This window comes from Peromyscus californicus, unplaced genomic scaffold (genome assembly GCF_007827085.1).
Source record: "Peromyscus californicus insignis strain IS unplaced genomic scaffold, ASM782708v3 Scaffold_4__1_contigs__length_199733344, whole genome shotgun sequence".
In the NCBI taxonomy this organism is placed as follows: domain Eukaryota; kingdom Metazoa; phylum Chordata; class Mammalia; order Rodentia; family Cricetidae; genus Peromyscus; species Peromyscus californicus.
In genome coordinates, this window is record NW_026294562.1 from 39,127,977 (window position 1) to 39,272,155 (window position 144,179).

At 41.3% G+C, this 144,179-nt stretch overlaps 2 protein-coding genes, 2 long non-coding RNA genes and 1 pseudogene across 5 annotated transcripts; 3 read left to right on the forward strand and 2 right to left on the reverse strand.

The window, feature by feature from the left end:
- Positions 1-4,815: 4,815 nt before the first annotated feature.
- Smc5 (structural maintenance of chromosomes 5) lies at positions 4,816-76,951 on the forward strand. Of its 2 annotated transcripts, XM_052762727.1 has the most exons (25): positions 4,816-5,090; positions 10,010-10,151; positions 13,249-13,301; positions 14,483-14,645; positions 16,911-17,045; positions 18,844-18,984; positions 21,048-21,209; positions 24,239-24,310; positions 34,748-35,003; positions 36,798-36,952; positions 41,530-41,643; positions 45,252-45,346; positions 47,225-47,357; positions 48,265-48,438; positions 48,532-48,701; positions 50,861-50,984; positions 51,402-51,524; positions 65,056-65,181; positions 67,994-68,038; positions 68,456-68,551; positions 69,055-69,159; positions 69,346-69,465; positions 72,937-73,116; positions 73,202-73,297; positions 74,289-76,951. In XM_052762727.1, the coding sequence occupies exons 1-25, from the start codon at positions 4,906-4,908 to the stop codon at positions 74,430-74,432; spliced, it is 3,309 nt and encodes a 1,102-aa protein (XP_052618687.1). In that variant the 5' UTR covers positions 4,816-4,905; the 3' UTR covers positions 74,433-76,951. The 2 variants fall into 2 exon arrangements, with proteins under 2 accessions (XP_052618687.1, XP_052618688.1); XM_052762728.1 differs by lacking the exon at positions 67,994-68,038.
- LOC128094515 (10 kDa heat shock protein, mitochondrial-like) lies at positions 69,481-72,729 on the forward strand (annotated as a pseudogene).
- A 20,565-nt stretch (positions 76,952-97,516) lies between the features above and the next one.
- On the reverse strand, positions 97,517-104,863 carry LOC128095209 (uncharacterized). The gene is made up of 3 exons (XR_008213184.1): positions 104,145-104,863; positions 102,514-102,673; positions 97,517-98,095 (listed from the first exon to the last, which is right to left on the reverse strand). It is a non-coding gene; the product is annotated as an uncharacterized LOC128095209 (long non-coding RNA).
- Positions 104,864-113,838: 8,975 nt separating this feature from the next.
- On the reverse strand, positions 113,839-142,324 carry Klf9 (KLF transcription factor 9). Its single transcript, XM_052762945.1, has 2 exons — positions 141,081-142,324; positions 113,839-117,315 (listed from the first exon to the last, which is right to left on the reverse strand). The coding sequence occupies exons 1-2, from the start codon at positions 141,583-141,585 to the stop codon at positions 117,086-117,088; spliced, it is 735 nt and encodes a 244-aa protein (XP_052618905.1). The 5' UTR covers positions 141,586-142,324; the 3' UTR covers positions 113,839-117,085.
- A 159-nt stretch (positions 142,325-142,483) lies between these two features.
- LOC128125493 (uncharacterized) lies at positions 142,484-144,104 on the forward strand. The gene is made up of 2 exons (XR_008223173.1): positions 142,484-142,598; positions 143,885-144,104. It is a non-coding gene; the product is annotated as an uncharacterized LOC128125493 (long non-coding RNA).
- Positions 144,105-144,179: the final 75 nt, after the last annotated feature.

The window sequence follows — 144,179 nt, forward strand, 5'->3', positions numbered from 1 at the left end:
CTGCTGCGGCTTGAACAGCTTCAATAAACCTTGCTTTTGCATTTTGGTGAGTTCATGTCTCTGGTGGTCTCTTTGGGGGTCTCATGCCTAGGGCACAACACTATGAGTCCTAAGTGTCTTCATTAGAAGAGGGATAGCAAACTGTCTCAAAGACGATCTCAGCAGAGTCTGATCCATGCATCTTATCCCACTTTCTTGCTATTGTAGTACCATTTGCAAGGACTTGTGGTGAAGCCAAAAAAGAAAACACAGAAGAGGTTACTAGGTCTGAACCTAGTTTGTGACCTAAAATTTCTCTGTTGAAACTTAACTTTCAGTGTGATGTTACTATGAGATAGGGACACAGGGAGATATCAGGTCTTTTGGGAGCAGCCTCATGAGTGGGATTAGTGCCCTTACACGGGGCTAATAAGACCAGTGTTCTTCCTTTAGCTGTGTGAAGATACAGAGTAAAGATACAGGATTACCTGTGGGAAGCAGGTCCTCAACAGACACCAAACCTGCTAATGCCTTCATCCTGGGCTTCTCAGTTTACAGAACTGTGAGAAATAAATTTCAGATGTTTAGAAAGATTTGGCATCTTCTTATAGCACCTTAAATGGGCTAAAACAATGTTAGTTTAATGAAAAAACATATTTATAATTCTTGACTCTAACTATGTCTTCCAACTTTTTGGGTTTTGCAGAATTGGAAAGCTGACATTCAGAGTGGCCCATGGTCACACAAGCCTTGGGCAGCAAATGCAGTTTCTTTTGTCATAATTATACGCCAACCACGGGAGGGTGATGATGTTAGTTGGTGGCTTCCATAGGACTTAATTTGGTTCCACTGTTGGTTCTAGGGACTGAAACCAGCTGGTCAGGCTTTTAAAGCAGGACGTCTTACCTGGGAAAATGCCAAATCTACTGCTGTGTCTCGTGTGTCACTAGCACAAAATTCCATGTAAGGGAGGTTATTTGTGAACACACTCTCTGCCTCCTCAACATGACCTCTGTCAAGAACTGTTTTAGATGTCCATGTGGGGTAGTACACTTGAGTGCAGCTGCCTGAGGAAGCCAGGAGAGCATGAGGCTTTCCCTTGTAGCTGGACTTGCAGGCAGTTCTGAGTGTTGTGGAATATTCCTTTACACTGTGTGAAGATGTGTTACTGTGATTAGTTTAATAAAGAGCTTCATGGCTGCCAGCGGTGGTGGCACACGCCTTTAATCCCAGCACTCGGGAGGCAGAGCCAGGTGGATCTTTGTGAGTTCAAGGCCAGCCTGGTCTACAGAGCGAGATCCAGGAAAGGTGCAAAGCTACACAGAGAAACCCTGTCTCGAAAAACCAAAAAAAAAAAAAAAGAAAAAAAAAAGCTTCATAGCCAATACCTAGGCAGGAAGAAGTTAGTCGGGACTTCTGGTGACAGAGAGGTCTCAGGGAAGAAGAAAGGTGGATTCACCAGCCAGACACAGAGGGAGTAAGATATATGTATGCAGGAGATGTAAAAGTAACCAGTCACATGGCAGCATGTGGATGAATAGAAATGGGTTAATTTAAGTTATAAGAGCTAGTGGGACAAGCCAAGCTTTCATAATTAATAATAAGTCTCCATGTCGTTTTTTTGTGAGCTGATGGCCCAAAGAAAAATCTGCCTACATCTGAGCACTTGAAATGGGTATTGGGAACCAAACTCTCATCCTCTCTAAAAGCAGTTTATACTCTTGGCTACTGAGCCACCTCTCCAGCCTTAAAAATAGTTCTTATCAATGGAATTAAAGACTCCTAACACAGCAAGAAAAATGTATGTACTTTCAAGCATGAGTGAACATTTTAAAGCATGTTAGGAAGCATGTATTACGAACAGTCTGCCAGAGTGTCTTTGGTTCATGTTAATTTTCAACCACACAGAATCTAACAAAAGCTAACTATGTAAATCGGTTAGTGGTATATGTATTCAATGAAATGCTAATTACTTAAAACCATGTTATGAAAACTATTTAATGGCATGAAAAGTAACATATCAAGGGGAATAAATACAATATAAATAATGTAATGCATGTATTGTATTATTACCTTTTTTGAGGAACAAAAGGAATATATCACACACACAGAAGGAAACAGACACCAAAACTACACTAAAATCATAAGACTTAGTTGGAATAAAGGAATTACAAGTTTTTCCCTTTGTAATTGTTTTCCTCACATTCCTGTGCTTAATAGGTATTGTTTTTATGATTAGAGGTAAAACCAGTGACATTTTCCTTTAAAAAAAAACTCATCTCTTAAAAAAAATGTATTGTATGTGTGTGGTACTGTGTGAGTGAAGGCACACATGTAAGGGTCAGAGGACAACTTTCAGGAGTTGGTTCTCTCTTTCTACTATGGGGTCCCAGGATTGTAGAGGGTACAGTTATGTGCTAATCATCTTGCTGGTCCAACCTTTTCCTTTTTAAATGATGGTTTCTATGAGGTCTCAGGCAGGCAATATATCTAGAAATGAGCTCAACCTGAACTATAGAAGGATTTCTGACAGTTATATAAAAGCCAGCGCTCCTCAGGAACTTGTGAAATGGTTTTCTGTCCCCAAAAGGAGTCCATTCCTTGCCACTGGCAGAAGGGACATACGACTCCACTGACATGCACAGGTGGTTTCATATCAAAGTCCATGCCACTCTGAGTTTGAAGCCAGCCTGGTCTACAGAGTAAGTTCCAGGACAGCCAGGCCTTCACAGAGAAACCTTATCTCAAAAAAAAAAAAAAAAAAAAGGTCACGCTGGCGTCCAGGCTCCCTTGTCAACATTCAGGAGAGACCATTATGCATTCCGAAGCCCTATACTAACATTTTGGCCCTTCTCACCTCCGACCCATTCTCTTTAAAACCTGCAGGGTTCTCCCCAACCCTCTCTTCCTTCTGCTTTCCCGGACAGACAGCCTTAGCAGTTCGGAATAAACATTTCCCTTTTCCACCCATGGAGTGGCCATTTCTGTGGTTTCTTTACTGCACCCCACATACAGTGTGACTAGCTGGCTAAAATCACATGACTAGCTGGCTAAAACCCATAGTCTGGCTATATTTCTGAAGCCATCCAACTTTGGGGATTTACTCTCAACTTTCAGGTTTAGAAACATCATTCTAATAGAACTCTAAAAGCCCAATCCTGGCATGAAAATGGTGAAGCTTGTCCCCTGCTCTTAATTCCCGCCATAGCTGCCTATATTCTTATTTGTCCACAGAATAGATTTGCTCATAACTAATTACTTCTTCAGAGTTTGACTCTGCTCTTCTTCCTTCTCCTGGATAGAATTTGTGATCCTCCTGGCCAAGGACCCAGAGTATCGAGACTGCAGGCATATGTCACCGTGTTTGGCAACATTTAAGCTTTTGAAGCTTATTTTCAACAAACCTAGACCAGCAATGTGTGGAAGAACAAACAGTACGATGTCCTAAGCACTAGGTCTTTTCAGTTCTTCCCGTCACTTAAACATTTTACAACTTATTCCTTAATTTCCATTAAAATAATAAAGAAATAGCCGGGCGGTGGTGGCGCACGCCTTTAATCCCAGCACTCGGGAGGCAGAGCCAGGCGGATCTCTGTGAGTTCGAGGCCAGCCTGGGCTACCAAGTGAGTTCCAGGAAAGGCGCAAAGCTACACAGAGAAACCCTGTCTCGAAAAACCAAAATAATAATAATAATAATAATAATAATAATAATAATAAAGAAATAAATCTAGTACCCATGACAAGTTTACATGCTTCCTACAACGATTTTATTTTCTTTGGTTATAACTTTTAGTGAGCAGATTCCGTTTGTGTATGAGGAAGGAGTTTGGGTCTAGCTGTCAAGTACTGCCTCTACTGCAGGAGATTTCTAAATGGGCTCTCCACTTCTACATTCGGCACCCTTCAATTAATTTTCCATACAGCAAGCAGGATGACTGAAAAACTTTAATTAGATCACAGCCCTCTCCTACTTAAAACCATTCTATGGTTCCCCGTCGCCTGCACTCCCCATTATCTATTCTCTGGCTGTTTATACGTACTCATTATTGGTTAGGTGAATGGCGTCTATGGAGCTCAGTGGCATCATCTCTGAAAGGGCTATTGAGATGAATGTGAGTACAGTGAGCCAGAGTCACTCCTAAAGAAGCTTGCTTATTCTGGTTCCAGGATTTCTAGGAACCACCAGGGAGTTGAAGCAGGGATTTAAGGAACCTCGCAAGAAGAGGCCATCTGGTGGCCTGCACTGGAACCCCAGCACCAAGGGAGAAGAAGCAGATGGAGTTCAAGACCAGCAGGAGGCCATGCAGAACTATAGAGAGTATGTCTCAAAAAATGAAAAAGGGCAAGCAAGTGTGCGTGGGCGGGTAACCAATGCAGTGCAGGCTTCACAATTTTGAGAGCGCCAGAGGGCTGCTGGCGCCATGCTTCAAACAACAGGCACAGAGCCAATGGCGGCGGGTCTCTTTTATGTTCTTTGGAGAAAGGGAGTTGATTTGGACACCGGAGAAGGAAATCACAACGTAGAACCAAATACAGGTGTGGGCCGGAGTTCCAGGGAGGGACAGTCGCAAACTCGCTTTCGACCCGAGCACGGGAAGTGCCGAGGCAGGTTTCGAAATAGTAAATGCAATTCACATATTGCTCCAAGTTAAAATTCTCCGAGAAGAAAATCCCGCAGGGAAATCGGACCTCGAGTCTCAGCCCCTTGGAGTCGCATCAACAGTCAGCATCTCCGGCCTCTGGGGCTAGGATCCGCGGCGGCCGCCGGGGCGGGGCGAGGCGGGGCGGGGCCTTGGCTTCGCCGGGCAGAACTGCGCAGGCGCCGCGCGGCCACGGGGCGGGGTCAGACGGGGGTCAGTTAGCGCGGGAGCCTGGTCTGCAGCTCGCCGGGAACGGAAGCCGCTGCGGAACGCGGAGGAAGCCAGGATGGCGACTCCGAGCGGGAGGGCTGCGACCCCGAACCCTCAGGCTTCCAAGAGGGCTTTCCCCAGAGATGCTTCTTCCGAGGTGCCGAGCAAGAGGAAGAACTCGAACCCGACGTCGACTCTGCCGCGGCCATCCGGGTCCTTCGTGGAGGGCTCAATCGTCCGCATCGCCATGGAGAACTTCTTGTGAGTGGCCGCAGGCCGCGCCTGGGCGGGAGCAAGCGGCCCACAGGCCCCGTGGCCGTGGGGGTGTGCCCGGTGGTGGGGAGCTCCTGCCAGGCTTCCCCTGAGGTTGTCCCTGCCTAGGCCGTGGACACCGGCCGTGTTGGCTGGAGTAGACGGGTCGCCTGATGTTTTCTTACCCACCCGCCAATGGTTTTGGAAGGCGTCGGATGCAGTCAGCAGATAGACGAAGGGGCCAGGTCTTCTAGAATAGCCGCCCGTCGTGATTTCCCGAGGACTTGTGCACGTCACAAAACTCGGGAGGCAACAGTTAGAGGGGAGTGGCAGGTTTTCAAAATGTACACATTTTCCGAGTGGGCAGATGAGATGCTAATGGTTGTTGATTGGAGGTGAGCGTGTACAGAAAAATTAAATCGTGTTCCCAGTTTTTGTACCTCTTTGCAGACTCTTGACTATTCAGATCCTTCTTTCTTCCCTGCCCCCACCTCAACTAGCTAAGTAGGGTCTAAATGTTACCAAAAATAATATTATCTGTTTAGCGTCATACTGGAGTTTTTCTTTTGAGGTATTTTTTAAAATGTAGATTTGAGTAAGAGTTACAGAACTCTAGTAACAAAACTGCCATTTTTTTTTCAAGCACTTATGTACCAGGTACACATCTGTTTTATTTACACATGGCTGTTTGTTCTTTATTGATGATATGAGCTGAAAGCTGTTGTTTTTGCCCAAGTTTATAGAGATCTTTTTTTTTTTTTTTTTTTTTTTTTTTTTTTTTTGGTTTTTCGAGACAGGGTTTCTCTGTGTAGCTTTGCGCCTTTCCTGGAACTCACTTTGGAGACCAGGCTGGCCTCGAACTCACAGAGATCCACCTGGCTCTGCCTCCCGAGTGCTGGGATTAAAGGCGTGCGCCACCACCGCCCGGCCCAAGTTTATAGAGATCTTAATGGCTGAATTTGTATTTGAAGCTAGATCAGGAAAGGTAAACATACTCAAATGAGGTATCTGCTATAACTTACCTACTTATGGTCTCATGCGAGGCATAACGACTAAAAAGGCTAATTTAATTTCATGCACAACTCTACGAGCTTTGTGAAGGAAATATTAAAATCTGAAAAGGAGGGAAGATGGTCGCACAAAGAAGGAACTACCTGAAAGCCAGTTTCTAAGTTTAGTGAGTGACTTAACCTAGGATGTAAGGACATGTGTGGCTAAAGGTCAGAAACCATTGTCTCCTCTTGTCTGTCACTATGCTGAGAAACTCCAGCTTCATCCTGCAGGCAGTCGGCAACCTGGAGGCAGTCGTCTGCAGGATGATTTTGAGAGGGTGCCAGGCAGAAAGCTAGAAGACTTAAAATAAGAAAGCAAGAACTACAGGGTGAACATAGGAGGACCCGAAAGAAGAGATTTAACAAAACCTGCCCACAGATTTGAGGCATGAGAATAGAGCTGTGCATAAGTTCTTCCCGAGTCTCCATTTCAGCTAGCTGGGCCGGTGTTGCCCAGGAGAGAGTAGTGTGGGAAAATAAACAATGAAAGCAGTTGAGTGCCTGTGTCTTGAACTTTCTTGTGGGATATCTAAGAGAAACATTCTATAGGTGGAATTTATAAAGACCTGGAGCTCAGAGGCAATGTAAGTCACAGACTTGGGAGTCATATGTGAAGGTGATTGTTGATGTTGCTGAAGTTGTTGAAATTAAGCAAAAGGAAATACAAATGGGAGGAATAAAAAGCCTGTTTATTAAAAGTGAGAGGATGAACTTAGATATCCTGAGACTCATGGGAGACTCTTGTCAGGGAAGCTAAGGTAAAGTACTACTTCAAAAATATCCGCTCCATTAAATCGTAATGAGACTGAAGCCTCCTACATTTAGCAGTTGGGAAAATGTTGCCCCTTTGATAAAGCGGTACGAAAGAAAACTTTGTAGACCAGGAAGAATGAGGAGGAAAAACTTGGACAAAAACAGCAAAAAGAAAAAGTAGTTGAAAAATGAAGAGTTGGATATGGTTCTGTTTGTTTTAAAAAAGATGACTTTAGATTTGGAGAGTATATTAGGATTTTCTAGAAGAACGAAACTTTCAGGATGAATTTCCATGCATATATAGAAAGGGCATTTATTAGAATGGCTTACAAGCTTTGGTCCAGCTAGTCCAGCAATGGCTCTCTACCAGTAGAAGGTCCAAGAATCCAGTAGTTGTTCAGTCCATGAGGCTGGATGTCTCAGCTTATGTTCAGTATATGCCAGAATCCCAAAGAAGTAGGTTCTGATGCTAGTGAAGGAATGGAGTTGCCAGTGAGAGCGAGAGAGAGCAAGCAGGCAAAGACAGCAAGCTTCTCTCTTCATGTCCTTTATAAAGGGCTGCCAAGTAGAAAGTGGGGCTGGATTAAAGGTGGATCTTCGCACCTTGAATGATCCGGATTAAAGTGGGTCTTCACACTTCAAATGATTTAATTGAGGAAAAAAACCCTCACAGGTGTACCCAGCTGCTTGGGTTTTAGTTAATTCCAGATGTAGTCCAGTTGACAACCAAGAACGGCCATCACAGAGTGAGGCTGAGAGGAGGTAAGTAACAAGCAAGTAGAGAGGCTAGGTTTAGAGGATTCACATGGCCTAGAAATAGTACATGAGTTCGCTATGAATGAACTAAGTCTAGTGGACTTGAGTAGAGAGAGAGAGAATCTAGACTATTACACAAATTAGTCAAGAAACTGAAAGAAATATATAGTAGAATTCTGAGCAGAAATAGAAAAGGGAAATAGTAAAAAGCTGAAATTAGGCCTAAGTTACAAAAGATTCTCTTCCCCCTCTTTTAAGGTTGTGTGTGTGTGTGTCTGTCTGTCTGTCTTTGTATATGCCACAGTGTGTGGGTACCTTTGTAGGCCAGAAGAGGGCATCATACTCCTTGGAGCTCAAGTTACAGGTGGTTGTGAGCTGTCCTGTATTGATGCTGGGAACCAAATTTGTGGTCTCTGGAAGAGGATGATGAGCTCTCATAACAGTGGAACCATCTCTTCAGACCAGCCCCTTTTCTTTCTTTTTTTTTAAAAAGTGATACTAGATTTCATGTGTATCCATGTAATTGTTGGTGTATGGTGTTTAATTATTTATATATTTAGCATGTTAGTAGCACTCTCGCATTTATCTTGGAAAATTAATTAGGTGTACCTGAGCCTAAGCACTAAAGACCTAGAGAAGAAATATTGCTTATGGATTCCAATTAAGAATTTTGAAAGGCAGCCGGGCGGTGGTGGTGCACGCCTTTAATCCCAGCACTCGGGAGGCAGAGCCAGGCGGATCTCTGTGAGTTCGAGGCCAGCCTGGGCTACCAAGTGAGTTCCAGGACAGGCGCAAAGCTACACAGAGAAACCCTGTCTCGAAAAACCAAAAAAAAAAAAAAAAGAATTTTGAAAGGCAAGCTAGGGGAATGTCTAAGTCATAATTTGCTTCATATCTCGCTAAAGCTGTCCCCAACAAATAATGAGGATTAAACACAGATTAAAAATAAATAATAAAATAAATCTTTAAAGATATGTAGGAGAAAATCACTTAAATTAGGAACTCATAGAGGCAGCAGATTTAGAAGCAGTATATAAGTATGTTTAATTCATTTAACTATGGACTAACTAACTGTTCAGGGAGTCAGAGAATACTGAACAGCATGGTGTGTGTATGAGAGTTACGTATCTCTGGTTATGCCTCCTTACCTTCTCCCAGAGGAACAAGGATTGTTGGAACATAGCCTGTTGTGGATTCTTAGAATCTTCTTGCAGCGTATTCAAGGAATTGAAGGGCCTTTTCTTTAATCGATGATAAAATGAAGCTATTGATTTGATAATAGATCATATTTTATCATTTGAATAAGAATAACTGTTAGATTGCTTGAATATTAAAATATAAATATATATATATAATATAGTATAAAATAGAAAATATAGTAGCTACTATTTTAATTTTTTTAATGTAATTTTAAGACATTAGGAAAAAAAGCTATGGCTTCTTGTATAAATTTGTTTTGAAATTATTTTACTTGTGAGATAGCTTTCATATAGTCTCCCAAAAGAGGATAAATTGTTTCAAACTTGGGTATTTTGTTTGTTTGTTTAATGACAGGATCTTATTATATAACCCTAACTGGCCTCAAACTCACAGATATCTGCCTACCCCTGCCTCCTGAATGCTAGAATTAAAGACATGTGCCACCATGCTCAGCCTTGTGTTCTTATTTTATATATGCATTATTATTTTTTCCACTGGCAGAATTTTCCCTTTATAAGTTGATTATTTACAACTTAAAGGGCTAAGGCTGTAGTATAGCTGAAGTTTTCCTGTGTCCTGCCCGACCCTGCAGCCGCTCAGACCCAAATAAACACACAGAGGCTTATATTATTTTAAACTATATGGCCAAATGGCTCAGGCTTCTCGCTAGCTAGCTCTTATATTTTAAATTAACCCATTTCTATAAATCTGTACTTTACCACGTGGCTTGTGGCTTACCGGTACTTTACATCTTGTTTCTTCTGGCACCAGCTAGCAGCGTCTCCTCAACTCTGCCTTTCTCCTTTCTCTCTCTAGTTGGAATGTCCTGTCTAACCTTGTTCTACCTTACATTGGCCAGCTTTATTTATCAGCCAGTCAGAGCAACATACATTCACAGCATACAAAATGATATTCCACAGCAATATAGCTAAATGATAAAGCACTTACTTACTACCAAGCATGTAAAAGGCCCTCCTGGGTTGAATCCTTAGTACCTCATCCTCCCAAATATATGAATAATATTACATTCATAAGGTTAGCTAGCTTTTAAATGAGTTTTACAAGGGTTGTGAGCAGTGGTAATGCAAAGCAACAAAAAAAATGCATTTATAAAGAAAAGGTTTTTCTGTAATTTCGGTTTAATGATTTTACCTCTTTACAATTCAGAACATATGATATCTGTGAAGTGTCTCCTGGGCCCCATCTGAATATGATTATTGGAGCTAATGGAACGGGGAAGTCAAGCATAGTGTGTGCCATTTGCCTTGGACTGGCAGGCAAACCCGCGTTCATGGGACGTGCAGATAAGGTAAGTTAACATAATTTTTAAAAAATTCAGAACCATTTGTTCTTAGAAACAAGTCACTTCCTACATTTTAGATTCTTAAGTGTACCAAATGAGCTTTCTTTCTCCCTAGAACTTCTGGAGCTGTATTAATAGTCCCAGAGGTTATTAGTACTGCTCTAGAAGCTCTGTGTAGAATGGTGTGTGTAGAAGACACAGAGATTTTTTTCACCAAGAAGAATTTCCAGAGAAGCCTTGTGCCTTAATAGGGAAATTTCTCAGGATTGTTGGATACCGGGTTAGATAGAACTTAGTTGAGTTTCTGGACATCAACAGTGAGCAGTGAAATATTGCTTTTTGTCTTTGAGAGAGAGAGCATGTGTGTGTGTGGGGGGGGGGGGGGTGTTTTCGGGCGTGTGCATGCATGTCTGTGTAGGATGGAAGAGGGTGTCTTATCCCCTGGAACTGGAGTTACAGGAAGTTGTGAGCCATCCTTGTGTGTGCTGGGAACCAAGCTTAGGCCATCTGCAATAGCACTCAGTGCTCTTAACCACTGAGTCATCTCTCTAGGCCCAGATGTTGTTCATAATAACAATGCAAAGTATAAGTTACTTAGGAATAAATTAACCAAGATGAAAGAATTAAATACAAAAATTATAAAGTTATATTTTAAAAGAAAAGTTTGTGGGCAAATGAGATAGTTCAGTGGGTAAAAGCACTTGCTACCAAACTGACAACCTGAGTTCCGTCCCTGAAACTCACAAATTGGGAGGAGAAAACTGACACATACATGGGACATGTCATGCACTCTCGCTGCAAATAAATATAGTAGCAAAAAAACCCCAATATTTTGTTAAAGCTTAAAATGAAATACTGAGAAAATTGCAGCATTAGTCAAGTGATATTAGCAAATTTTAACTGTACTTAAAAAAATTGAACCAAATACCCCTTTTTTAATACGCTATAGATAAATGTATTCAAAATGCATTAAAAAAAAAAAAGCTATACCAGAGGCATTTGTGAGCTAGAAAAGATACTTTGCTCTGTTAATAAATCAGCCTAGTGAGCTTGGGCAATGGTCTGGACATCAAACTTTCATTTCAAAGATAGGGTGGTTGAAGCAGTTAATTTGCAAGGACCAGCTCAGGTTTTTATGACTCTTGCTATATACTTTAAGTCATGAATTCATTCCCCCTGCACTGGGTTGTATTCTCAGTCTGCACAATTAGAATGAGTTGTGCTGTATCAGTTTTTACCAGCCTTGTGGGTTTTATTTTAAAGAAACCACATCTCTTCTTTGAGTGGGAGGGTTTTTAAGGGAGACCCTGGAGTGCAATGGTTCCTAAATATGGACTGTTGGCCTTCTGAAGCTACATATTTAAGTGAGCTCCAAGTTCTCAGCAAGAATACTTTATTATATTTCTATATATAAATGTTAGTATAAAATTGTACTATAAGCAAAATCTAAATCATCTGTATAGATACTTTATAATAAGTATGAACTACTTCTATTTTTTCCCCTCATTAGTACCAAATATTTTAAATGTGCCAGTAAACAGTTAGCTCCCTCAGAGATGTCATGGTTTTCTGTCAATGAGTAGACAGTGTGAAGTTACCTCTCCAGCCAAGGCCAAACTTCTGCATGACAGAGTTGTGATTTGAACCTATAGTAGAAATTAAAGATAGTATTCTCAGGTTAGAACAGATGCTGTGCCACCCCCATCTTTCTGATCCTTAATTTTACCATCTATAAAATGGGTATAGTATATTCTTCAGCGTTGCCAACTGAATTTGGAAACTTGTCAGTTGTTTATCTTAGCAGCATATAATAAATGGTAGTTTGTTTACAGTCATTACCACAAATCATTAAAAAAAATATTGTAAGGCCTTGTTTCTTTTTTTGTTTTGTGTTTTTAAAGTGTGTGTGTGTGTGTGTGTGTGTGTGTGTGTGTGTGTGTGTGTGTGTGTGTATCTATAGAGGCCACAGGAGGGTCTCAGATCCCTCAGAGCTGGATTTACAGATGGTTGTGAACCACACAGCATGGTTACTGGAAACAGAACCCAGGTCTTCTGGTAGAGCAGCAAGTGCTCTTAACTCTCCAGCCCTTGTTCATTATTTATATATTATGTAACGTTTTGCTGATCAGTACATTCTGATTAAATTTTTTGCTATTGGTGATTTTCTTAAATTTATCTCTGTATATTTTATAGTATTTCAAAATAAAAATTTTGATGTACCCACCTTATTTTATATTGTTGCTACTTTTCCTTTTTGTTTTTTTAATGTTTTTATTTATTCTTTAATAATATCATGCAACATATTTTGATCCTATTCATTTCCTCCCCACTTGTTTTGTATTTTGAGACAGGTTCTCATATAGCAATGGGTGGCTAGTACTAGTATGTAGTTGAGGGTGACCTTGAATTTCTGATATTCCTGGTTCTTTGTACTAAGTGCTAAAGGGGAGAACCACAGCATGTCTATCATTTTAGTATTTATTATTTATAGAGCTTAAACTTAAGATCCAATTTGATGTTTTAGTCCTCTAGTCTGTGTTGTGTTTAAGCTCATAGTCATCAGAACTAGTTCAGATGTCTGTTTTACTATGTAAACTATATCTATTAATTATTTTTTAAAGGAACTTGGCGGCAGGTCTGTCTTAAAAACAGGATAGGCACTGTTAGAGAGGTTGTTGATGTTTAATCTGTGCACCTCTGTGGGATCTGCAACAGTAGTAGGTTTGGTATAGTGCTTTGTGGTTGTCGCATTGAATTGGTTCTCTCTGGGGTTTCCCCTCCTCTGAGAGTACATAGTACATAGACTCTGGAGCCCAGTTACCTGGATTTGCATCCCTTCCATTTACCACCTTGTTACCAGCTTTGAAGAGTCTGAACTACCTGGCACTGAAGTGATCCATAATTTAACTACTGTGATTTCTGTAGTGCAAGGGAAGTGGAGGGACCTGGCCTGTACCTTTTAGAAAGTGGTGAGGATGGATATTCATGCAGTTCCTGAAAAAAAAATCTTGGTTTGGTAAACAGTAATGACTTTTCTAGACCTCTGATTGTTAGCCTGGAAATACTATTGCGGCAGCTCACTTACACTTTTTTTACACTCTAGGTTGGGTTTTTTGTGAAGAGAGGATGTTCCAAAGGTGTGGTTGAAATTGAACTGTAAGTGTAAAAGCTTCTATAAGTTTTCAGCTTTTGTTTATACTTCTTGATGACATTGGAAAAGAATATAAATGTAATATTGTGGCAAATATGGAAAATGATATTTAAAGAATACATAAAGCAAGTGAATACTTTTTAATGTGTCTTTTTAAAAAAATTTAAAAATATTATTTTGGAAAGTTCTTTAAAAATTGTAGTTTAATGATGGGGTAATGAGACAAAAGTATAAGACTGATAAATATGTGCTAAGAAGTTGTAGTCGGGTCTGATAGTATACTTCATAATTTTAGCACTTTAGGAAGTAGAGGCAGGAGAGTAAGGAGTTGCATGCTATTCAGGAAATTCTCCTATTCAAGGTCATTCTCCACTACATAACAAGTTCAAGTCCAGCCTGGACTACTTGTGACCCTGTCTCAAACAGACAAACACACACACCAGAGAGAGGGAGAGAGAAATTGTACTTTTTAACAAATTTAAGGCTTTTTGCCAGTTTTGAACTACTTGGGCTGGAGTATAGCATAGTGGTAGAGAGCTTCCCTGATGTACTTAAAGCTTTACTTTCATCCCCTTGTGAAGAAGATGAGTGAACAGATGGGCGGGATGGAACAAGTACTTGTGAAAGCAAGACAGGGGTAAATACCCTATTTCCAATTCTGTATTACTTAATGGTCCTTTCTAGGCATATAGTATAGTTCTCTCTGGATTCAGAATAAAGAACGTGGTGGGCAGTCCATGATTACAGAAATTCTTATTATGTAGAAGTCAGTTTTCATTCATGTATTTTCCAAGTAGAGGAAGTTTCAGCTGACTGTTACGTTATATTAGCCTTTAATGTACTAAACCATTTTGAATTGCAGTCAATGTATGTGACTGAAGAATAGTGTAATCGTTAAAGGGTTAAGAAACTTATTGTGTTTGGGATTAGTATTGGCACTCGTTTTAATTTCAAGAATTCAGATAATTTTGACTGTTAACTAAATAGTAACTGACATGGCCAAATGTGGGATAATTACAAACAAAAAGTCAAGGTTTCTAACTTGGGAGGGATCCAAAAATACCAGAAAGAATAAAAATTATAGTAATATTTCTTAGACCTTGGGTATAAGAAAAATGATAGATATGTTATTCTTAAATCAGTGTGCGTTTTGAATATAAAAGCTCTTCAATTATTCTTTAATTAGGTTCCGGATTTCGGGAAATCTTGTAATCACCCGTGAGATTGATGTGATAAAAAATCAGTCCTTTTGGTTCATCAACAAAAAACCTGTAACCCAGAAAATAGTGGAAGAACAAGTTGCAGCCTTAAACATCCAAGTGGGCAATCTATGCCAGTTCCTGCCTCAGGTCTGAGAAAATACAAATGAATATGGGGGAAATTTTGGGTGAATGTTTTGGCTTTATTCCACAGAAAACATAAATATTATTCAAGAGATATTGCAATAGTATTTGTATCAAACACAGCACTCTTAACATTTATAGTTCTTTGTAAAATAAAGCAATCTATCACTTAATGTTATTAATTTCAATTAAGTATGCAAATATTACTTATTACATTGAACACAGCATTCTTAGTACTTACTGTTTTTATGGGCATGGTGAAACATATCTGTAATTGTAATGCTCCAGGCCAAGTGAACCTCAGTCATCCATATATTGTTAATCATTTAATAATTTTAAGTTACAAAATGTTTTAAAACTATATTTGGTTTTGTTTTTTCATATGTATCTATATGGTGTGCATTAGTATTTGAGTAAACGTGTGCACGTAGTTTAGAGGCAGAAATTGACATTATATGCTTTCCTCACTCACTCTCTACTTACTTACTAAGACATGGTCAGAACCAGGAGCTCACCAGTTTGACTAGAAGATTCCATGTCTTTGCCATAACAGTAGGATTACAGGCAGGTTGCTATGCTGGGTACTAGAGATCCAAACTCCTATCCCGACACTTGAAAGTACTTTATCCATTGAGCCATCTCCCCAGCCCATAAAAAAGGTACTTCAAATACAGAGTAGATACAGTACTTCATTTGCAAATTTGACATTTTTCAAGGAACAATTTCTTAAAAATATTTTTATAAGTCTTTGAAACTTCATACAATGTATTTTGATCATAGTTTCCCTCTATTTACTCCCCTTAACTCTTTCAAGACCCACCTACCTCCACCTCCCTATCTACTCCCAATTTTGTGTCATTTTAAATTTTTTTGTAATAACCCATGGACTCCAATTATGCTGCTCATATACTCCTTGATTTGAGCCATGCACTGGTTAATGTACCAGGAGCCACACCCATAAAGAAAACTAATTATCCCTCTCCCAGAAGCCAGCAACTTAACTGTTCATAGCTCCTCAATTAGGGGTTGGGATTCATGAACTACTTCCAGTTAGAATGTTAACTGGCTTGAGGTTGGAGAGATGACTCAGAGGTTAAGAGCACTGACTGCTCTTCCAGAAGACCTGAGTTCAGTTCCCACCACCCACATGGCAGCTAACAATTGTCAATAACTCCAGGATCTGACACCCTCACATAGACATAGTTCAGGCAAAACACCAATGCACATAAAATAAAAATAAATAATTTAAAATATATATATTAATTGGTTTGTGGCTGCCATGCATTAAGTGTGGTGATCCTGAGAAGCCACAGTTAATGAACAACTTTTTGTTTTGTTTTTCAAGATAGGATTTCCCTGTAGCCCTCACTGTCCTGGAACTTGCTCTAACTGGCCTTGAACTCAGAGATCTGCTTACCTCTGCCTCTTGAGTCTTGGGATTAAAGGCATGTGCCACCATGCTCAGCTTAATGAACAACTTTTAATACATTTGTATGAAATATTGGTTAGGATAAAATTCTTTCATATGTAGGTGTACTTTCTAAAGTCTAGTAATATTTTTTGTTCATTAATAATAAAATATGCTGGTCTTTCACAGGACCCAAATTTGGTTCCCAGCACCCACATATGGCAGTTTACAGCTGCCTGTAACTCCAACTCTAGTGGATCTGATGCCACCACCTTGACTCCTAGGACATTGCACTCACATGTACAAACCCACACATAGATACACACACATATATAGATGATATAAAAGAAATTTTTTAAGACCTTTTTAGAAGTTCTGTTAATCTACATTTAAAGTTATAGTCAGATATCTTTTATTTTAATGTTACTTAGTGACTAAACTATAGCTTATTTTCTTCACAAACGTAATGATGATTTGATTCAGTAAGTCCAGTTTAAATGCAGACTTAAAATTTGAAAGTTTTCTATTTATCTGTTCATGTTAAACTATCTCCAGAAAAAGATATTTTAAATTGTTCCCCGTTCTGTAGGTGTTAGTGATCATTTCAGTCTGGAAGACTGTTTCCTTCTATTTCCAACTTGCTTATTTGTATAAACATTTCTACCCGGGAAGAGTGACAAAGACAGTTTTTAAAGATTATAAAAAACATGCTATCATTTTTGAAAGACAGTAAGTACCTAAAAGATTATAAGAAGATTCACATCTCAAGATTTGTTTTTAAATGAGCCCCATCTTGGTAAATTTAATACATTTTAAAGGTGTTTATGGATGATAGTTGCTGATACTTCATTTTGGTGCTGTAGGACAAAGTAGGGGAATTTGCTAAACTCAGCAAAATTGAACTACTTGAAGCTACTGAGAAGTCAATTGGCCCTCCAGAGATGCACAGATACCACTGCGAACTCAAAAACTTCAGAGAGAAGGAGAAGCAGCTAGAGGTATTTAGAAGTAGACAACTCATCTCTGTTGTCATTTACTGATTCTGTGTCCCAAAATGTGCAAGAAGGGGTAGTATTTCTATATGTTTAGTAAGTTCATAGCTGTGGTTGAGTTTTTTCACCCAAGCTTATATTTCTTTCTTCAGCTGATCGTAGAAAATGAGAGTGATTTTGATTTTATGAAATTTGAAATAGTTGACTGTTTCAGTAAATACATGTTATCAGTTGAGTTTTTAAGGAACTTTCTCATACAAAGGTACATTTTTCTCTCATTTGGTACCCATTAAGTACCTGTCCTGTGTCAGGCACTGTGTCAGGTTTTGAGCATTACAGAAGATAAGGAGGTGGTGTTTAAAAACACTTCTGTTGATGTCATTTGGGATATTTTTTTTTTTCTTAAGTCAAATGAAGATAGACTTTATAAGCAAAATTAAAGAATTAGCTGAAGTGTGTAGAATATTAGCTGAAGAGTTAATTTTTCATTTTTACCTTTAATAAGTACTACCTATCATTTTTAAAGATGGTTGAGTTAATGGATCTAGTTCTAGATCCTTAGATCTTAAGGCAGTATATTTTTATAATTAAGAAAACAAAATATACCTTCTTTGTAAGTATAACTACCTATCCTTGATAAATATTTTATTGTAATAAAGCATTAATTTTGTTGTCTGAATTCAAAAGGAATTGGTCCAAGATTTTGTGATTATTCAGTTCTGTGTCTGGTACTCCTTCAATTCTTTTGTCTTATTTTGCATCAATCTACTACTTCCACCTGAAATACATTTCTAAATTACCTCCCACCCACTGAAAGAAACAAGGATGTACTTTTTCCCCTAGGCTTTTCAGTGCATCTTTGTGCTTGTTAATATGCAGTAGAAAGATTTAATTTTAGCTTTATGTCATCTCAAAGTCCTTAATTCCTAAGCATTCATGAATACTAATCCTAATATTACTTTGCATTTACATGCCCTTTTTTACAGCTTTTATTAAGCTTTCATTTGGGCAGATTGGACTAAAATCTAAAATGCTTCAAACTCCAAATTATGAATGTCATATGTGGGTCTACAAAGCTTCAGTTTAGGAACATTTTGGAGCTTCAGAATTATACTTTTCAAATAAAGGACACTTAACCTGTATTGAGTGAATTGCTTCTTTTATCTTTAGGCAAAGCCCTGGGCTTAGCGATGTTGACAGGGCTTCCTCACAGTTACATGACTAATGTATTTTAGAGCCTTGAACCAGAATGTTTCTTCATGAGTCTTACTTTCACCTGATTTTTTTTTTCTGGTTTGTTTGTTTTTTTGTTTTTTGGTGGTTTTTTTTTGGTTTTTAAAGACAGGGTTTCTCTGTGTAGCTTTGCGCCTTTCCTGGATCTCGCTCTGTAGACCAGGCTGGCCTCGAACTCACAAAGATCCGCCTGGCTCTGCTTCCCAAATGCTGGGATTAAAGGCATGCACCACCACCGCCTGGCTTTTTCTGTTGTTTTCAGACAAGATCTTCTGTAGCCTAGGCCGGTCTTTAACTCTGTGTAGTTGAGAACGACCTTGAACATCTGATGTTCTTGCCTCTACCTCCTCAGCACTGGGGTTACAGGTGTGTGTCACTAGGCTGGTTTTGAGCAATGCTAGAGATAAGATCCAGAACTACATGCCTTCTAGGCAAGCATTCTTCCTAACCTCACTATTACAGGATTCTTTTTGTGAAATTTTGATTATATCATTGTTAAAAAATTTGACTTGCCATGTTGTTCTGTTTTTGTTTTTCATTTAAACTAACTGTCAACAAATACTTATTTTAGACTTCTTGCAAAGAGAAGACTGAATACCTAGAGAAAATGGTTCAGAGAAATGAAAGATACAAACAAGATGTGGAAAGATACTATGAACGAAAGCGACATTTAGATTTAATTGAGATGCTTGAAGCAAAAAGACCATGGGTGGTAAGTGTTAATTATCTGAGATTTAAAAAAAAAAAAAATAGGTGACTCCTCAACTGTCATAGGTTGTTGCTTTCTAGTGCTGTGATTAACACTATGACCAAAAGGAACTTGGGGATGGATTTATTTCAGCTTATAATCATGGTCTATTTTGAAGGGATGTCTGGGCAAGAACACTAAGCAGGACCTAAAGACAGGAATGGAATCATAGACCATGGAGGAATGCTGCTTACTGGCTTGTTCCCCATGTCTTGCTCAGCCTGCTTTCTTATATCCCCAGAGCTACCTGTCCTGGGGATGGCACCACCCACAGTGGGCTGGGCCCTCCTATCACAGCAATTATAGTTTAAAAAACCGTAGGCCAGTCTGATGGAGGCAGTTTTTCAATTAAGGTTCCTTCTCAGATGACACTAGCTTGTATGAAGTTGACAAAAAACAAAAGAAAACTAGTGAATGCAGTGTCTTAGTACTTCTAAAGTACATCTTTGTAAGTAGGCACTCATTTTGTATTCAAGTTAGCTACTACTTTTAAAGTTTTATTTTACATGTTATACCTAAGTCTTTTTCTAGTTCTTTATTTGATAGATACTAATTACCACATAGCAGATAGTTGATTGAGTCACTGATGTTAATTTCAGGTTTTAGTCCTTAACAGGTCTTTGCTTTTTTTCCCTTAATTTAAAATGATCTAAAGTGTTTATTCATATTAAAAGTTAAATTTGGGGAGCAAGAGCCGTCGTTGAGTACCACAGTGCTTACCTAGTTTGCTTGATGTCCTGTGAGCCATCCTCAGTGCCAGTGAGTGTCCATGTCCCAGTAAGCTCATTCAGAATTTAGTTGAGCTAGGCCACGTGTAACTAAAGTATCTTGTCTTCTCACACGTCATAATTTCCCTGACTCTGCTTTATTTTTTCTGTTTATAATATGATGCAGATATATTACCCATGACAAGTTTAAAATAGTGAATTCCCTTGATAACATTACTTAATGGATAGAAAAATTAATTTTCCTTGGGTTTGTTCCATGTTTTCAGTTGAAATAATTATTAGTGTGAAAATAATGTATGGCTGTATATTTTTGGCACTCTTATTTCCAACCAGGTTTTGCAGTTCCATTATTCCTAAACTTTTTCCTTTCTGTACCTTTTTATTGCATTTTTTCCTGTTAATTATTATTCTTTCACTCTACCTTTTGAAGTCTTTTGGTTCCTTTTTTGTTTGTTTGTTTTTGTTTTTTGAGACAAGGTTTCTCTCTGTAGCTTTGGTGCCTGTCCTGGATCTCGCTCTGCAGACCAGGCTGGCCTCAAACTCAGAGATCTGCCTGGCTCTGCCTCCCAAGTGCTAGGCTTAAAGGTGTGCACTACCACTGCCCACCCCTGGTTCCTTCTTTAAGATATTGATTTTAATTTTTTTAATTTAAAATTTGTAGTTTTTTTCCCCCCTTTGCTTTATGTCATTCACTTTTTCAAAAGATTTTTCACTTTTAATTGGGGGAAAGGGTTTGCACGTAAGTGCTATACCTGAGGAAGCCAGAAAACATTTGATCCTTTAGAACTGGAGTGGTAGGTAGATTTGAACTGCCTCGTGTATGCACTGGGTCTTCTGAGCAGAAAGCACTAACTGCTTAGCCATCTCTCCAGCCTTCCCAACCCCCATTCACTCTTATTATAGTATCTATTTTAGCATTCTCTTTTCTTGTTATTCAGCAAATGTTTAGCTGATTTCTGTGGCATGACATCTCTTTTGTAGGAGGTCCTTATCTCCTTTCACCATGTGGGTCCCAGGAATTTAACTCATGTCAAATCAGCAGGCTCAATAGCAGACTGCTAAGCCATTGCTTTTGCCCAGACATTGTTTTTGTCAAGATGGTAACTACATATTTCTTTTGGGGTTTTTTTTTTTTGACCCATTTTTCACCTTTCAAAATTGAGAGTGTTTTGTTTGTTTATTTACTCCTTAATCTTTATTAATAAATTAAAAGAAAGTCTCTACTTACACTTTGGCTTTAGTATGCGTTAATTTAAAACACTTAATGTATTGATTTCTGTTTCTTGAATTATTTGCAAGGAATATGAGAATGTACGTCAGGAATATGAAGGTGTGAAACTAATTCGTGACCGAGTGAAAGAAGAAGTCAGAAAACTTAAAGAAGGGCAAATTCCTATGACACGTCGAATTGAGGAGATTGAAAGACAGCGTCGTACTTTGGAAACTCGAATAAAAGAAAAGGTGCTTTTGCTCAGCTTTGGATTGTCTGAATTTTATTTAAAATAGAAAAAATACTTTTCATGTCTGAAAGTATTTTCTAGGGTTCACTTGCAACTTTTAGCTTCAAGTTCTTTAGGAATTAATTTAGGATTTTCAAAGAGCTTGTTATGACTGGAGATAAATGTTACTTTAAGGAAACTCCAAGATGATCATTCCTGGGTGTATTGGCTCAGGTCTGTATCTTAGCACTTGGGGCACTGAGGCAAGAATATCACTGTGACTTTGAAGCCAGCATGGGCTACAGAATGAGACCTAGCTTCAGGAGAAAAAGTGTTTTGTTTTAGTTACAAACTGATGCATCATATTTCTTAGAAACACTGAACTCCATCTGTGAATGTATTATGTAACTTTTAGAACGTTAAATTGTTTATGGTGGTGAATTTTAGCTTTTCAGGGATGAAAGATGTAGCAGAAGTTTCTGCCCCACCAGCAGCTCCCAGTTAAACACATTGAGGTTTGTATTCATTACAAAAGTTCGGGCAATAGCTCGGGCTTGTTACTAACTAGTTCTTACAACTTAAATGAACCCATTTATATTAATCTATGTATTGCCACGTGGCTCATGGCTTTACCTGTCCTGCAGCATGTCTTGCTCCCTCTGCATCTCCTGGCAACTCCTCTGACTCCACCTTCTTCCCAGCATTCTCAGTTTGGCTCTTCCACCTAACCTTATCCTGTTCAGCTATTGGCCAGTCAGCCTCTTCAGTAATAAAGCAATCAGAGTAATACATACTCACACTGTATAGAAGGATTATTCCACAGCACAAAGGTGTTTTAGAGTTTCTATTGTGGTAAAACACTGTGACCAAAAGCAATTTGGGGCAGAGACGGTTTATTTCACATGGCATTACATCGGTCACTGAGGGAAGTTGACAGGACCTGGTGAGACAAACTCAAGCAGAAACCATGAAGGAGTGCTGCTTACTGGCTTACTCTGGCTGCTTTCTCTTACAACTCAGGACCACTTGCCCAGAGATGGCACAGCGTATGACCTTGATGGGCTGAGCCTGCCTCCATCAGTTATTAATCAAGAAAATGCCCTATAGTTGTGTCTACAGGCAATATAGGTGGAGGCATTTTCTCAATTTAGGTTCCTCTTTCCAGGTAATTCTAGGTTGTGTCAAGTTGGCAAAAACAACAACAACAACAACAACAAAAAGCCATCCCAGGAGGCTATTTTGAAAATAGATGTCTGCTTGTAGAATATTTCCTCCTGGCTCTGGGGCACTGAATTTCAGTGGATACCTAAAACTGAAAATAACACCAAACCTATGTAGTTTGAATATCCTTGTATAGGGCAAAATTATTTTAAAATTATTATTCAGTGTTTCTGGAATTTATAGTGTTTGCATAGACTTTACCAAATGATCATTCATGGTTTGAAAATCCAAAATATGAACCTTTTTAACAAAAAAGTTTTAAATTTTGAAGCAGTATAGATTCCACATTTCAGATTTGGGATGTTCAACCTGTATTTTTTCTCTCCTATGTGTACATACACATGTGTTATAAATGGTGACATTTTCTTCTGAAGGAAGCATATTATATCTTATCTTGCCATGTCTAGTTGCCAGCATGACCACTTTGTGTTGGGACCATTACTAAGCAAATAAGGCTTATTTGAATAAAAACAGTGCAGTCCCTCAGCAGTCAGCCTGCTAACTGAGAGCTGCTGAATGGTGAGCTGATTTATGGACATGCTGCACACAGTATGATTGATGTTAAGGGCTGGGTAGCAGGGCAGCTGGAGACTTCATAATGCTGTTTAGAATGGTACACAGCTACAAAATGACACACGGAACATACAAATAGATTATTCCTGGAATTTCATACTTCATGTATTTGGGCTGTAGTTGACTACAGGTAGATTTGATGATGCAAAACCATGGATGGTGGGGTGTGAGAGGTTACTATAATACAATATAAGCAGATCTGGAATTTTGCATGCCATTTTGGAGATTTAAATTGATGTAGTTGAAGTCAAAGTATTGACATCTACTCAGGTACTTCTGTTGTACATTAGATAACTCAAGTAATTGATCATTACTCTAGATCATTCAAAAATTTAAAGCAAAAGATTGTAGATTCATTTTTGACAGGTCTTCTCACTAGTTGGCAATTATGTTAATAGTAATTGGTTATAATTAAATTATGGATTTATAGTTGCTTTGTGACACCTGAAGTTACTGCTGAATTACTTTTAAAAATTTTTATGGAGTGGAAAACAATGTCTAGAGTAAATTAAGGAATCCTGTGTAACACTTATTTGGGTTCTCTGTTCCTAAAAGCAGCAGCTGTTAAGGCAGTCTCAAAAACTATGAGCTCATGTTTATGTAGAAATGTACATGGTCTATAATATTTTAGAATTCTTTTCCTGAAGAGGTGTCTGTGGCTTCTGGAGTGGCACATTGTATCAGTCTATGTATGTATATTTTAAAATTATTAGTCCTCTAAATCATGTAGCAGGAATAAATAGTTAATTGTATTCACCATATTATTATTCCTCTCCTTTTTCAGCAGAAACTTTTCTAACACTTTCATTCCTTTTTCCCTCCACATTCCAGAGAGGCACTATAATGATAGAGAAATGCCATTGGCTCTGAATTCATACACATTTGTATTGTAAATGCTCATGCTGTCATTTAATAATTGCCTGGTCTTATTTTCTTCATATAGTAAAACAAAATGTCTAGTCCGCCTGTCTCATCAAATTGTTTTCAAAGTCAGACAAAATATCACAGGAAAACAAATATATAGAAACAAATGTATGCATGTGTATTACTATACCTACTTTTTAGTATTGATAGGAATAACCTTTATAGATTTCCTATACCATTAGTAATTTATGTGGTACTTATGAACTTCATTTGAATTAAAATATGGGAAAGTTTTGTTGTGGGTTGATTCACATAATTTTTGGATTGATGGGACCATATAATTGGCTTAACTGAGTTTTTAATTAACCTTTCCTTTCTGGTTCAATCTTGCAGGCAAATGATATTAAGGAAGCATCTCAGAAATGCAAGCAAAGGCAAGACCTTATAGAACGGAAGGATAGACATGTAAGACTCCCTACCAAAAGTTGATTACCTTAAGTTACTATAACTTGTTTTCAGGTGGGGACAAATGGTTATTGTAATTGTTTGGGAATTATCCAAAATTCTCCTCATTGTGTTAGTTTCTCTGTGAGGGAAACTAAGATTTGTAAGTGTAGTAGATGTGCAAAAGATAATTGGGGGAAATTCCTCAAAGTTACTCATGTGGCTATATATGTTTTACATTTTATTTTGGTTTAAAATGCTGTAATTTTTATTATCTATCTACCTACCTACCTATTTTTTTTTTTACTCAAGACAGGGTTTCTCTTTATCCCTGGCTGTCCTGGAACTCTCTCTGTAGATCAGGCTGGCCTCAGAGATCTGCCTGCCTTTGCCTCCTTTGTGCTGGAATTAAAGGCATGCACCACCATGCCTGGCTTAAAATGTTACAATTTTTAGTGTTATCATTTGGTTAAGATTGCTTAAAGAATCTTATTATTTTAATTCCATAGATAGGAGATTTCTTTAGGGACAGGAGTGGTAGGGAGTCAAGCCAGGGTTCTGCTGTACTCCAGCTTCCCACATATAGAATTTAGGCTGTGGATTGTGGTGATAGTTTCCTACACCATGCAGAATGCTAGTTATATTGCTGTAAGGTCACTAAATGGAGCCTTTATGACTAGACTGGTTCTTTACTTTTAAGATTACATTTATTTATTTAGTGTTTATGTATATGTCCCACAGCATGTGTGTAGAGGTCAGAAAAAAACCTGTAGAACTTGGTTATCTCCTACCATATGGGTTGTTGAGCTTGGCATCTTTACTGCTTGAATCTTGGTTTTCAGTCTAGTCTACTAGTCTCTGGTCTTTTGATTGAGGACTTGACAACGTTATATTCAGTTTTTATTGGAAGACCTGTCTCGGCATTTTGTTGATTTTGTGTTTGGTGTTTTCCTGTTCCTTGTTTACTTCACTACTGTTCTGTGGTGGCTTATTCTTTTCTGTAGCAGTGCGCCTATGCTGTCTTTCTCTTTAGCCTAAAGGGTTCCTTCAGATATCTTCTCTGGGGCTGGGTTAGTCTTAAGTTCTGTTAGTCTTTTATTTTTTGTTTGTTTGTTATGTGGAAAGCTTGTCTTTTTCCTTAAAATAGGACATATCGTTTAGCTGTGTGTAGTAGAGTTTGTTGGTACATGTTGTCTTTCAGAGTTTAGAAATAATGTTGTTCCAAGCCTCCCAGCTTTTTGGAAAATACGCTGGTTTTCTAGTGGGCCTGCCATTCTGTGTGACTGATGTTTTTCTCTTGCAGCTTTCAATATACTTTCTTTGTTCTATACATTTAGTATTCTAATTAGTTCTAAATGCCTTCTACCTGGATCAGTATCTGTATTTAGATTTGTGAAATTTTCTGTTATGGTTTTGTTAAAAATGTTTTCTATGCTTTTGGCATGAAATTATTCTTCTATGATCATGATTTGGACTTGTCATAATATCCCATAATTCTTGAATGTTCTGTTTGTATCATCTATTTTTACTCTCTCAATTGTCTGAGTGTTCCAATTTCTTCTACCTTATGTTCAAGTCATGATATTCTTTCCTTCCCTTGTTCCATTATGTTGGTAAGGGTTTTTGTGGAGCCTTTTATTTGACTTAATAAATTTCCTATTTCTGTTATTTCACATTACTTGTTTATTTATTCATTCAGTGTTGTGGTGTGTAGATGTATGTATGAGTATGTGTGTGTGTTACATGCCATGATATGTGTATAGAGGTCAGAGAACAACTTGTGGGAGTCTGTTCTGTCTTTCTGCCTTGTGGGACTTGGGGATTGTCTTAGTTTGGGTTTTATTACTGTGAAGAGACACCATGACCATGGCAACTCTTATAAAGGAAAACATTTAATTGGGGCTGGCTTACAGTTCAGAGGTTTAGTCCATTATCATGGTGGGAAGTATGGTGGTGTGCAGGCTGATACGGTGCTGGAGAAGGAGCTGAGAGGTCTACATCTTGATCTGCAGGTAACAGAAGCAACTGTATGTCACACTGGGTGTAGCTTGAGCATATATGAGACCTCAAAGCCTGCCTCCACAGTGACACACGTTATCTAACAAGGCCACACTTACTCCAGCAAGGCCATATCTCCTAATAGTGCCACTCCCTATGAACCAAGCACTCGAACACATGAGTCTATGGGGCCATACCTATTCAGACCACCACAGGGATCAAACTCAAGTCTTTACAATTGTTGGCATGCAGTTTTACTCACTGAGCTATCTTACCTTTGAGGAGGATCTTAATGAGAATTTGGACATGAGAAGTCTTTTTTTTTTTTAACTTACTATTTACGTAACCCAAGATAAGTCATGAACTTTGAATTCTCCTATTTCTGCTGCTGGGATTATAGGCATGAACCACTCTGGGTTTATGCAGTGTTTAGGATAGAACACAAGACTTCATGCATGCTAGATAGTCACTCTACCAATTTAGATACATCTCCAGCCTCCTTCCTGTCTTCAGTTTTCATATTTATCTGGATCCATATGAGACTTGCCTTGAGTCTATCCTACTTAGAATTCATGAGTTTCTTATTTCTGATTAATGGTTTTCTGTGAAGTTGGAAAGCTTGGGGCTATTTGTTTCTGCTGGTATTCTTTTTGTCTCCTCATCTTCTGAAATACTGTTTTGCATGTTTGATATACTACAGGTCTCTACGGATATGTTCATTTTTCTTTTTTGTTCTCAAACTGCATAATCTCAGATGACTTCGTTTAGTTTACTTATTCTTTGTAGGCTTTTTTAGATATGCTTTTGAGTCCCTCTAACAAAACCTCATTTTGATTAGAACATTTTCAGTTCCAGAAATTCTAATTGGCTGTATTGCTTGTTTTTAGTGTCTGCATCTATTGATATTGTCTCTTCAGGGAAACTGTTGTTTCTTATAGGTACGGTTTTCTTATGTTTGTAAAATATAGATAGATGTTTTAAATAAAGTCTTTAGTTTTCTCTGTTTCTGTGCTTGTTTGGATATTTTTTCTGTTGATTTTTTTTTTTTTTCCCTGTGTGGGTGCCAAACTTTCTTATTTCTTAGAATGTATTAACCATTTTTGGTTTTTGGTCAAAAGTGCACAGTTTAGATAACAAAATGTGGCAAGCCTAAAAATCACTTTTCTTCCTTTCACAAAAGCATGATGTTCTTACTCATCAATGATGAGTGTCTGCTTGTTTGTAATACTAAGGCTTGAACCTAGGCTCCCACTCCAGGCAAGTGCTCTACCTCTGAGCTCTACCTTCAGCCTCATTGATGATGTCGGTGATTGTCTAGTGACTTTCCTCAGTTTTTAAAGTAGTTTTTACTGGCTTTTAAGTCACTGTTGGGTTAGTCTTTTCACAACCTGACAGACTTCTTTAAACGCCTGGAACCGTTGTTTGTGCCAAGTTTGGAGAATGGGTGTGTTGGGCTGTGCCCTCAGCACTTGAGTCCAGTCATGTTCTAACTGTTTGTTGATTTCCAGTCTTTTTTTTTTTTCAATAAGTGTTGCCTAGATTATAATAAACTTAGGGTTGTTTCCATTTTGCAAATATACACACATCTGTTGCAGCCTTCACTTCCTGTTTTTATAGACTTCAAGGTAAAACAAGTGAAAGCTGAGGTCGCCCTGGATTTGCGCAGTCCTGTTTGTATAGGTACCGCTCTGGACGCTAGAAGCTTCCAGAGGCCTAATTGAACTGCTCAGATCCAGTTTCTTTTTAAAGATTTTTTGCTTTGCTTGTTGTTTGCTACAAATGTTATTCTTACCCTTTTCAAGCAGCTATGATATTCAGTAGTTCTGCTGATCGTTTTTAACAAGTGAGATCAGGAACAAAGTTGTTTTGCACTAGGTATGCTGTGAGTTAGATTGGATAAAGACAAGCCTTATGAATACTGTTTTCTAGGAAATTGCCATACAGAGCAGATGGCAGTTCTCCAAAAGTAGTTGGGTTGCTAGCTTTCACTCTCATTGTGGGTTATTATCAAAAATATGGCAGAAGTGGGGAGACAGGATGGGTTTGGGAATTGGACATGTTTAGAATTACAAAGCTATCACTTTTACCAAGATTCAGTGCGGATTTGGTTTGGCTAGTTGACATTTCCAAGTTTGCTACAAACGTTTGATTAAAGTTAATTTTGACAGTTTTTGTCATTGTTCATTGGTTTTATAGAGAAGAAGGTTGTGGAGTTCCTTATTTCACTATTCCTGATGAAATCTAAACCTTTTCTATATCTTCAGAAAAGTGTTGCTGGGATTTTAATAAGAACTGTGTTAAACCTTGGGGGAGAATTGAAGTTTTTACTCTTTTGAGTCTTCCACTCTAGGAACATGGTATGCGTCCATTTATTTAGATTGTTTTGTTCCTTCCATCAGCATTGCCTGTTAACAGCACACATTTCATCTGTGTTTTGTTAGGTTTAAACCTTAATCTTTCTATTTCCTCTCTCTTTGTCTCCTCCCCAGCCAGATTCTGTGGATGTCACATGTGGATAGAGATAGCCTTAGTTTTTCTTTTCTGATTTGTGTTTAGTTTTCTTTTCTTGCCTTATTCCACTGGTCACTATTTCTAGCACTGTTGAGTAAATGTATTGGACACAGACTGTCTCATGATCTTAGGAAGCATTGAATTTCCACCATTAAGTGTGTATGTTGTAGACTTTTTATAATTAGGATGCACTTTATAAGATTCAGAAAGTTTCTCTACAGATTGTTTCTGAGAATTTTTATTTTGAATGAAGTTAAATTTTTGTCAAATACCCTTCTGTCTATTGATATGTTTGTATCATTTTCTTTATACTGTTTATATGATGGATTTACATTAGTTGGTTTTTTAATGGTAAATCAGCCCTACTTCCCTAACATGAACACCACTTGATTGTAGTGTATAAATGTGCATCTCTTTTTCATACACGAATGACATTGCTAACATTTTGTTTATGGATTTTTTTTACTCTGTTCATGGTGGATAGTGTTCTTCTGTAGTTTCTTTTTCGCTATGATGTTTGGGTGTTAGATAGTAACTAGTTTCCTGAAGTGAATGGGAAGTGACTTTCTGAAAGGGATGTGTATGGGACTAGTGTTGATTCTTCTTTAAACATTTTACATGATGCTGAAAAGTGAAACTACTTGGTCCTAGAGGTTTTGTTTTTGTTTTTAATATTAATGTATTTATGTGAGGGTGGGGGTGAACTCTGTACCACACATCATGCTTGTAGAAGTCAAAGGATGATTTGTTGGAGTCAGTTCTTTCCTTCCACTGTATGGGTTCTGGGAATCAAATGAACTCAGGTTATCAGGCTTGGTGCTGGGTACCATTACCAGCTGAGCCATCTTGCAGGCTCCCTAGAAATTTATTTTAAAAGTATTTAAAATTGTGAGTTAAATTTCCTGAACATGGCTTTCAGGTTGTTCAGATAGCCTCTATTTCATATTCTTATAGGTTTTGGTAATTTGTGTTTAGAAAACAAGCCGGTTTTCTTTGTTCAAATTGTCAAATTTATGTGTACCCTTGTATCTTTCATTACATGCCTAGAGACTGTAGTGAGATCCAGGTGTTATTTCGTGGACAAGTTGTATTTCTTCCCATTTTTTCCTCCAGTTCTCTTTTTAGTGTCTTGCCAGAAGTTTGTTTATTTCGCTGATTTCCCCTCTTCATTTAGTTTCGTTGCTTTTTTTTTTTCTTTCCTGTTCTATTTTTCCTTTCTATTTATTCTTGTCTTATTCTTCTTCTACTGCTTGCTGTGGTTTTATTTTGCTCCTTTTCAAGCTTCTTGAGCTATAATTTGCTGATCTGAGACATTGTGGACACTCTTGGCAATGTGCATTCTCCTTTCGTCACTGCTCGAGCTCTAGCGTACAGATTTTGTTATGTTGTATTTTTATTTTCATTCAGTGTAGTGTGTTCTCCAGTTTTCTTTTGATTATAATTTATTTAATAAACTTTTAAAATAGTTTCTAGCTTGAGACTTCTAACTTTGAGACTTATAACTTTGCTATAAATATTCTTGTAGATCTCTGTGTTTGTACACATGTGAGTGCTGGCAAACATGTGCCACAGTATACATGTGGAGGTCAGGAAACAACATCAGCAGCCAGCTCTCACCTTTTATCTTGTTGAAGACAAGGTCTCTTTTGTTGTTGGCCACTGTATGTGCTAAGCTGGCTGGCCCATGGATTTCGGGGGATTCTCGTGTCTCCGCCTCTGTAGGAGCACTGGGATTACAGAAATGCAGATTGTACATGTTTCTGGGCTTCTGTCTTAGATTTCTATTGCTATGATAAAGACCATGACCAAAAGCAACTTGGGAAACAAAAGGTATGTTTCTCTCTCAGGTCACAGTACATCAATCACTGAGGCAAGTTAGGGCAGGACTCAAGGCAAGAACCTAGAGACAGGAACTGAAGCAAAACCCATGAAAAACTCTGCTTACTGCCTAGCTCCTCATGGTTTTCTCAGCCTGCTTTCTTAGAAATCCCAGGACTGTCTGCCCAGGGGTGGCTACTCCACTGGACTGGACCTTTCCACATCAGTCATTAATCAAGAAAATAAATATGCTGCAGACTTGCCTACAGCCCATCTTGTGGAAGCATTTTCTCAATTGAGGATCCTATTCCCAGATAACCTGAGCTGTGTCAGGTTGACAAAAACCAACCAGCACAGGCTCTAAACTCAGGTCCTCACACCTGCATAGCAAGTGCTTTACCCCCTGAGCCCTCTCCAGGCACTTGTATGCCTTTTGTATGTCCTTATGCTTTCGCTTCTCTTGGGAAAATTCCTAAAAGTGCATTTATCGTAGATTATATGTTTTCTAGGACATCTGTTGATAATTTATTGTAATAATAATTGATAAAACTCAGCTTGCAGTGGCTTGGGATTATTTCCAGAGGTCTTTCGTTATAAATATTTGAAAAACTCATTTGAAGTAGTCTTGGAGGGGATAGAGTTAGGTATTTATAGGAACTGTTCTTCCATTGTGGAAGATGAAAGCTGCGGATGTGATGAGTTTAAAGTAAGATATGATTTTAAACTATTCTCGTAATGGAATGTGAGACAAGAACATGAGCTTTCTTAATAGTGCAAGACAGCAGTAAGGCTTAAAAATGGAGGAAATGAGAGGACTTTACGTAAGACTGTGAATGTATCAATGGTAGTTTTGACTGCCATTTTTGTTGCTGTAAATGTAAAATTAGACCAGTTTTTCAGGATGCTTTACATTATTTCAGTTACTTAGATATAGCAGAAACATATAGTTAGTTAGAATTAAGCTTATTCTTTTCCAGTATAACATATGAGTTGAGGATCCATGGGTCTTAGCAAGGGAGTGATTGAGTGGCATGTTATAGAACCCAGTTGGCTAGCAAAATAAAGGAGACGATGGCTTGAGATGGTAGTAAATGGGTCAGTAGATTACAGGACTCTGTGGATGTAAGGAATAGGTAGACAGGGAATGCCAGGCTGAATATAGTGGAGAGAAGGAAGTAATTATCAGAGAATAGGTTTGCAGAAATACAGATTTCAGAAGCTGCATGGTTTTTGGTGATTTACATTGTCTACAATATAAGGAAAATATCGTTGAAGTTAAAGAAGTAAAGAAACACAGAGACCAAAAAGATTGACTTTCTGTGTTTAGGTTGAAGTCACATGACCCACAGGCATAATGATGGATTAAAGAAGACAGTGAATCAGGTGCCAAGTCATCAGTCTGTAAGTAGTGAGGGAGAGCTTTGAGGGAAGTAGTTAATTCGCAACAAGGATGATGGGTAGCAAAGTCTGATCCCATGGTATTAAAAGAAACTGAAGTAGAGTGCAATTAAAGAAGGAAAGAGGCAATTGTCATGAGGGGACCTCTGCCCTTGGCCCTAAACTACCTGAGAGCTCAGTAGAGAAGTATCTTCCAGAAATACCCAAGTTTCAGCTAGAATAAGAAAGTACATTCAGAGAGATTGAGCAACACTATTGTAGGATCTAGCAAAACCTGGAGATGCGAGATTTAAACTTGCTATGTGCTCAAGTTCAGCATCAGTACCAGTTGTGGTGGGACTGAAGTGATTATTGATGGTATTGATAGTCTGCTAGATGAAGGTAGCAAATGTGTTACAGTTGAGAAAACATCTAAATATTAAGGAGTCATTGAGATGTGCTTCTGTTTTTTAAGGTCCAAGTTTAAAGACCTTTTGGCAAGGTTTTTTTTCCCCAATCCACTGTTTTTTTTTTCTTTCTTTTATTATTATTACTATTTTTAGTAGCATGGTGCTGAGAGTACAGAACTTATGTATACTCAGTTTCTTGTCTCTCTTATGGGCTTGGACGTTTTCATGTGTTTAGTGATTTCTTATTCTCATACTCTGATATGCTCACTTATTCTCCTGAGAGGTTTGGATTTTGTAAGTTTTATGGCTGAACACTGTGATTTCTTGTCTGTTTCTTTAATTTTCAGTGTGTGTGTGTGTGTGTGTGTGTGTGTGTGTATACATAAACATTCTGTTATTTTCTTTTATTTCTCTGTTTCCTATAGAAGACAGGATTTGGCCTTTTTTTTTTTTTTTTTTGGCAAATTTTTCTTTATTTTCTTGATAACACCAAATTTGAATTTTCAGAAAGAAGTTCCTAACTATGGGGACTAACGTGTGATGCTTCCGTATGACAAGACATGATACTGGAGTTAAGATTTTATTTTTGCAAGAATCTGTGGGGGGATAGTGAAAATGCCATCAGTAAAGCTTAAATGATCCCATATAGTACAAACATTTTACAAATAAGATGCAAGTAGGCGTTGAAGAAGAATAAAATCTTAAAGACATTCCATTACACATCTGCATTTTCCATATTCTTTATAATTACTTATAACTTATAATGGAGAAAAGAAAGAATAAATGTGACTTAGAAATAAAACTAGTTAACAGATTATGCAATGTGCTAAATTTATTTTAACACTATTCTAATTATAAAATTTAATTAAATGTAGAAGTATACATTTGTGTGTATCTGGTTTTTTGTTTTTTGGCTTGTGTGGGTTTTTTTAGATTTTTTTTTTTTAATGTATATGGGTGTTTTGCCTCCTTGTATGTCTGCACCATGTGTGTTTCTAATGCTCTCAGAGGCTAGAAAAGGGCGCTGGATCCCCTGAAACTGAAGTGACAGATGTTGTGAGCTGCCGTGTGGGTGCTAGGAATCAAACCCAGGACCTTTGAAAGAGCTCTTAATCACTAGCCATCTTCCAGTCCCCCATTTGTATGTCTTAAAGAAAATGATATTTTTGGTGAACTATTATTTTGATTAAATTCTACTGACAACAAGTGGTAGCCAATACATCTGATTTTAAAAAATAATTTATGCTGATTATAGGTAAAAAAGTTTAAATATAAAGATTGATGATTAAAATTTCAGTGTTAAATTGTTGGCAGAACATAATTTTGTTGAAAGAAAATTGGGTTTAAAAGTAAGAACTTAAAATTAGTATCAGTTCTTTTATAATTTTGGTCATAGTGTGTATATCTTCTTCCTGTAAATATTTAGGTATGGTTGATATATTGTATACCCCAATTAACTTATCTGGGGGTCAGAGAACAGAACAGCCACTATATTAAACATAGAGGTTAGGCAGTGGTAGCACATGCCTTTAATCCTAGCATTCTGGAGCCAAAGATCCATCTGGATCTCTGGGTTTAAGGCCACACTGGAAACAGCCAGGCATGATGGCACATACCTTTAACTCCAGCACTTGAGATCTCATGTCTTGCTTGTGAAAGACACATGCCTTTAATCCCAAGAAGTGATGGCAGGAAGCAGAAAGGTATATAAGGCGTGAGGACTAGGAACTAGAGGCTTTTAAGCTTTTAGACTTTTAGCAGCTGTTCAACTGAGATCCATTCGGGTGAGGACTCAGAGGCTTCCAGTTTGAGGAAACAGGATCGGCTGAGAAGTTGGCGAGGTGAGGTTAGTTGTGGCTTGTTCTGCTTCTCTGATCTCTCAGTTTTCACCCCAATATCTGGCTCTGGGTGTTTTTTTATTAATAAGATCGTTTAGAAATTCATGTTACATTTAGACATCTGGTTTTACATGTTTTTATTCATCAAGTATTTTAATCAGCATTAACTATATGTTAAGTTGCTCTTAAATACTTTTGATATACTTATGAACAAATTACGGGTAGTCTGCTGGGTAGTGATCTGCTAGTATACCTCTTAGTGAGAGGAGTGCTTGTAGAGGTGTGTGTGTGTGTGTGTGTGTGTGTGTGTGTGTGTGTGTGTGTGTGTGTGTGTGTGTGTATGTGTGTGTGGTGACCCAATCCTAGGTCTTCTGTATGCTAGACAAGTCAGCTCTTCCAGTAAGTACTACACCACTGCCCTAGTCCATTTAAAACTATGTCACTGCAAACACCGAATAGAACAGAAGAAAACAGTCTGAGACACTAACCTCCTTTTGTTTTGTTAGATTAAGGAACTTCAGCAGGCCTTAACAGTCAAACAGAATGAAGAACATGACCGGCAGAAGAGAATAAGCAACACCCGCAGGATGATAGAGGACTTGCAGAATGAGCTCAAGACTGCAGAGAACTGTGAGAACCTTCAGCCTCAGATTGATGCTATCACAAATGATCTGAGGCGAGTTCAAGAGGAAAAGGGATTGTGTGAAGGCGAGATCATTGATAAACAAAGAGAAAAGGAGATGCTAGAGAAGCAGAAACGGAGTAAGTTTCCTGAGGGCAAAGAATAGTTTATAAAATGGAGACTTGCTTATTTCCCCTAATCTCACCCCTCATACTGATTTCATAGCTCAAACTTGAGGTCTTTGGTCCATTCTAGTCTGTTGATCTGAATGCTGGGTACATAAAGTTGAAAGGGATTCAGGAAAAGTGGTGCTCTCCTTCTTTTCCTTAAGTCTAGCAGTTCACCGTGACCCTTCTGCTTCTGTTATTACATCATACTTCAGTGCTGCTTAATTAACTTTACAGACCTTAGTTTCCTGTTTTCTCTAAGTGTAGATTTTAGCTCAAAATGTCCTCCCTCCCTCCTTCCCTCCCTCCCCCTCCCTTCCCCTCTCCCTCCTTCCCTCCCTCCCTCCCTCCCTGCCTCCCTCCCTCTCCCTTTCCCTTTCCCTTTCCCTCTCCCTCTCCCTCTCCCTCTCCCTCTCCCTCTCCCTCTCCCTCTCCCTCTCCCTCTGTGTGTGTGTGTGTGTGTGTGTGTGTGTGTGTGTGTGTGTATGTGTGTGTGTGTGTGTGTGTCTTTCTCTCTGTGTTTGTTTTTGTGAGACAGGTTTTCTCTGTGTAGCCCTGGTTGTCCTGGAACTTGCTCTTGTAGACCAGGCTGGCCTTGAACTCACTCACAGAGATCCACCTGCCTCTGCCTCCCGAGTGCTGGGATTAAAGATGTGCCCCACCACCGCCTGACCTCCTTTTTATTGTAATTTTCAAAATGACTATATTAGTAATGCTGACATTTGTTACTGTGATAGTTGTTGGTGTCAAGTGTACATTTTGTATGCTCGGGTATTAATGCAGCACTCCCGTTCTTGTTTTTCGTATTCAAGCCTTCCTATCTATCTCTGCTTTCTGTTTTAAAAATGAAGTTTTACTGGGGACCATAAGTGTATGTACTTTCTTAACAGATAGACTTCTAAACTTACTTACAGCTGGGTACATTATAATTGAATTGCCTTTTACTGGTAACATTTTTAAGGGTTTTAATTTCCCTTTTTTAAGAAAACACTATTTGTTGTATTTTATCTTTAAATTAAAAAGAAGTTAATATTTGTGTAGCTGAGCATACAGTTGCCACTGGGCACACATAGAGGTCAGAGGACAATCTTCTGGAGTTGGTTTTCTCCTCCTACCACCGTGTGATCCCTGGATCACACTGAGGTCATCAGGCTTGCAGAACGAGAACTTCCATCCACTGGGCTATTTCACCAGCCCAGCAGTTCCTTCAGTCTTGAAAGAGGAAAATCCAACTTACTTGTCATACTGTTTTTCTGAATCTTGCATCTTGCTGTCCTGCTTCCATCGAACCAGGTTGTTTCCAAGGTCTTCTCCATGGTCCTCAGCTGGGGTTTGTCTCCTACTGCTCCTGCACTGAGTAAATGTTTAAGAATAGACGCTGAAAGTTAATTTCAGTGTTTTTGTGTTACCTGAGAACATTTTAAATTTAGTATTCCCCTTTCTTGATCTTGTTATATATCCAGTTCTACATTAAAGGTGGAACTAAATACCTTTTCTTTTTTCCTCTCAGGAAAAAAAAATTCTCATGCCCTTGCCACTGTCTTCTGCTAGAAAAACTACTCCTTTTTGTCTTTTTTATCCCCAGGTACCCTGGTTTTCAATGGCTTCAGGGTCCTTTTTATCTTAGGTGTTCAGTGATTTTAGAAAGATTTTGGAAGATTTGTCCTGGCTGGTATTTGTAACCTCTAGACTTAAGATATTCTGTATTGTTTACAGGTTGACATACTCATGTTTTCAGAGAAATGATACTTTTCCTTCCAATTTTAGGTGTGGGTGATCATATCATACGTTTTGACAATCTTATGAATCAAAAGGAAGATAAGCTGAGACAGCGGTACCGGGACACATACGATGCAGTCTTGTGGCTGAGAAATAACAGAGATCGGTTTAAGCAAAGAGTCTGTGAGCCCATAATGCTCACGGTAAGAAGTTTCATTCATTTTTGTAATATCGGTTTGTTTCACTATTGGGATAATCGTAGATTTTTGTTGATATAAGTAGGCCTGCCAGATGTTGCTGACACACACCTTTAATACCCAGCACTCAGGAGGCAGAGGCAGGTAAATCTCTGTGAGTTCGAGGCCAGCCTGGTCTACAAAGTGAGTTCCAGGACAGGCTCCAAAATCTACACAGAGAAACCCTGTCTCCAAAAAAAAAAAAAAATGTTGAAAGCGGTTTGACAAGCAAGAAAATCATCTCTTATAAAAGCTGTCTGAGACAGCCGGGCGGTGGTGGCGCACGCCTTTAATCCCAGCACTCGGGAGGCAGAGCCAGGCGGATCTCTGTGAGTTCAAGGCCAGCCTGGACTACCAAGTGAGTTCCAGGAAAGGCGCAAAGCTACACAGAGAAACCCTGTCTCGAAAAACAAAAAAAAAAAAAAAAAAAGCTGTCTGAGGATTTTGTAACTGAAGCAAGTAATTGATATCAAAATAATTGATAGTGTTGATGACTGGGTCATCAGGAATAGAAAATCTATAGCAAATAATTTAGTGAAATTTGGTCATAAGTTTAATAGAATAATTTCCATCAAACTATCAGGTGATTAATTTGGCTTTTTAAAGGAATGTAAGAGTAAGAAAACACATTTCTTAATGGTGATATACTAGATATAGATAAATAAGATTAGAACCTGCCCCCAAAATAACCAAAGAATTATTTTTTTCTAGGTACTTTTTCTTTGAAAAATTTTAATAGATCTTTGCAGAATTCATGACAAGCCCTATTTCCTCTAACTTATACTTTATTAAGAATAGCATAGATTTAATTCTTATTATATCTGATATTAGTAAAATCCATATCCATAGTATTTTCTTTTCTTCACAGTTGCATGTGCCTATAACCGCAGCTCCCAAGAGGCTGGGGCAGGAGGATGTAGAGTTTGATGCTAGCCTCAGTTACATGACAAGTTCCATTCTATCCTGGGTTACATAGTAAAACCCTGTACTCCAAAACCAAACAGAAACAACAGCAAAGAGAATATTTTTCCAAAATTAAGAAGAGAATTTATATTTAGTGTATTTTCATTGTTTTGATCTGCTGTTGACTGAAAAAAAAATCCTTGCTATAAGTTATAATGCATTTAATTACTTACACATTAAAAAAAAAAAAACCAGTCTCAGTAATAGTTCAGAACTTAGCCAGATTTGTCATCTGATTGTCTTAACTACATAGCTCATCCCCAGGTCACATCACTAGTTGGAGTATATTTACATTCTTAAGAACATCTAAGTATTTAAGATAAAAAGATGTATTCTACTTTTTCAGCCTTCATGTAGTGACTTTTCACTTTTTTTATTTTTATTATTTAGAAATTTCCTATTTATTTTACATACCAACCACAGATTCCCCCCCTCCTCTCTCCTCCTACCCCCTCAGCCGTCCTCCCCAACACACACCCCCATTCCCACCTCTCCCAAGGCAAGGTCTCCCATGGGGAGTCAGCAGAGCCTGGTACATTCAGTTGAGGCAGGTCCAAGCCCCTCCCCCCTGCACCAAGGCTGGTGTCCCACCATAGGCACTGAGCTCCAAAAAGCCTGCTCATGCACCAGGGATGGATCCCGATCCATGTGCCTGGGGGCCCCCCAAACAATTCAAGCTAAACAACTGTTTTGAGTATCCAGAGGGTCTAGTCCAGTCCCATGGGGGCTCCACAGCTGTTGGTCCACAGTTCATGGGTTTCCACTAGTTAGTCTCTGTACATTTTCCCATGATCTCAGTGTCCCTTGCTCATAGATTTGATGGCACCTGGCCATAGTTCTCTTCATCTGCTTCCATCAATCACTGGGTGAAGGCTCTATGATGACAGTTAGGGTATTCACTAATCTGATTACTGGAGTAGGCCAGTTCAGGTTGGAGTCATTAGAAATAAATCACAGAAACAGAACAAGCTATATGACTAACACTTTCAATGTATATATTCTCAACTTGCCAATGTAGGTTCATTTTCAAGTAGACTTAAGGGTTAGGTAAGTGTACATATAGATAGATACGAAGGGAAAGCGAAAGTAATATTTATAATAACAACTGTACTTTATATTAACACAGTAATGTGCATAATGAAGAAAATTCATAAAGATACTGATCACAATGGAATACAGTTCAGGCACCCTCTCGACTATTGCTAGTAGTCTAAGGTTGAGTCATCCTTGTGGATTCCTGGGAACTTCCTTAGCACCCTGTTTTTCCCTGTTCCCATGATGTCTTCATTTATCATGGGATCTCTTTCCTTGCTCTCCCACTCTCACCCTGTTCGACTTTTCCCTTCGTATCTATATGTACACTTACCTAACCCTTAAGTCTACTCGAAAATGAACCTACATTGGCAAGTTGAGAATATATACATTGAAAGTGTTAGTCATATAGCTTGTTCTGTTTCTGTGATTTATTTCTAATGACTCCAATCTAGAATTGGACAAATGTGGAAAAGATTTGCAGATATTATTCTCAAAGTAATATTTATAATAACAACTGTTATGAATACAGTTCAACCATTAAAATACTGTTGTGGGGCTGGGGTGATAGTTCATTTGGTAAAGTGCTTGCAAAGAACTGAATTTGATCCCCCAGAACCCATGTAAAAAAAACCAACCATGCTGGTGTGCTTATAATCCTAGCACTAGGGAGGTGGAAGCAGATGGCTCACTGGGGTTCTCTGCCAGCCATTCTAGCCTACTTGGTGAATACCGGGCCAGCAGGGGATCCTACCTCACAAAACAAGGTAGATGAGGAACAATAATGATTGTCCTCTGACCTCTACTTATACAAATGTATATGAACCTGTATACATGCATACACATAAACAAATAAAGCTATAGGTTAGGTCTAATAATAAATGAATGAGTTTATGACATGTTAATGAATTATAAAGTAGGTTGAATAGGGTATGTAGAAATTTTTCATTTAAAAAATGTGAAACAGGAGACTACATCAACTAGATGATCTACTTTCCAGTCTGTATCTTACTCCTTTGTGAAGGTATAACTCTAAAATTCTTTTAAATGTTTAGTTTCCACTAAATACCAGAAAGAAAGGAGCAGGATTCTAAGAAACAGGAAGATGAACTAATATGTTGGATAAATTTTACTTGAGGATATGCATTATCCCTGGAAAAAAGGATAAATTATCCACTGTTAGAATGGCACAAACTGGCTAGTGACCAGAATGACTATTTGTGAGATTTCAAAGAATTGAATGGCCATGGAATGAACTCTCTACACAAGATGAGGGCTTTTGGTTCTCAAATGGAAAGATACTTCTAATAAATACACCCTGGAAAAACCTGAGAACCAAATCCTATGCTGGCTCATCCAGAGCAATTATTTTTGTCCAGTCTAAAAGTTGAGGTGAACATCAGCTTACATTTTCATTCATTTGCACTTCCAATAAAGTAATTAAATATGAAAAGAAAAAGTGTGAAATGACAGACACCAGAGTGTGTGCTTGGATAATTGTATCTTACAGAGATTATTGTCTGTGCATTCCCATTTTTCTACACTGCTGATGTTTTCTAGAGAATAGTATTGACCAATGTTTATATAATAAACCTTTTTTTAAAAAACTATGCTAGCTCTTTTTTTTTTAAAGCAATATTGGAAATTGAATCTAGTGCCTATTATGTAGTAAACAAGTGCTCTCCCACTAAGCTATATCACCAGACTAGAGCCCTGGTTAAAAATAGCATGTTTCATGATAGAACATCCTGTGTGAATACCTTGTCTTTCATCTAGCTCTCCTGTGAAATCTAATAGATTCAGTGTTCTCTGTATGGTGCTTTGCTTTGCATTTTGCTCATTTGTCTGCTATAAGTAAAGGTTTAATATTCTTGAGACAGTTCTCCTCTTACCTGTTTTAATATCTTTCATAGAACTGAGCCACTTGTGCTGTAGTGTCTAATTAGTAAATATTTTTTAACATGTTAGTAGAAGTTGTGTGTGGTGGTCTGTGCCTGTAATACCAGCACCTATGAGGTTGATGTAAAAGAGGACCACAAGTTTGAGGCCTGCAGCCCAAGCCACATAATGAACTGCAGGTAGAATCACATAGTAGGGAAAAAAATCAAAACCCCAAGTAACTAAGTTTATGTTGTAGTGATGCAAACCTTTGACTTCTTGAGGGCTCCGATAGCTGATTGACATAACAAGTTTTTTCCACGTGTCTTATGAAAGTATGGTTTTGTACCTATAAGCTATTGCCAAGTATAATAGGAAGTGTTTTTGAAGATTGAGAAGAAAAGTACTAAGTTTGGGGAAAGATAGGAGCTGTTTGTGTTTGTGGGTAGCAGTCTCCAACTTGAGTGAGTTAAGTAGAAGGAAACTAAAGCTGTATCTCAGATAATTGAAAACTCATTGTGCAGCAGAGCCTCATGTGGTTGTTCTGAGTAACAAATGAAATGTTTTGAAATTACTTAGCAGTAAATTTAATCTAGTCAAATCCAAGATGTATGTGCATACACTCTAATATTATCAATGGGTTTCAGAAAAACTAATTTTTCCCTTTTTAGATTAATATGAAAGATAATAAAAATGCAAAATATGTTGAAAATCATATTTCATCAAATGACTTAAGAGCCTTTGTGTTTGAAAGTCAAGAAGATATGGAGATTTTCCTCAGAGAGGTAAGTAGTAACTAGCAATATGTTATGATTGACAAGGCACCTTCTGATTTTCTCCCTTGTGGGTTTATAATCTTCTGTATTCTCTGAAAAAATATCATCTTCCTTATCCTCAATACACTTCCTCACTTTGTTAGTGTAAAGTGACCTGAGAGAAGTTTTAAAATGTTAGTATGTCGGGCTGGAGAGATGGCTCAGTGGTTAAGAGCACTGGCTGCTCTTCCAGAGGTCTTGAGTTCAATTCCCAGCACCACATGGTGGCTCACAACCATCTGTAATGAGATCTGGTGCCATCTTCTGGCCTGCAGGGACACATGCAGGCAGAACACTATATACAGAATAAATAAATAAATCTGAAAAAAAAAAAAATGTTAATATGTCCATCACAACTGAAACTCCTCCATTTTACTTGCCTCAACATTGTTTTCTCTTTTGCAGTATGGAAAAGGTTCAGGTTTGAGTTTGTTTGTTTTGGCTTAGTTTAGTTTGAGTTTTTATTCCTTTTGGGGTGGAGATGGTTTTTTGGTTTGGTTTGGTTTTTTGGGTTTGTTTGTTTGTTTAAGACCAAATTTCTTACTCACCTAGAGCTTACCAGTTAGAGTAGGCTGGCTGGCCAGCGAAGTCCAAGCGATCTGCCTATCTCTACCTCCTCCCCACTGGGATTACAAGTGTGCACGCCTGTCCCCACTCTTTTTATATGGGCTCCGGGGATCAAACTCTATCCTTGTGCTTACAGGGCACACACTTTACCCCTTAAGCCCTTTCCCCAGCCCAGTGTTTTTTGTTTTTTGGTTTTTTTTTTTTTGGTTTTTCGAGACAGGGTTTCTCTGTGTAGCTTTGTGCCTTTCCTGGATCTCGCTCCATAGACCAGACTGACCTCGAACTCAAAAAGATCCACCTGCCTCTGCCTCCCGAGTGCTGGGATTAAAGGTGTGCGCCACCACCACCCGGCTCCAATGTATTTTTTACATACCAATGTATTTTTTACATATCTTTTGTTAAATGTGTGCTTTATGGCCTATCTTAGTTGGGGTTTCTGTTGCTGTGAAGAGACACTCAGACCACAGCAACTCTTATAAAGAAAAACATTTAACTGGGGCTGGCTTACAATTCAGAGGCTTAGTCCATTATCAATGAATTATGTGTTCTTGCCCCACATCTTTGCCAGCATGTGCTGTTGTATTATTCAAGATTAGCTAAGGATCAGAACTGATGGAATGAACATGCATACATATGAAAGGGACTTATTAGAGTAGCTTATAGTAGTCCAATAATACTGTCTCCTGATGGAAAAACCAAGGATCCAGTAGTTGTTCGGTCCACCAGACTAGATTTCTCAGCAATCCCAGTCTGGTGCTGGAGTCCCAGGGAGGTTCTATACACCTGCAAGTTTTCTGTCCATGTTGGAATCCCAAAGAAGTAGGTTCTAACACCAGCAAAGGAATGGCTAGGATAGAAGAAGTTGCCAGTGAGAACGAGGACAAGCAGACAGAAAGCACAGCTTCCTTCCATGTCCTTTCGTGTGGGCTGCCACCAGAAGGTGTGGTCCAGATTTAGGGTGGGTCTTCTGACCTCAACGATCCAACCAAGATTATCCGTCACAGCCATTCTTTGTTTTATTGATCTTTGCCATCCTGACTGGGATAAGATGAAATCTCAGAGTAACTTGAATTCACATTTCCCAGATGGCTGAGGGTGTGAGCATTTCTGTGTTTCTCGGCTCTTTGTTTCACCTTTGGGAACTCTGCTTAGTTCATGCCTCATGTTTTAAAATGGCTTGTTTGTTTTCTTGATGTTTCACTTTTTCTTGGTTTGTTGTTATTTGTATATTCTATACACTAACCCTTTTCCATGAGTGAATTTTTTATTTTATATATTGCATTTTATTTATCTAGCGTTTCTATTAAAATCTGTTTGTTTACTATGTCCACTAGGGTTGGCCATCTGTTTATTCAGTATGGTAATAGTTTTCTTGAACAAGCTTAACTACTTTAAAATTTGTGTCTGCTAAATCTGACATTTGTGTTCCTGTGAGGTCAGTTTCTGACTGCTTTTTCTCTTAGCTATGATAGCATTTAATTTTCATACATAAGAATTTTTATTGTTCATTAGAGTTGCAGGTCATACCCCTAGGGTCAGTTACCTTCTGAAGAGACTGACTAGCAGTGAACTTAATTGGACTCAAACTTCAAACTGTTAGCAACTGAAGGGTGTGTGTGTGTGTGTGTGTGTGTGTGTGTGTGTGTGTGTGTGTGTGTGTGTGTGTGTGTGTTGGCATAGCATGTGGAATCCAGAGGTCACCATCTGATGTCTTCCTCTTTCCACCCACATAATTTTTTTTTTTCCAACAGAGGTTTTTTTGGTTTATTACATGATATAAAAGTGCTTGCAATGACACTCCAGAGAACAGGCCCTGCACCTCGCCGGGGCAGCCCAATAGACCCATAGACGAGGGACCTTGAACCAGACGAATGATTGCTTGCAATGAACACTTGAAAGGGGAGATGTATGGACCAAGGAGTATATGGTTTGACTTGTTGGGTCACACTGCAGCTTCTATGATGAAATTTTTAAACCCTCCCTCCCCCTCTTTTTAATTTTTCTCATTTTATTTTCTTCTTTTTTTTTCTCCTGAATTTTATTTTATTGGGAGTGAGGTGCAGGGGTGGAGGGTGGATGTGAAGGGATGAGGAATGAATTGGATCAAGATAGATGATGTAAAAACCACATAGAATAAATAAATTTTATTATTAAAAAATCTGTAAGTGCTTGCAGTGGATACAGAATGCTGGAAATCCAGTCATAGGAAACTCCACACTAGTTTTTGAAACAGAGTCTCTTGCTTCATGTGGAACTTACTGATTGGCTAGGCTGACTGGCTGATAAGCTGTAGGGATCCTCCTGTCTCTGTACCTACCCAGTGCTTTGCTTATAGATACATGCTGCCCTACCCAGCTTTTATGTGAGTATTAGGTATGAACTCATGACAGGCACTTTATGTACTGAGCCATCTCCCTGGCCCTCCTGTTCAGCGCCCCCTCCTACTTCTGTTTGCTGCCTTCTCATGGTCCACTGCAGATTTTCTATGCATTTTCAGTTAAAGAATCAGCCAAAGATTGAAACAGACTCGAGTATTGTGAAGCTTCTCACTTGGCAGGATCCTGCCAAGAATTATTAATGAAAGTATAGCTGCTATCTATATATTTTGAAGCCAGTTCCAAACATTCTGTTTCATCTGAAAATTCGGTATATATTTCTGAAAGAAATACACTCTTGGATGGGTGTAAGGCCACATACCTGTAATCTCAGCCCTTGAAAGGCTGAGGCAGAAGATGGTGAGTTTGAGGCCAACTTGGGGTACATAGTGAGTTCCTGTCCACAGAATAAGTAAGACCCCGTCTTGAGCAGAAAAACCAAAAGCAGAGAAACCCATAAAGTAGAAAAGCTCATACTGAATTTGTGGGGCGTAAAGTTAAAGGGAAAATAAAAGGTAATGAATGCTTTGCTTAAATTGCTGATCATCCTAGCAATGCCAGTGGGGGTATGGTGACTTTAGAAATGATTTCAATTAAGCACATGGTAATTAATATTGTCTCTTATTATTGATTTAGGTTCGTGACAATAAGAAGTTAAGAGTAAATGCTGTTATTGCTCCCAAGATTTCATATGCAGACAAAGCACCTTCAAGATCTCTGAATGAGTTAAAGTAAGTTGAAAGTATTATTAGAACTAATTTGAACACTGAATAATTTTAAGTGATTTTTAATTCTTCATATAGTGTTTGGTATAAGCTGTATTAGTCTGTCTTAGGTGATCTGCTGAAGTCTGAGCAGGAAAGTTCACACTTAGGAATGTGCCAGGTTTCATGTTCATACAGGTGATTTTTCAAATTTGAACAGTATTAGATTAGTTAAAGAAACATACTACATATCTTTTACTAGAAGTAAAAGACATAGGTTAGCCATTGGAAATAGGAAGTAATGAATCATTTTCTAATGTAAAAATAATTTCTGTGCCGGGTGGTGGTGGCATATGCTTTATCCCAGCACTTGAGAGGCAAAGGCAGGCAGATCTCTGTGAGTTTGAGGCCAGTCTGGTCTACAGAGCAAGTTCCAGGACAGCAAGGGCTCTTAAGTAGAGAAACCCTGAGTCAAGAAAATTAATAATAATAGCAATAATATCTGTAAGGGCTAAATGTAAAGAAATGCAGTTTTATACAGTTATATGCAAATATCTAATCTCTGGATATAACTAGACATTCTTAATTTAAAAAATTAAGAACAGGAACAGAAAAAGATAGTTTGTAAAAAAAAATTGTAATCATAAAAGGCTTAAGCTTAGCAGCAAGGAAGAAAATAGCACAAGTGATTTTAAAATATAAAAAGCCTTTTTCTCTACCACTATTAAAATGTGTCTTAGTTACTTTTCTTTCTTTGTTTTTGTTGTTGTTGTTGTTGTTGTTTGTTTTGCTGTTGTTTCATGACAGGGTCTCACTGTAGCTTTGTCTGGAACTCACTGTGTAGACCAGGCTGTCCTTGAACTTACAGAGATCCACCTGCCTCTGCCTCCCAAGTGCTGAAATTAAAGGCGTGCGCCTCTACCTCCAGCTTTAATTACTTTTCTATTGCTGTGAAGAGACATGACAAAAACAACTTTAAAAAAAGAATTTAATTAGGGGCTTGCTTACAGTTTCAGAGAATTAATAGAATCCATGACCACTGTGGTGGGGTGCGTGGCACCTGGCAGGCAGGCATGGCACTGGAGCAGTAGCTGAGAACACACATCTGATCCACAGGCACAAGGCAGAGAGAAACTGGGCCTGGTGTCGGCTTCCAAAACCTCAAAACCTACCCCCAGTGACACCTCCTCCAGTAAGATCACACCTCCTAATCCTTCCCAAACAGTTCTACCAACTGGGGACCAAGTGTTCACACGTGAGCCTGTGGGGGCTACTCTCATTCAGACCACCACACTGTCTTTGACTTTGTGCTTATTGACTACTGTCAACAATCAGATCGTATGTCTGTGAGTGCACATATGTGTTCCTGTATGTGGAAGACAACCACCAATATCATTTCTCATACTTTGCTCTCCTCAAATTTTTTTTGTGGAGTGAGAGAAAAGACAAAGTCTCATACTGTCCTAGAACTTACCAAGTAGGGTAGACCGTGTTGCTTGAGGCCCCAGTGATCCACTGTCTCCACCTCCCCGTTGGAATAATAAGCCAATGCCACCTTTCCTGGAGATTTTGTATGGGTCGTGGGGTTTGGACTCCAGTCCATAGCACCCAGACTTTTTTTTTTTTTCTTTTTTTTTTTTTTGGTTTTTCGAGACAGGGTTTCTCTGTGTAGCTTTGCTCCTTTCCTGGAACTCACTTGGTAGCCCAGGCTGGCCTCAAACTCACAGAGCTCCGCCTGGCTCTGCCTCCCGAGTGCTGGGATTAAAGGCGTGCGCCGCCACCGCCCGGCGCACCCAGACTTTTTTATTGTACTTGCAAGGCAAGCATTTCATCTGCTGAGCCGTCTCCTTAGCCTAGTAATCAGGTTTTTAAAGTAGTATTTTAAATTGGTCCTTTTCTTTTCAGACAGTATGGCTTTTTTTCATATTTGCGAGAGCTGTTTGATGCACCTGATCCTGTGATGAGTTACCTTTGCTGCCAGTATCATATTCATGAAGTTCCTGTGGGAACTGAAAGAACCCGAGAAAGAATTGAACGGGTAAGAAAGTAAAGATATAGAAACTCTCTTTTTATTTAACAGTTGTAGTAGGACATAAAACTGGGACTATTAACTAATATTTTATAACAGAAGTGATAGAGTTACCCAAAACAAATTAATAAATACTTTTATTTTTTAGAAGAATTAAGTAAAGTTAAAACTTGGAATGCCTGAATGCTCTTAGCTTATTGTGCCTTACTTGATGTGTATATGATGATTTAATCTTTAAAAATCTTGCACTCTAGATCATATTATCTTTCAAGTGTGCAATAGAATGGTAGACTGGGATATAGGTCTATTCTGGTAAGCTTTCACTTTCTTAAAGCTTTTATTTAAGACTGTCTCAATAAACAAATGGCCACTTTTCTTAGGATTATTTTCTTAGCAAATAAATCCTTAAAGTTTTTTGTAAGCAAGGACAGAACAAATCTCTTAGAACAGGCTTTTCTTTTTATTGTGAGAGGTTTGTTGTTGTTGTTTGTTTTGTTTTTGTTTTCTGAGACAGAATGTCATGTTGGCAGGCTCTCCATAAATTACTGTAGCTAAGTCTGGTCTTGAATTCCTTAATCTTCTTTCTCAGCCTCCCAAATGCTGGGATTACAGTTGTGCACCACCATGCCCAGCTTAGACTGTTTGTTTTTCAAACTACTAAGTTTATGTCTTGATACTGTGTGTGAACTAAGACTCAATTTCAGGCCTACCTGAAGTTCTCCTCATTATCCTCCTTTGTGTTGTTTCCAGAACATTTACCACTTTTTAGAGATATTGGTTAGGTAGTGTTAGTTTAAGTCTGGTATATTGGTCTTCTAGAATTCTCCTGGTTTATGTTCTTTATTTTTTTAGTCCTTTAAAGCATGTATCATAGTTTTTAATTAGAATGTTCATGAACTCCTACTTTATGTTATAGGTAATACAAGAAACTCGATTAAAACAAATTTATACAGCAGAAGAAAAGTATGTGTTAAAAACTTCTTTCTATTCAAATAAAGTTATTTCTAGTAACACATCCCTGAAAGTAGCACAGTTCCTCACCGTCACTGTAGATCTAGAGCAGAGAAGACACTTGGAAGAACAACTGAAGGTTGGTTCACTGCATATAGTTACTAAATTATTGGCTGGGTTTTAATGCTTTAGAATTTAAAAAGTTTGTGTTAACAATTTGCATATCCTATAGGAAATTAATAGAAAATTGGAAGCAGTGGAGTCAGGATTGGTGGCCTTGCGTGACACAAACAAGCATCTCGAGCTCAAAGACAATGAGCTGAGACTGAAGAAGAAGGAGCTTCTTGAAAGAAAAACCAAAAAAAGACAACTGGAGCAGAAAATCAGCTCCAAGCTTGGAAGGTATCTTGTAGCTTTGGGTGGGGAGTTTAACGAAACACGGCGTGCGTGCCTACTGGTTCAATCCTGTAATGTCCACGACTGTTCATAGTAATTTCTAAAGTTTTAATGTTAATGCTCAAATTACAGTTGTGGTCCATAGGGCAAGGGCAGTCAGACCAAAGTGTTTTCTTTCCAATCGTTTGACCCATTTAATGCCTGTGAATATAAATGTTCAGAATACAGTTAGAAATTATATTGGTACAGGAAAATGGCAGTTGTAGATTCTTTCCTAGGGCTTGTGACATCTCCAGCCATGGGTAATTGACTAGGGTTATGATACCAGATGTGAAATATGGCCTATTGAGTGGGCCTTAAGTCCAAGTAGAAAGCTATTGGTTACCCCCAAGATGAAAGTGCTACTGTTGCACTGTTGAGGATATTTTGCTGGCCTGCTAAACATGCCAACATAGACTGAGGGCATTTCACCAGACCCACCATAGATAAAGAGCTACAAGCAGTCAATGGCTGTTGAGAGATGGGGAATCAGTTTTCTCTGGGGAAGAGCTTCCTGATAGGTTATCTAATCCAAGTGGTCAGCCCTGAATACATGTACATATGAAAACCACTAAATGAACTCTCACACACACAGAGACATGATAATAAATCATGAATTTGAGAGGGATGGGGCATAGAGTAGTTGGGAGTGAGTGAGGGAGCAATGTAGAAATGATGTGAATGCAGTTGTCATACTAATTTCTCAGAAAATAAATTTAGATTCAAAGAAATGGGAAAGTAAAAAATATATTTTTAAAGAAGAAAACAATAAAGTATGTTAGGAAATTTTTCTTGGTTTTTAAACTTTTTTTTTTTAGCAAATAGCTTCTTTTCTGGGTTTTCTTTTTCAATTTTTGGCCTTGTTTATCACCTTTAATCCTTCATTTTAATCCTATTTTCAATTGTTGATAAACCATTTAAGCTTTACTGTTGGATCTATTGCTGAAAACTTTTCTTTTCTTTTGAAAAATCTAATCATTTTTGCAACACAATGACTTTTTGCCAGTTACCAGCCCAAATGTTTTATTCGTGTTCTTTCTACACTTTGTATTTCTGGGGTGATGGTTGAACTTTTTATGTAGGTCATCCAAAATACTATTGCAAAAACCTTCTTTTATTTTTATTTTTTAAAAATTTCTTGCTGGCCTCCAACCTTGTGCTTCCTAAGACCAGCTTTCATAATTATTCAGAATCTTGTTTTTCTCTGCAGCAACTCTTCCTTATACACCATCCCCTGTTCTTGATGGTTCTTGTTTATTACTACTTCTGCCCTTTTTTGAGCCCCTTGGAGTCACCATGGTTTAATGGAAAGACCATGGACACTAAGTTGGTGTTAAACTTATCCTACCACTTAATATCCATAATATTAGGTGATTTACTTTTCAAACCTTTGTTTCTTAATTTATAAAGTTATTTTAATGATAATTTTAGGACTCTTGCATGGGGGCAAGGTTTAGCTCATGTAGCTCAGGCTGGCCTCACCCTTCCTGTGTAGCAGAGTGTGACCTTAAACTTGTGATTTTCCTGCCTTTGCCTCACCACCACTCCTGATTAATGCTGCTACAGGGATTGGGTCCAAGTCTTTATGCTTTGTTGGGCAAGCACTCCACCACTGGAGCTACATTCCCAACCCTGTGTTGATTTTTCTTCTGTTTTTACCAATGGATCAGCTCTACCTGCTTAAGGATTGTGTTTCATGAACAATGTGGTAACAGCTTATATTAATAAATAAATTCTGGGCCAGATATTATACTATGTTATGTGTTTTTTCTCCAAAATTCAGTGGGAGGAAATTTTATCATCTTCAGTTTATAGATGAAAAAGCTTAAGCTCCTTATCAAGTTCTCCTTATCGATGAATAAGAAAGGGGCAATTCAAGCTCCCTTTCTGCCTCCATAGCCTGCATCAGCACCATTCCTGACACTAGACTGTGCTAGTCATAGAACTGCACAATATGTTTTGATCCTGACTGATTTGCCTTAAGAGATGCTTAATCTAGGAGCTAACATTTATACTTTTGCTTAGTATTACTATATAACCCCGAAAGCTTCAGGGGACTTAAGGCTTTGGACTTGATCCTGTGTTTAGCTCTGATCTCTCCATCTTTATGTGTGTCTGTCATACAGTATAAGGCTGATGGAACAAGATACTTGCAATCTGGAAGAGGAAGAGCGAAAAGCAAGTACCAAAATCAAAGAAATAAATGTTCAGAAAGCAAAACTTGTTACTGAATTAACAAGCCTAGTCAAGGTAAGACAGTTTCTTAATTTTTGACATTTAAAAAAAATATTGCTAGATACTAAAATTTAGTGATTTTTACAGGATTTTGTGGGAAATAATCTCTTAAATGTTTTTCTGTTTTAGTAATAATAAGCAAGAGATTTTTATGATTAGTTTCAGCTTGTTTAAGTTTTAATGCTTACAGAGAATTTTAAAAGTTACTTATTAAACTAAATTATTTTCTTCCAGATGACTTAAATATATAGGAAATTATCTTTTTTAAGTAGTTTTATTTGAATTATTTGATAGAGATGTCAATCAATCACAGTAGGAAGATGTTAATTTTTCATGATTCATAATTTAGTTTTGAAAAAAAACTGGCATTTTTCATAGTTGTAAAGCTTAGGCAACATAAAAAGAAAATTCTTATGGGTTGTTTGCTCGTAGATTTGCACTTCTTTGCATATACAGAAAGTGGATTTGATTCTTCAGAATACTACAGTGATCTCTGAGAAGAACAAATTAGAAGCAGATTACATGGCATCATCTTCACAGCTGCGTGTCACAGAGGTAATAAATGTTTGTCTTTGTTGTTTTTTTTTTTTTGGAGTCCATCCTCAAACCAGTTTGAAGTATACATCACATACTATCATTTGTAATGTGCAGTTGTTGTATCCTATATGATTTAAATTTTAGAGGCCAGTGAGATAGCTCATTGGTTAAAAGTGCTTGCCACATAATGGCACTGACCGAAGTTCAATCTCCAGAACCCAGGAAAGGTAGGAGAGCGCTGACTCCACAGTTATTAGTGTGTACACCTGTGCTCTCAGACATAATAATAATCATTATTAATAAAATAAAATACATTTTGTTAATAAGGGAGCAGTACTTGAAATGTGTAAGAGTGGATGGATTATCACAACAGTTTAACCTTAACTTTAATATTTGGCAGTGGAGTAATAAAATTGTTCAAGAAGTAGGGAATACACAAACTTAATTCTAAAGATGTAGCATCAAGGAGATGATGACAGTTACTTTTCATTTTCGTTTTTGTTTTTGTTGTTACTTAGTTTTTTAATGTCCAAATTCCTTTCTCAAAAATAAGACAACTTGTGCAGTGACAGAACTGAACTTTGAGGAATCCCTGTCGATGTCCTACAGTCCTGTTCTGATACTAACCACATACAGTTAGCATCACATTGGACAGTTTATAAGGAATACTCCTGTAGACCACTCTTTCTTAATTCACTGGCTATAAATTCAAGGAACCTAGACCATCTATACTTGTGACCATCTACTACAAAACCCTGGTTTTCTATGGCCCCTTTGTGGTGGGTAATGCACTAGAAGAGCACAGAACTCTGAACAACACTTTTTATCATAATGAGACATACAGAACAACAGCTGAGAGGGTCCTAAGAGGAGTCTCAGTGCCCTGCTCATGAGGAGTTGTAGTGTGTCACTGTCCCAATGATTCCTTGTGCTTACCAGCCAGGATGCTGCACCACGCTGCAGGATTTCTGTTGAGTTTCTATTACATGGGCATAGTTGCATCATTAGCCATGTGATTGTACTCAGTCTCCAGACCTCCTGTTTTAAATTTGGGAAGTCATGGTAAATGCTGATGTCATATGGTTCAAAACTCTCTAACTATAAGGTTAGTCTTTCTGACATTGCCCACTAACATCCTGAGTTTACCCCCTTAAAATATACTCAGGTGTGATCCAAGGAATTCTTGAATAAAGAATAATCTCTTGACACTCATTTTCAAAGACTAGTCACATTTTTCATTTCCACCTGTGAACTCCAGAATACAATGGGGCAACACAAGTCAGTAGGAACGTCAAAACTAGCCTGACATTATCAAGAACCCCCAAATCAAACTGCCACTGGACACTCTTCTCTAAAGAGATGAGGCCCCTTTAACCATGGAAAGCTCAGCTGTCTAGTATGAAAAGAGCCGAAACTGAGAGAGACTGTTCAGACTAGAGAATAGTCTAATAATGCTGGCATTGTCTAGACTTAAGAATCTCAGCCAGGCGGTGGTGGCGCACGCCTTTAATCCCAGCACTCGGGAGGCAGAGCCAGGCGGATCTCTGTGAGTTCGAGGCCAGCCTGGGCTACCAAGTGAGTTCCAGGAAAGGCGCAAAGCTACACAGAGAAACCCTGTCTCGAAAAACCAAAAAAAAAAAGAATCTCAAACTTCTTTGAAGAACTTACTGAAAAGAGTAAAAGCTATGTCATAAAGGGACAGTGATACATATACTAACTGTGTAGTTGTGAGTCTGAAAAAGAAAGATAGAAATAAAATGGCATATTACTTGCTGTTTGTTGTTTTAGATATCAATATTATTTTATCAGTTGATCCTTTAGGACAGGGAAATAAGGAGTGTTTCAGTATTATTCATTGTCAAAAGCCAACAGATAAACTTTCTTCCAAGAAGCTAAGAAGGTATGAATATCATGTAAAGTATTTGCACAAAGATAGTCATGTACAAAGAAGAGGTATTAAGAGTTGGGGCAATAGAACTTAAGAGTAAGTGTTTTGTGTATAAATACATGGGCTATAAAAATTACTGCTGCAAAATGCAGGTGGAATTATGGCTAGGTGGATGCATGACTATAATTCTAGTAGCACTTGAGAGGCTGAGGCAGCAGGATCATTTGAGCTTCAGAGTTTGAGGTCAGCGTAGGCAACATGGACCCCCATCTCAAATAAATAGCCAAATATAAATCAGGTTCTTAAATATGAATGTCTATAATTTCTCTACTAAATTTTTTTTTAGGTAAATTCTAACATCTACAGAATGTGAAACATACATATAAAAGAAAAATGTTTCAGAAAGGGTAAAAATAGAAGAATCATGGCTATGGTTATCTTTTTAGAGTGATAAAAATATAGCATTAAATTTATAATGTCTATGCAGCTCTGCAGATTTCCTAACAGTCATTGATTGACTAGTGCACTGAAACTTCTGATCTTCTGTAGATTCATGAAATCTGTTAAATGAGTGGGAGACTAAAGTCTTACCTCTATCTTATTAGGAAGTTCCTGGCATCTTACATATGTTACTGAGTAAAGTAGAAGAGGGATGTATATCGTCTTTCCACTTTGTAGGAAATGGTCAAGGGAGTGTGGTAAAGCCCCTTGGGGATAGGCCAGTCAGTACCTTTCCTACTTGTTCATGGGTTAGGAGATGAGCTTAATCTTTGTTTGTTTTAGTTGTTAGGTTTTTTCCCTACTTTGAAATAACCTACAAATAAAATTAATTTTTCTTCAAGACAAAAGTGAAATGAAACAAATATATCTAACTTTGTTTTGAGTTAGCAGCATAGCCTCACAGAGAAAAATTATTCCAAAATAATTTGATTCCAAACACGAAAAGAATTTCATAGAGAATCTTAACCTGTTTTCAGTAATTAAGCTGCTAATATCTGAGATGTTCTTCTTGTACAAGTGAAGAAATAAATGATGCCATTAGGATTTTTAGCCTAAAAGAAAATAGCTTCAGTGTAAAATAAGGATGTTAAATAATAAAAACTTTAAAGACATTAAGTTAGAAATAGCCAGAATAACTTCATAATATATTTTCTCTAAATGGGGCTGGGAGAGGTGGGTAGACAAGCCTAGCATGGTGGTACATGGCTTTATTGCCTGCACTCAGGAGGCTGGTCAAGAGGATAAGTTTGAGGACACCCTGTACTACACAGTGGACTCTTGTTTCAGAAAGAAAAAAAAAAAATCACCCTCCCCTAAAGAAAATAAATCATTTCCTCTTTCCATCTGCATGGCCTCAAAGTACTGTTTTGTACTGAAGTGGCTCATTGGATAAATTAGTTGATTCCGAGTCTAGAAAAAGAAATGTGTGTGTAAATAAGCATAGGTAAACCTTGATTTTTGTCATGCATGAAAACAAAACGAACAATCCCAGATGACGACTCTGTGAACCTAAATGAAGACTTTTTTTGGAGCCTTTCCTGGAACTTGCTCTGTAGCCCAGGCTGGCCTTGAACTCACAGAGATCCATCCGCCTTGCTCTGCCTCCTGGGTGCTGGGATTAAAGGCGTGTGCCACCACTGCCCGGCATGAAGACTCTTAAGTGGCCATAGATGATGGGATAGTAAGTTGACTGTATCAGGAATGTCTAAATTGACATTTAGAATGATTCTCTAAAAATCTTATTAGATTAGAGGATATTTAGAAAAGCCAGTTCATTATTTTGAATAATTCTAGAGAAATGAGCATTCGTCCTACTTTTTTTTAAATAGTGGGGGTTGGCGGTAGAATGAGAGAAGGTCTTGCTGTTTTTTTCTTGGCTAGCCTGAAACTCACTATGTATACCAGGCTGGCCTTGAACTTATAGAGATTCACCTGTCTCTGCCTCCCAAGTGCTGTAATTAAAGGGGTGTGCCACTGTGCCCATTATTATTTGTGTGTGTACATACATGTCTGAGTGTGTCTGCAACTTTTGTGCAGGTGCCTACAGAGGCCACAAGAGGGTGTTGGCTCCCCAGGAGCTAGAGTTACAGAGTTGTGATCTTCTACAAGAGCATTATGTGCTCTTAACTGCTGAGTCATCTCTCTAGCCCCTTCATCATACATTTGTTAGATCCCAAAGTTTAGGGTCTCGAGTGGGCATCCCAAGAACCCAGACTCCGGTCCAGTTGATGCAACAGCACGAGGTTTATTGAAGAAGCGACTGTACAGTCGGGCTAACTCAGCTCCAGAGAGCAAGAGTCGTGCCTGTTGCAATTACATAGGTACTTTTAAAGGAAAAACCCACAAAAGCCATAAGATTACAATTCCCATACAATTTCGTTTCACAAGATCATGGTCTGATCACAGAGTGGGTACAGTCATGTCCTCATGTACATTCTTCCCGAAACCTCAAGGTGGGTATCAGGACGGGAGTGTAGTTTACACAAAGGTCACAGTGGTCCTTCCTGGAACACCTGCAACTATCCCAGTCACAGTTGAGCACATCTCTTAACAGAAATCTTTTTACATTGTTACATTGTTGCAGGGGTGGTTGAATAATGGCTGAGTCAGGTTGCCCTTGGAACTAGCTTTCTTTTTAGTTCCTTATTCTCCTGGGGCTTGGGGGTGTAAGCCTGAAGGTTAGGGTCTTTCACATTTAATATGTGAACTGTTTATTATCAGGAATATAGAAATAAATAGGATCTTTATAGACATTCTAGCCGATGAATGAAGAAGAAATGATAGTGTTAGAGATGTGTGTCCTGATGACATATTACCACTTATGAAATGACACTGGGAAATAATCAAATTTCTCTCTGTATAAGCTTCTATCTAGAACAAGGTATTGTGATCTCAGAACTATTGGTATTTGGATCAGGTAATTCTTTCTGTAAGAGACTTACTATCCTGTGCATTAGCAGCTCCACTGACAGCTCTACCTAAAAAGAATGAATAGTAACACACACACACACACACACACACACACACACACACACACATACAGTCATTCAGTCACTCACTCACCAGTAGTGGCAATTAAAATTTCTAAAGGCATTGCCACATACACGCTAGCAGGCAAAACCACTTCTAATATAGAACCTCCAGTTTGCTTTTTTTTTGAGACAGGGTCTCGTGTAGATCAGGCTGACCTCAGACTTACAGAAGTCACCTGCCTCTGCTTTTTGCTGGCTGGCATCAGGGTACATCACCAAACCTGGGAAGAAATGGGTTGCGTGGATGGCTCATTGGGTAAAGTGATTGCTTTACAAGCATAAGAACCTGAGTTTAGAATCTGTGTAAAATGCCAAGCACAGCAACGTGTCTGTAACTCCAGAGACAGGTGGATCACTTAATAAATAAACAATGTTGGAGTTTTATGTATCCCTCACCTGCAAATGTTTGTTCTCAGAAGCGTTTCCCATTTCAGATTCAGATTTTGGAGATTTGTATTATACATAATGAAATGCCTTAGGGATGGATCAAAGGCAGAACACATTTGCATGATATTTTATGTACACATCATACACGCAGCGTGAAGCTAAGGTGATACCTGTCTGCTGCAGCTGTGTCTTGACTTGGGCTTACCATGGATGAAGTGAGGGACTTTGCACTCTTTGCATCATGACAGTGTTTCTGAATAGGAACTCAGATCTCCAGATAGGGATGCTCCCGCTATACTACCAGATTCCATTTAAGACAAAGGAAGGTCGAAATTCATAAGCTTGTGTATTAAGCAGTCAGTTTAGGGCTATGATTTTTAAATCTCAAATTTGCTATGAAAATTTCAAGTTAGCGTTAAAGAAAAATATCTAATGATTTTCATATTTTCAAATATGTGTTTTGTCTACTATCTATGGCATAATTAGCAATCAATTAGATTGAATCTGGGTATACAGACGTGGTTATAATCCCTTCACTGAAAAACTGAATACATTAATTTATAGCCAGTGTTTTACTAATGGCATGATACTTAGAACTTACATTTAATTCTGTTCATATAGGAAGTAGCTTTTATTTTGTTTGAATCTTATTTTATTTATTGAACTGTGAAGTAGAACAGGGAAGTCAGTGGATAATTCTTTTTTCCACAAGAGGGCCTTCCAGGAGGGCTTTTCCTAGTTTAGTATCCGTCAGGTATTTCTGTACAACTTTCCTAACAATGCAGCTTTCCACAGAAAGGATTTCAGAGAGTAGGTAATGATCATTTCTTAACATATATACTTAAAGTAATTTTTTCTGAACTATTAATTGAAGATGTTTGGTAAATTTTGGAATTGTTTTGTGTCTTAAACAGATAGATTATTTTCTATACTCAGTTAGCTATCTAAGGCTAGAGTTAAAGCAGGAATCCAAATAGTCTTTGATTAACTTGGCTTTACAGCTCTATCTTCTATAAATGTATATTCTTTTTTTTTTTTTTTTTCTGTTCCACCAACAAAGATCAACAAGAATTGTGCTTTAAAGCAATCAGGGGCTTCTTTCTTACTGAACTACCATGGAGCTTATACTGTCTTTGGCTACTTCCTCACTTCCCCATATCTTCTGTTATTTTTTAATCAATTTTTTGAAAATTTTATACACGATTGCACTACATTTATATCATTTCTACTCCCTCTCCAGTTCTTTTAGTATTTCCCCAATTCCTTCTCAACTTAATGACCTCTTTTTTATAATTATAATTGTTACATACATATATACACATATCTGTGTGCATATGGTAGTATGTATGTGTACATACAACCTACTGAGTCTAACTAGTGATGCTCATATACATTTAGGGCTGATCACTTCAGATTGGACAACCTATAAGAGGTCTTGTCCTTCAGCAGCCGTTAAGTGCTTATAGTTCTTCATCTAGGTGTGGGGCCTTGTGCATTTTCCCTGTCCCCTTTGGTGTATCCAGTGGTGTGGTCATTGTGCAGGTCTTGTATAGATACCCATGTTGTTGAGATTTCATGGCTATAGCATCTGCTCATATCTCAGTATCTTGCAGTAGGCATCTCAGTCCTTTGTCTCTAAAAATATTTCCACTCATCTTCCATAATGTTCCTTGAGCCTTAGGTGTGTGGGGCGGGTAGGGGGTTGTATTATAGATGTACTAATTGGGTCTGTGTACCCCTTATTCACTTATTCTTTACATTTTAACAAATTGTAGATCTCTGTAGTAGTCTCCATCTGCTACAGAAGAATCTTTGATGAAGGATAAGAGCTACACTAGAATACAGTTAGAAGTTACAGGTTTAGGAAAATGACAATAGTAGTTTCTCCTTTAGGGTCTGTGACCTCTCCAGCTATGGGCAGTTGGCTAGGTTAACAGTACCAGCCATGAGTTCCCTCATATTGAGCAGGCCTTAGGTCCTGTCAGATGGCTGTTGTTATAAAATTCCGTCATCACACCGTAGAGGATATTTTGCCCAGCTGATGTGCTTCACATGGTTAGCAGCTGGGTAGAACTTTTGAGTACTTTTCTCCCTTGGCAGCATGCATAGCACCTTCTCATACTGTGAGAGCTAATCTTCAGAGGGGAGGCTTCTAGAATTCTTTCAAGTCCTGTGTCTAAAGTGTACAGTATCTTCATAGTATTTTACCTTAAGTTCTAAGAAGCAGCCAGAGACAATGACAATTGCTTATGTTGTTTTAAGGATCTCTTAGACACCCCCCACCCCAACAACTCAGAGGCATCGGGAGCTGCAGTGTGTCATTCAGTATACCCTTTGTCCAATCAGCTCCACCCACAAATGTTCATTGCAATGAGTCGTTGGTCTGGTTCAAGGCCTCTGGCCTCTAGCATACTGTCGTCAATGGACTCTCACTGAAACTCCTCTGAGGGCTGTGCTGTTGCCCAGAATCTGACTGGTCAGCCACCTGAGACCATGTTGGTGTCCAGGGGCCAAGCTGCTGCTGGGTCCATACAGATCTGGGTGGCCTGTGTTGCCCAGATGGTGACATCTGGGCCCAAGCTGCTGTCGAGGGCCATGTCTGGGTCTGTGACCCTGCTACAACTGGTGTCTGTGTAAATGTCCATGGCCCATATTACCACAAAGGGTCATGGGAACCATGCGTGTTGAAATCCGAGGTCCATGCTGAGTCAGCCCTCCCCTTCACTGACCCTGGGTTGGCTGGCCCCTGCCCCTCATGAACACTGCAGCAGGAGAGCTGGCTTTATACCCCCACCCCACCCCTGCACTCAAAGGAGATGGCCTCACCCCTCACCACAGGCATGGGAGAGCTTGCCCTGTTGGCATGGGCATAGGAGAGCTGGCTCCACCCCTCACCTGAGGGGGCTGGCCCAGTGGCCAAGACTGACCAGCTCAGCTACCACCCAAACCCACATCCTGGGCCTTGGGTGGGCCCATCCTAACATCTATCCCATCTATGATCTGCTGGAGCACATGAAGGGACTGGTCCTACAGAATGATATCCACAGGATCTCTATGACTCAGGGCAACAGCAGGATGCTCAGATTTTAAATTAGCTTTAGCAAAACAAAACAAAAACTTTTTTTTTTTTTTTTTTTTTTTTTTTTTTTTTTTTTTTTTGGTTTTTCGAGACAGGGTCTCTCTGTGTAGCTTTGCGCCTGTCCTGGAACTCACTTGGTAGCCCAGGCTGGCCTCAAACTCACAGAGATCCGCCTGGCTCTGCCTCCCGAGTGCTGGGATTAAAGGCGTGCGCCACCACCGCCCGGCCAAAAACTTAAAATCTACATTTGGAGCTACTTATTCAGATAAGTTTTTTTGTTTAGTTTCTTTCCCCAGAAGATGAAAAATGAATGAAATCGTCCTTATTCAGCTCGACTTTCATGTTTATAATCTATTAAATGGCATTCTTAGTTAGCAGCTCCCTTGTGTATCCAGAATGTATTGTAAAATACATTCGCATATATACTTTATATATATTTGTATACATATGCCTAACTATGTGCTTCCTTGTTAAGATGGCTAAGTTCAAAATAGTGGCATTGAAAACATGTTATAAAAATGACAAGAAAATGAACAGAGACTTTGTCACGAGGTACTGTCACAAACAAATATGTATAGAAAGGCTTTTCTCTGATAAAAATTTTGTTAGGCAAATGCCACCAAACAGAAGGAAACTGTTAAATGAGGTTTTGGCCCTTCTCAGTCTAGAGCTTCAGATAATCAGCTCAGTGATATTTCGTTCCTACAATATCCTAATATTTCATTTTAGCAAAGTCCAGAGGAACAGGAAACAGGAATAGAAGTCATTAGGAATGTTGAGTTCTACCCAGCTGTCCCTTGTTTTCCATTACTTAAGTATAATGGCCCTTAGAGAGTAAAGTAGGGTAACTGGGAATCTTTGATATTTTGTTCATTTCTCTCAGGTAAAGGAATTTATTCAAGGAAACTATAGTTATAAGTAATTGGATAAAGGCTTGCTTTTATTTCAGTTCAATTCAATATATAACCTTTTATTTTTTGTAGTATTTTCTCTCTTTCGTTTGCTTGTTGTCAAACTGGTGAACACGTCACCCATCCAAGTCCCTCAGATATTAATCAGATAGACTTGAGATGTGACTAGGTCACCAACCCCCTACTTTTGTGTGTGTGTTTTTTAATGAGTCTAGTTTGAAACTTAGTACAGAGTAAGATAAACGTATTTTCTCTATTAGAAACCTTCTCATCCCTAGTTCTATAGCCTTAGGCAAGTTCACAGTGCCTCTCAGCCACATCTAAAAGATAACACATTTCCTAAGATTATAATGGGTATTGAGTGGACTGATCTGTGGAACAGTAGTTTTGGTAATACTTGGTCGAGAAGTGACATTAGATAGACTAGGCACCCTCCTCATTACACATGAAACTTGAAAGTCTGGCCCTTGTTCACCTTGATAAGACTAAATTTTTATATACTTGGATTCCTGTCCTCCAACCATATTAGGTTACTTACTAACAAGAATGTCTTTGAGGCTTCCATGCCTATATATTCATAATCTTCTATCCTTAAAATTTCTTTACTAACTGGCTCTTAGTAATATTTCCCCATTAAAACTGTGCACTTGGGGGACTGGAGAGATGGCTCCGCAATTAAGAGCATTGGCTACTTTTCCAGAGGACAAGGGTTCAGTTCCCAGCACCCACATGGCAGCTCACAACTGTCTGTAACTCCAGTTCCAGGAGATCTGACACCTTTACACCAATGCTCATAAAATAAAGTTAAATAAATTAAAAAAAAACAAAACTGCACTTGGCACAGTTCAGCATTCTGACCTTTCTACATCTATTTCCTACTTACATACTCTGTCACTGAAAAGCATTTATTATAACAAAAGGAATATTTGCTGTATAGGATGAGCATGGTACCTCATACCTGTAACTGCAGCACTTGTGAGGTAGAAGCAGAAAAATGAGGAGTCTAACACTAACCTTGACTACATAGGAAGTTTGAGGTGAACCTGGACTATATGAAACCCTATCTCCAGGGTAGCAGTTTCTTTTTTACCCCTTTTGGTTTTTAAAATTATTTATTTTTTTTTGCTTGTTTTTGAGATTATATTATAATTACAACATTGCCCCCTTCCCCTTCTTCCCTCTAAACTCCTATATATCCGCCCTACTCTCCTTCAGATTCATGACCTCTCTTTTTCATCAGTTGTTACTGCATATGTGTGTGTGTGTGTGTGTGTGTGTGTGTGTGTGTGTGTGTATACATACATACATATTTCCAAATATAACCTATTGAGTCCATATAGTGTTACCTATATGTATGTTTTAGGGGCTGACTATTTGGCATTAGAGAACCAATTTGTGTGCTCTTCCCTTGGAGAGGGCCACCTCTTCTGCTCCCAACTTTACTCAATTGCCTGTAGTTTTGGTGTAGGGCTGAGGCCTCGTGGACTTTAACTTACGTTTGAGAGTTCATGTTGGTGAGATCTTACAGGTTGAGTTTCCATTGTTAGTAGGAGACATACAGCAGAGTGGGTAGGGGTTCTTACAAGCAAACATGAATGTGAATTGTGATAGTCTCTAACAAAATCTGTGAGCTTGAATAGTTTTTTAGTTTTTTAAAAAATAATTTTGCCGGGGCTGGAGAGATGGCTCAGCTTCCAGAGGTCCTGAGTTCAATTCCCAGCAACTACATGGTAGCTCACAACCTCCTGTAATGAGATCTAGTGCCCTCTTCTGACCTGCAGGGATCCATGCAGGCAGAACACTGTATACATAATAAATAAATATTTAAAATAATAATAATAATTTTACCTCCCTTTTTGTGATACCCTTTTATTTTTATTTTTTATAAAGAGTTTTAATGTCATTAGAAAATATATAAGAAAAATAAGCTAGCAAAATAGAACTGGATCTGATATAATTTCAGTTATAACACTGAGATATGGGAGTAAACAAAAGGTTGATTGTGGTAATTGTTACGTGGTAAGGCTCTGGGCAATTGATTATTATCTTTTCCTTTTTTAAATATGTTTGATTTTTAATCTAAAACTATTACTACCATTAGGATGCTTTTTATTGTATAATTTCCTTTGTATTTTAATATTTTTTTTCAATCTTCTATTTATTCTCCATGTCTTTCACATCATGTATCTCGACCCATTCATTCCCTGTCCCTTTGCATCTACCCTCTGCCCTTGCAACCTCGTCCCCAAAATAATATAAAATAAAATTTAAGAGAAAAAGAAACAGAAAAATCTTGTTAAGGAAGCTGCAGTGTGACACAGTGAGTCACACAGCAAACCCCTCCATCCATATATCTCTGTATTCAAGTGTTCATTACAAAGGGCCATGGTCTGGTTTGAGGCCTCTGGTTTCTGCTACACCATTGATACTGGGCCCTCACTGGAACTGCTTTTGGTTATCCTGTTGTTGCCCTGTGTTGTGGAGATCCTGCAGCTTTGGGTCTGCAGGATTGGCCCCTTCACATGCGCCAGCAGATCATAAATGGAGTGGAATTTGGGGTGGGCCAACTCATAACCCTGGTTCTGGGTCTAGGTAGTTGCACGGTTGGTCAACCTGCAAGCTCTCCCCTGTCTTCATCACCTGGGTGAGCTCTCCATTGTTGTTCAACTGCTTTCACATTCTCAGACTCGGTTCTCCCACACCTACACCTTTAGGGCCAGCTCTACTAAGTTGCCCAGTCGAGGTGTAGGGGCCACTCTCCCAAGTATTGCAGCTAGTGACAGGCAGGGCCAGCTCTGGCATAGGTGGTGGAGTTTAGGGAACAGTATCTCTGTCCTGCATATGAAGGGTGGACCAGATCTCCCATGCTCACATTCTCAGGGGTGGTTTACCTATTGACTAGGGTCAGCTCTACTCTGCTGCCCAGGGGAGGTGCAGCGTCCACTTTCTCAAGTGCTGCAACTGGTAAGGGGCAGAGCACCACCACATGGCAGATGAGGCAGGTGTGGTGTGGCCAGCTTTCGCACTCTGACACCCACAGGGCTAGCTCACCCATGCCTCTGCCAGCAAGGTCAGCTCTACTATGCTGCCCAGGCAAGGGGCAGGGCCCGCTTTCCTGAGTGCTGCCTCCAGTTAGGGAGAGGGTCAGTAGGCAGTGAGGGGTGAGGAGTAAGGTGGAGGACATCCCTTCCCCTCCCATACCATTACAGGACAGACGAGTAATGGGGACAGCTCTCCCACACTCACAGCTTTGGGGCTGGCTCACCCACAACTCTGGCAACAGGGTTGGTTCTATTGTGCTACCCAGGTGACGTGCAGGGCCTGCTCTCCCGAATGTTACAGCTGGTAATTTTATCTTTCTTCATATATGTATTTAAGGGTTGGGCTATGTGCACATGGAGCCCAGAGTATCCCTAGAGCTGGAGTTACAGGCAGTTGTGAGCCATCTCTCCAGCCTCTTTTTGAGCCTATTACTGTCTAGTGTTGTGGGAAATAAAAGATACAGTGTCTGAGATTGGGACTACGTGACTATGATCTCCTTGCTTGGAAAGCAGAAGGATCAGGACTTCAAGGCCGGTCTTGGCAGCATAACCAGTTTGAAACCAGCCTGGTCTACATGAGACCTTACTTCAGTAGCCCCACCTCCCTAAAATGGAAAAAGAAAAAAGAAAAGAAAAAGCAGGGAAAGGAAAGAAAATTTAGATGAGAAGCACCTATGCAAGGTCCTGACACACAAGCACTCAGTGGATACTGCCTGTTTCTGTTGTGATGTTAGTTCTGTGGGTCTTTCTCCATACTCACCTTGCAGTACTTAGTACAGATTGTAATGTGGGCATCTCACAGATCTTGCTGATTATTTGGTGGGGAAATTAATTAAGTACATAAACAAATAATAAATAGATAAAACATACTTGAAAAGTTATCAAAAGTAATTTAAAAGTTTACATTTGAATGTTGTGTTTTCTTATGTGAAGTCTATGTATGATAATATTTCATTGAAATTAAACATTCAGAAAAGGATAAACTTGAGAATTCTTGTATATTAGAGAAATACTGGCTCTGATATATTTTAAAGTTTAACTTAAAATTTTATCTTCATAATAAAAGGCTAATATACCTTTAGATTCAAAAGGTCATGATTCAGATAATGTGGCTATCATAATCAGAATTCAGCAGTTTATTGGATGTGTGATTGTTTATACAACAAACTTCTAATTTAGTAATAATATTTTGAAATATTTTTTTTTAACAGCAACAGTTCATTGAATTGGATGATAATAGACAGAGATTGTTACAGAAGTGCAAGGAACTTATGAAGAGAGCTAGGCAAGTATGTAACCTGAGTGCAGACCAAGCCGTTCCCCAAGAATTTCAGACAGTAAGTATAAAAATATATAATGCTGCAGTTGCCATAACACACTATTTTTAAGTTTAAGATACCCTACTCTAGGCATAGTAACAGGACATGAAAAACATGAAGTGTCATTTAAAAATACACTTTTCCCCATTCTTACACTGATTATCATATACATAAAGTAACTTTGCTCAACTTACTCCCTCTCAGATTTAGTCACCAGTCTGTGCTTAGTATTAAAATTCTTAAAATATGGGAATTTTCTTAAAATTACAGCATAGCATTCATTTTTACTACTAAAGTAGATCTTTTCCCCCTTGACCATATTTGAGAGGTATAGTTGGCAGCGTGAACTATCCATGGAAAGTACTTATTTGTACTTGACAAACAGTAAGCAGGAGTAATACTTAGAAAAACAAAGACAAAAATGATAGTGTTTCCCTAGAAGTCCTGGTGTTTAATTGGGGCTCATCAGATACTGACTCTTCAGGGCTATCTTTCTTTCGGTTATATGCTGATGGGTCAGAGTCCAACTAAGCAGTGCTGCCTTTTAGTTCACACTCCACCATTCATTCTGTCCCTGTGTCCCTAGACTTTATCTGACATTGGAGCCTTTTCTGTGTACCTACTCAGACTAGTATCAAAAAAGTTACAAATGTAGTTTTAAATAGTATTTATGTACTTTTTAAAATCTTAAATGTATCAACTTTCATAGATTGGTGAAATGTCCACTAAGCATAGAAAAAAACTACTATAGATTGTAGTTGTCAGATCCTGGAAGGTTTTGTTTTATACTGTCAGACACAGAAACGATCATGGATTTGATTGCACCAAATATGGGTACAGAGTAAGAATTCAACAGAAACTTATAAAACTAATTGAGAAGTTTGTTTTTAAAGACTATTATAGAACTTTATTATAGAATTATTATAGATATAGAACACATCTAAAATATGTTTTGTTTTAATAAAATTCGTGTGATATCTGTACTATAAGTTACAGTTTTTATGTGCTGGGTATGGAGGCAGTTGCCTGTAATCCCAGCACTTGGGAGATGGGGCAGGAAGATCCCAAGTTTAGAGTCTACTTGGGCTACATATAGAACTAAACTCTGGGCTCAGCTGTGCCTCCCTACAAGTTATACTGTCTTAAAAGAATAAAATTAGAAAAGAATATATTTGTTAAAGTATATTGATTGGGTGCTATGACCAAATATTAAATAGGACAGACATGCTTCTGAAACTTGAACTCTGGTCTAGAGGATAGAAAAAAACATCAAAAAAATAGGTAAGGTCAGGTGGCCAGAGAGACGGAGGGAAAGTAAAAGCGGTGGATAAAGTAGCAAGGATAGGCCGGTGCTTAAAAATGGTTCCTTGGAGATGATGGTGTTTGAGATAAATGCTGGATGAAGAGAAGAAATCAGTCAAGTGGGGGTGTGAAGCAAAGTCTACCAAGCAGAGAAAACTGATCATACAAAGCCACTGAGGTGCAAATGTATTTATTTGGTATGTGTTAGCACAGAAGGAATCTTGGTGGGATTAAAAATTACATTCCTCAACTGGGCGTGGTAGCACACACCTTTAATCCCAGCACTGGAGAGACAGAAGCAGGTGATCTGTAAGTTCAAGGCCAGCCTGGTCTACAAAGAGAGTTCCAGGACAGCCAGGGCTGCTATACAGAGAAACCCTGTCTTGGAAAAACCCAAAAAAAAGAAAGAAAAAAAAAAATAATAATAATAATTACATTCCAGCCCTGCAGTGGTGGCACATGCCTTTAATCCTAAAATTTGGGAAGTAGAGGCAGGCAGATCTCTTGAGTTTGAGGACACCCAGAGATACACAGAAGAGACTTTGTTTGAAAAAACAAAAACAAGAAATTACATTCCAAGCAGAGAGGAAGGCACTAGCCAGATTAATATGGCCTTATAAAGTATACAAGAGAGTTTGGACATGTTTTTCTCCTTTTAGTTTTAGTGTTAGAGATTAGGCAAGTACTCTACCACTAATATATATCCCCAGCCCTGGTCTCCATTCTCTTTGAGATAGAACCCACTGGAGGATTTTTAACACAAGAATGGCATTATTAAGTTCAGTTTATAGGTGAATACTTTTTAGCTGCTCTATAAAGAATAGATCTATAAGAGGAAACAAGAAAACCACTTTGAGCATTATTATTTTGACCAAGGAAAAGATTAAGGTAGAAGAAGCACAGAGGGACAGAGGATATGAGAGAGGTAAGAAAGAACTCCTAAATGTTTGCCTGGACAAACTGTGAAGCTCTTTACTGATGAGAAGTTGATTTGCTTACAATGGTGGGGGAGGTGGATGAGGTAGAATGTACATTTCACTATCATAAATTTGGTATGCCTGTTAAGAGTCTGGTGAAGATGCCACCAAGTAAGTGTTGGAACTTAAGTTCACACCTCAACAGACAAGTCAAAGATGTAGCACATGTACATAACAAATACCTGGAGGCTTTTGGAGAGACTGGACTATGTTCTAAAAGGTTAAAAAAAGATACAAAGTAAAGCTACCTGATTAATTATATAACTCATCAGAATCTTTTTTTAGGGCTTCAGATTCATTGCAAACCTTTTACTGTAAGGGCTCTGCAGGTTGTGCTAGGCAAAACAGTGTACTGCATGCCTCTCCTTGAAGGAAAGTGTCTATCCTAATGAGTCTCTGTGGCATAGATTCAGAAGATAGTCTTGATGAAATTCTGTCTCAGTGATTGATCTAAGGATGCTTTTGTAGGTCTTCATAAGTACAGTATAAAGTTCTAACTTCTTGCTCTCTTTCAATGCCCCACATATTCTGGACCCATTCTACCAATTCAGCAAGTACCCACCATTCCAAATGGACACAGCTCCTCACCCCCCATGGTATGCAGTACTCATTCTTTTTTCCAAATCGTTTCCTCCTTTTTGCATTGCTTTTCCCTAGCCATTGCTTTGAGACCCAGAGATCAATTATAGGCCTTTGAATTCTTTTAATTTTCATGTAGCATGAACTGACACTTCATTATTTTAAATTCCAAAGCCTATATAATATGTACTGCTTATTTTAGACTCAACATCAATACATTGCCTTAAGGTACTATCCACATGTATACATTTTGTTTTCTTTTAAAGTGTAAGCTTTTTAAAGGCAAAATACCCTGTTTAAGATTCCTTTGTATTGCTGTGTGCTAGCATGCTATTAATCAGAGAGTAGATATATAGCAAATTACTTTCTTTTAACTATACTAATAAAAATTTTCACTATTCCATTTTTAACGATAGACTTTTATTTTCCTTTAGGCTTTTCAAGATCTTCCAAACACATTGGATGAAATTGATGCATTATTAACTGAAGAAAGATCAAGAGCTTCCTGCTTCACAGGACTGAATCCTACAGTATGCCTCTTTCTCTGTTTCCATCCAGCAGCTCTCACACTGCCGCCTTCCCCAGTACACACATGCACATGTGCACACACGCACGGGGACGGACACACACACACACACACACACACACACACACACACACACACACAGCTCTCTCCAGTACTTGCCTCCCACACTGTACTGGAGCTCTGGGTAATAATAAGCTAGACAGCAGGAACAATGCCTTAAATGCCAGATTCTGAATCTATTAGAATTTTAAATAGAGTCTTCCTAAGGAACACAGTGTTCTGTGCCTTTTCTTTATAAAAAGAATAGTTGAGCTGACTTGAAATACAGCAGTGTGTATTTTTTTTAAGGATTAAAAAGTAGCACTTTCAGTGCGCAATAGCATAAATTAATTGCATACAAACAATGCAATGCAATTGACATTTTAGCTAATAGCTTAATTGATGCAAATTTTTATATAATTTTATTCTTTGATAGATTTTTCTTAAAGAACTTTTTTTTTCTACCAGGTGGTTGAGGAATACACAAAAAGAGAGATAGAAATACAGCAACTCACTGAAGAACTAAAGGGGAAGAAGGTTGAACTAGATGAATACAGGGAAAACATTTCACAGGTAATTTTTATCCATTTTCTTACATGTTTACCATTAATGGGATGAGCATATGAATTATATGAAATAAATCTTACACTCCTAAGAGAAAAGATATTTTCATAACCAGATTGACTCTGTTATAAAATTTGTTTTATGTCAGAATGGATAGTAGTGCTTTCAGTTTATGATTTTGTCTTTTATTTGTAGGTGAAAGAAAGGTGGCTGAATCCCTTAAAGGAGCTAGTGGAAAAAATCAATGAGAAGTTCAGCAACTTTTTTAGTTCCATGCAGTGTGCTGGTGAAGTTGATCTTCATACAGAAAATGAGGTAATTGCATTGGGGATGTATTTTATGACCAGTAATTTTAATTATGTGCAAAGGGTACATGTAAACTTACTTATTTTGCAATTATACATGAAATTTTTGCTTACTGAAAAATTGTGAAAAGGAAGGAATAGACCTGTGGCTGGATTGGTGTCTCATTCTCTCCACTGGAAGACTGTCCATCTATGAATTTCTAACATTAGGTTTGCTTGGTTTGGGGGTGGGGATGGTGTTTTGTTAAGTGGCTAATGTCTTTCTCTATTTTTAGCAAGTCTGAATAATGATTATTCAGCTGTGTTGAATGAGTGCGATGCTTTGTAAATCTACCACTGCTCAACTTAAGAGCCATAAACAAATTAGCAAACACAACTGAAATATAGTTTATATCAATGAGGTTGAGTTTGTTTTTTGTTTTGTTTTGCTTGTGTGTGTGTGTGTGTGTGTGTGTGTGTGTGTGTGTGTGTGTGTGTGGTAGTGGTGTTTTCTGATGTTTTTGAGTCAGAGTCTCATAGCCTAGGCTGGCCTAGAACTTGCTATTTAGCCAAAGATGACATTGAATTTTCCTGAACCTCTTGCCTCTACCTCCCAATTAAGATGATAGGCTTCTACTACCATGCTCAGTTTCCTTGGTTTCTTTTTTATCACAAATTTAGAAGATAATAGGAAATATGGTAATTTCTTGAACTATAACTTTATGTATTACTATTTTGGATAAAACATTTTCCTTTAAGAAAATTATGTGAAGAAGGGCTGGAGGTGTAGTGAAGTGATTGTGTATGCTCAGCTGCATGAGGCCCTGGGTTCATTCCCTGGCACTCTAAGCAAGTGAGGAAAGGAAGAAGAAATAACTGATTTTTTTTTTTTTAAATAACTGGGAAGGTGGCATGAATGGAAAGGAGTATAAATGAAGAAAGGCTGGCCATCTTGTGATCTCAGTACAAAGTTTTTGCTGCTGCACTGGGGTCATTTTTGTATTCTCATTTTGTGTGTGTCAAAATGTTTCCAAGGTGAAATTTTTTTTAAATAAAAGTCAAGTTAATAAAGAATATTTTCATATCTTTAAAATTGTGCATTTTAGCAAGTGTGGAAGTTTTCATTCTGTTACATATATAAATAAACAGCACCATTTGTTCCTTCGGGGAGTTTTGCTTCACAGCTCCCCTTTGCTTCGTGTGAAGCATGAAGTACCTTTTCGTTCAGTCCTAGGTTTGAGGTCTTAGTTCCTCCCATAGCAGTTTAGCACATAGTCCTTGGCTTACTGTAACTAAGAAATGTATGTTCAGTACTTAATTTCTGAGACGCTTCCTTTATGCTAGGCACTTCTAAGTTCATCTTGTTTAATTGCTTATAACTATCCTAGGAAGCAGGAACTTATCCATCCTACTGAAAAAACAAACTGAAACTTACCATTATGTTACTGAAGGTCATGTTGCTATCAAGTGGCAAAGAATCAAAACTCCTTATCTAAACCCAGACAGAGCCTTAGCTCTTAGATAAATTTGATTACTGCAAGCATCATCCTGCTCAAAGTAACAACAGGATCTTTATCAGTAGCTTGACTGTGTCAGGTATAAATGTGATCAAGTAAGAAAGTGAGGCTTGTGTCACAGAAATCCCATCCTTCCTATCCTCTTGCATGGTACTTTATCTTGTACTGTTTCTTCTCAGCAGTCTTTGTGTTTTCAATGCCATGCTGGAAAGACTCTCCACATGCCTTTCAGTGTGTTCTCCTGGACCTTCCCTCTTCTTGACCTTTCCCGTTATCTCCTTTCTGTTCTGGCCTCCTGAGTAGTGGGTCCAGAACTGACTTCTTTAACTGGAACCTTGAGTGAGATGGAAGAAGCCAGAATGAGGCAGAAAAAAGCATGATCAATTACAAGAATCAAAAACAAACCTTCAGTAAATCCAATCCTGTGTAGTCAAAAGGGGACATAGTTAATAAATCAGTGTGGAAGAAATATGTTTAAAAGTAATCCTTGGGAATTAAAACTATTACAAATTATTACAGTTCTGTCATTTTTGTTGTTTTGTTTTGTTTTTCGAGACAGGTTTTCTCTGTGTAGCCTTGGCTGTTCTGGAACTAGCTCTATAGTCCAGGCTGGCCTCCAACTCGCTGAGATTTACCTGCCTCTGCTTCCCAAGTGCTGGAATTAAAGTTCTGTCGATTGTTTACTTGGGGGTTTGAAGGGAAAAGTTAAAAGTACTATTTGTACAATTTTAAGGCCTACTTGAATTCTTTGCATTTATGCTCTGTATTGGGTAGCTGTTTGAGCCATGCCCTGAAATAAATTCCTTTTATCATTAAGCTGATTCAGTGGATTGCTAGCGATTTAATCACGTTGGTACTTGAAGGGATTTCTAATTTCTAAAAGGAAGCTCTCGCTTTCTCACCTGGGAAACTGGAACGTAGTAGCAGCAGAGCCAGATCAGAGTCCAAGCTGGTGGCGAGGATCTTGGCAGCACTGGCTGTTACAAAGTATCTTCTGCCGTTTGACTGAGTATTGTTGAAAGAGTGCAGCCAGAACTGTAACCAAAGGTGGCAGCCTGCTTCCAGGGAGGTCTCAAGGAAAACTATTGCCAGCAGCAGTAGTAACTATGGGGTGAGAATCTCCAGGAGAGATGGAGAGATTCAGGTAGTTAGTGTGAGAGTTGACCCAAAGTTTTTCTCCCAGAATATGGAGGCACCACCACATTTAGAAACAACAGGGATTATTTTTTACTTAGAGGTGGTGACATTCTTAAAAAGAATGTGGACTGAAATCACCATTGAGGTGATGTTCCATGAACCTATTGGTTCCACTGACATTCTGAGCTATTCATCCATAAATAACTGCCAAGCCTCCTTTATAATTAACTGATGGCATCTAAAGTGAAAAAATAAATAAAACTTTTTGTTGCTCTTAGACCTCTGCTGTGAATACCTAATACATAAATACAATTTCAAAGATTTAGTATGAAAAATGTAAATTATTCATTGATAACATTTTATATTGTGGTGTTTGAATATATTGGATTAAGTAAAATATACCATTGAAGTTAATTTTACCTACTTTTGTTTTTTTATGTTTTAAAAATGTGACTGTTGAATTGCTTATTTCTTGTATGTCTCTCTTGATTAGATACTTATGTAGACCATTTAACTAGTTAACTTTTAGCTAATGTTAAATGTTTCCCTTTTAAGGTAAATCTGAATCTGAATGAGCTAGTGTAGCTAAGAGAAGAAAATAAACCTCACAGTGGTCTCAGAGTTGGCAAAAGTTATAGAACACCAAATACTCCCCTTTTTATAAAATAAAATTTACATTTGTGTGAGTGCGTACACATGTAGGCACTCAGGAGTTATTAAAATTTTTAGATAGTAATTGCTTAATGTAAGCTTGTTACTTTTGTGATTGATATATCTGATATATTTTCAAATAATTGAGTGAAATAATCAGAGAAAAAAATTATTTCTCAACTTTCTGTGTTTTACAGGAAGACTATGATAAATATGGAATCCGAATTAGAGTAAAATTTCGAAGTAGTACTCAGCTGCATGAGCTAACTCCTCATCATCAGAGTGGAGGGGAAAGAAGTGTTTCTACCATGTTGTACTTGATGGCACTGCAGGAGCTTAATAGATGTCCGTTCAGAGTAGTTGATGAAATCAATCAGGTACAGTACGGATTCTTTTAGGGGAAGTATGCTGCGCTCTCTAGTAGATATACAAATGTAACCATTATTGTCATTGTGGTTTTAGGGTATGGACCCAATCAATGAACGAAGAGTGTTTGAAATGGTTGTGAACACTGCCTGTAAAGAGAACACATCTCAGTACTTCTTCATCACACCAAAGGTGAGTAGTGAGTAAACTCATAGAAGGCTTGTGCTCACCTGTCCCCTTTGGCTCAGTTGTGGAACAGATTGGAGCTAAGATGTGAATTTGAGCAGGAATACCCCCCAAAAAGGAGCTAAAAAGATTATAGTAATCTTTACATTCATAGAGGAGACACATTACAGTGACATACTTCATCTGAGGAAGCAGTGGAGGGGCTTCATTCTGTTCTAGAACTTTGGTCTCTTTGCTTTTGATGCTCACTCCCCTTCCAGAAAGGCCTCTCTCTTTTGCTGAGAGATGACTGGGCATGCAGACCCTGAACTCTAGTCCTCACTGTCATGTCACATGCTGCCCCGTCCGTGTTTCCCACTGCCACTACCTTAGCCCGAAAGAGTCCAAATACCCAAGGTCGTGGACGGACAAATCAGCTTTATAACAGCATAGTTCTATTCATAGAGAATTCCCATAATCTAGAACTGCTGCAGTCAGAAATATCCTTTTGTTGAATCTAGTGCCGTGGCTAAGTTACCAAGTAAATGTACTCAAAGATGTGTTCATTATTAACTATACTTTTTCTTTTTTCAACTAAATATTCATAAATATCTCATTGGAAAGCCCACCTAATTGTGCATTCTTTTTGTACTTAATCATCTTCTTTATGTGAGCTAGACAGATCTGCCCCTATTCTATTTCTTACCAAACTCCTTGGCTTAGAAACCAAACCTCCCTCACACGTTTCATACTACCAGTCTGTCACAGTGCTTAGCCATAGACATTGTTGGAGAAGTATTTTGTATGGAAGTGAAAGTGATGTGGTCCTTGTTGATTGGTGAATACAGAGGATTCCCAGGCAACTGGAATATTCTAGGTCAGTTATTAGGCCAGTTATGCTCATTCAGGAAGCTGTCATAGTCTGGCAAGTTGATGTATTTGAACATATGTAAGGCTGGAAAACTGTCTTTCTCAGTATATAATTTAATTATGTGACAATTTGTTTCAATCCTTACAGCTTCTACAAAATCTTCCTTATTCTGAAAAAATGACAGTATTGTTTGTCTACAATGGCCCACATATGTTGGAACCAAACCGATGGAACTTAAAGGCTTTTCAAAGGCGGCGGCGAAGGATTACCTTCACTCAACCTTCTCAGTGAAAGAAAAGGGAGGGGACTTCAGAGGTTTTTCTTTTAACTGTTTATACGTGTGGCTCAAGTGAATAAAAGTTAGCAGATTTATTGAAAGAGAAAGATTGGTTATTTTTGGAAACCTGCATTTAAAAACAAATAGGTTTGAAATGGAGACCACAGTGACTCTGGAACATTTTCTAGTGAAAATTAAGTCTTCGGTTTGGTTGAACTTGACTTTTTAGTCCTCTGTGAGCACTGGATTGTATGTAACAATGTATACTGTCCACAGGTCTGGTGGCTCACATCTAATCCAGCACTTGGGAAGTGGAGGCAGGAAGATCATGAGTTTGAGGCAAATCTGGACTGCAAAGTGAGATCCAATCCATGTAGGCTGTAGAGTGGGATCGTGTGTCATAACAAAAAAGCTATTTCCTGTTGCAAATCGGAAGTATGATAGAATGGGGATTTCATTTACAAAGCATTTACTAAGTGTGGCAGCTCTGAGTACTGATTACAAGAGAACTTTGACTTTCAGAGCTTAAAGGCAACTCAGAAATCCCACTTTTCTTCCAGTGTTATATTTCATTTTTAAAAGGTAATGTGAGAATGTCTACTTAATGGACAGTAGTTTGTGGCAGATCTGTTCATTTCTTTGTGTTAAAGGTTACCTTATTTTCATAGAAAACATGTTTATGGGCCTTTAAAAGTTTTAGGCAACTTGATACTATAATTTTATTGGTATTTCAAAGAATTGGGAAAACGTACACATGGGGCTTCAAAATGGCCCCAGGATTTGGAGAGGTCACGAGGTAAAGATGTCACAGAGTATGGCCCACACATTGGCAGAATGAAATCAGCTGACAAGGACTCGAAGAACAGCACTGTAAAGGACAAGTTTCGTGCTGGGGTTTCTTGTTCAGTTTTGGGTTTTTGTTTTGTTTTGTTTTTAATTTGAAGTCAAATGTATTTTACATCTTAAATTTCTAAAGGCGTTTTTATAATTACTTTTAGTAAGCTTTTTCTTAAGATTTCATATACGAGTTTTTACAATTTGTATTTGAAATTTCTCAGTGCTATGTAAAGAGTGATGGCAAAGTATTGATTTGTTTAAAATCATAATGTTTTTAGAATTTGTAGGTACTTCCTTACAGTATTGATCAGACCCAGTATTTTAGAAAAATCTCATCTAAATTCTTTTCTTCTAGCCTGAAAAAAGTTAAGTCAGAAACCATTTATTTTTCTTTTGAGTATGCTAATTAACAGTGCCAAACAAATTCTGTTCTTTTAAAAATCTAAATCTTGAAAGAAGATAGAAATGTCTTTGAACAGTAGACTGGACCATATCTCTGCTGGTACTGACAAAGTTATTTTTGACTTGCTAGCCTGAATAAAGTTCAGGTTTGTTTATTTTTGTAATAGCCAGTGAGATTTACATTCTTAGTAGGTTCACAGTAATGGAACATGAGCCTATGTCGTCTCACTTGGACATTTTCTCTTTTAAAAAGTTGTATTTCTTTATAAAACTTGTAAGAGAGTCCTCCCCTCTTAAACTAAGTCTCATACATGTAGTACAAAGATATTTTTAATAACATTTTTACTAGCATGAACAAGTCAAAAAAATTTAAAAACTTGGTGACATATTAGTGAAGAATATTACTAAACATTTGTGTTGTTGCTTGTTTTTTTGACATAATATCTTCACTAATATGTGTTTGATGTAGTTTGGTTTTATCATATCAGTGTAAAAACTGGATTGAAGGTTAAAAACTGAAAAAAAAGGTTGAAGGTTAAACATACTTAAAACTCACATCAGCAATTGCATTTCAGTTTACATATGCCAAAAAATATTCCATATCATGTTTATAAGCATTCAGTGAGCAAAATTAATGTTCTGTTTTATATTGAACTTTGGGCTGGGAAGGATAAATTGTGTATCATTTATCATATTAAAAATAGTCAAGCATAATATGTCATATTTTCTGCAACTGTTGATTTTTTTTAAATTACATTCAAATTGTAAAAATTCCAAGTAAAAGCTTGATTTGATAAATAAAATATTTAAAACCTGAAGGTTACAGATATTTTGGATGACTAAATCTTTACATTGATTGTCAAAGGACAGTCTCTGTTAGAAGGTCTCTCGTTTTAAAAAAAGGGAGAAGGCTGGTGTTTGGTTTTGTTGTAAGATTTATTTTATGTGAATGGTGATTTTTGTCTACATGTATGTCTGTATACCACATGAGTGTCTGGTTCTTGGTAAGGCCAGAAGAGGGCATCAGATCTCCTGAGGGTGGAGTAGAAGACAGTTGTGAGCTGCTATGTGGGTGTTGGGAATAGAAACTGGATCCTCTGGAAGTGGCCAATGCTCTTAACCATGATCCATCGCTCCATCCCCAAAGAGAGATTTCTTGCTGCTTTCCAGTAGCCTTAGACATAAGCCTGTGGCCTTTGAGGGGCATCTTTTCATTCTGGTGCCTGTAAATGTAAGTGATTAAAACTATGTTATAAATACTACTTTGTTGGTAATAAATGCATATTTTCCCATATTTTGTTATCGGTTATTTAAGATGAGAGTTTTTTAATACTTTAAATTTTCTTAAAAGTTGTTTTTGTTTTCAGGATTACAAAAAAAATTTTCAGTGTCTGTTTGAGTGTCTGCCATTTATAATGCAGTGTTTAATAGTCTATTTGTGTTCCAAAAGATAAAAATTTAGTCTTTTGTCCATTTGAGGTGGGATTAGAATCTAATAGCAGTAAACACAGGAAAAGCTTGAAAGCATCCAAAGAAGCCGAGCTAGAAGGCAAGTAGAACTGTTTATGTTGAAACAGTAACTTCTAAAAACATGTACAATCACCAATGTTACCTTACTATTTCTTACATTGAACTGTTACTCAACGCAGCCTTTTAAAATGTATCTTGAATCAGGTTCTTTACCACTTGCTTTCAGTGATTTCCACACTAGCAAGATGAAGACATACCTAATTCACAGTTTTGAGATGACAGTCAGGTCTGTGAGGGAACCTAGCATCATTGTTGGTGCTGTGTAAATCTTTACTTCTGCTGTGTATGAAGTACTGTGTCTGACCTGAAGACAAGATTTGCATAGAGGTTTTTATAGAAAAATTCTTGATCGTGTTAGTTGTTCACAGGATGCAGACAGTGATGGACTTTGCATAACAGATACAAGTATTTCATATACCATATTACTTTCATGAAATCTGAATGTGAATTAGATGACTGAACCTACTTATAGTACTTTGTCTTATTACTTCATAGCCAGCCATATATTTTAGGAAGGCGCATTACTGATAGAATGTGTATATTTTTATATATTTGGGAGATTTGACTGTTGACAATTTGAGCATTTTATCTCCAGTGAAAAAACAATTGAAGGTGTGAAATTTTGTTTTTATTTTTTCATTTTTCTCTTCTTTCTTCCTTTATTGTGGCAAATGTACATAATATAAATTTTTACCATTTTAAAGTATACAGTTCAGTGGCATGAAATACATCTACAATGCTGTGCAATCATCATCCCTGTGCATTATCCATTCACTATAATTCTAACATGACACGTTGTATCTATTCAGACTGACTTTCCATTTCTGCTTTACCCCAGCCCATGGAAAACTCTTCTCATTTGTTTGATTTTTAATGTAACGTGCAGAGTAACTGGTTTCATTGTGATATTTTCATACATATATGTCACTGTACATGTACCTATTCATCCCCCACCCCTTATTTCAATGTATGTGTGCCTGTGTACATATGTGCAGAGGCCAGAGGTTAACCTCAGTTGCAGTCTTCCACATACCCTTCATCATATATTTTGAGAGGATCTCTCAGATCTGGTAAACTCCAGTTTCTCTGATTCAAAGAGGAGAATAAGTGTTTGGATTGCAATCAGTGCTCTTTGCCACCATCCCGAAGAAATAACCTCACCCTATGGCTTACTGAGAGTATCCTCAGATAAAAGAAGACTTGGTAGATATCCCTTTTTGCACTTAGAAATTAGTTATCTCAGTCTTTAAGATTACTTATTTATTTATGGTTTGTTCGGTTGTCTTAGTTTGTTTTAGGGGAGGAAGTTGTCTTTTCTAGTAGAGTATGAAAGTTCTCTGAGGAAAACGAATGTGTTGGTTGCTACCTCTCCAGAGCCTAGAAGAATGCTTCCTATGTAGTAAGCACTCAGTTACCGAAGCCTGAAGGGATATTCTCTCTAGCTAGGTGTGGTGGTGCATGCCTCTTGAATCATCCTTCAAGAACTGAACATTGCCATAAATCTGAGACCATCCAGAGCTACATAGTGAGTTCTCAACCAGCCATAGTTCTGTAGCAAGACCACATCTCAAAAGAATAATGCTCTCTCAGTACTGGAGATTTTTAACGTGGGCCAGTTTATTCTTACATGTACAGTGAGCAGTGCTTTGTACTCTATAGTCTAAGGAATAAAAACTTTTGTATGCCTGTGGTTCCATTCTTACACCATCTAGCATATGTTGTAAAGCCTATTATGTAATCTATCATAAACTGTAAACTCCTAGAACAGAGAGGGCCTGAGGGCTATTGGGGATCTGCAAGACTTCATAAAGTTACAGAGTTGAGGTTCTTTTAGTGAGCCTTTGGAAAAGAAGAAATAGAACATGTAGGAAGGTAGACACAGTGTGTTAATTGGAAGTTGAAAAGTGTTGATATGGTTAACAATAGGCATCAAACTGATCAAAGACTTTAATGAAAAATAGGAATAGACAGTCTTTTAATACATAACCTTTTTTTTTCCTTTTTTTTTTTTTTTTTTTTTTTTTTTTGGAGACAGAGTTTCTCTGTCTAACCTTGACTGTCCTGAAACTCGCTGTATAGACCAGGCTGGCCTTGAACTCACAGAGATTTGCCTGCCTCTGCCTCCCAAGTGTTCGAATTAAATGTGTGTGCCACCACCACCTGCCTTTAATATATACCTTGAATATCTCATTTCTCAGTGAAAACCCATTTCTCAAATTCATCACGTTTATTATGAGCCATTATTTTAATGAAAAACAAAAAAACAAAGCACACACACTTTGACCTTTGTCCTAATAATGATGATGCTAATCAATGAATGGTAGCACTTGTGACAGCTGCTGTTACAGTCTTCGCTTTGTGATTGGAGCACTTAGGTATGAACTATCAGTAGAGCTGACTGACTGTAATTGTAGTTTACCCTAGCATGTAATTTCTGCTTATGCTACAGTATTTAAAGAGAATAGCAAATACAAGAATGGCTAAAGGCACTAGTAAAAATCATTTAAGAAGGTAAAGTAGGTTACTGGGGCTTAATAGTTAATGCAGGATACAAGGCTGGAGAGATGGCTCCTGGATTAAGAGCATTTACTGCTTTTGCAGAAGACCTGGGTTCAGTTCTCAGCACATACATGGAGGCACACAACCTTCTGTAATTCCATTTCTAGGGGATTCATTGCTAACTTCTACAGGCTACTGTGTACATGGGTGCACATATATCAACTCAAGCACATACACACACACACATACATAAAGTAAATATATTTTTTAAAATATGTGTATATATACATATGTATATGTGTGTATATATATATATTTTGTTTGTTTTTTGAGACATTGTTTTTCTGTGTAATAGCCCTGGCTGTCCTGGAACTCTCTTTGTAGGCCAGGCTGACCTCAAACTCACAGAGATCTGCCTGCCTCCGAGTGCTAGGATTAAAGGTGTGTACCACCACCGCCCGGCTTAAATAAATATTTTTCAAATGTAGGATAAGGTTCAGAATTTCATTTTTTGCTTTGGATGGATGGGAGTTGAGATGCCCTCATACAGCCCAGGCTGACCTCAAACTTTAGTATGTAGTAGCCAAGGCAGCCTTCAATTTCTAATCTTCCTTTATCTCCCAAATACTGGGAGATTGAATTCAGGAAGATTCACTTGACTGGGATGATTTGGATGGTGAGCAGAGTGTGAGAAAAGCAATGGAAACAGGAGAAATAATACTAACACTGAGATGCTTGCTGTATCAAGAATAGAAGTGATGGGGAAAGTATAGGAGTTATTTGTATATAAAATAGTCAGCTTTGGTCTATCATTTGCTTAATGATTAATTGGTCTTTTAACATCTCATTTGATTTTCATAGAGGTTCTGATGTGTGTGTTCTTTTCAACGAGAAAGAAGCCTTAGAAAGATCATACTGACTTGCCAAGTTTAAACTGTGGTACATGTTGGTATTGAGACTCAGAGACAGGTAGTGTCCTGGAAAGAGTACAGGGAATGACAGCTCAGGAGGGTGGCAAGCTCACAGTGAAAAATACACAGACATTGTTGGTGACCGGGTTATGATACCTGTGTATTGTGAGCAGCTTAGCAATGTGTTTAAGTGAGAATCCCCTTTGACTTAGCAAACCCACTTAGAGGAATTCATACTTACTGTGTATATCCTCTCACATGTATTTCTAGACGTGTGAAGATACCAAATTTTGTATTATTTCAAACAGCTATATATGGAGAACTAATTAATTATGATGCATACAATCACTTAAGAGAATATAATTCTTAAAAAGAGGATGCTCTTTATAGCCTGATGTGGTCAGATCTCCACATGGTAAAATAAAAAGAGCAAAGTGCAGATCTGTGTTTGGTTTTATTTTTCACACACTTACATAGAGCACGGTTTTCTGTCTCTAAGGAAACAACAGAAGTTGTCTCTGGGAGAAGTGATCAGGTAAATGAACAGGGAGGGAAACAGGGACAGAACAGGAGGATTTGGGGTTTTGTTTGTTTTATTGTGTGTGTTTTGCCTTCATGTGTGTATGTGTAACATGTGCATGCCTGGTGCCAGTGTAGGTCAGAAGAGGCTATTCGATCCCCTGAAACTGGAGTAACAGGTGGTTGTTCACTGCCATGTGGGTGCTGGGAAGCAAACCCAGGTCCTCTGTAAGAGCAATGTGCTGCTCGTACCCACTGAGTCATTTCCCAGCCAATGGTCTCATTGTGTGGCCCAAACTAGACTCTCTAACCTCAGTTTTTTGTTTTTTGTTTTTTTTGTTTTTTGTTTTTTTTTTTTGGTTTTTTTTTTTTGGTTTTTTTTTTTTTTTTTTTGGTTTTTCGAGACAGGGTTTCTCTGTGTAGCTTTTGCGCCTTTCCTGTTTTTTGTTTTTTATAGAAAAGAGCATGAGTTTTGGAGTCAGGGTTGATTATTTTATTTAACTATTTGTGTGGCCATTGGCTAGGACCTTTGCTTATATAAGCATACCTCTACCACTAAGCTATATACACTCTTGTTGTAGTTTAAGTCTAGAATATACTTCAGAGGCCCATGTATGAAAGGTGTGGTTCCCCAACCCATAACCCTCTTGGAAAAGGATGGAATTCCCTCCTAGGAGGTGGGGCTAGTGGGAGGAAGTTAGGTCACTGAGGACATACCACTTATAAACATATTAAGACTCTAGACTCTCTCTTAATGCTTATCCACGTCCTTAAACACTTTTTTCTGCCATGGAATACTGCCCTGCATATGCTTAAAAGCAACACACCAGCCAGCCATGAACTGAAACCTCTAAAACTATGAGCCAAGGTAAGTAAACCTTCCCCTGTAAACTGGTCTGGCTTAGATATCTGCTGCTGTGGTGGAGAGGCAAGGAAACCTCCAACCTGATTTTGTTGTTGTTGTCTCAGGTAACTACATTACAGATAGAACATACAGAGTGATGCTTGCCTGCAAACCCAACACTAGGAAGGCTGAAGTAAGAGGATCTAAATTACATAGCTATACTTTGTATCCAAAAGAAATGGAGGGGGAAAAAATCCATCCTATAAAACCAACACTTTATGACACGTAAAACTTTGTAATTCTGTCTGGTCTTTTTAAAGGGCTCTTTTGGCTATAGAGCATTTTAAACTTATTACAAAATTAATAATCCCTTATAAAGTACACGTAGTGACTTACTCATGGAAGTAGAGAGGAAGTACCTATATATGTACATATTCTTCAATAAGTACACCATCATTCCCTGTTCAAATACGATAAACCTCTCTATGATAAATACATCCTTCCTGGATAATCTGTCCCACTCTGAGGGAGAAAGGAAGCAGCATTTTCTAGTTTAAATGCCAGAGCACTCACTGTGCTAAAACAATATAGGTTATCTTGCATATGCAGTTCCCTAGTACCATTTCTTTATTGCTAGATACATTATTATGTGACAGTGTATCATCCATTGATTTCCAGTGACTGTCAAAGATTCTTACTATGCTTCATTGATTATGAGGACAAATGCAGGGTTTACCCAGAATATACAGAAAAATATGAGCCACAATTCATTTTCTGGTCATGTTAAGTTTGTCATTGAAAATTTTACAGCATAAATGTAAAACCAAGTATTTTCTCACAGTGCCTTCACATAAACTTTAAGCCATAATCACTTTTGTCCACAGCCCTGCCTTTCCATGTACTTCCAGGAAAAGATAAGACAGTCCCTGTTTACACAAGAAGTACCTGTCTCGTTAACATGATTAAAGACCAGCCTAAAATGTCACGATGTAGCTAGTAGCTACATCAATTGGAGGCAAAACTGAGCACCAGTGGGTGGGACCCATTGCATAATGGCATAAAAGGCTCAGAAGCAACTGGAGGAGGTGCCAGACCACCCCTGGAGGACTGTTGATGGCAGAGCTTATGAAGAGGGGTAGGAGTTGAATCATGGGACCTAGAGCAAGGTCTCTGCTTGTAAAGCTGTCCAGATTGACCTAGACCATTCATACCCAAAATATTATAAACAGGAGAGAGAAAGAGAGAGAGAGAAACTTGAAAATGTTTGAGTGTACTAAATATGTACAGAATTTTTTTATCATTCCCTAAGTAATGCAGTATAACAACTTTGGACATTGTGTTTGTATGAGCTATTTTAGGTAAGGTAAAGGTGATTTAAAGTATATGGGTGGAAGTGCAGTGGTTACAGGCAAATGTTACACTATTTCATGTAAGAGATTTGAGTGACCCCTATTTTTATTATCTATGAGGGACTTCTACAGAGATACTGAGGAATAAATGTATTTTACTTTGGGTTTTTTTTTTTTTTTTTTTTTTTTAGAGGTAGATGTGGTGGTTAACATTGATTGTCAACTTGTCAGTACCTAGACTCACCTAGAAGACAAATTTCTGGGTCCACCTGTGAGAGGTTATCTAGATTGAGTTAATTGAGGTGGGAAGACATTAATTATAGGTAGCACCCTCCCATAAGATGGAGTCTTTGTTTTGTTGGTTTTGTTTTTTGAGGCAGAGCTCTTCTATTTGTAGTCCTGGCTGTACTGCCCTGGAGCTTACTTACTATGTAGACCAGGCTGGTCTCTTAACTCACAGAGATCCTCCTGCCTCTGCCTCCTGGTAATGGGATTAAAGGCATGACCACCATGCCCAGCTTGTAGTTGTAAACTAAAGGAAGAAAGTAGTACCAAGCATTCTTCTTCCCCATTGAAGATGCAGTGCGACCAGATGCCTCCTGCCCCTGTTACTATGCCTTCTCCACCATAAAGTGTATACCCATGAGCTGGAAGTCACATAAACTCTTCGTTAGATTGCTTTTGTCAGGAAACGTTATCACAACCGTGAGAAGAATAATTCAGGAGGACAGGTTTATATTTGGCTCTTGGTTTAACAGGAATATAGTCCCATCATGGTGGGAAAGGCAAGGTGCACCATCCATGATAGGAAGATATTACAGTACAACTTGTTACAGCTCATCACATCGTGAAGCAGAGAAAGCCTGGGCTGTAAGCAAAGCTGGCTATAACTCTGAAGACCTACCATCTGGCAATCACTTCCTGTAGCAAGGCCCTACCCTCTCCCCCTTCCAAACACACACAGACACATTTCTACAACCTCCCAGAATAGCTCTACCAGCTGGTTACCAAAGTGTTCAAACATATGAGCCTGTGTAGGACATTTCACATCCAAACTATAAAGCCCTAGTCCTGCTCCCAAAGGCAGATTCACTCAGTCCAACTTTAAACGCCCCAACACTGCTCTAAAGCCCACAGTCTCTTCTGAGACTCAAGGAAACCTCTTAACTGTGAACCCTAATAAAATAAAAGTAAATTTACGTACTACCGATATATAATAGCACAAAGTGAACTTTTTTTAAGTCAAGGCTTACCTTGTGACCTGTATAATGTGGTCAGTTTTAGGGAAGGCCCCATACACCGCTGAGAAGAATTTATATTCCCTGTGTGTTGGGTGGAAGGCTCTGTAGATATCTATTAAAAGTACAATTGGGCTGGGCGGTGGTGGCGCACGCCTTTAATCCCAGCACTCGGGAGGCAGAGGCAGGAGGATCTCTGTGAGTTCGAGGCCAGCCTGGTCTACAAAGTGAGTTCCAGGAAAGGCGCAAAACTACAGAGAAACCCTGTCTCGAAAAACCAAAAAAAAAAAAAAAAAAGTACAATTGGGAGCCAAGTGCTAGTGGTCATGCCTTTAATCCCAGCACTCGGGAGGCAAAGGCAGTAAGAGCTCTGTGAGTTCAAGGCCAGCCTGGTCTACAAAGAAAGTTCTAGGATAGCCAGAACTCTGTTACACAGAGAAACCCTGTCTTTAAAAAAAAAAAATTAAAATGGAGAAAGGTTTGCTATTTCTGATTTTGTTGCTTTTCTGGTTGGTTGGTTGGTTGGTTGGTTGGTTGGTTGGTTAGTTGCTTGGTAGTTCTTTTCTCCCTCTCCTGGTAGTATTGGGTGTTTGTTGGTTTGCTGTGTGGGACATGATTGATTCCTTCCCTTGTCTCTGTTAACATCTTCAACTTCATGGACTGCATTCTGTCCTGCATTCTTGTGTGTAAAAATATCCTCTCATATGTATCATTCTTTTAAGAACTACTGTGGGGGCTGGAGAGATGGCCCAGTGATCAAGAACATTTACTGCTTCTGTGGAGGACCCACATAGTGCAGTTCCCAGAGCCCACATAGCAGTTGACAGTCACCTGTCACTCCAGTTCCAGGGGATCCAGAGCCGCCTTCTGGCCTTCTCCAGTTCATGCGTCTACATGGTGCTGCACATACATAGACTCAGCACACACACACACACACACACACACACACACACACACACACACACACACACACACAGACAAAATTAATTAAAAAACTGTTTCTGCAGTGCTGGCGTAGTTGCCTTAACTTGTGTTTATATTGAAATATTTTTATTTTTTTCCATTTTAATAGATAATTTTACTAGGCATGGCAATCTTGGTTAACACTTTCAAAGCTCGAGCCATATTATTCCTTGCTTTTTTAGCTTTCAGGGTTGCTGACAACAGATACGATGGTATTCTATTGTCCCTGTCTTTGGATGTTAGTTGGTATTTCCCTTACAATTTTTGTTACTGTTTGTTTGCTTTGTATTTTTGACTTCTTGACTATATGTCACAGAGAAGTTCTTCTCTGGTCTGGCCCTGTCTCTTTGGGGATCTAAATGTTTCCTGTGTTTGAATGTCTGTTCTTTTCTCTAGGTTTAGAAAATTCTTAGCTATGATTTCAGTGAAAAACTTGTCTAAACCATTGACTTTTAATTCAACTCTCCCTCCTACCCCATGAGTCTTAGGTTTGGTCTCTTCAGTGTATCCTAGACTTTTTGGAAATTTGGTCATGTGCATTGATACATATATTTCCTAGCAGAATTTTTCCTCCATAATTTTGTTTTTCCTTCAAAGTGCTGAGTCTTTCATTCACTTTGAGAACCTCATCTGTGTCTTGAGTTGATTTCTTAAGTTCCTTTTCCATGTCTTGAGTTCAGTTCCTTACCTGTTTGAATCCTCTACTTGGTCCTCAGACCTTTTTAAAAATGGGAGTCTACAATTTTTTCCCAGTGATTCAGCTAGCTCAACATCTCTTCAAGGCCACCAGTCTGTGGGCTATTGGAATGATGGCTCCTATTTCCATTGTTGAAGGGAAGTCTGAGAGGAACTCAGATACGAGCAGAGGTAGACAGTTTGTCCTGCCTGCAGTGTTCTGGGACTGGAGTCTAGCAGAATCATCATCAAAGAGACCGGAGAGACTTCATCCAGCAACAGATGGGAGCAGATGCAGAGTCCCACAGCAAATATTAGGCAGAGTTCAGGGAGTCCCGCGGAGGATGGGGAGGAAGGATCAGAGGAACCAGAGGGATCAGAGACACCATGAGAACACAGCCCACAGAATCAACTGACTGTGTCTCATGGAGTATCGCATGATCAGGGAGCCTATAGGGATCTGACCTATGCCCTCTGCATATATATGTTAGGACTGAGTAGCTTGGTCTTCTTGTGGAATCCCTAACAGTGGGAGTGGGGGCTGTCTCTGACTCTTGCCTGCTTACGGGACCCTTTCCTCCGACTGGCTTACCTCGTCCAGCCTCAATGTAATGGTACGTGCCTGGTCTTATTGTAGGTTGTTATGCCCTGTTTGGTTGATGTCCCTCCGAGGCCTGCTCTTGTCGGATGGGAAGCTGAGGGAGTGGTGGATCTGGGAGAGGGGATGTAGGGGTTGGGGGTAGGGAAAGGAGGGGAAACTGCAGTTGGGGTGTAATTATAAGAGAAGAATTTTAAAAAAAGAAAAGAAAAGAATAGGAATCCTGGAGGCACCCTGCTACTGGCTTCCTCTCCATGGGTGGCTCAGCTTGCTTTCTTAGACAACTCAGTACCACCTGGCCACAGTGGACTGGGCCCTCCCACATCAGTCATTAATCAAGAAGATGCCTCTACAGACCTGCCTATTGGCCATCTGAAGGAGATACATTCTCAGTTGTTGTTCCCTTTGCCTAGATGATCCTAGCTTGTGTCAAGTTAACAAAAAAAAACCAAAAACTAACCAACTGAGGGGGTGTGTGTGTTCTCTGGGTTGTAATTTTTCTCCCCTTTTATGCTGTTTTTGTTCGTTTTATGTGAGTATTCCTGGTGGGTGCTCTTCACTTGAATTTATGTTTTGTGTTCAGTGGTAAGGCTGACTGCAGTAACAGTTGCGATGGTTTGAAAGAAGTCTCTGTGTCACCTGCAAGGAAACTCTGCTCTTTCCCTGTCTCCTGGGAGGTTTGGAACAGGAGTGCTGGGCCCTGGGTGGGGAAAGTGGGTCAAGTGGGAGTGAGGGGAGCAGATGAGTTAGGGGTATGAAAAATAGTAGAGAAAATACCATAGATTCAGTTTGGAGAAAGTGACAGATATAATAACTTTTTCCAGCAAAATAAAACTTATAACTTAGCTTTTTGTATCTTAAAAAAAAATGTACCTACTAAGAAAGATTAACTTTAAAAATAGCAAAAAATTAAAAAAGATTTTGTGTGTGTGTGTGTGTGTGTGTGTGTGTTTGTGTTTGTGTATTTAAAGATAAAAATTCAATTGAGCAACGCACCGAAATTGGTATGTTCAACAGGTTGAAATAGGTGTGTTCTCAGTCAGCATTTTCTTCCTGGTTGCAGGAGAGCTGGCTCCCCAGGTTTATTTCAGCTCTCTCTGTCTGGACACTGCAGCAAGTTCCATCACAAGCTCACTGAGCTGAGTTTTGTGCCTTCCAGCTGTGGCTGGGCAGAATTCCTTATCCCACGTCCCACATCCTGTATATCTTGGAGCCTGTCATTTCCATACAGATGCAATTCCCCAATTTTTTTTATTTTATAATTTAATTTAATTTTACATATCAGCCACGGATTCCCTTGTTCTCCCCGCCCCCCGCCCCCCCCCCCCCCCCCCCCCCCCGCCTTCCCCCCAGCCATCCCCCATTCCCATCTCCTCCATGGCAAAGACTCCCCTGGGGATTGAGTTCAACCTGGTAGATTCAGTGCAGGCAGGTCCAGTCCCCTCCTCCCAGCTGAGCCAAGTGTCCCTATATAAGCCCCAGGTTCCAAACAGCCAGCACATGCACTGAGGACAGGTCCCGGTCCCACTGCCTGGATGCCTCCCAAACAGATCAAGCCAATCAACTGTCTCACTTATCCAGAGGGCCTGATCCAGTTGGGGGCTCCTCAGCTATTGGTTCATAGTTCATGTGTTTCCATTCGTTTGGCTATTTGTCCCTGTGCTTTTTCCAACCTTGGTCTCAACAATTCTTGCTCATACAAACCCTCCTCTTTCTCGCCAATTGGACTCCTGGAGCTCCACCTGGGGCCTGGCTGTGGATCTCTGCATCCAGTTCCCTCAATCTGCTCACATACTTCCTATGGTTCCAGAAGCTTTCCTGCTCCATGTGTGTGCAAGTTTCTCAACTTTAGGATCCCTTCCCCATTCTCAGGGTGTGTCAGGGGGTTGCAAACCCCTCTTCACTGAGTGCCAGCCTAGCCTCTGCAGTGCTGAGATCTCATGAAGTCTGCTTGGTCCTGGGATACTCAGACCTCTTCTCAGGAGATTCTGTTCCTCTCTGTTTTTCAGAGGGAGTGGGTGCACTGCTCAGGAGTGACAGGAAAGTTGTAGAGTTGCGATGCTGTTTCTCTGCTAGGCTGGTGGTAGAGTACCCAGCTTGTATGCTCTACCAGCCTTACCTGCATGCTGTTGTCTGTGGTCAAAGACAGCAGGGGAGCTGGGATGGCCGGCCGTGTTAGGTGGGTGTCTCTGCAAGGCTCTTCTGGTTTAGTTTTGATCCCCTCCCCACTCATTCTCTCTCAGCAGAGAACACTGTTTAATGCATATGGTGATCCTGCTTCACATAATAGTTTGCTTTTGGTAGCTTTTATTCCTTTTCCCAGTGTATGTAAGATTTCCCTTTTTATTACATTTTATCTTTCTTAACGATACATAGCTTATTTCTGCTATGTCACTTTTATGTTATTTCTACTATGGTCTTCATTTCTGTAATCTCTTTTCTCTGGCTTAAATTTTACCTGTTGTTGGTTGGTTGGTTGGGTGGTTGGTTGGTTGGTTGGGTGGGTGGGTGGGTGGGTGGTTGGGTGGTTGGTTGGTTGGTTGGGTGGTTGGTTGGTTGGTTGGGTGGTTGGTTGGTTGGTTGGTTGGGTGGTTGGTTGGTTGGGTGGTTGGTTGGTTGGGTGGTTGGTTGGTTGGTTGGTTGGTTGGGTGGTTGGTTGGTTGGTTGGGTGGTTGGTTGGGTGGTTGGGTGGTTGGGTGGTTGGTTGGGTGGTTGGGTGGTTGGTTGGTTGGGTGGTTGGTTGGTTGGTTGGTTGGTTGGTTGGGTGGGTGGTTGGTTGGGTGGTTGGTTGGGTGGTTGGGTGGTTGGTTGGCTTGGCTTTTTCCATCGTTATCATCTCCTATGTTTTCGTTTTATTTTTTACTTTATCATTAAGTAGTTTGTATTTGAAATGTTTCTGCAGTAATTTTTCTTTCAAAATACTCCTCTCTGCTGATACTTGATGTTTTCTTACCTGATGTGGGCTTTTTTGGTCTTTTTTGTCTGTTTGTTTGTTTTGGTGGAGGGAGAGTTGTTTTCATTTGGGGTAGGTTTTTTTTTTTCTTTTTTTTAAATATTTATTGACTTAAAATTTTTTCTGTATATTTTGATCATATTATTTCCTTTCCCCCAACTCCACTCAGATCCTTCCTACCCACCCTACTTCATGTTCTTTCTCTCTCTCAAAATACAAAAGCAAAACAAAAAACACATAACAAAACAAAAACACACAAAACGCTGGCGTTCCCTTTGTGCTGGCCAGCTGCTGAGCATGGTGCCTGCCGTAGAGTGCCACCCTGTTAGAAAAAAAACTGACTAGAGGTAGGAATTGTAAATAACTTCTGGGTTAGGAATGGGAATTTGTGCCCACTTCCCTTCCCTGCTAGCATTTTGTCTGGCTTGAATCTGGGCAGGTCTTGTGAGTGCTGTCCCAGTCTCGGAAGTTTTCTACCACCTCTGGCTCGTACAGTCTTTCTGACTCCTCTTCTTCTAGATCCCCAAGCCTTGAAGGGAGGGGTTTGAGAAAGACATCAAGAGTCAGTACTCCAAAGTTTCTCAACGCTCTGCATTAATTCCCATGTACTGCAAGAAGAAGCTTCTCTGATGAGGATTGAAGAATGCTTTGATCTATGGGTCTAGTGATGTGTTGTTAGGAGTGGTTTTGTTGTTATGTTCCTTAAGCAAAATAATAGTGGGTTTGTCCCTAGGCCCGTGACCTATCTAGTCTCATGTTCTTGGTCACTTTAGCAGTGTTGGGTATGGATTTCATCTCATACAGCGGTCCTAAAATCCAAATTAGATAGTGGTTGACTATCCCAGAACCCTTCTGCCATTATTGTACCTTTATGTCTTAGAGGCAGGCCTATGTGTAGATCACAGGGTTTGTAGCTGGGTGAGATTGATGATCCCTTTTTTCCTCCAGGAGTGTGCAGAGTACCTTCCAGCACCGTGAACGCCAGTCAATATAAATGAAACCTCTAGTCAGGTACCAGCTTGATAGCTCCGTATTTGATGACATAAGTGATGTGTTGTCTTCAGCAATAACACCTTATTGTCAAGTTGTGGAGAGCAACCAGTAGCCTTGGCAATAATCTGTGATGCTTTTTACTTTATAGTTTAGTGGTTGGGTATATTTTATCTGAAATGCTTTGTAATTTTTTTTCTCTCAAAACACCTTTTTCTTTGGATACTTGATAGTTTCTTTCCTGGTCTGGGTTTTTTGGGGGAGTTGTGTTGTTTGTTTCTGTTTGCAGCTGTTTGTTGTATTTTTCATTTTATTCTCTTCCCCGTGTTGCTTTGCCCCCATGTTCCCCCTTTCCCTCTCTCTCTCTCTATATATATATATCTATAGATCTATATAGATATGTGTGTGTGTGTGTGTGTGTGTGTGTGTGTGTGTGTGTGTGTGTGTGTATTTATTTCTTGTCTGACTAGAGTGAGGTGGAGACTGCTCAGTACTTGCCCTGCACACTGACTTCCTCTCACCCCGTTTACCCAGGAATACTGGAAACAGTGCCGAGAACTTGGTGTCTAGAGCTGGGATGTTGTTTGTGCAGAGGTTTATCTGGTTTGCTGCAGGTTGCTTAGGGAGTTGGGGTTGTTGGTAAGCAGGGCCAGATGGTAGTTTCAGTTAAGTTATTTGGATCCATTTCACCAGCCACTTTCAGTGTAGCTGAAACCTGCTCTTCCCATGGCTCTCTCTTTTTTTGTTATTGTTGTTTTCCGAGACAGGGTTTCTCTGTGTAGACCAGGCTGGCCTCGAACTCACAGAGATCCACCTGGCTCTGCCTCCCGAGTGCTGGGATTAAAGGCGTGTGCCACCCGCTGCCGGCTCCCATGGCTCTGTCTCTGTGACTACTAAGAGAGTTTAATACAGCCCTTCTGCCATGGCTTGAGTTCTGTGCCCTGAACTGGTAGCAATAATAGCAAACACCATCAGGCATCATTTTTCAGTTCCATCCGGAAGACACTGTACCTAACATACTCTTTTTATATCTCTCTCTGTGAGGCCATAATTAGTTTCAGTGTCTTCAGGTTTGCTATATTTTATTCATTTATTTTAGTGAGTTTCAGGGAAAATGAATACAAGGAAGGTACCTTTCTGGAAGCCCCCTTATATACAAAATACATGTATTTTCATTTATTTGTTATTTATTGCAGTATTGGGGAGTGAACTCAGAGCCTAAGGAAGTACCCTGTTACTGAGCTATATTGCCAAGCTCCACTCCATTTTTTTTTTTTTTTGTTTTTTGTTTTTTGTTTTTTGTTTTTTGTTTTTCGAGACAGGGTTTCTCTGTGTAGCTTTGCGCCTTTCCTGGGACTCACTTGGTAGTCCAGGCTGGCCTCGAACTCACAGAGATCCGCCTGACTCTGCCTCCCGAGTGCTGGGATTAAAGGCGTGCGCCACCACCGCCCGGCTCCATTTTTATTTTATTTTTGAGATAGGGTCTCTTGTAACCCAGACTGGCTTTATGCTACTGTGTAGGTTGAGGACGACTTCAACTTTTGGTCCTTTATATCCACCTCCCACGTGCTGGGATTACAGGTATGCACCACTGTGCCTGGTTTTTTTGGTCTGAGGAGTTGAACCCAGTGCTTCATCATGCTAGGCAAGCGCTCTACCAACTGAGCTACATCCTCAGTCTGGCTCTCCTTTTAAAAATGGTATATTTCAAAACCGTGTCTCACTTAAGTTACCCAGAATGACCTGAACTCACTTAATGTCCCAGACAGGCCATGAGCTTGTGATTTGCCTGCTTCAGCCTCCTTAGGAGTTGTAATTCCAGGTCTGTGCCACCTGGACCAGCTGTCTATTTTAAACACATTTGTAATCATTTCATGTAACTCATAACATTGCTTTCCAGTATTATATGTACAACATACTAATCTTTCTGACCTTTGTCACTCAGATATGGATAATTCCGTGCCTTAAAGGACTGCTAAGGACTAAATAAGATTGTACCTCTAGACTACAATGACCACATGGGGTTGGTTTGTTTGTTAGTATCTCTTCTAACTCAAAACAGTACAGTGGCTTTCACTGGTCAACATCACTGATCTATAAGCAATGTATCTGAACTCAGTCTGACCACTGGGGCCAGTTAAATATTTGCAAGGTCTTGTACAAAGTAAAAATACAGAGCAGCTGTTCAAAATTAGTAATTTCAGGGCCAATAGGATGGTTCTGACGGTGGAGGCACCTGCCTTCCAGCCTGTGACCTAGGTTCAGTTCTCAGGATCCACATGGCATCGTTGTTTTTTCTTCTGGCTTCCACTCTGTGTCACACACACACACACACACACACACACACACACACACACACACACACCCCTAAATGTAATTTTTAAAGCATTCATAATTTCAAGATTGTAACACAAGAACAAGAAACCCAGCACAGGCCTATTGTGCATGGGTGCTGTGTGATACCATGCGTGCATGCCCACAAGAGCAGTGATCACCACTGCTCTGGAATGAAGAGAGTTCTGGAGTAACCCAAAGGCAGAATGCCTTTTTTTGATACCAGTTCCTATCCTAGAATTGGCACGATTGTTTCAGTATAGAATAAGCCAAGATATATATATATATATATATATATATATATATATATATATATATATACACACACATATATATACGTATATATATACACACATATATATATATATTTTAAATTCTGAAAATCCCTTTACAGTTCTGAGTGGCTCACTTGTCGCCCTTCCAGAGGGAACAGGACAGTTTCGGTGCTGACAACTCTTCCCTGCTGGGCCTGGCTCACAAGTGTAAGCCAGGAGAGCAGTGTGCTCAGCTTAGTGTGTTGATCACCATTGTGACTCCTACAGAGGGTTTAGTTCTCTTTGGTTTTGTCCTTTTTTGTGATTACATTTATTTTGTGTAAGACTAGATTCAGTTTATACATCTGCTCCTCAAATCTTTGGAACTCAGAGTGCCTACATGGAGAGATTCCTCTTGTCCACCTGCTTGCCCCCAGCCTTGCGTACAGTCTCCAAATGGACAAAACCTGATAGAAAGCCAATTTGTAGAGAAATATGCGGTACCATATTTGTCAGCTTAGTGTAAAGTAGGCAATGTCAGGAGTCATAGAAGATGACGTCACAAAGGGCAGGGAAGCCAGTGAGAGCATGAAGGCCTGCTGTCCTGGGCTGGAATTGTGATACACGATTCCTTTTTCATTCTGTGCTAGTCTTTCACATTCTGGTCCCAGTTCCCAGGGGGTGGCTTTTCAGAAGCTAGATGCTGAGGAATCTAAAGATAGAGCACTATAGCAAACTTGAGACATACAGAATATCAGAAATTTTCCCCACTGGGATTTGTATTGGCTGCTAGAAGCATAATAAATGTGTGTATGACCAATGAATAGCACATGAAAATGACAAATAGTCAATAAAAACATTGTAAAAAGAGGCACTGAGTTACTTTTTTTTTTTTTAAGACAGTGTTTCGTTGTGTAATAGCCTTGGCTGTCCTGGAACTCTTTCTCTGTAGACCAGGCTGGCTTAGAACCCAGAGATCCTTCTGCCTCGCCTCCCAAGTGCTGGAATTAAAGGCATGTGCCACCACCACCCAGCAAGTGACTCTTAAGTGGAGCTATTTGTATAGATACATCCTTTCTATTTATTGTACATCTTGCCCCTTAAAAAAGTACCATAGCTAACCAGGCGGTGGCGGCACACGCCTTTAATCCCAGGACTCAGGAGGCAGAGGCAGGCAGGCAGCTCTCTGTGGGTTCAAGTTCAGCCTGTTCTACAGATTGAGTTCTGGGACAGCCAAGGCTACAAAGAGAAACCCTGGGGGTGTGGAGGGGAAACAATACCATAGTCAAAAAAACTACCTCCTAAAGTTCTGCCCATGTACATGTGCGGTGTCTATTTTCATGACTCTTGTTGGAAAGTTATTTTGCCAGATCAATTTCACGTCTCTTCCTCACAGGTTTTAGTTATAAGAGCAATCTTCATATTTACATATGCTTTTCCCAAGACCTTTTCCACAAACTGCGTAAGTTTCTAATACAGTATACATACAGCCATTCTTTTTCTGTCCACTGTTTTTGTTTACTTTTTATCTTTACATCAGGTCAGGGATCAAATCAAATAATGCACAGTCCACAAAGAGAACGGCTCCCTTCCCACCTTTTTGACCAAGTAGTCTCAAAATCTTGACGTCAATCTGTTAATACCAGCATTAGCTGAATTGCCAGGCCTCATCCTCACCGAAGCGTGTATGTGTATGTGTGTGTGTGTGTGTGTGTGTGTGTGTGCGTGTGTGTGTGTGTGTGTAATGTATTGTGTGTGTGTAATGTATTGTGTGTGTATATGTAATTTAATGTATTGTGTGTATATATGTAATTTAATGTATTGTGTGTGTATATGTAATTTAATGTATTGTGTGTGTGTGTATGTAATCTAATCACAACAAATGTTATTCTTGAGACACTAGCCCTTCTTTGCAGAGGTAAAGAAGGCTTACAGAAACAGTTTCACTTACTCAGGACCACTGAGTGTGTGGCAGGACCAACATTTGAACCTAGCTGCCGTATGCTTGGACCCTGAGCCTAGAGGGTGGTCTGCCTCCTTGACTTTCTATATGACCTTCATATCCTTCTCTTCAATGTATCACATCTTCTCTTATTTTTTATAAGATATGTTGATCACTCCAAATGCTTTTCTAAGCAAAATGTGCATGAATAAACATTGGGTGTTGAGATTAAAAGCCTGTTATGAACAAGCCATTTCCCGTGATTCTCATTTTTGTTATATTACTTTTGAGCCTACAGCCGCATCCTAGCTTTCTAGCGACCTTACCTGTAAAAACAACGACTTCTTACCATCTTTGAGATTTCTGGCATTTACTTACATTTTTTCATTTTTTTTTTTTAGCCTTATTCATCCCCATTAGCCTCTCTTTCCCTCTCCTCCTTCCTGTCACCCCTTACCTCCTCAACTAGTCTACTTCATGTCTGTCTATTGTGAGTTTCCTTCCTTCCTTCTTTCCTTCCTTCCTTCCTTCCTTCCTTCCTTCCTTCCTTTCTTTCTCTTTCTCTGTCTCTCTCTCTCTGTCTCTCTCTCTGTCTCTCTCCCCCTCTCTCCCTCTCTTCCTCTCTTTCTTACTTACTTACAGGTGGGGTTATTTACAGGAACAAGAGTAAAGAGTTATTTACACAGAGTCACGGGCAAAGTGCCAAGTAATGAAAACGGCTGTGCATCCCCCAGCAGCCATAGCTGCCTGTAGATCCTCAGGTCGAGAGGGAACCGTGTGAGGCCTTCCACCCTCCAGAAATGTTGGTGCAGATAATCGAGGCTGCCGACAGTTCCAGAGTGCAGTGGCCGAGTCATGCCTAGAAGATGATACTCCACAGCACCCCACCCCTTCCTCTGGCTCTTACCTTCTTTGAGCTCCTGCCCTCATAATGTTCCCCAACTGTGGCGGAGTCATTTATTCTCAGCCTTTTGACCAGTTAGGACTTTCTGCAAGATTGCCTGTCATTAAAAATCCGTTCTGTCCTCTTTCTTACGCCTGTTTCACATTTATTATGGCCTCGCTTGTGACTTGTCACCCGGCAGAACATGGGCTGGAAGCTTGGTGCCCGGTGTCATGGTATGAAAGGTGGAGTGTGACCCTCAGAAGGATGAATGCCCCTGTCTTGGGAGTCTCTGTTGTATCCTCTCGGGAATCTATTGCATCTCCTGCTCTGTCTGTGCTCCCTTCTTTTGCACCAGAAGCCAGGGCTGGCACTCTCCATTTAGACCTCCCAAACTGAGCTTAACCGCATACACCCATCTCTCCCTTTCCCTTCTCTCCCTCCCGACTTTCCTTCTTTTCAGATTTTTTGGAGCAAGTCTCGCACTGTAATCTCGGCTTGCCCCAACTCGGTGACAATCCTCCTGCCTCCACCTCTCAAGTGCTCTAAGTGTGTGTGAGCCACCACGCCAGCATTCTTTGTAAAGTCCTCTTGCTGTGGGATGTTCTGTATGGCAAATGTGTTGCTGATTGGTCAATAAATAAATCACTGATTGGCCAGTGGCCAGGCAGGAAGTATAGGCGGGACAAGGAGGAGAATAGAGCTGGGAAGTGGAAGGCTGAGTCAGAGAGACACTGCCAGCCGCCACGATGACAAACAGCATGTGAAGATGCCGGTAAGCCACGAGCCATGTGGCAAGATATAGATTAATGGAAATGGATTAATTTAAGCTGTAAGAACAGTTAGCAAGAAGCCTGCCATGGCCATACAGTTTGTAACCAATATAAGTCTCTGTGTTTACTTGGTTGGGTCTGAGCGGCTGTGGGACTGGCGGGTGACAGAGATTTGTCCTGACTGTGGGCCAGGCAGGAAAACTCTAGCTACATCCTCTGTTTCAGATGGACGAAGACGTTGTTTCCGGGAGGCATCTCTCCCTTCTGTGCTGCAGTCTGGTCTGGCTACTCTGAAAGAAGAAGGCAGCGGCATTCAGGGTTTCCTCCGATCTCTGCATCCTATTGAAATGAACTACTGGAAATGGTTTTGCATTGATGAAGCCTCCTTTTAGCTGTGGTGACTTGCTTCACTCTCTGATGTCACCTCTAAATTTCTTAGAAGCCCAGTACATTGCCTAACCTTTTTTGTTGTTGTTGTTTTAGTATAGGCACAGTTCTCACTATCCCATCTTTTATTTGTACTTCTTTTAATATTACTTTTTTAGATTTAAAAATTTTTATTTGTGTGTGTGTGTGCGCGCGCGCGCATGGGTACGTGCACGTGAGTGCAGATTCCTTCAGAGGCCAGAGGCATTAGGTCCCCTGGAGCTGGAGTTAAGGTAGTTGTGAGCCAACCAGCTGGGAAACAAACTTGGGTCCTCTGAAGAGCATTAACTACTCTTGACTGCTGAGCAATCTCCCCAGCCCCTTAATATTTTAATAGGCTCCTTCTTTATGATTTATGCTTTTCTGGTTTTGCTTGCCTCTTACTGCAGTTTGTCTAATATACTCTTTATTCATTTCAATAAGCTTCATAAGGAACACCACAGAGAAGCAGACAGATTGAGTGATAAATGGGTAATTCTGGTGATAGTTTTGCAGCTTTTCAGTAAGCTATGATTCTTTGGCCTTAACAAATGATGCTACTTAAAGGGAAGATTATAGTTACTGCATATAATTTTACATTTTAACAGTAATGTTTGTTAATATGTTTGTTAGCATGCAGGAAGTCCTGGATCCATCCCCAGCACTGCATAAAACTAGGTGCAGTGGCACATACCTGTAATCCCAGTCCTTCGGAAGTAGAGATGGGCAGATGAGGAAGTTCAAGGGCATCCTTTACCATAGCAAGCTCTAGGTCAGACTGTCTCAAAAAACAAAAAAGGCAATATAGCATTTTTATTGCAGGCATGGTGCTAGTCATCTATAATCCTACCACCTCTGAGGCTAAGGCAGGATTGTTGTGATGGCCTCTTAGGGCTACATAGCACCCCTCCCCCCAGTCTCCACCAAAAAGAAAAAAAATAGCATTATCAATTGGAAAGGTAATACAACATGTGAATGAAATAGTCGTACACTACACTGAAGCTAAATGGAGAAGTTCCCCTCTTACCTCAAATACCCCTACACACACTTCCCAGGGAAAATCACGTCAACACTCATTAGGTAACCTTTCAGAAGTTTGCAAAGCAAACATGAGTAGATAAATGGAATAATTCAAGGCCCACATGCAGGCCCTTCCAGATGGTGCAGCAGATAGAGGCATTTACTACAACCCTTTACAACCTGAACTGAATCCAAAGAAGCCACATGGTAGAGGAAAGACTGACTCCCAAAATTGTCCTCTGACTCCCCACATGCATACTGTGGTACGAATTCCCCAACCCCATAAATAAATAAATGGGACAAAAATAATCCAACCTCATAAATAAGCAAATGACAAAAATAAAACCCATGGTCATCTTTTAAACTATACTTTTATCTATGTTATATATTTGCATGTTTGTTTGTTTAAACCTAGACTATCCTAGTGTGTGATCTGTAATTGTAACCAGTACTGGAGAGGCAGAAGGATCAAGAGTTCAAGATGCTGGTCGTGGTGGCCCACACCTTTAACCCCAGCCTCTGGAGGCAATGGTGTGGGCTCTTCCTCTTCCTCACGGCCACCAATCAGTGAGGACAAAGGGAGCAGAGGCAGCATGCAGGGCTTTGTACAGCCTGTGAGTATAACAGAAATAGCCTTCCAGAAGTCTGCTTCAGTGAGACAGCTTGACTTCATTTCAGAGTAAGGGGAAATATATAGGATGGGGACAGCAGCTAGGTCATCACCTAAACCTCCCATACAGCTGGAACACAATACCTAATTGTCATATGGACAGCAGAGGGGGAGCATTTGCAGGGAACTAGGCCAAAGGTCACACTTAAATCAGGCATCCAGACCCAGGGACAGCTTCCAAATAAGGTCAAAAAGAAAAGAGTTGAAGGTTGTATTCTACTATATAGCAAGCTCAAGGCTGGTCTTGGATAAAGAGACCCTGGTCTCAAAAAAGCAGAAACTATATATATACTGTCAAATATATGTGTCCATCTATGAATTGTGTTTATTAGTACAATAGCATCTATGTAGTACATATAATAAAAACAATATATATATGCTGTCATGTATGTACATATATATTATAGTAGTATATATAGACTATATATAATAACAAAAACTGTGTTATAGTAAGCTTTCTTTTGAGACTGCCAGTCCCGCCATAATGACATGGAGACTTATTATTAATTATGAAAACTTGGCCTTTTGTTGTGGAATGTTGTTCTGTGCGCTGTGAATATGTGTTGCTCTGATTAGTTGATAAATAAAACACTGATTGGCCAGTAGCCAGACAGGAAGTATAGGTGGGGCAAGTAGACGAGAATTCTGGGAAGAGGAAGGGCTGAGTCAAGAGTCGCCAGCCAGACGCAGAGGAAGCAAGATGACAAGGCAGAACTGAGAAAAGGTACCAAGCCATGTGGCTAAACATAGATGAGAATTATGAACTAATTTAAGTGTGTAAGAGCTAGTCAGTAATAAGCCTGAGCTAATGGCTGAACAGTTATAATTAATATAAGCCTCTGTATATTTACTTGGGGGACACAAGTGGGAAAGACTTGACCGCCAGATGGGCAGGACACAGGAAAACTTTCAGCTAAAGCTTTTGGCTTAGGCTTTTCCCCCAACTAGCTCTTAAACTTAAATTAGCCTACTTCTATTAATCTATGTTCTGCCGCATGACTTTTTACCTCTTTTTCATTCTGTACGTCCAACTTCCTCTGTGTCCCTCCTGCATCTCCCTGCCTCTCTTCTTCCCAGAGTTCCTCTCTCTCCCTCAAAGTCCCACCTATTCTCTCCTGCCTAGCTATTGGCCATTCAGCTTTTTATTAAACCAATCAGAGCAACATATCTTCATACAGTGTAAACAAATATCCTGCAACACTGTGTATGTCATATATACACACTACATGTAATAGTATATACCATGCTTTCTTAAAAACTTCACAGATAGCCAGGTGGTGGTGGTGTGCACCTTTAATCCCAGCACCCAGGAGGCAGAGGCAGGGAATGAATCTCTGTGAGTTCAAGGCCAGCCTGGTCTACAGAGCGAGTTCCAGAACAGCCAGAGCTACACAGAGAAATCTCATCTGGGGGGAGGGGGAGAGAAAGAAAGAAAGAAAGAAAGAAAGAAAGAAAGAAAGAAAGATACTAATGTAGTCATGTGATTCAGAGGCCTCGTCTGCCCTAACTTCTATTTTCCTGCTGCTTGAGACAGTATCTGACATTCAGAAGGTGCTCAATAAATAGACGTTGATTGAATCATCAGTTCACAAAATGCACCTTGGCAATTTCTCCTTGTCACACATACTCTATCCCATTTTTTTCAGCTGCTAATTTTATTGCATTTTCCAGATATATCATAACTTAACAGCCTCTCTGATGGATATTTGAGGTTGCGTCTTCGCAGATAGTGAATGAGAAGTAGTCTTGACAATACCTCACATTCCAATGTCACACAAATGGTTTTGCTCTTTTCAGGAATATGATATAAAAAAAATGATCATCTTACTTGAAATTTGAGATTTTTCTTTTTGAATAAATTATATCAAAACTGTCTGAATGTAAAAAAAAAAAAATCACCCAAGAGCAAATATATGGTTCTCTCTGTAAAAATAAAATAAAATAATTAACTTAGCAGGTTAAGGTGACTACTTTTAAAAAATGCTTCTTAGGGGCTGGAGAATTGACTCAGTAGTTAAGAGCTCTTCCAGTGGACCCGAGTTCAATTCCCAGCACACACATGGCAGCTCACCACTGTCTGTAACTCCAGTTCCAGGGGGCCCAGCACCCTCATGCAGTCAAAATTCTAATGCACATGAAATAAAAATAAATAAATCATTTTTAAAAATGCTTCTTAATCGAGGCATGGTGGTGCATGCTGTAGTCCAGCACTAGAGAGAGGGAGGCAGAAAGAACAGTAGTTCAAGGTTATCATCTACTATGTAGTGAGTTCAAGACCAACCTGGGTTACATGACACCCTGTACCAAAAACAACAACAAACTTTCTCTGCTTTGTAAAATTCTCTGGAATGAACTGATACCAATATGTGAAATTAATTGTAGAAAATAATGATTTGGGTTTGTTTTTGTTTTTGTTTTTTTTTGGTTTTTTGAGACAGGGTTTCTCTGTGTAGTTTTGGTGCCCGTCCTGGATCTCGCTCTGTAGACCAGGCTGGCTTGAACTCACAGAGATCTGCCTGACTCTACCTCCCAAGTGCTGGAATTAAAGGTGATCTTTTTTTTTAGAAAAAAAAGAAGGCAATTTGCTCATATCCAATTCACTTAAAGATAGAAAATTTTCTAATGATAAAACTATTTGCTTAGGCAACAGAGTAAGTCCAAACAATTTATAACTCAGATATATCCAAAGGAAATTAAAAGCTTGGCAGGGGTTGAAGTCTGTGGTTCATTAAAATTACTACCTGTCCTTACCCCACATTCACTTCTGGGGAAAAAATGATTAAAACTATTGTTCAATGAAACATCATGATCCTGTTTGGTCTATAATAAATTAACTAGACACCACAGCCTAAAAGTCATAAAAGATTTGAAATATCATCTAATCCTTTGTTACTTTTACATTTTTCCCACCAACTCATAGAAACTCTAGATTTGTGGCAGAATCCTTGGTTGAGAGTTAACAGAGGCCTAACTCAAATGAAAGCAGAAACAGGAAATGAGGGGCGAGGGAGAGCCCTATCTGTTGATAGGGCAGCCACACAAGCATGAGGGTCTGAGTCTGATCCCCAGAACCCACAGAAAAGCCAGGCATGATGCTGCATGCCTATGGTCTCATTTCTGGGAGAGTAAATAAAGATGATCATGGGGCTCATTGTCCAGCTGGGTTAGACTAATCCGGGAGTCCCAAACCCCATAAGGAACCCTGCATCAAAAATAAAACCCAAACAGGATGGCTTTCAAGGTTGGCTTTTGGTCCCCACATGCGCCACTGTGCACATATACACAATATACATATACCCCCTTCCCCAGCTCCCACCCCCACCTCCCACCTCATACACACCTGGAAGCCCAGGGCTGAAGCTGAGGTTCAGGCATAGCTGTCAGAAAGTTCCCACCACATCTCCAGGCTCACCGGGGCCCCGTGTCTGTACCTGGCCCTGAGTTTTCGCCTGCTGGGGAGCCCTTCCATGCAGCCAGGAAAGATAATTTGGCAGTTTCAGACTTACCCAGTTCACTTAGCAAATGTAGAAGACAAAACCAGTTCTCTTTCCCATTGAGGACTAGGCCAATCTGAATGGCTGGAGGAAGACTAGATGTTGGGGTTCCCAAGAGGAAGGGGTGTAGGCATACAACGCTAAGATAGTCCACGGTCTGGAAGCTAAGAACCTAGTGGGAAGAAAGAGGGAACAAATGGCTGAAACTGTATAATTTGTCATGTTACTGGAGCCCAAAAGAGTAAGTGACCAGCCAGGTGGTGGTGGTGGCGGCGGCGGCGCACGCCTTTAATCCCAGCACTCGGGAGGCAGAGCCAGGCGGATCTCTGTGAGTTCGAGGCCAGCCTGGGCTACCAAGTGAGTTCCAGGAAAGGCACAAAGCTACACAGAGAAACCCTGTCTCGAAAAACAAAAAAACAAACAAACAAAAGAGTAAATGACCAAATACTTGTTTTAATTTTTTTTTATCCTTAGGTTTGATTTATGTTTATGAATGTTGCCTGCATGTATGTATGTGATCTGCCATGTGGGTACTGAGAACCAAATCTGGGTCCTCTATGAGAGCAACAAATACACTTCACCACCGAGCCTTTGCTCCAGCCTCTCAGATACTTTTTTTTGTTTTTTAATTTTAACTTTACTTTATGTGCACTGGTGTGAAGGTATCAGCTCCCCTGGAACTGGAGTTACAGACAATTGTAAGCTACCATGTGGGCACTGGGACTTGAACCCAGGTCCTCGGGAAGAGCAGCCAGTGCTCTTAACGGCTGAGCCATCTCTCCAGCCCCCAGATGTTTGTTTTAAAATGGGTTGCTTTAGTCATTCCACGGTGCTATATACAGATTTGAAAGCATCTTGTGTTCTATTTTTAAGTGTTTGTTTGGGTGGGAGGGAATGCATTGATTTGGAGGTCAGAGGACAACACCCAGGAGTTGCTTCTTTCCTTTTGCCCTGTGAGTCCCGGGGAGTGAACTCAGGTTGTCAGCTTTGACAACCAATGTCTTTACCCTCTGAGCCATCTCGCTACCCCCTGTCTTGTCTTGATATAGACGTTTTGCTGTTATTGTTGTTGTTAACTTAGTTAATAATGCTGTCTGGTGTGGTAGCATGTGCCTGTAATCACAGCACCTAGTGGGCAAAGAGAGAAAGACTGTGAGTTTCAACCCAGCTAAGGCTACATAGAGTAGTGGTTCTCAACCTATGGGTCATGACCCCTTTGAGGGGCAGATGATCCTTTCACAGGGGTCACCTAGGACCATCCTGCATATTAGATTTTTTTTTTTTTCCGAGACAGGGTTTCTCTGTGTTGTTTTGGTGCCTGTCCTGGATCTTGCTCTGTAGACCAGACAAGCCCCAAACTCACAGAGATCCACCTGGCTTTGACTCCCGAGTGCTGGGATTAAAGGTGTGTGCCACTGCTGCCTGGAGGCTGGTTTGGTTTTGTTACAGGATTCAGGGTCTCACTATGTAGCCCTGGCTAGCCTAGAACTTGATAGGCTGGCCTCAAACAGAAATCTGCCTCCCCTCCCCTCCCCTCCCCTCCCCTCCCCTCCCCCCCCCCCCCCTCCCCTCCCCTCCCTCCCTCCCCTCCCAGTACTAGGCATTGCACATCCAGAAGCCGGTTCCTGTACACTTGTTCTCACCCAGATTTCAGGCTGTCCCGCAGTGGAGTCAGGGAGAAGGTTGCTGAGCTCTAGAAAAATGGAAACTTACACCGCAGGCAGGCAGGCAGGCCCTTTGGGAGAGCAAATACAACCTCTGCAGGCACTTAAAAAGAACCGTTGCAGAACTCTTAAAAAGAAAGCGAAGGTAGAGGCATTCCTTCAGAAGATTCTGAAGACGAACAAATGCCAATAGTTTTCATAGCAGAAACAAACATCACTGAAATAATATGTAAAAGTTGATTTGTTTGGGGAAATTACGTAGAGATCAATTGGTGTTTCGGTGGGTGGTGATAACAGAAAATGATTTTTTAGGATGCCCAAACCTGATTACCTAGGACTAACAAAAACACAGAGGGTGTCTGTAGAGGCTTTAAAACAATTCTCTTTTATGTCTGTAGAAAAGGAAACGTGCTGACTGTTATCAGAGCCGCTTTGAAGCAGTGGGTTGTACATCAGTGTGGAGCTCAGGTCGGAGTCGGAGAAATGAGTCAGTTCACGTGCACTGCCCTCGGCTTCCGTGAAAATGGGGAGGGTGGCTGGAATCTTGGACAGCAGAAACGTGACGTAATGAAGACTGAATGCATGAGCGCCAGGAGAACTGCTGAAGAAACTTGTAAACAACTTAGCATGCCCTCTCTGGAGAGACCCCTGTCTGTAGTAGAACTCTTCCGGTTTGTCAGCTGTGTATTTTAATCATGCAGAACGCCAGGGACCGTGCCTAGCCTAAGCAGAGCTGTAAGACCTGTGGACACATTGGAGAGAGACTCTGGTAGAGGGGAGGCTCCAAAACCAAAGAAACTGAGATGGATTGGAAGGGCTGGGCTGGACTGGGGCCTTAGTGCCAGGGTGCCTGCTTTGCGTATGTAAGGCCTGGAGTTTGAGCCCCAGGGCTGTAAAATAAATAAAGCCCAGTTAACGCTCCCATTATCTCATTGCCTTAGTGACACATCTTTGTCTTAGCAAATAGAGCATAAAGGCAAAGTAAGTACATTCAGAAAGAAAGGTCTACATTGCTACGGAGATGCTCTGTGGTGAAGCATGTGTACCACTCCTGAAAAAGGACCTGAGTTCAGTCCCCAATACTCATATCAACAACATCGAGCAGCTCACACTTTGCCTGAAGCAGCAACTTCAGGGAGTTAAGACCCATTGTCTTTCTTAGGGTTTCTAAGGGCACCTGCACTCTAATGTGAACACACACACACACACACACACACACACACACACACACACACACACACAATGAAGACTGTGGAGTGGGGAAGAAGGAAGAAAAAGAGAAAAGAAAGGGAATGGGGCTGGAATCTTGCTGCTTTGGGAAAAGAGAAACGCTGTAAGATCGAATGGTTCACTGCTAGTTACACACGCAGCTGGAAGACCCTGAGGCTTTCCCTAGAATTAACAGAAAGCACGCTTGCTTGCTCTGGTGCTAGGTAAATGGGGTTGTCAAGAGGTAGCCTCAGCAGCAAACCTGCACACTGTCTTCAGAGAAATGTGTGCCTTCTGCCTGAGACAGCCTGAGAACATCTCTTAGAGTAAGCAGGTGAGTTTGGTGTGGCCCTGGCCCATCCATCAAACATTTAGGGAAGGATCACTTGTGATTACGCTTCCATGGCTGTGGCCTTTTATAGCCTGATTTCATGTGTTAAATGTATTTAATGAGGCTGGGGACTTAGCTCTGAGATTGCCTGCCTCGTCCACATGAAGCCCTGGGTTCAATCACCAGCACTGCATAAACTGGCATGTGTGTGTAATCCTAGCACTCTGGAGATGGAGGCAGAACATCCTTAGCTACATAGAAAGCTCAAGGCCAACCTGAGATACATGAATTGCTGTCTCAAAGAAAAATGACACCTCACCTACTATAAGAAATGAGGTGAAAATGGTCACACTTGTCATTGGAGCACAGACCCCTTAAGCTTAGTACCTTCAGGGATGTTTATATATCAAGTAACAAGGGGTCAATGTCTAACAAAAGCATTCTCAGGTACTGCTGACAAATGTGGATTTGAACTTACAATAAAAATGAGTCTGAAATATCTTAAATGGAGATGTGCAGCCTAAAAGCCGTTAGCCCTAAATGCTAGTCTTGACCAGTAACCTGGCAGCTCCTAGCCAACAGACAAGCAGGGAAACTAGAAAGAAAACTGCACCCTTAGCAATGTGACATTTGTGAACACAGACCTTTTGTGGATTCGGTAGTGCTAGGTGGCAGAAATGGAGAGGACAGAAAGCAAGCCTTCAAGACACATTCAGTTTGTTCACATTCTTAAAAAGCTATTCAGGCTGGGTGTGGGAGCCAGTGCTTTTGTTTGGTTGTTGTTGTTGTTCTTTTTGTTTTGTTGACACAGGGTTTCTCTGTGTAGCTTTGGAGCCTTTCCTGGAACTGGCTTTGTAGACCAGGCTGGCCTCAAACTCACAGAGATCCGCCTGCCTCTGCCTCCCGAGTGCTGGGATTAAAGGCGTGCGCCGCTGCTATGTGCCCCCACCCCCAAGCTGGTAGCCTGTGCTTTTAATCCCAGCACTCAGTAGACAGAGGCAGGTGGATCACTGTCGTAGTTAGGATTTCTTTTGCTGTGAAGAGACACCATGACCATGGCAACTCTTATAAAGGAAAACATTTAATTGGGGTGGCTTACAGTTCAGAGGTTCAGTCCATTATCATCATAGTGGGACATGGTGGCATGCAGGCAGACATGGTGCTAGAGAAGGACCTGAGAGTTTCACATCTTATCTGCAGACAACAGGAAGTGGTCTGTCTCACTGGGTGTAGCTTGAGCATAGGAGACCTCAAAGCCCACCCCCTCAGTGACACACTTCCTTCAACAAGGTCGCACCTACTCTAACAATGTTATACTTCCTAATAGTGCCACTCCCTTTGGGGGGCATTTTCTTTCAAACTACCACAATCCCTGCGAGTTTGAGGCCAGCCTGGTTTATATATCCAGTTCTGGGCCAGTCAAGGCTGTATAATGAGAGCCTGTCTCAAAAAAGAAAATGTAATTCAATGAACAGCACTTTTCTTGTTTTTAAACTGGCCTTTAAAAACATATAGATGGTGCTGGGGAGATGCCCCAGCAGTTAAGAGCAATGTTGCTCTTACAGAAGACCCAGGTTCCATTCCCAGCACCCACCCAAATGGTGGCTCAATACCATTCTTAATTCCAGTTCCAGGGAATTTGATACCCTCTTCTGACCTCCTTGGGCACCAGGCATGTACATGTTGCACATATATACATGCAGGCAAAACATTCATATACATAAAATAATAAATCTATCTTAATTACTGTTCTATTGCTATGGGGAGACACCCTGACTAAGACAATTTTTAGAAGAAAGCATTTAACTGGGGAATTGCTTATATTTTCTGAGTGTTAGTTCATGACCATCATGGTGGAGAGCATGGCAGCAGACAGCCAAGCATGGCACTGGAGCAGTAGCTAAGAGCTCATATCTGAGCCCCAAGTTGCAGGAGAGAGAGAGAGGAGAGAGAGAGAGGAGAGAGAGAGAGAGAGAGAGAGAGAGAGAGAGAGAGAGAGAGAGAGAGAAAGCAGGACTGGGCCTGGCATGGGTTTTTGAGACCTCAAAGCCTACCCCCAGTGAAACACCTCTTAATCCTTCCCAAACAGTTCCACTCACTGGGGACCAGCATTCACACATGTGAACTGATGGGGCCCATTCTAACTTAAACCACCATAAACCTAAAACAATATAAGAAAAAAAATACAGAGATTTGAAATGTAGCTGTTGGTAGAGTGTCTGCTTAGGATTCAGAAAGCCCTGGGTTTGATCCTCAAAAACCTTGTAAACGGAGTGTGGTGCAAGCCTGTAGTTCCAGCACTGGGGAGGTAGACACAGAAGATCAAGGTTATTCTGGGCCATATACCCGAGTTTGGAGCCAGCCTGGATACCTAACACCTTGTCGAAAAAGAAAAAGAAACAACAACGAAAAACAAACAAACAGAACACTGCACTCGGCCTAGTGGTACAGGCTTGTGATCAAGAAGTTGAGGCAGGGGAATTATAAGTTCAAGCCTAGCCTGACTTATAGAGTGAGTGAAAGGCCAGCCTGAGCAACTCAGTAAGACCCTGTCTCCAAAGTCAGAAGAGGTCCAGGGACAGAGCTCAATGGTAGAACACAACTCCAGTATGCATGAGGTTCTGGGTTTGCTCCCCCATACACTCTCTACCTCCAAAAGAAGACATGAGAGCCAAGAGCTGGCCTTGAGGTTGTCAGCGTCTCCTGTAATGTCCTTGTGTCCTCTCTAGTCTCTGTCACAACCGTTCAGATGCCTTGTGGTCACAGGAAGTGTATAAATGCATATGAATAGCTGCATCCCAATAACATTTTATTATAAACACTTCGATTTGAATTGCATCTATTCTTCACATGCTTGGGAATATAACTCACCTTTATGCTTTCAGCCATTTAAGGAAATAAAGACCATTCTCAGCTTACTGGCTGCACAAAACTGACCATGGGCCATGATTTTGCAAACAGCAAACCCCCCTCTTCCAGGTCGTTTTCATAAACAAAGCTAATGTGAGAACAGTGGACTCAGAAGGGAGAAAGGATTTTTAACTCTTACTTAATTGAGGGCCACGTGTACTCTGAGAGAAGAAAGGCACAGAAGTTGAAACCCTGCTTGGTGCAACCCTAGACATTTACACAGCCTACTTTCCACAGTGAAATTACGGGATATTACATTTGAACTTGGCTTTTCTTAAGAGGACACACAGCCTAAGAGAAATCCATTAGACCCAGCTCAGCATGGAAGACGGGTTGGTTTTCTCAGCAAACTCTCAATGTGGCGACTTGACCTAGGAAGGACTGAATTTACGGTGGCAGGAGGGAGCAGGATAGACTGAACTCGGCTCCTGTTCTTGAGCGGAAACACAAGAAGCAAGTTTGCTTCACTGCTGAGGTCAACAGAGGCCACTTGAACTAGAGAACTGATGAGGGAGCTTAAGAATTCAGAGCTCAGCTGTGGCTGTCCTTGCAGTCAGACACGACCCGATGTCACCCCAGGTGAACTTCCGGGGGTGACCCTGTGGATGCGCTGCCTCTCTGGAGGGCAGGGCAGGCAGTACTTTGGTAAACAACAAACTTCACTTAGGTAAGCACACACAGCAGGGGCTCATATAGAGCGTAGGTAAGAGCACACAGCAGTCTCATATAGAGCAAGGGGCTTGAGCTGGCATCCTGAGAGGATGGCATCAGAGTGATTTCTGGACATGTCTTCCCTTCCCCTTTTATAAACAAAATCTACATTCAGTCTAAAACTTTGAGCATAGGGGACATATGGGACACACGGGACAGAACCGAGCAGTTGAGCTCTTACCTACCAGGCATGCATGAGGCCCTGGGCTTTTCCTAGCACTGGAGGGAAATAATGTTGGGGATGGTGGTTCATGCCTGTAATCCCAAGTACTTGGGAGGTGGAGGCAAGAGGATCAGAACTTCAAGGTCCTCCTCAGCAAAACATCAAGCTAAAGGCCAGCCAGGACTGCACAGCAAGACTGTGTCTCTAAAGAAATGACTCCATCCTCCTGTCCTGCTGATCCTTGTAGCTTCATTCTTCGAAACACATCTCTTATGTTAAATATAAATAAATACTAATTAATTAAAAATAAAGTAGGCCGTGCATTTTTACAGTAAATATGGCATGAACGTGTTGCAATGGTTAATCTGTATTGTCACCTTGAGTTAGACAATTCCTTAAGCAACCTCTGGGCATGTCTATGAAGGCATTTCTAGGGCGGTTTAACTGAAGAGTGGATGTTTACCCCGAATATGGGTAGCACCATTCAGTGGGCTGGGTTCCCAGACTGAATAAAAAGGACAAAGGGAGGTGCCACAGCATTCATCCTCAGCTTCCTGTGAACTGTGACCAGCCTCCTCATATCCCTGCCCCCACATCTAGAGCTGTGCTCCCCACTACACCTCTCCTGCCCTGACTGATTGTGCCCTTAAACTGTGAGCCACAAGCAAACCTTTACCGTCTCTGTCTTTGTTAATTGCCAAAGCAAATTATGCTTCATTGTTGTGCAATACATACCTTTGAAAGTGTGGAAAATTGTTGAATGTTTATAAAGTCTTATATTACTTGTTAGATTTTTCTCAGTATGTATCCATCTTTTCATATACACTTGTACTAAGCATATTGATCCCAATGTTGTAATGGCGCCCATGATTTTATGTGCTAACTACAAATAGTTAATTTTAAAGTGATGTTTCTGCTTACTATTTAAAGTGAAGCAGTGAGTAGACACACGGTTCGTTGGGTAGAGGCACTGCCATGTCCCGTGGCACCTGTCTGCCCTCCCCATTCACACACTAGCATTGCTTTTAAAGTGCACATGCCTTTTTAAACAAATATATTTTTTTAATTTTTAAAATATTTTAGTCTATTCATATGTTTCACTCACCAAAATTTTCTTCCTAGGAAAATCAATGAGTTTTCATTCAAGTGCCCAAAATTATTAGCGTATTTTATCTGTAGCTGTGTATTCCTCATTCACAATAGGCAGTTTGTTGTTGTTATTTCTTGTTTGGCTTATCACAGTGTAGCTATTTTACTCATCTCTTCAGAGCTCTATTTCTTGGATTTATATTTAAATCGCATTTTTTTTTTTAATTTACCCATGTCTGTCTTAGTTATTTTCATTTTATGGCTCCTTGAATCTACTGCCTATTTTATCTTTATTTTTACACATTCACGAAGTATAACAAAGTATATGAGTGCCTTAGTTACTTTTCTATTGCTGTGACAAAACACCAGGACCAAGACAATTTTTAAGAGAAAATATTTAAGGTGGGTGATGGTTGCCCACGCCCAGCACTTGGGAGGCAGAGGCAGGCAGATCTCTGTGAGTTCAAGGCCAGTCTGGTCTACAAAGTGAGTTCCAAGACAGTCAGAGCTGTTACACAAAGAAACCCTGTCTCAAACCCCCACCTCAGAGAGAGAGAGAGAGAGAGAGAGAGAGAGCATTTGATTTGGTGCTTACAGTTTCAGAGTGTTAGAGTCCGTGACCATCATGGCAGCACACAGGCTAGCATGGTGCTGAAGCAGTAGCTGAGAGCTCACATCTCCATCCACAAGCCTGAGGCAGACAGAGCGAGCTAACTGGGAATGATGTAGGCTTTTGAAACTGCAAAGCCACACAGTGACATACCTCCTTCAACAGGGCCACACTTCTTTAATCCTTCTCAAACAGTTCTACCACCTGGGGACCAAGTATTCAACTACATGAGCCTATGAGTCCATTCCCACTCAAACCATCACAATGAGACTTTGAATTTTTCTCTATTTAGGGTATTTTTGAATTTCTTTTTTCTGTTTTTATAGCCTTCAACTCTATACATCGATTTTTCTTTGACCTAAAATTTTTTAAAGATTTACTATTATTTTTAATTATATGTATATGTGCCTTGGTTGGGGTATGTGCACATGTGTGCAGGTGCCCCTGGAAGCCAGAGTTCCTCTGACTGAAGCTGGAGTTACAGGTGGTTATGAGCTGCTGGCTGTGGGTGTTGGGAACTGAACTTGAGTACTGTGAAAGCAGTATATACTCTAACTACTGAGCCATCTCTCCAGTCCTTAAAACTTAAACAAAAAACCCCAAGTCTCACTGTGTATACCTGGCTGACCTGGAACTTGTTACACAGACCAGGCTGGCTTTGAACTCAGAGATCACCTGTCCCTATCTTCCCAGTTGGCCACTACACCTGGCTTGACGTAAGAGTTTTTAAGGATGTCAGTCATCTTGTCTTCTCTCCCTCTCCCTCTACCCACTTCCCCATACCCTCTCACCTCCCCACCCCTCACTGGCCTTGAACTCATAACTTTCCTGCCTCTGCTTTCTAAACACTTTTAGCCCTAAAATCTTGGTTGATTCTGTTCATTATCTCCTTCATTGCCCCGTGATCAGAGAATGTAGTCTGGTGGTTTGAATGAGAATGGCCCCCCATAGGCTCATTGATGGGACTGTTTGGGGAGTATTAAGAGATGTGGCCTTGGTGGAGGAGGATGTCATGGTGTGCCTGAGGTTTCAGAAACCCATTCAAAACCCAGTTAACTCTGTGCCTCCTGCTTGTGGATGGAGATGTGAGCTCTCAGCTACACTTCAGCACCATGCCGGCCTGCCAGCTGCTGTGCTCCCTGCCATGATGGTCATGGACTCACCCTCTGGAACTGTAAGCTCCCAATAAACTTTCTTCCACAAGTCACCTTGGTCATAGTGTGTTATCACAGTAATAGAAAAGCATCTAAGGCATAATCTATGTGTTGTTTGTGGTCTTATATTACATACTTTCATGGATATTTAAAAATAATGTGTAAATCTGGAATGATGTCTTTCACTACTCCGGAGGCTGGGGTGAAGGGACTGCTGTGAGCTTGAGGCTAACCTGAGCTACTGTGATTTCCAGGGCAGCATGAGCTATTTTGTGAAATACACATTATTCATATTACTTTTTGGGGGGTACATTTTTATCAATTCTTCCTGCTTTCTTATCATTTTACTTTATGTTTTGATAGAAAGTTATTAGTAATGGGTTTTCTGCACCCTCTATCCACCCCCCATAGTAAGTTTCTCCACCGATGCAGTAAGCCAGATAAAGCCAAATTGGAAAAGTATAACAACAGGTGTATTTGAGCAGAGCAACTCTTGGGTGGGTTCTCCAGTCCCAGAGATCAAGGCCAGAGAAGCCCCGGAACGAAAGCAGGGAAATTTTATGGGTTGTAGGCAAGGGGTGATGATGTGTTGGCCATAAGCTGGGTTTGTGCTCAAGTATGGTCAAAGGCTGAGCGCTTAGGCAGGGACTTGGGCAGCCGGCATCTTCAGGGGAGGAAGCTGCAGTAGCCGCCAAGAGTGCAGAACTGGGTTTCTCTCTGAGCTGGGGGAGTTTGGAGACAGAGACAGGTGCAGGAGTGAGCCTGAGGTTCCAACTGAACGACTGGATACCATTATGTCTTCACGTAATAGATGCTGACAAAAATCATCTCTGTGACCCAGTTATTTCTGTCTTGAATTCTATTAGTTTCATCTGTTTTGATATTAGTGACTGGAATATGTTCTTTGGCCTTTGTGTTTTAACAGCTTTGTTTTTAGCCTTTGCTTTTCAAGTGAGTTTCTAAGACAGACAGCATGCACCCCCACCCCCACATAGGTATTTGAATATAAGTATACACATATGAGTATGCACATACAAATGATTATGCAGATATCCATACATAAGCATGCTTGCGCGCGCACACACACACACACACACACACACACACACACACACACACACACATACACACACACACACACACAGGATTTGGTACTCTTCTTTGCTTGCCATGACTTCTCTGGCCTGGCTTTGGAAAACCGTTTCTGTGCTCTTACCCCATCACAGCAGGAGCTCAGGCCTAGCCTTTAACATTTTCTGATCTGTCCCTAGCTCAAATGCGAGTTACCTCAACACATCAATATTCCCCTCCAGCAATATGCGGTGGTTTCCAGTGGCCTCCATTCCATGCACCCCACAGAGGTCTGTGGAGAACAAACATGGCCCGTGCTGAAAGGCACAGGGGTAAATCACCCCTGCGCTTGTCATGGGATTCTGTGAACACAGCTTAACAAAGCAAACCGTGACCCTACGGAAGAACATAATGGCTGCAACAACTTAATCTTTATCATTTATTATTTTTATTTGGACAACATATATACATATGTACAAAATACCTACGGTCAGAATCCTCTTTTATAATTTCATTTGATTTACAAAAACGGGACAGCAAAATAACTTAGGTCACTAATACTGTACAAAAATAAAACTGATTAAACAGTTGTAAAGATCAGTATCTTACAGTGTTACAGACCATTCATCCGCTGTGAAAGAACATCTTATCTACCCAGAGTGATGAGTACTGTGCTAAATCTATCTGCAAACTGACAAACTAATTGGTTTCTGTAATTGTAACTACCAAATATAATTCTCAAAAGAAGCGTGATGTGGAGCTTAAAGCCAGGGTGTCATTCAACAATGGTGAAGGGCTTTCTTCTTCCCTAACCAAGGAGAGGAGATATCTTAACTCTAAAACTAGTATATTTGCCATGAATGACAACTACTTACAGTATTAGATAAAACGGCTTCTCTTTCTTTTTAAACACCTGCGGTAGTCTTTCAAAAAATTCAGTTTGGTTAAAAAAGTAAACAAAAATTACTATCCTGCATTTGGATTTTTATAAGTTAAATCCATGGTCTTTTTAATATAAAAAGTAATTGTTTCATAGTTTTAGTGCTCAATGAACTCTAGTAGTCCTATTTGAACCATATCTCCGTGTAGTAAATCTAATTAGAATGCTGGTTCCTGTTTTGTGACGCAAAACAGGACTTATCACAAAGAATAAAAAGCCTTGAGTTTATACGTTACGTTACTAGAACATATAAGAGAATATCAAATGTGTGTCTGTCAACAACTTGAAAAGGCAAGTAGCAACTCTTCCGGGAAGTATATTGTGCATTTTTTTTTTAAACAAGTTGCTGCGTTTATATCCATCTAAGTGTTTGACAAGAGCCACATACAGATTCACTCCTGAAACATTAAGATTGTCTTTCACTGACTTGGTTTTCCTTCCTTTCTTTCTATGAGGGAAAGCTGAGTTTATACAAGTTAGCAAGTTGCTAGGCAACCTCAAACTCCTCACTCACTAAAAGGCAGCGCGCAGAGTACCCTATGCATAGCCTTTTCCATGAGCTCAGGAAGAAATAGGCAGCCTAACCTATTTCATATGGAAGAACAGATGTCCTTAAAACTTATTTTGGACACAGAAATTAAAATTTGGTTTAAAATAAGCGTTTCAAAAATCTGAAACAGAGGTAGAAAGTGTTCTTTATTTTTCCTGACATGTTTTCTCGTGAGAAAACACTTTCCTTTTTAGCTCGTGGACTGCTCCCAGTCCCTAATGTTAAAAGCGGTTCTCTGGGTAGAACCACTGATACGACCGCGTTGGATAAACAGAAAACACTGTGCTAGTGATGGCTGTTGTGTTGGAAGTCGGAGTCAGCTGTGCCCCGTGCCCACTGCCGGAGCACCAATGCTGAGATGGAGTGAGCATGTGCTGGGTGAAATGTGGAGCCCCTTGCAGGTGAGAACCCCGAGTTTACACACCATGTGCAGCACATGGCTAAACTAGAGTGCACCATAGCTCCCTGTTTTAAATATCAGATAAAATCATCAGAAAGTGGTATTTCTGAAGGAAGAAAATGTAAACATTTCCCCACGATCACTGCTGACTCCCCTCAATTGAGGTTTTTGTGTGTTTTCATATGCTGTTGTTGTTGTTGTTTTTTTAACTATGAAAACTGAGTGTTTTTTTCTGGCCATGTAAAAGCCAAAATTAAGTTTTCAGTAAATGGCATAGGATGGATATAGTGGTTCAGGCCATTGTAGACACCTGGATACAAGCTAAGTAGTGGTGGGACTACTGATGCAGACAGCTGGTGATGTGATGTCACTCACGTGTTTCTTTGACCTGTGTTCACCATAAGGGGCTGTTCTGCAGAGTCGCCTTTGAAATTACTGTGGTGTCTTCCCTTGGTAGTTACTACTTATAGGGGCAAACATTTTTTGTTTTTCATATTTCAGCTCCCTTTCCTTGGATATAACTCTTGCACCTCATAGTGGGAGTCTCATAGGAACACAAGAAGGCGACCAAGAAACCCGCCCCTCCCCACCCTCCCCACCCCCCAACCAAAAACAAAAACAGGCATTTCCAGGCCTGGTGATGGTTATGCACCCATTTATCAACTAACACTAGACAGGGCCGAATGCTCATGCTCTGTCTGTGTCCTGGTGCCGTGAGTGTATTAAGATGGCGTTCTCTGAAAGGACGGGGAAATTCAAACAAATTCATGAAGTTAAAATTGCTCACTTTTGCATCTTTAAAACACTACCTTCCTCCTCCTCCCCCTCTTCCTCCTCAGCGTGTGTTTTATACATTCTGCCCTCACATCTCTGCCATGGGTTCTCAGGGAAAACGTGTATACTGTAAAAAAAAGTAAGCAGATTATAACGTGGTGCCAAACAGAACGTCTGCCTCTACCCTCAAAGCATGTATTTTTTACCTTATTCACCCTCGGTATTAGAAAATAAAAGTGCAGTTTATGTTCAGAGTACGATTCATACAAAGCAGGGTTTGAAAGTTCCGGACTTATCATGACCTCGAGAAAGAAGGTTTGTCTTGATTAGTGTAAATTCGGACTCTGCTTATCCATTGACTATAAGTAACTTTTTTTTGTTGTTTGTTTTCAAGTCTTTAGATGACAGATCATGCTGGAGTAGGTGTGCTCTTGCTTGCATAAAAGACAGCTGTGCTATGGAGGGTTTTTTTTGTTTTTTTGTTTTTTTTAAATCTCAAAAGTTAAAGTGATTCAAGAGAGTGGTGGTTCTGCTAAACAAACTGGAGCACACTGGTCGTTACATTAAAAGAGAAGAAAACAATTCTGAGAGTCAACAAGCATCAAGGACCCAGAGTCACTGTGGGAGGCCAGGGGTCAACTCACCCAGTCAGACATATGTACACCAGTGTGAATCTTCAAAACCCTACCCCGAGTCTTGGCCTTGCCACCCCCTCCCGCCCACCCCCCCAAAAACAAAGGAGAAAATACCAAAAGCATTTGCCTGCCCTCCAACAGTCAGAGACGGTTCCAAGCTGCCTCTGCAAAGGGACCAAACGTTGACTTTGATCTTAGGCTACCATGTGCTTTTTGGAAACAGTACAGGGAGAGTATCAGAATATTAACCAAAGAGCAGTGACCTCCCGTGGCCAGCGCGCCTCTGCTGGGGCGGGTTTCCATGTGTCCGTCTGTTTCCTGGGAGCTCTGTCCTTCCGGGGACCGTCTCTGCCTGGCTGCCATGGGGAGCACCTCACAAGGGGCTGGCAAGAGCCTTTTTTGATCGCTTGATCATGCTGGGGTGGAACTCGGTGTGACGCCGGGCATGCTTGGTGAGGTGGTCACTCCTCATGAATCTCTTCTCACACAGCGGACAGCGGAACTGCTTTTCGCCAGTGTGGGTCCGGTAGTGACGGGTCAGCTCATCCGAACGCGAGAACTTTTTAAGGCAGTCTGGCCACGTACAGGGGAAGGGCCGTTCACCTAAGAGAAGGGAATCAAGACAGAACACTGTTTAAAGGGCATGTCAAAAACATTCCGAAGGCCAGCTATGGGTGACAATCCCTATGACACAAAGGATAAACCCCTTGTCATGAGTTTTATGGGTTCTGCTGTGTTTCTCCCAAGCTCTCAGTTGAAGTCCTAACCCCTCATACACACATCTTAGAATGTAGCTGTCTGTATAGCTGTCCCCCCCTATCCATGGGGTCCATATCTGGATTAAGCCAATAATGGATGGAAAAATTTTTGGAAAGGAAAAACTGTCTGATGTACTGACTTTTTAACTGTCATTTTCTTCCTGATGGAATGCACAACATTTACACTGTATTAGATATTGTAAGCAAATGCAGAGACATTCATTCTATGTAAATGCTTGATTTTTATGTTTTGGTTGTGAGCCTAGCCTTTAACGGCTGAGCCATCTCTCCAGCCCAAATGCTTGCATTTTTTAAATTTAAAAAAAGTTTAAAGATGATGTATGTGTATGCACATGGGCATGTGTGTTATGACACTCATATGTAGGTCAGGGGACAAGTTTGTGGAGTCAAACCTCTTTATCCATTTTTACTTGGGGCTCTGGGATTGAACTCAGGTCACCAGACTTGCACAAAAAAGTGCTACCTGCTCAGACCTCTCACCATCCTCAAGGCTCACATTTTTGTTTAGGATTTGCACCTAAGGATCCTGGCACGGAAAGGGGCATGGTCCCTACCCCGAGTCCTTAAAGAGGTAATGGGGATAGAATGAGGTCACTGGGGGTGGCACTTCATCCCATGACTGGTGTCCTTGTAAGAGGGGAGGGACCAGGACAAGGGTATGAGAGCACAGTGGGAAAGCTGGTCATCCTGAGAGAGACCTCAGTGAGCATGCAGACTCCAGAGGCGACTGTTGACACAGCCACAGGATGTCTGTGTTCCCTTCTCCTCACATCCCTGGCAAGCTAAGCAATAGGGAAACTGCCGAGGAAAAACCTCTAAGCAAATAAGCTTGTTACTTGTACCCAGTGATCACTCAAGTCTTTTTTTTTTAACCCCCTTCTAATTTTATCCTATACAATTGTTGGTTTCGAGAGATCTTCAGATCAGGCCAGAGCCCTTTGCTACATTTCCTGGCATTGTAGAGATGAAAGCAGGGAGCGTAGAGGCCACCTTCCCTCCCACGACAGGCATTTCCCTTCGACCTCCCTAGGACTGTAGTCACCTGGCATCTACCAGCAAATCTGATGACAGGATGCCGCTCCCTGGGGAGGCAACCTGGCCGTGCCTGAGGATTAGCTGCACAGGCTCATTTTTTTTGTGAATGGTGCCCTCCTGCAAAGCCATCTTCTAAGTCAGTGTCCTAGCACCCAGCTGTCACTGCGTCACCAGCCATCTCCCTCCATGTTCCTCCCATTAAGTGCAGGCGGAGAGCTAGGGCTACCCATTCGCTGTTTCACTGGCTCCTCACAGGGTCCCCCACCTGGTGGCCATCATACAGATGAGAAAATGGAGATCTGGGGGCGTTAAGTTACTTGCTCGGAAGCCATGAGCTCACTGTCTGCCTGATGTCAAGCCCTGGGCTTCTGGCTACTTGGCTGTCCTGCCTCTAATGGGTCATGAGGACTTGGCCCTTTCCCCACATCCCTCCTGGCTCTGTCAGCTTTCTTAGGTTGGATTCATACCAAATGGTTTTCCATGCTCCAATCTTAGAATACAGCTAAGTCCCACCCGGAGAACATGCTCATGGTAGCATTAAGAGATACCCACCAAGATGCTAGCGAGGGGGATGGGACTGTGTCATCACCCCCAAAAGGGCACATACCAGCACAAAAGCAGACTATGCTGGTTAAGACAAGGACCTCAGTTGCTCTTGCAAGTACCTGTCATCACCCTGCTCTGGGACCACCTGCCTGTCCTTCACACTGTTCTAAACCAGCTGCTTTGTACACACAGGACACACAGGCTCCCACTTCCAGACAGCTCTCCAGACACGCCTTTGGTAGGTGTGAGGAGCGATCATCATTTTCTCACTCCTGTCCCAGGCTTGCAGGAAGCTGGAAAGATACTGCAGAGGCTGGGAGCTGTCCAGCACGATGCATCTGAGTCATCGGAAAGTCACTCTCTCCCTTCTTCACCTGCACCGATGAGGCGCAGAAGAAAAATAACGAGGCCAAGCCAGCTGCCAACTGTCCAGTCCCTGCAGGAATCTATACCTGCTACCTGCGGCGTTTTCTATGCTTCAAGCAGAGCCCAGGTCTAACGCTGCACACCCTACTCATTCTTATGGGAACTGAACCGGGCAAAGCACGGTTACATGCAAGTTTAGGCGAAATCCTTACAGCAAGAATGCTGACGCCAAGCACAGAAGAGAGCAGAGAACCAGGAGTGACACTGCACAGAGGGTTCCCGAGGGGGTCAAGAAGGAAAGGTAGCCAGAGAGCTTTGCATGGAACAATCCAAGGCAAACCCCAAACAAGCAAAGACAGGGCTGCCAACTCTTGATGAACAACAAGCTTTGCACCTTCAGCAGATCTTGGAGCACAAGGTGAAATCCAGATTGTAACAATGCTCTCTGATTGAGCTTCTTGTGGCAAGGAAAACATTCTGTGTGACTCCTGCATTATCTATTATGCCCAACATTTATCGAATGCCCAGTACCAGTGAAGGGGGGGTAGGCTCCAAGACCCCCCCCTCCCCCCGCAACATGGATACTGTACTCTAAAGACTTTCAAGTCCCTTGCATAAGATTGCATATTTTATATACTGTATATTTTATATTTCCATATCATAAGCACATCTTATATACCTTCAATGATCCCTAGGCTACTTATTTAAGTAGTTGTTAAATTTCATCATTTAGGGACTAATGACAAGAGAAAAAGATCAATACATGTTTAGTAGAAACACATTTTTCCTGAATATTTTTTTATCTGTATTTGATTGAATCAACTGATGCAGAACCTGCAGGTGTGGACCAGGAAGGGGGGGGGGGCGGCGTGTATATGTGTGTGTGTGTGTGTGTGTGTGTGTGTGTGTGTGTGTGTGTGTGTGTGTGTGTGTATTTATTTCCAGACCACTAGTATTGACCAAAACCTCCTCAGAAGTTAGGTCACTGAAGCAGATTTCAGGACTCTTCTAGAATTAGGTTGCAGCAAAGTCCTTCTAACTGTAAAAAAGCACCTATAGGAAAATGCTTTTATAAACAATGGTTATGTTAAAAATATAATAACAAAGCCCGGTGGTGGTGGTGGTGGTGGTGGCGGCGGCGGCGGTAATCCTAGCACTCAGAGGCAGTAGCTTGGTCTACAGAGCTAGTTCCAGGACAGCCAGTGCTACCTTGTCTTGAAAAACTAAAATAAATAAATAATAAAATACAATCAACCAATAAATTAATAAATAAATAAGAGAAAATTAAAAAAAAAAAAGCTGGGCTTAGGATCCCAGCACCCAGGAGATGGAGGTAGGAGAATTATGAGTTCATGGCAGCCTGGGCTACATAGTATGAATCCTACCTTTAAAAAAATTATATATATATATAAGTATATATATATATAAATATATATATATATAAATTCATATTATATATAATTGGAAAATATGACATAGAATTCATAGAATAAGCTTCAAGTAAAAAAACCAGACAAAAAATCCAGCCCTGGAACCTCTATCCGCTGCTCTATGATGCTCAGGAAAACCGGGGAGGAGGCCTAAAGTAAAGCTTTTGTCTTCCCAGAGCCTGTTAGTGAAGTGGCTTTCTTGGCAGCGTACCATGTGGTTTAGCTTTCTCACTGGCACCTGTAGCTGTGAGTCCACTGAGTCCGAAAAAGGCGGAGTTAATCCCGTGATCTGAGTCTGGATCCAGGGGAAAACGTTCCCAAGGGCCCCTCTGTTGGCAGAGCTACCAAGGAGAAAGGGACTTCCCTCACTCAGAAGATGGCTGCATGCTGGGCACGGTGATGCACGCCTTTAATCCCAGCACTCATGAGGCAGAGGCAGGCGGATCCCTGCGTCCCGGGTTAGCCTGGTCTACAGAGTGAGTTTCAGTACAGCCAAGGCGATTCCCAAAGAAATCCTGTCTCCCAGAACCAAAAAGAAAGAAGAAGGTGGCTCCAGAGAAGTGTCGCAGTGGAACGTGTCAAGGATCAGCAGTAGGGCCCACAGGCCCACTCTCCATGCTTACACTCACAGAGAGAGAATTGTAAGGGTACCCAGGGTTCATTCTCACGACACTCACTTCCAGTACAGCTAGTCACCGTTTGTGATTCTGCCCTTTGCTCCTAATCCGGGTGCTGACACAGGGGAGCTTCCTCGGCCCTGAGGGTTTCAGAGAAAAGAGCCAGCCCCGAGCCAAGGACAGCCTCTTCTCACTTACACCCCAAAGCTGACAGTTCACGAGCAGTTAACAAAGCCAGCTGTAAACGGCAGGTTTGACTATTATGGAGTACTTTTTGGATAAAGAAAAAAAAAAATCAGTACTTTGGAAAAGCATCAGACAGGGCTTAGCAACCTACAGCTCACAGGCCAGAGCTGGCTTGCCAGAAACCAAGACCAGATGGTTAAGAACAAGAGAAGGGCGCCTGTGTCAGAGAGCGTGGGATGAAATCAGCATCCGTGGCTCACTGGCTCCTGGGTTGGGGTAAGGTCCAGTCACCTGCAGAGTAAGATATCCTCTTGACAGCCACGAAGACTCCACATGATAAAACCAGCCAGCTGTGGTGATGTTTTGTTGGTGCTCTAACAAATAAAGCTCGTCTGAAGATGAGAGGGTGGAGCTAGCCAGCAGCTAACCACAGAGGCCTGGAGGTCGGTGTGGACAACAGACAGGAAGGGATAAGGCAGGGCGGAGACAGGAGCTCAGCCCTTTTGGGTCTGAGAAGTCAGTGGAGGTTAAGAGGTGACTCTGGCTCCTTTACTTCTGTTCTTTCAGCATTTACCCCAGTATCTGGCTCCGATTAGAAGGGAACCATTCCTCTGATGGGAACCTACTTACTGTTTTCTCCTCTTCGCTCTGGTGAGAATGTGCACAGAACCTATTATGGGATACATGTGAACGGCAGAAACATGGTGTCGTTGGCAAAGTGTTATGGGGTTTGCACCTAAGAAATATAAAACAGAAGCCAGGCATGGTGGGCACACCTATAAACCCGACTCTCGGGAGGCTGAGGCAGGAGGTTTGCTCTGCAAAAGCCTGTCTCAAAGAAAACCGAACACATGGAGAGAGGAGGAGGGGGAGAATGGAGAATCGTTATGCAGAGAGGAGCGCGAGGCTGAAGGGAACAGAGACCTTGCTGAGAGGGGAAAACAGGCCTAGGAACTGTGACCGGTCATGCCACTCTCCCACTCTAAGGGGGAAACCAAGTCAGGCTCACTCTTTCAGCTTAGTGCGGAGGTTAAAGGGCAATGGCCAGCCTTCTTCTCCATGGCACTCACAGCAAGGCAAGCATCAGTCGGAAGACCCTTAAGTCCGTCTGCAGTGTTAATGAGAGTTACCCTTCTCCTGGGGGAAAAGCAGGCTGTGCTAGAGTTTGTTTCTGGCCTTCTCAGGAAAACACACCCAGAGGCAATAACACAATAAACTCTGCCTTACTGGATCAGAGCTGCTAAGAGACCAAGGATCTGAATTCTCATGATTTACATTCACACTCCCCGCCCCTCTCAGCACAAGCGAAGAACCTCTTTCTGACAGACTCTTCAGAGTATAAAATAAACTTGACCAAAAAAGCTACTGAACCTGGCACAGCATGAGTAACAGACTTGCTCTATGGAGACAACCAGGCCTCTGGAATGCTCCCAGGCCCACCATGGCAGGAGACGACAGGCCGAGCTGGACCTTCCAGCTGCGCTCACATTGCTTCTTAGAAGGAATTGCCTGGCTACCAGCAATTAGTCAGTCCTAATGGACTGGATCTCAAATGCCTCTCAGAGGTTGCTGTGTTGAAGGCTTGGTCCCCAGTTGATGGTGCTATTAAGAGGTGATGGGTCGGCTAGGAAATGGAGCCTCATGGGGAAGTTAGGTCATCGAGGGTTATGTCCTGGAAGGGCATATCAGGACTCTGGCCCCCCTTCTCTCCTACTTTCTCAGCTACCATGAGGTGAAGAGCCTCCACTACCCCACACTTCCACCATGATGCACTGCCCCACGGGTTCAAAGAAACCCAGGCAAGCAACCATGGTGGACCCTCTAAAATCGTAAGCCAAGATTAACTCTCCTCTCGAAACTGACGTGTCTCGGGTATTTTGTCACGGCATGGAAAGCCAGCTGATACAGTTGATGGTAAATATAGCTCGTTCTTACTGGGAAAGTCCTGAAGAGAATGGAGCTGAGCCTCCATATATGAGAGGAGGGCACAGTGCTTGGCAGGTACACAGCCTGCCCATGGGCCCTTCCCAGCCCCATGCAGGCTCCCCTGGGTTCTTCAGAGTCAAGGCTGCCACTGAAGTCTGAACCGGAAGTCAGAGAGACCTTAGCCTTCAATACCTCCTTCTCCCCGGTTTTCCTCACCTTCCCTTCCTTAGCTAGAGAGGGCTCAAAGGAGACCGAACCTTGTCACGTCAAGGTTACAAACCCAGAAATCCAATGCCCTCACTGCTTCTTTCTGGCCAAAGCCAACCAACCCGGTAACAACAAATCTACAAGTGTCAATCAAGAATCAGAGCTCCCCGCAAGCGCATAAAACCAGGCTTGCTTCTTCAGGAAAAACAGGTTTGTTCCTTGACAACAACAGAAAACCCACTCAAAGACTATGGAAAAAGGGATAATTTGGTATTGGAAAATACATTACTGCGAGTGCACTTACAGATGCACACCTTGATTGATGCAGAACACTTGATAAAACTTAATGTTCCTCCCTAATAAAAGCTTTCGGGAAAACAGAAAGAACATTATTTAGCAAGTTTGGAGAACACACATCTGAAAGCTTCCTTCAGCTTAGGTCAGTAGTAAAATAAAAGTCCAAAGCCGTCAGGGACACCTGCCCTGTCATTACACTGGATCTCTCTGTTCAGGAAAGGGGAGTGGATGCAGTTAGGTGAGGAAATCAGGGTGATACAACCTTTTTGACTGCAAAGTGAAGGTAACTGGGGGGGAAAAAATCCCATCTACATTATAAGAGCAGGAGCCACAGCTTTGTTATGATCTGCTCAGGAGCAGTCAGGATAGACCTAAAAATGAAGGCTCAGGACCTTCACAACAAAACCACAAGATTCAAAGAAAACACATGATGGACTCTAGTTCTCAGGTCCTTAGAGGGTGAAGCGCCATAGTGGGAACACCACAGTTCTGCACAAACTCATCCTCGACATTCACACACACTGTAAGAATTTCTTTTTCTTAAACTTGACAAATTTCTGAAGTTCATTTGTAAGAATAAATATGGCCGGCTTGCCAGGAAAATTCTGCAGAACAATAAGTACTTGCAAGACTCCTCATTAAAATATATTATTAAAGCTATAATAATTAAGATTGTGAGACACCAGCTCAGCAACAGAGCAGAACTGAAAACAAACCCAAGAATCTATTGGGGTTCAGTGTAGGACTCAGCACACAGTAAACCTAAGACTCTGTTGGGATTTTGTATATAGTAGTGGAGTATTTCAAGTCAGTGACTATACATAGTTTTTTCATAGTAACAGGGACATCAGACAAATAGTTAAACCTGCAATCCGGGCTTATATTTTTTACTTAAAGAAATTCTAATGGGCTACAAAGGTAAAAACTAAACAAAATACAGATCAATGTTTTTAAATCATGGCAGAAAAAAGGCTTTCTAAACACAAAGCCATTGGCAAAACTTAAGGATATTTTTCTTAGTTTTGTTTTTTGAGACAGGGTCTTTCTCTGTGTCGTCTAGTCTGACCTCAAATTCACCATCCCCCTGCCTCAGGTTCTACATGGATATGAAACTTTATGCACATTATAAAACTTTATGAAACAAGAGCTAGAGCGATGAGTTCATGCAATTATAGCCCACAATAAAGATTAAAATCTACAATACAACTAAGAACACCTGCAAATCAAGTAGCAGGGGATCAGCAAGACGGCTCAGCCATTAAAAATGCTTTCAGTCCAATACGGGCCACCGTAGTTTGACCTCCAGAAAAAGATAGATTCTGGAGTATTCTCAGCATCCCCAGAAAAATGGGCAGTAAAGACAAAAGAATCACTTAGAAGCTGGAGGACCAGCATGTCCATAGTATGCAGCACGTAGAAACAACAAGAGACTCCACCCTCAACATGCTGAAAGAAGAAAAGAAGAAAATCAACTCCTAAAAGATGTCCTCTGACCTACACACACACACACACACACACACACACACACACACACACACACACACAATACAATAAATCAGCAAGACACTATACAACTGAGGGAAGCTGGGACTGGGAGAGATGGTATACTCCAGGAAAGAGCACATCAATTGTTTTCCAGGGCCAAAGGGTCAGCCCTGAAAACATATACAAGTAACAATATACAAACTAAACAGGTTTACATATGCGCACGCGTGCACACGCGCTGCGCGCGCGCGCACACACACACCCCATATATATATACACACATATATATATGTATATATATGTATACACACACACACACACACACACACACACACACACACACACACACACACACATATATATAATGTATGAGTGCTCTGCATGTATGCCTGCATGCCAGAAGAGGGCATCAGATCCTATTATAGATGGTCATGAGCCACCATAAGGTTGCTGGGAATTGAACAGCGCTCTTAACCTCTGAATCATCTCTCCAGCCCCAACTAAACAGGTTTTATTTAGGAATATACATGTATATACATATATATGCATATAGTAACAATTAGTGAAAAAAAGAGACCATGAATTTGAAGGAGAGCAGGGAGGGGCGTATAAGAGGGCTTGAAGGGAGAGAAGGTAGAAATGTTATAATTATAGTATAATATCAAAAATTAAAAAAAAATAATCCTGATGGCTGGGGATGTAGATCAGTGACACAACATTTGCCTAGTATGTGCGAGGCCCGGGTTTGATCAGCTCCCCTCCCCCCGACACACACACACCTCTGGGCTAGGGAGATAGTACAGTCCTTGTTATGAAGCCCTGAGTTCAATCTCTGGCATATGCTAAAAAAAAAAAAAAAAAAAAAAAAAGCTAGGTAGAGCAATAGTGTGTAATCCCAGCACTCAGAAGGAAGACATGAGAAGGTCAAAAGCTTCCTGGCTGGATCGTCTAGCTGAACTGGTAAACTCCAAGTTCAGTGAGACACAGGCAGGTCTCTGTGAGTTCAAGGCCAGCCCGGTCTACATAGTAAGTACCAGGACAGCCAGAGATATGCAGAGAGACCCCCACCTCAAAATTAATTAATTAATTAATTAAATGAGGGAGGGAAAACTTTCGTTGGGATATATTGGGGTTTTTTTTTGGGGGGGGGGTTCGAGACAGGGTTTTTCTCTGTGTAGTTTTGGTGCCTGTTCTGGATCTCGCTCTGTAGACCAGGCTGGTTTCGAACTCACAGAGATCTGCCTGGCTCTGTCTCCTGAGTGCTGGGATTAAAGGTGTGCGCCATCACCACCCAGCAGTTAGTATATATTGTATGAGAGAAGAATAAATTTAAAAAATATGACACTTGAGTTCAACCTCTGGCCTTCACTCTGGTGTGTGTGTACACACGCACCTGCACAGACATGAGCACATACATACATATTCGTACAAAATAACAGCCTAATGTGATAAAAGTGGACAAAGATGCAAATGAGAAATTTTCAAGAGGTACTAATGACCAAGCAATACTATATAACTAGGAATAATGGGGCACACCTCTAACCCCGACACTGTGGAGCCTTGTGTGGGAAGATAGTCGTGAAAATCGAGGCATGCTTAGACTACACAGTGAAACCTTGCCTCAAAATAAATAGATAGATAGATAGATATAGATAGATAGATAGATAGAGAGACAGACAGAGAAAGAAAGAGAGAAAGAAAGAAAGAAAAGAAGGAAGAAAGAAAGAAAGAGAAAGAAAGAAAGAAAGAAAGAGAAAGAAAGAAAGAAAGAAAGAAAGAAAGAAAGAAAGAAAGAAAGAAAGAAAGAAAGAAAGAAAGAAAGAAAGAAAGAAAGAAAGAAAAACTCAACCTTACAAAGTCATCAAATCATATTGACCAAGGCACCAATGAGCCAGGGATGGTAGCTCACATCTACAGTCCCAGTACCTGGGATACTGAGGCAGGGGGACTGCCATGCGTTTGAGGCCAGTTTAAGCTACTTAGTGAGACAAGTAAACAATAAAAAAAGAAAGAGAAGAGAAGGAAGAAAGGAGCAGGGGGTGTGGCTCACTTGGAAGACTGGTGGCTTCCCAGCATGTATGAAGCCTAGGGTTTGATCTCACATAAACCAGGCCTGGTAATACAGGCTCGTAATTGCAGCACTTGGCACATAGAGGCAGGAAGGTCAGAAATTCAAGCTTAGCGTTACAGTGAGATCTAGTGAGCTTGAGTTCAGCAGAGGCAGAGAAGGAACAGCCACCTCCATTCTTCTGGGCTGTCATGTGCAGGTACAGATAAACACAGATACAGATGATGATAGGTAGATGATAGATAGATAGATAGACAGACAGCTATATATCTAACATTTAAAAGAGCATGGTGACGTATACCTGCAACTCTAGTATTTAGCAGGCTACAACAGGAGGCTTACAAATCCAAATCCAGCCTGGTTTACACAGTAAGCTCAAGGCCAAACTGAGTTATGTGAAGACATTGCTTCAAAAACTAATAAATAGAGCCAAGCGGTGGTGGCGCATGCCTTTAATCCCAGCACTAGGGAGGCAGAGACAGGAGGATGTCTGTGAGTTCCAGGCCAGCCTGGTCTACAGAGCGAGATCCAAGACAGGCACCAAACTACAGAGAAACCCTGTCTCGAAAAACAAAAAACAAATAAACAAAAAAACAAACCAAAAACAACAAAAAATCCTAATAAATAAATGTTTTCTATGTGAATATACACATTTACTGAAAACAATAATGCATTTGAGCTTATTATCAAGCTCAACTGGCTTGATTATCAAGGAGTATTCCAAGATTGGTTGTTGTGCCACATGCCTATAAATCAGCATTTGGGTAGCTGAGACTAGAGTATAGAGTTTGAGGCCAGTCTAGGTGACATAGTAAGACTCTGTCTCAAAAAAAAAAAAAAAAAGCCAGGTGGATCTTGGAGTCTAAGGTTAGCCTATACAGTGAACTCCAGGCCAGCCAGGGCTAGGTCCTAAACAAAACAAAAAGCCAACCCAAAACAAGCAAATCAATGTGTCCTGTGGGAGCAGAGATGTATACTTCCTACAGAGAAATTAGTGGGTATTCTAGGTGTCCAACAACTCATTAGAAAGCGAGACCCTTTCGGGATACACATCTGTCGTCTCACACTTCTCATACCTCCTTTCCTTGTTCCATAGATGACCTAGAAATGGCCCTAAACAAGAACAAAAGGCATTCCTCCTCCTGAGTGGCACGTTCTGTCCCACATTTTCAGGGCTCTCCAACTACTGCCATCCTTGCTAGGCAGAGGGCCAGTCCAAGAACACACAGCCTCCATCACGGTGCTTGCTGTGGCTGGGTCCCACACAGACCCACCCACTTCCCTGGCTGTCCACCGCCATCTTCCTTCCACCCCTGGAGGGTCCGCAGGGGCTGAACAAGCACAGGGACCTCCATTCTCCAGCGCTCTCGCGTGCAAACTCAACCTAACAGTTTGTGAACTTCTCAGACGGAATCCCACCTTCTCCTACGTCAACCGTTTTTGTGAACACTGGACTCAAAAAATCAGGACATCGTAAGTCTCCTGCTCACCAGAAGTATTGCCACACCCAAAATTGTTCTGAATGAGCAAGGATGCCTGGCAGCCTCTGAAGGGACAATCCTGGCCCCCACGGTTACCCATCCCAGTACCACCTGCTCCACCTCTCTCCTGCAGCCTTTGTGGTTTTACTCCTTTCGTGTTTGGTGGTTTTTTTTTTTTTTTTTTTTTGCTTTGATGTGAGATGTCGGTGCTCAGTCTGTGGGTACCACCCATACTGTGGGTGAGTATCTGTGGGAATGAAAGCAGCTCGTGCACCGGTTTAGGCTGTTTAAAGGAAGTGGGTGTGTCCCAAGGCATAATGCATGACGGCCACTTGTATCTGTGGCGTAAACCTGCCTGCTAGTGCCTGCACGACCCCCACACTCAGTGGATCTGTGAGAAACCCACAGGCCCAGTGAAACCCCAAGGAAAGATGGCAGGCAAGATTCTCGAGCCTTCCGGTACTTAGCACAGCAGGACCTGAGTCTTGTGGGCTCATCTCAGAAATTCTAAAACTAGTGCAGAGGCAAAATACGAACCCCAGACAGATAATTTTAAACACAAGAAAGGTCTGCAGCTTGGTACACGTCACTAGAAGGCATTATTTGGGTCATTTACAGAATTTAGAGCTGGGAGCTCCTAGTCATGCTCCAAAGGCCTCATAACCACACAGCTAGTTCCAAAGAAACCAGATCCCAGCTTCCATGAGCTGGTTCTCAGGTCGGCATGACTCCTACCTCTGCCCAGCCTCCCATAGGAGATGTGAAGAGTAGATGGCTCAGGAGGCCTTCAATATCAAACCAGAAGCAAATGTTCAATAACTCTCCGGCACATGGATTCTCTTTCTCGCTCCATTTTTATGATCTCTGATTTCTAACTGGCCGGGTTCCAGAAACAGGCAGCACAAGGGGCCGGTGATTTGCCCAAGGACACCTGCACGGAAGTGCATGACCAGTTTAAAACCCAGTTCAAATGTTTACTCCAGTTTTGTGCAAAAAAAGAGATGAGATGTGAGAAAAGAGCCAAGGCCTGAACTGAAAGCACAGAGGCTCTTTCATGCCCGATTTTGCTTACTGTCTTCCTGGCCCTTCTTTCCATATGCAGTTAGGGGGCAGGGGTGGCACTGTTAAGGCAGTTAACTGGCCATTCTGCCAGCTTTAAGTTTCAAAGTAACATTTGTAAAATATAGAGCACCGAACCTGGAGCTGTGGCACGCATCTGAAATCCCAGCACTTGAGAGGCTGAGGCAAGCAGATCACGAGTTCAAGGTCATTCTTGGCAGCCTAAGGAATTAAGGCCAGCTTGGGCTACATGAAGCCCTGTCTCAATAAACAAAAAGCTGTACACCTTAAGCTTATTCTTCGTGGATTTGCCAACACTTCCAAGACCTTGAAGTCCACATGCCCCCGTGTCTACGATGGCTCTGCTTAGAATCTAAGCCTTAGATTGCTCATCTTTCTGATAGTGCAGAAGCAACAGGCCTCGGTAGAGACTGTAGTTGGAATTTTAATTGCTTCCTAGGCTTGATCCTCTGCTGATGCTGGGCAGCAGTAAGCTACAGTCCCCAGCCAGCCACAACCAGGAGGGAAGCCCTATGGTCCACGGTGGCTGTGCTGCTAAGCTATGTTTGAGGCTTACACGGGCCTTTTCTACTTTCTGTTATTTTCAACCTACAATAGGCTTGTGATCGGAATGGGATTCAAAGAACAGCATTCGTGTAGATAGATGTTAGAGGTCTCTAGGGAGCGCCAGAGCTCTTCACTCCTTTTTACAGACACACCCGGAAGTGCTCAGGAAAAGCTGCCTTCCCTCAGCCTCTCCAGAACACAAGCCTGTGGAAGCCCAGGCTAGGTAGGCCTCACTAACGGCACCTGATGGGCTGGACTGCTGTGGCCGAGTGGGTCATTCCTCTATGCAGATCTGGGTTTCCTCCCTTCCAAATGGGGAGAGAAAGAACTAGGTGCTACTGGAGGAAGACAGTGGTACAGAGTCCCAGGATCTCACTCCTGCAGCTGCTGTGCGGAAGCCCTCTCCAGCACATGCTATCAGTGAGGACAGGACATGCAGTGGCTGTGTGAGAGCCAATGGAGACCACCAAGCCACAGGAAGGCTTGGCACATGGATGACCCTTCACAATGCCAGAGCAACAGGTGAGCTTGCTATTCCAGGGGGGATATCACTCAGGGGAAGAAAGGCAAAGGACCCCAAATTAAAGTGGCTGTTTTAAACTTTACCCTAGAAAAACAATAGAATGTAATACATTAACAAGCCATTTCTACAATCCTAGCACTTGGGAGACCAAAGCAGGAGGATTACCTTGAGTTTGAGGTCAGTGTGGGCTACAGAATAGTCTTTAAAAAACAAAAAACAGCCGGGAGGTGGTGGCGCACGCCTTTAATCCCAGCACTCGGGAGGCAGAGCCAGGCGGATCTCTGTGAGTTCGAGGCCAGCCTGGTCTCCAAAGCGAGTTCCAGGAAAGGCGCAAAGCTACACAGAGAAACCCTGTCTCGAAAAACAAAAACAAAAAAAAAAACAAAAAAAAAAAAAAAAACAAAAAACAAAAAACTCACTTGCCCTAAATAGAGACGTGACCAAGAACTCCTAAACTGCCAAGACAGCGTTATTTTCCAACAACAGAAATGGGAAGCCTAGAGCCTGACTGGCTATACCCACTCTACCAGCTAGCAAGGCTGTGACAAATGAGGACTAAAAGTGACAGGTGATGCCATACCATCACTTGTCTCCAGCTTCTTTTCCCCTCTGGGGCCTGCAGAGTGCTGGTATCAGGATATGGCTGTGGTGACAACAGTCTTACTCCACACAGGTCCCCATGAAACAGCATGAATCACGAATTCCTGCAACAAAATGAGCCACAGATTCCCCTGGCTTAGTGTTCCTCACCAAAGGCTAGGAAATGCAGGTCTGAGCTTTCCACACAGGAAACAGCCACACTACCATGTCCCCACAGGATCTGGCCAAGGGGCCCGGCTGGCCTTGGATGCTCTCAGAATTCATTCCTCCTGCCTAACCTTCCCCAAGTGGTCAGATTAGAGGTATGCCCTTCAGGCCCAGCTTCATTCTGCTATTGTCTTTAAAACCATAGGGTTATAAAACTACAAGGGAAATATGGCAATGCAGGAATTTACGTCACATTGGTGTTTTTTTTTTTTTTTCCGTTTTTCGAGACAGGGTTTCTCTGTGTAGCTTTGCGCCTTTCCTGGGACTCGCTTGGTAGCCCAGGCTGGCCTCAAACTCACAGAGATCCACCTGGCTCTGCCTCCCGAGTGCTGGGATTAAAGGCGTGCGCCACCACCGCCCGGCCGGTATTTTGTTTTTTTAAGCTCTATTTTCTGTTTCTTGTATTTATTGTGGTGTTTCTGTTCAGAGTTCTGCACACTGAAAGGATATTGGAATATCAACCGGAACCACTACATGAACGACTCGTCTTTACACAGACCTTATCTACAGCACTGTGGATAATAAATGTTCATGTGAGTGTGATTCACTCTTCCAAGCACTGAAATGGACAATCTGGAGTGGAGATCATGTAAACACCCTTGAAGATCTGTTGGTAAACTTGTTCCATGTGAAGTTTTTGGTCTTAGTCTCTTGACCATCTCCTCAGAAGGGCCTGCGGGTGTGTGTGAGCACTTGCAACACATGTTGATATCACCTGTTCTCTGCAAAGTTCTTTCTGTCCGTTCACTGCTTTCCACTAAGCTCCAGAGAGCAGAGGAAATAAATGCTGCCCTTTGGCACATCCTGCTAGTAAGCCTAAGTGGACATAGGTGTTCGATTGGCCTTGTCTGGCCTATATTCCATCTTCCTGTATTCCAACCAGTTCTTCCTCTGAGTCCTAGCAGTTCAGGAGCTGAGCCCACACCTTCAGACTTGAGAGGCTTGGATGAGATGGAACCCAGTCCTGCCACGCGGACGGTTTTCATAAGGGACACACACTTTCAGCTCAGCCGTGGCTTAAAGCCTGGGTCGTTTGCTGGAATCATTAGGAATGGGAAGTAGTCTTTCTGTGCGGCTTTGCTGAATTGGCAGGAAGTGAGTCTGGTGTTGCTTGGCAGCCATTTTAGCACCATTCAGAGAGAAAGCTAATGAATTAAGCCAGAGCCAGCAACAGGGTGGCAAAGCCATAGAGAGAAGGGATAGCGAGGACACTGAATGCCTGCGTCCTGAACCTGGAGCTCTATTTTTAATTAAAAAGAAATTTTTTTTAAAGCTTTGCTGAGTAGCCTAGGTTGGCCTCTAACACATGGCCGTTTATACCCCTGCCTATCAGGGGTTGGGATTGTAGGTGTGAGACAGCCCACATGGAACACTGGGCTAAGTCTATGGACTTTCTTGCTTAGAACCTGTCTATGGGTCCAAAACCCAGACCCTGCAGTTGTCGTGGCGCTGGCCTATCATCTGAGCACCCTGGAAGCTGATGCAGGAAAACCAAGCGTTTGAAGACATCCTGGACCACAGAGTTTCTTTCAGGCTAGCCTGAGCTTATATGGCCAGACCCTGTGAAAAAAAAAAAAAAAAAAAAAAAAGGCGAAAGCAAACAAAATAAAAGCAGATTGAAACAATAATGACAAATGGGTTCTTTTTCAGGTTGGAAGTAAACAGTCTTGGATGACACGGGGAGTCAGGATTTGTTCAGAGTTTCCGCTGTCTGGCCCAGGACCTGACACACTCCATACCCCCACATGACAGCACGCATGAAGTCACAATGGCCATCAGCAGTTGACATACCTTTCACTTGTAGCAGTCACTCAGAATCACCTAATGATACTGAGTCCACCTAGAATTTTAAACAAAAATTCCAGGACTCTCAAAGGCTTCTGGGATATATATGCAAAGCATTTACCTTTAAGTGTAATAATTCTCAGCCTAAGATTAGCATGCTAAATCTTTTAAATGCCTCATCTGAACTTGGCCTCATAACTTCAATACCATGCAATTATGGAACTCCATTTTACAGATGAGAAACCTGAGGTTCAGGGAACATGAAAGCTTTGCCTGAGTCCTTGTGATGAGAGTAGGGCAGTCAGGGATAGGCCCATGAAGAGTGTGCTGAAGGCCCGTGCTCCCAGTCACGGTACCCCTGCCTTCATGCTGAAGGTAAAGGTTCTTCTAGCTCCTCAGAGGAGACTACTCTGATGGGCCAGGGCCCCCTCTTCACTGACTGAAATCTTAGAGCTGGCCCCCTGGGAAGGGCAGATAGTGAAGTTCCCCCACCTTTCTCCCATTTTTCTGAGCAACACCAATCTGTATAATTCTTTCCAGTCTAAACTGTCTAGGGTCTGGGCTGGAGAAATGGCTCAGTAGTTAAGAGCACTTCCTGCTCTTTCAGAGGACCTTAGTTCAGTTCCCAGCACCCACATCGAGTGGCTCACCACCGTCTGTATAATTAACTCCCTCTCCAAGGGATCGGACACATCTGGCCCCTGTCGGCACCTGAACTCATGTGTGCATACACAGGCAGACACACCCCTTCACAGAATTAAAACTAAAATGTCCATCATCCCCAGACAAGCGCCTGGGCCATTTGTCCCTGGGCCTACCCAGTGGTTCCCATACCCAGCTGTCACAGACTCCCAGAAGCATTCATTCACTTCCACAAAGAGGGAGGTTCTCAAACATGTCTAAACTTCACTGAAGACAAAACACGGCACTGTCTGCATTTCAAAACCTAGTCATTAATTTTGTATGGTATAAGCTCCCATGGTTTTATTTTAATCTATTTAAATGACGTCTTCTCACTTTTTCAAAGGACTCAGTCTGGTCAGTCAGGGATGAACTCCACTCTCTAGTTCATAGAAGTGATCATTCTCAATCTCATTTTAAAAATAAATTCAGGGCGGGCGGTGGTGGCTTATGCCTTTAATCCCAGCACTCCAGAGGCAGAAGTGGTCAGATCCCTTAGTTCGAGGTCAGCCTGTTCTACAGAGTGAGTTCCAGGACAGCCAGGGTTACACAGAGAAACCTTGTCTCAAAAAAACAATAATAATAATAATAGTAATAATAATAATAATAAATAAATATATAAATTCAGAGGCCCAGGGATATAGTGCAATGGTTGCTTGCCTAGCACTCGGGAGGTTCAGGTTCCATCTCCCAACTCTAGGAAATATATTCATTCACTCAAAGACCCAGCAGCTCTGGCCTTGGATGATGAAGTGGGAAACCTTTGGATTCCAGGTCCAGATTCTCATTCTCACCTCAGGCTTCCAAAGTCCCGTACACCTGGGAGGAGTAGATCAGAAAAAAGGGAGCTTAAAGGCAGGCCTCACTACCACAAGTGTCTAGGCACAAGTGGAAATGAATGTCCAGGAAGACCTCCCGGAGGGGGGGACCTGCTCTTCTCTTCCCTATCGGGGGACCCCATTCTCTTTAATGTTAACATTAGTCCTACACTTGCTAAGGAGGCTACTTGAGGCCAAGACAAGACAAATACTCACTCTTGGCCTGAATGCACCAAACTGGTATTGAAGTTCTTGGAGCCTTCCAGGAAGGGAGAGCGAGGACTCTCCCCTGAGCTTTGCCTGGGACTGGTGGAGTTGGCTGGTAACAAAAGGGCAGAGGCCGGCCCATTCCACCAAGACCCTTCGACTGATTAATTCCCCTAAGCAGTATTTTAGGAATAGATTTAAAACAACAACAAAAATAAAACCTTGTTAATTACAGAGTCAAACCCTCAGGAACTCACAATGGAGGGAGAACGGGGCACTCACAGACGCAAGCTGGAAGCCACAGGCTTTGACGTTTTTCTACAGAAAACTGGAGGCACTAGAAGATTCCAGGATAAGCTCAGAGTCACATGCTAGCGAAGGCAGGAGGGCTTTTGTACCCTGGCAGTGTGCCTCCAAATCTCCCAAGTTCTTCCAAATGCTTCGGCAGACCAAACCCATCTCAGAGGGTGGGCACATGCTCTTTTATAGACAAAATGATGGATGAGTCGACCTTTCAAGGTCACATCCAACCTCCAAGGTCTATTCTTTTCAGACCAGCAACTACTGCCACCAAGTGCTGAGTTAGGCCTAGGCCTGTGACTAACTTCCAACAAAAAGTGGGGCCGACTGGGAGCCAGGATTCCTCAAGACCACTGCTGGAAGGATCTCTCTTTCCCTTTTTAACAACAGTGGGTTTTTTTCCCCTTCTTTTTTGCCTCTCCTTTTTGCATGTGCCGCATAGAAACAGAAAGTGCCTTTGTACCAATTACTAGGCATTAATTTACGCTCCTCCGTGGGCGCTGGGCTTGCTGGAGAAACACTAGGGAAGGGTGGGAGGGTGATGTGGGGGCGGTTTCTAGCTGTAAGCCCCCCCCCCCCCCAACCCTGAGAATAGATAAGGCAAGAGAGAGAAAATAAAAAGCAGACTAAGAAACACAACGGGCCGGGGTGTTGTTTTTCAATACTAACAATGCTAATGATAGGAAGGCATCCAGAAATCTAGCTGAAAGCAGGCTCCAAGCAGAGCTAGCCCTGTGGTTTTAGGAGCTGCTGAGAGAGCACTCGGGAATCATCTGCCCACTTTTCCTCTCAATGAACTTATTAGGGAAGATCGTTGTCAGCCACTTTCCCAATATGTCCTCGGCAGTTTCTCCCTGGGAAGTTCACTTTGGGAGTTTCCCACAGACACCGTGGAATGACGGGGTCTTGGGAGAAGCATCAACAACAGGAATGGAGCCCCAGAGTCCTCTTCCCTTCACAGCATTGTGTCTGAAGGCAATGGGGTGCCACCATCCAGAGGACCCTGTTTCCTGTGGGGCCCTCCCACCTCCAACCCTGGGCCCACTCACTCTGGAGAGGGAAACCAAGGAAACGCCCACGTGCTTTGTAATTGTACCCCATTTGAATTTCATGCTGTGAAGCAGAGATGCTTGCCAGCTTCAGAAGAAGGCCACCCTGCTTTTTCAGTGCTCCCTCAAGGAGATGGGGCAAGTAAGAGATGGAGGAGGTCCTTCTTTTCTTCCAGACTAGGAACAAGAGTCACCAGGGTGGGTCTCTATCTCCAGAGGAGATTTCAACTAGGCCGAATAACCAAAGGCCACCCTGTCCTGAACTCCAGAGAGGGGCACCTTATCTGGAATTCACTAGCAAACCCACAAGAACCCAACAAACTCAGAAACCCATCTTCCCTTCAGCGGGGAGCTGTATGTGGCTCTGCACACCCTTCTCTACAATTCATTGCTACTTCTCTGCACAGGGCACTTGAAAGTGAGTCCAGACATTCTCACTAGGGTGGGTGGGTGAACGACATCCCCAGGTGGGCAAAAATGGGCTCTTTGATAGTCAGAAACAATGTGGCCCTCTAAATAAGTAGCTCTATAATTTATCCTCTCAGTGTTAAGACACCATAGGGTGTAGGGTGGGCATTTGTAGAAAAATGTCGTCTCAAGTCTCCTTAGAGATATATATATATAATGGGAATATAGTAGAGGAATACTCCCATAGGCAAGTTACCTCCTCACCAATCGGGTTCAGTTGTAAATACATCCAGGAAGGATGCAGTTTATGAAATACTATCCCGTATCACTGTAGGAAGCTGCCTGGAAAGACTAGGTCAAAGAGCACACCTCCTTAAGGACAGGGTTTCCCAGTACTCATAAAAAGAGGAAAAAGTGGTAAGGACCAGGTGACAACACTAGGGCCTCTCAGTCTAAGGCTTGGGGCCACAGCCAGAGTTGGCTCTGGCCCTGAAATCCAGCCTCCCTGAGCTTTGGTTTGGGTGCTAAGAATTGAACCCAGGGCCTAGGGCATGCTAAGCATACACTTAGCCACTGAGTACCGCTAGCCCCTAGAAGTGGCTTCATATCACATTTCTTTGTTTGAGACAAGGTCTCACTATGTAGCCCTGGCTGGTCTGTAACTTGCTGTGTAGACCAGGCTGGCCTCAAACTTATACAGATCTACCTGTGTCTGTATACAGATCTACCACATCCGGCTGTGTAGACCAGGCTGGCCTCAAACTTATACAGATCTACCTTTGTCTGTATACAGATCTACCACATCCAGCTATATCACACTTAGACTACCACTAGACTCTCCTTGACCAAACAGGTAACTCCAAAGCCACAGAGAATTGTGACAGAAGCCATTGAGTACCTGGAAAGATACTTTTCCACCTGAGTTAGAATTGCCAGTATAGGCATTCCTAAGACCACCATACACTCTATTCCAAAACTGGAGGAAGGCTTCTGTTATGGACACTATCTCAGTCCTTTCTGCCAGACAGTCTGAGTATACAAGGAAAAAGTATAAGTCTAGTGTACATGCCTCTAACCTCAACATTTGGGAGGTGTCAGGGGGTGGTGGTGGTGGAGGAGGGTCCAAGGAATATCTCAAATTCAAGTCCAGATTAGCTATTTTTGCAAGACCTTGTCTCCAAAACCCCAAAATAAACATAAATAAATGAGGTCCACCCAAGATAAAGCAGTTCAGACCAATTGTTGCTAGGCAAGGATCCGGGCCCACTCAGTATTTGCCAGATCTTCTGATTTTTCCAGAGAACTAGAAATCTGGCCTTATGCCAGAATCCTGATTTTTAGATGCTGGTAACTAATGAAATTTTTATAAACTCTGTGCCGTCCACGGCAAACAAATCTGCAAAGCAAATTCTGCAGCAGGGTACTCCAGTTTGCAAACCCCCAATCCTGAAGACCTGCTTAGGGTCTCAAGGAACGGAAAGGCAAATCCGGGCCTAGTTCAGCCCCCTCAACTGTGTCCTTCCTCGGGACACCGTGGAAGGAGCTCCGCGGAATTAAATGACACATTTTTTGAAAGGATTCCACTTCTAAAGCTGCCCTATGGCAGCAGAGCTGCTCAAGGCTCTATAAGGAAGTGAGCAGGGGGGATTCTCCAGGGAATGTGTGGAGCAGCACTGAACACGGGGGTGTGGCAGGGAGGGAGTTCCGTGCTGAAGATCCGAGGCTGTCTCCAGGCACCTTCAGGATTTAAGAACCAGCAGAAAGAAAATCAGGACGCTCCTTGCCCCACCCAGCCATGATCGAACCTGAATCCAAGTGCCTGAAACTCAACTTGGCATGTGCTTTCTCGTCAGTACACTTTAGGCAATATCTGTAGAGGCTGGAGTTTTTGTCCACACTAGCAGGACAGAGTCCTTCACCCCTCCCCCAGCCACCCCTCCCACCCACCCCCAAACATAAATAAGACCCCTGCAATCACCACAGCACTAGAACCTAAAGAATGACTGCAGTATTTAAAACGGGAAGAGTATTTATTTCACTTCCTTTTCCACTCTGAACTGTGTGAAAGGTTCTCCTGAAACAGCTGAGCTGACATGCCTTATGGAGAATCAGAGCAGCACGCATGCACGCACACATGAGCAGCCATTTCTATAAACACCCGAGAAAAGCACTCAGCCGAAATGGCCCAGAATGCTGGGGATCTACTGCTGAGCCACGGAGGCACTGCGGGCCTCCCCACTTACACCGTTGGGGCAGCCCTCCTGAAGGAGAAAATGCCTTTGCTCAAGGTGGCAGTGGGTGTCCATGTGAGCTGCTGAACCCGGGGAACATGGCTGACATGGCCAGGCCCGCCCAACAGCTGTGGTGAGTAACACACCGAGTTCATACACCACTCTTCGCCTCCCAGAGCCCTACTAAAGGTCACACCCCTCACTGAGGGTACAGGCCTGTCTAACTGCCTTATAGATTCAAACTTTCAAAGGTGCCCTTTCATATGGCAACCTAGATGTGGATCCCGCAAAGCACCTGTTTTTTCATGATCACTAGGAAATTCAGATTTATATGGGTGTTGGCAGCCACCTCCAAGAGACTCATTTTCCAAAGGAAATAAAAAAGAAGAGGTGGTTACACAGTCCTTCTTTTAAAAGGCGAACAAGGCCGAAAACCCCAACAAGAGCACCATTTTGAAACCAAAGGTTCAGGATCTCTCCCACAAAATATCAAACCTTCACACCAAAAATCCTCCACGCCTTTCCACACAATGCCAACAACTTCTTAAGCTGTCTCAGGGCCGAAGGGAAGGGTCTGCTGCCTGATCGTAACAGCAGTTACAAACGACCCTTCCCAAGCTGATCAGACAGCACGTCCACATGTGAACGCTTTCCAACTTGTCCTGTGCATGTTTAATTGGAACAAACCAGAGCCAGCTGACCAAGGTCCCTCTAAGTCCCTAATGCCCATTCCACACAGCAGATGTCTTTCCAGCCACGTTGGTGTATGCTGCTTGGCCTACCGCTAGCAGAAGCGCCCCACATTTCATCCCCGAGGCCCTGAACTCCAGCAAGGACCACACCTCTCTACTTAGGGTTCAGGCGTGCTACCTAATAAGTCACATGGGGGACAGATCAGCACTGAATCACGTCCCTTAGGAAGGCTAACTGGTCGCGAAGTTAATCCGCCAACCATTCCTTCATCAGCCTCCCCTGCAGCCTGAAGCAGTTTTATTTTAAACCTCTCAGGGGGCTCTTGGCCAAATTTAAAACCACCTTGGCAAGCCCTGAAAAGTAGCCGCCATCCAGCTAAATGAGTCCTTAGTCATCCCTAAAAGGATTCACGCAGAGTGCGGCTTCCCCCCGCCACGCCGCGACCCCTCCGCTGCAACCCCACCAGGGAACGGAATAAAAAGCTGCGCCATCTGACTGCCCGCCGCCAGCGTCTCCCCAGGTGGGGCGGCCCCGCAGCGGCGGGGTGCGGAGTCCCGGGGGCGGGGCGGGCAAGGGAGGGGCGGGCCCGCTCCCCGGCCAAGCCACGCAAGCCACTCTCTCAGCCCGGCAGTTTGGGGGGGCTCCGGGGGGCTCCTAAAGGTTGGGGCCAAGTAAGGAGAGAGTGCAAGAGTTAAACAGCATCTTCTCCAAAAATGTTTGCAGCCTCTAGGCCGAGTGCGGAGTCCTGGGCGCCCAGGAATGCTGGCCGGCCAAAGGTTAGCTAAGCCCGGAGCGGGGGAGAGGCGACGCCGCTAACCTGTATGCACTCTGTAATGGGCTTTAAGATGGGAGGATTTTCCATAGACTTTCCCACAGCCACTGTAGGGGCACTTGTGCCTCTTTTCGGAGGCGTGTTTCCCCTTCGCAGCCACTCCAGAGTGGAGGAGGGAGAGCGGGCTGGGCGTGTTGCCAGAATCCTGTCTCTCCTCCGGGCTGTGGGAAGGACTCGACCCAGATTCGGTGGTCACGTCGCTGTCGGATCCTATATCCTCATCGGGACTCTCCAGACTGTCGCTGCACACCGAGGGGGTCTGGATGGGTCTGTACTTGTTCAGGTCCAACAAGCTCTTGGCGATGGTGACCAGTGTGCAATAATCCTTCCAGGTGTCCCCCGGGTCACCGTGCTCCTTAGTCACCTCGCGCTCAGGTAGTCGCAGCCGCTCGGCGTCCGGAGCGCCCCCATGCTCCGGCACGGCGGTGCGGTTGGAGATGGAAACCAGACACTGGGCAGCCACGAAGTCCATGTAGGCGGCCGCGGACATGGTGCGGGCGACGGCACCCCGGGCGGTGCGGCCAAACTTGACGGTGGCTGCGGAGCTTCGGCTCGCCCTGCCCTGGCCTCGGACGACGAGCGGTGCGGCGAGGCCGAGGGGGCGGGGGGCGCGGGAGCTCGCGACTCGCGGGAGCGCCGAGGCGACCTCAGCCCCTCATCTTTACGTAACCGGCTGCGCCTCCGCACGCAGCAGCCGCGGCCGGCTCCGCCGCTGTCGCCGCCGCCCTGCCCGGCGCCCCGCGCGATTCCCCGACGGGCGCGCCCTCCTCCCTGAGCCGCCTCCTTGGAGAGATGCCACACGTGGCGGTCGCAAGTTTATTCGACTGCAAACGCGTCCGAGTCGCGGGGGAAGGCAACTGCGAGCCAGGCGCACGCCCTCGGCCGCCTCTCCGCCGAGCTCACGCCCCGGGGCATCAGCCGAGGACGCGGACGCGGGGGGCGGGGACCGAGCCGGGCGCCGCGCCTCCTAGAAGACACTTCTTCCCGCGTCCGCCGACGGCCGCCGAGCCCCTGGTCCTGCCGCGCCGCGCCGCTCCGGCATTCTCCAGCTCAGTAACAATTTCGCAGAATCCCATCACGTCACAATCCAGGCCCCCTCCAATTGGCCAGTGGGGAGGGTGATTCAACTCTGTTTACTTTCTCCCCCTGCCAGTCAGAAGGGCCCTTCGGTGGAGAGGTGCGTCTAGAACTACGGCGCGCGGCCAATCCGACCGTTCCGTTCCGCCGCCGCGTGCTGCCCCTCCAGCCCCGAACGCTGACATTTAAAAGGGAAACTGCTCCGAGCCGGGCGGCGCAGCCCCGCGGATGCCGCCCGGTCCGCGCGCGCGCCCACGCCTCCCGGCCCACGTGCCAGCTGGCGTGGCTTGGAGACGTATCTCCCCCAGGCGGTTACACCCGTCCCTAGGGACGAAACAGAACTTCAGCTTCGGGTTTCCAGCCCTCAAACAGTTAAGTGACTTCCTGCAAACGCTACAGTCCCAGCAACCAGCCTTCCAATCAAAAGTAAGTTGGTTGATGTCACTGGCATTGGCTCAGCCAATCAGAAGGGCGTTCCGAAAGCAAGCGCTCGACACTTGTAAACCTGCGGAGCTGTAGTGGAACCGGACAGATCTTTACATTTTGTGTTGCTGGTGGTAACCCTGAAAGATAGGTGGGAGGACGGAGTGATTAATAAATGCAGTATGAATCTAGTTTTAAACAACCCCTCAATATGGCAGGCCACGTTATCCAAGGACTCTCTGAAGAGACAGCATCAATTGTTTCTTGTTTGGATTGCAGCACTTTGGACATGGCTAAAAGTTCTTCCACCCCACACATAAACTATAAGAAATTCATCGAAAAAAAAAATCACAGCTAACAAAAGATCTAGTTCCATATCCAACGGGCCTTGCACAGAAGCACCACATCTTGGTATTTTGCTATACCCCAATGTTCCTACTGCCCCAAGTGCCATCTTAACCCAGGGAAGACCAGCGGAAGCCCCTTATTTGCATGACTTTAAAAATCCTTTTCAGGGACTCCTCCCAGTTCCTGCAGGGTACATTTCCTTCCCTAGCTTTACAATGTGGAGAACAAGACTTTTCTACCTTATCAGGTAGATAATGGCAGAACTCAATAGAAACCACAGGGTTCCTGATTCCCAATTCTCCTTTAGAAGAACCAAGCCCCTGTGAAACATTAACTATGTTAAATAGATTCTTAAGAACTGGAATCAGCCAGAGATCCTAACCAGCTGAATCTTGTGGCATTACTTGATCAACAATTAGTGTGGGTTTGTCGTGAATGCTGGGGTTGTTTTCCATCTTGATAGCTGAGCAGAGAAACTAGGGCCAATATCCCTAGCGGGGGCATACTGTGAGGGGCACTGATGATGAAAAATCCATCCACTTATCCTGAGTATGAAAGGCTCTTGTTTCTATGAAATGCTAATTTTGCTAATTTCACAATATCTAACCCTGACTCCCACTGCTGATTAACCTTTAATATTGGGGATGCTTCCACGGGGTTCTTCTGGGTCTCAGTTTGAAGGTTAGAGTAGATTGTTTTGACTTTTAAAGTGATGCGGGAAAGACACCACACAAGGTCATTTCCCGGGAAAAGAACATGTAGAAAGAATTACCAGCGTGATCACATCAGTGTCCAACCCCATGAGAGCATGGAGACTTGCTCTGTGCCAGGCCCAGACCCAAACACCCTCATGCACCCTTAGAGCAGCCATGAAACAGGGAAGCCATCTTGGATTTTTTTTTTTTTTTTTTTGCATTCTAATAACCTTAATTTCATGAAAGAATTCACAGGAGCTGGCCATGATGGTGCACACCTGAAGTCCTAGTACTTAGAAGGATGGAGCATTTGAGGAGGCCAGCCTGGGGGTAACCTGGGCTCCAGAGTGAGATCCTGCCTCAAGAAAGAAAAGAAAGGAGAAGGAAGAAAAAAAGGGAAGGAGGGAGGGGGGGATTGAGTTTGCCTAATTTGTGATCATTTTTCTAGAATAAACTGTCCCTAGGATACACGATTCTTAGAATTTGCGCCTCTGCCTGTCTCCTAGGGCACAGCACAGATAACCAGTGGCTTTCTCTAGGA

Coding starts and splice junctions, on each gene's coding strand:
- Smc5 (XM_052762727.1), top strand. CDS start 4,906: ATGGCGACTCCGAGCGGGAGGGCTGCGACCCCGAACCCTCAGGCTTCC. Junction 18,985..21,047: donor AAGCAAAAAGACCATGGGTG/GTAAGTGTTAAT, acceptor ATTATTTGCAAG/GAATATGAGAATGTACGTCA. Junction 73,117..73,201: donor TAGTTGATGAAATCAATCAG/GTACAGTACGGA, acceptor TTGTGGTTTTAG/GGTATGGACCCAATCAATGA.
- Klf9 (XM_052762945.1), bottom strand. CDS start 141,585: ATGTCCGCGGCCGCCTACATGGACTTCGTGGCTGCCCAGTGTCTGGTT. Junction 117,316..141,080: donor CCATTACAGAGTGCATACAG/GTTAGCGGCGTC, acceptor CCCTTCTCTTAG/GTGAACGGCCCTTCCCCTGT.